Source organism: Boleophthalmus pectinirostris, unplaced genomic scaffold (assembly GCF_026225935.1).
Source record: "Boleophthalmus pectinirostris isolate CB_2022bp ecotype Guang Dong unplaced genomic scaffold, ASM2622593v1 HiC_scaffold_12, whole genome shotgun sequence".
Lineage (NCBI taxonomy): Eukaryota > Metazoa > Chordata > Actinopteri > Gobiiformes > Gobiidae > Boleophthalmus > Boleophthalmus pectinirostris.
The window spans coordinates 26,210,811-26,354,989 of NW_026571018.1; the positions used below are offsets into that span (position 1 = coordinate 26,210,811).

At 38.1% G+C, this 144,179-nt stretch overlaps 5 protein-coding genes across 6 annotated transcripts; 2 read left to right on the forward strand and 3 right to left on the reverse strand.

Annotated features, from left to right (window-relative positions):
* Positions 1-207: 207 nt before the first annotated feature.
* ufm1 (ubiquitin-fold modifier 1) lies at positions 208-10,673 on the reverse strand. Its single transcript, XM_020923011.2, has 6 exons — positions 10,567-10,673; positions 10,409-10,465; positions 8,499-8,556; positions 6,153-6,192; positions 4,878-4,910; positions 208-2,366 (listed from the first exon to the last, which is right to left on the reverse strand). Coding segments are annotated over exons 1-6 (264 nt in total). The 5' UTR covers positions 10,569-10,673; the 3' UTR covers positions 208-2,292.
* A 2,394-nt stretch (positions 10,674-13,067) lies between these two features.
* On the forward strand, positions 13,068-91,392 carry trpc4a (transient receptor potential cation channel, subfamily C, member 4a). Its single transcript, XM_055148252.1, has 15 exons — positions 13,068-13,113; positions 66,467-66,708; positions 67,767-67,985; positions 74,261-74,401; positions 74,909-75,085; positions 75,588-75,788; positions 83,956-84,301; positions 84,895-85,034; positions 85,130-85,330; positions 85,693-85,814; positions 86,496-86,691; positions 86,792-86,986; positions 88,002-88,043; positions 89,085-89,174; positions 90,793-91,392. The coding sequence occupies exons 2-15, from the start codon at positions 66,550-66,552 to the stop codon at positions 91,390-91,392; spliced, it is 2,829 nt and encodes a 942-aa protein (XP_055004227.1). The 5' UTR covers positions 13,068-13,113; positions 66,467-66,549.
* Positions 91,393-95,378: 3,986 nt separating this feature from the next.
* Positions 95,379-117,802, forward strand: postna (periostin, osteoblast specific factor a). The gene is made up of 28 exons (XM_020923159.2): positions 95,379-95,500; positions 96,202-96,300; positions 102,035-102,099; positions 102,527-102,684; positions 102,812-102,976; positions 103,631-103,777; positions 104,297-104,438; positions 105,654-105,866; positions 106,161-106,295; positions 106,997-107,145; positions 107,770-107,906; positions 108,270-108,400; positions 108,481-108,611; positions 109,516-109,618; positions 109,717-109,784; positions 109,864-109,909; positions 109,983-110,018; positions 112,100-112,285; positions 112,365-112,382; positions 112,462-112,485; positions 112,698-112,721; positions 113,178-113,210; positions 113,349-113,450; positions 113,542-113,565; positions 115,567-115,617; positions 116,030-116,116; positions 116,205-116,240; positions 116,702-117,802. Exons 1-28 carry the CDS (start codon positions 95,379-95,381, stop codon positions 116,755-116,757), a joined length of 2,688 nt encoding a protein of 895 aa, XP_020778818.2. The 3' UTR covers positions 116,758-117,802.
* Positions 117,803-126,372: 8,570 nt separating this feature from the next.
* On the reverse strand, positions 126,373-130,680 carry LOC110158398 (UDP-glucuronosyltransferase 1A5-like). Of its 2 annotated transcripts, XM_020922866.2 has the most exons (6): positions 130,587-130,680; positions 130,441-130,496; positions 128,758-128,853; positions 128,169-128,461; positions 127,183-127,896; positions 126,373-127,093 (listed from the first exon to the last, which is right to left on the reverse strand). In XM_020922866.2, exons 4-6 carry the CDS (start codon positions 128,454-128,456, stop codon positions 126,509-126,511), a joined length of 1,587 nt encoding a protein of 528 aa, XP_020778525.2. In that variant the 5' UTR covers positions 128,457-128,461; positions 128,758-128,853; positions 130,441-130,496; positions 130,587-130,680; the 3' UTR covers positions 126,373-126,508. The 2 variants fall into 2 exon arrangements, with proteins under 2 accessions (XP_020778525.2, XP_055004706.1); XM_055148731.1 differs by lacking the exons at positions 128,758-128,853; positions 130,441-130,496; positions 130,587-130,680 and having other exon boundaries at positions 128,169-128,527.
* A 3,446-nt stretch (positions 130,681-134,126) lies between these two features.
* LOC110158418 (UDP-glucuronosyltransferase 1-2-like) lies at positions 134,127-137,670 on the reverse strand. Its single transcript, XM_020922899.2, has 4 exons — positions 137,174-137,670; positions 135,683-135,978; positions 134,909-135,613; positions 134,127-134,836 (listed from the first exon to the last, which is right to left on the reverse strand). Exons 1-4 carry the CDS (start codon positions 137,178-137,180, stop codon positions 134,258-134,260), a joined length of 1,587 nt encoding a protein of 528 aa, XP_020778558.2. The 5' UTR covers positions 137,181-137,670; the 3' UTR covers positions 134,127-134,257.
* Between the last annotated feature and the right edge of the window lie 6,509 nt (positions 137,671-144,179).

The following is a 144,179-nucleotide window of genomic DNA, read 5'->3' on the forward strand; positions in this document are numbered from 1 at the left end:
GAAAATCCATTTGTATCTTTGCCCATCCTCTCCTCCTTCATCGAGATCTACAGCCTTAATGGACTCCACTGTGCTGAAGCCTGCATGCTACATTACTCTCTCCGCTATATGGTTTTAACTACATTCTTTTTACTTTTTACTCTAGAAATAAACAACGATAGTGATCTAGTTTGTCATTAATCATGAAGCAATAAGGCACGCAAGAGATCCCGCAAGTCATGGTTTTAATTAAAAATATGTAACTTCCTAGTATCAGTTTTGACAACAACATATGGCAAAAGGCAACAAGTCATCCAACACTTCCCACTTATATTTCCCACATGATTTTGAGTTTTTTTGACCTTAGCTGCAGTTTTTACATCCTTTAGTTTAATTATGACTATTTTAAGAATCCATACACGTTCGCTTTCACCTGCATCCTTACCCCCAATTAGACTTGTAGCAGGAAGAACATGTGTTTTTAGATAATAAGCATTGAGGTAACCAAGCCTGTTTCAGCAGAGGCCTACAGGGGGCAGTAGAGCTCCATCTTGGTCTGTGAAATTCTTTGCCTCTAACGCTGGCCCACAGAACGTTTGGACAAATAAATGCCGTTACTTTCACAAAATTACATTTGAAAAATATATTTAATTATTGTTTAAATGTAATTTCAGCAAGAGACATTTTGCTTTTGCATGTTACAAAACCTGATGAAATGATTAGAATTGAAATAGGACAATTACGTTATTTAGTACAAAAGATACAACTGTTATAATATATTATTTTACTTGTAGTTTACACTGAATAGGCAGAATATTATAGCTACTAACAGGTGAAATTACCTCTTCATTCTAATGCCAGTCAGTGGACATGATCTTCTGGAAAGACCCTGTTGTCCTCAAAGTTGATATACAAGAAGGTGGATACAATTAAAGTTTCTATAGTACACAAAATTAACTGTTTTGTTGCTTTAAGTCATGTTAGAATGTTGCAACCTCCTCAAAAACAGACCTGGAGTTGTGTTTTGTTTCATTCACACATGATTGAGTACTCCCGCATTACTAATCTGTCTACACCCCCCAAAGATCAAAATGGTTAGCCAGGCTGGCGCCACCTAGTGTCTCCGCTCAATTTAACTTCTCTCCAGAGACTAGGTCAGGAATCGGAATACACTGGACGGTTTGCAAGACCCCTGGAAGTGCGAGTCCAGGCACCAGCCAATCAGCGAAAAGCCATAAATTTTGTGCTGGCAACAATTCAAGAGATCGAGGATTTATAACCAAATAAAGAGAATGTTTGGTGAATTTTATCAAGGGGAAAGATGTTATTGCCCTTCCTCCTACGGGATTTGAGAAAAGCTTAATATACCAGTTAGCCCCGTTAGTGGCATTACAGACATCATTGCCAAATAGCAGCGATTGGTTAAATAAAGTACCCGCCTACCGTCGAGCAAACAAATTCTAATGCTGCGAGGTCAGATAGTTTCCACGAAGTGAACCTGACTGATGAATCGGGCTACAAAATGGTCTCTTCCACCTTGTGATTTCATGAAGTGGTAGTTTTCAGCTACCTTTTACCTTTCTTTAGTAGAGATCAGCAATTCCAGGGCTGATGTTTATGCGTTAAACGTGTGAATGAAACAAAACACAATCCCAGGCATACTTTTGGACAAAACATTATAACATAGATCATAAAATAACATAATATGGGCCCTTTAAAGTGTGAAGAATTAAAGCTACACTATGTAAATTTTTGGGCTCACCAGCTGTGTTTTAAAAGGGATATTTCAACAATAAAAACACCAGTAATGAAATAAATGCAAGACTAATATAATTAATACCATTCTGGGTGGGTAACATTCCAAGCAAAGCAACATCTCCATGGAAACAAGCGGATGGTGAAACAGTAAAATGTAAAAGTTACATAGTGCAGCTTTAAGTATTGACTAGAAAACTGAACCACATCGCAGCTCTTGTGACGTGTTCAAAAACTGCAGTGGTCTCTGTCAGAAATGGTCCATAATACCTATAGGACGAGGTAAATCAATGGGTGTTGGTGAAACGGCATGCGAGACCACAACATCTTACATAACGCCCAGGAACTGACAGGTCATGACAATGCTGTGCCTAATCAGAATATGAGTCCATTTTAGTTGAATGTAGATGCACTAATTACGCAACCAGACTGCATTGGCGTGTGCAGTTTGGATCTCCCTGTCCTCATCACTGTCATTTGGGGTCTAAATAAAATAAATATACATATGCGTTGGTTGGAGGTGTTTCCTGGACTCCGTGGGCTGGGGTCTGCTGTGAGTCAGTCTCCTCGCCCTCCCACTCGGTCTCTGGGAATGAGGCGCAGCTCCGAGCCGTGCTTCAGAAACACGCTGCCTGCAAGCACAGAAGCAACACAGGGAATAATTAAAGGTGAAGCATGAGGAGATGAGGTCAAAATGGGTTTAAATGACACATTGTATATAATAAAAATACATTATCCAGTAAAGGACAGTGCTTGTTAAGTTTGTATTATAAGACATTTTAAAGTTTGAGTTCTGTCAGAAGTTACTACCCATAAAGAATACACTACCTTAATACACCTAACTCATGTGCAATGAAATGACACATAATGATTTGTAACACGACCCATCTAACGCCTAATCCTATATGTTATCACTAGTTATTACTTCACTTATCAGTTCACTTCCTTCACTGTAAAATAGAGTGTAACCTATAATTTAATTGAACAAATCTGAGGTAAGGTGAAGTTTTTTGGTGTATGGGTGATAATTACTCTACCCCATGACAGTGTAACCATTATGACTAGATTATAGTGGCACTTGTTCCATCTTTGACATGCTGCTGTCATTCAATTGTTGGAACAAAATGGAATGAATATATCTCTTGTTCTACAATTATACTGCCATTTTCTCTGACCGTGATTTTAGACATTTTAGACTTTAGACATTTATTTTTTTTCAAAGGACAACACATATTCATAAAAATACATGCAAATATGACAGAATTAGCCAAATGACTACTTCCCAACTGTAGTCCCTGCAGGTCAAGAACCTGTTTACATTTTACAGACTCAAACCCAGTTGAAGTTTTGATTGTCATATACAAAAGCCATCATCACTATATGTTCTCCAGCTCAAATCATTAAAAAAAGTATAGGAGCCTGAGTCACCCCATGCAATCACAGAAAACTGCAGTAGGAGTGTGACATGTCGGGTGGGAAATAGGTGGGGCAATTACTCTTCAGTATGGGTGACAGGAGACCCAAGCACCATAGTGAATGTCCAGACCAATTACACCTCCTCCATTTGGCTCAGAGGGTGCATACTAGTTTTTTCTCCAAATGGTAACTAGATTTGTAATCTCCATTTAGGTAGCCTGTACATTGCAAGTTTTCTTTCTTTAATTTATGGATCATCCATAGGCTTGCCCAGTGCTTCTCCACAGTTGAAGGACGCTGCAGTGAATTAAAGAAGGCGATTTGACAGAGGTGTCTGCGCTGAGGCTATTCTGGGCCCACACAGTGTGAACAGATAAGAGCAGCCGTGAGAGCCCCCTACCAGCTCTGCACTGATGATGGAGGAGGACCTAATCAGAAGCACGCCTTTAGTCAAATCTGGCATTATCATATACACTGCGGCGAAAATCTAACGGAGTGTTGTGCATATTTGTTGAAAGTCATGTCACAAGAAAAGGCAAGTATAAGCAAGAATTCCCAGGCTGTATAATAGCAAACAAATGATAAAAGAGCTGTGAGCGCAAACGTCGGCTCCTGTCTGGGGTCAGTTTTAATTGAATCTTACATTAAAAGCAGATTCTTGGGGCAACACATTTATATTCATGAAATCAGTTATCACCATTTCCATATAAACAGCTCAGAGGCCGACTCAGACACACAGACCTTTAGGTTCAGGGAGATTTATTTTGTTCATGGAAAAACAAGAACACCCCAAAATGTAAAGTTAAAAATGTGTGGGAGTTTAACATCACATCAGTTTTATTCAGCAATGTTCAACTGCACTAATTACCAACAACAATATGACCAGCTACTGAGGAGTCAGCCCAATGTGTGACAAACTGGGATGCACTGTGTATTTAACTTTCTACTTAACAGACCACTGTCACAATGATCCACACATGGTAGAGGGGTTGTCATCTTGCTACAGTATGAATGAGGTGTGGGTGAGTGCGTTTGGGGCTGGCTGGAAGGGTTGAAGGTGCCGACTGGCAGCCATGTCTAGTTTATCATTTAGAACCAAGGCAGCTGTGGCTTCAGTATGAGCATGTGGAGAGTGAATGAATAATTCAATGTAAGATGCTTTGGATACTCTGAAAGGTGTTGTATAAATTCAAGTCTGTAACTTTTACTAAATAGACCAGCCTTGGATGGAAGACTATTGACCATAAGACCCCACATGCAGTGCAGTTTTGCAGAGATTCTATGGCCTTGCTATTTCCCGTATTCAAATAAACTTTGAGGGAGAAATGTTCACTTTCAAGGCAAGACTAAAAATGTTCATGGTCGTAGTCCTAGGGCTGCTCACATTTTTTTAGAGCATTAAAGATGAGCAGGTAGGGCTTTATCATAATTTCCTTTTAGCAAAATGAGGCACAATTATTACTTTTGAAAGCATAAAAGGAACCAGAACAAAACTCATTTATGTGGCCTGCTTTTTGATTCCAGTATTAATGCTTAAGCTATTACTAAGAAACGATGCTCAGATTTGACTAAAAGCACTTACACTAAAGTACTGTGTAGTGAGCTCTTTAGCACATTAAGTACTTTAATACCACTAAACAGAAGGAAAAAATATGATTCTTTTTATTAAGGATTTTGTAAGGAAAAAAGGATCTTTTTATACATTGTCAAAAGACTTTTCAACTCACCTGCCATCTGTGCAGGGTTAATTCCTATTCCATCTGCAAAGAAAGATAAAAAACATAAGATTTTAAAGAGCAAATGGACATACAGTAGTAGCCAGTTCAAATGTATTTATGCTGAGGCTGTGTTTGAAAAATACAGTTCAAAGCAATACCAAAAAAATCCTATGATGTTTTTACTTTGAGAGGACAAAAAGCATATGGCACTGAGATTAATAACGTCACAGAGAGTGAATAACTGATCAGCTCAGGCAGTAAACAATAGTCCTTTTCTGACAATAACACTGTAAACACCAGAGGGATTTGCCAATAAATAAGTGTTAAATTGTTCTTCTAAATGTCTAAGCTGTGTCAGAGCAGAACAGCTATAAACAAAAGTGTTGTTTTGCAGCGCGCCTTAATTGATGGGGAAGAGAAAATAAATTGTCAATTTTCCAACTTCTGATAGTCACAGAAAATTATAGTCATTTCATGCCATGGCTTAGTTAGAAATGTTTACTCTTGAATGTATATTTCCACTTTTGCCAAGGTTTCTGCCCTGCATTTGTGACACAATTTTATACAGCTAGTGAGCATCAGTGACAATGATGTAGTGAGCTTAAAAAAATAGTTTGCATTTAATCTCTAAATGTAGACTTGGCAAGGGACAAATATCTTACTTTCTCAATAAGCAGATTCCCTTGCAAAATGTACTGACATTTCTTTGCTTTAAGTTTTTCTGTGCATGAGCGATGTCAGCATTAGAAAGTAACCTACATGATACATTACTTATTTCATAGGTAATTCAATTAGATAGAAAGCAAAAAAGTCAAGTTGTATGGCTCAGAAAAGTAGACTACACTATTTCATCAAAAACATACCTGGCATTGTGTTTTATTTCAATCACACATTTGAGTAATCCTTTATCATTAGTCTATCTACATCTCCAAAGCTCAAAATGCTCTGTTCCACCTTGTGATGTCATGAAGCAGTAGTTTTCAAGTTAACAGCTACTTTTTACTTTTTGTTTATTACAGATTGGCAATTCCAGGTCTGAAATTATCCAAATGATTCTAGTGAAGGTGTCTAGAGTTTAAAAACACAGTGAAGCTCTTCCTGTATCACATGACATCACAAGGTGGAATGGATTGTTTTCTGTTTGAGAGTGAATGAAACAAAACACAACTCCAGTTATGTGTTTGATGAGGAAACAACATTATAACATAAAACGGGAAATAACGTAATATAGGCCCTTTAAGACATAAAGCGAACAATGTTGCATGTCTTGTGCCCTAAACTTACCATTTGTTATAATCGCACTAGTAGCTGCAGGCACTTTGAACTGTAACAAAGAAAAAACATATTAATTAGTCCCAACCCACAGATAGACTGAACAAATTGGAAAAGCATTTTGAGACATGTTCCTTTCTAATTCCACTTTGCCAGAGGACATTGTGACAGCGAGATTGTAATAGCTTTTGACAATTTTACATTCAAGCTGAGATATCATTGTTTAGCATGAGTAAAAAATAAAACTGCTACTCTGTGTATTTAGGGGGTCTTTGCTGTCCAACTCACACAGCTGCCAGACAAACAGTTGGATGTGAGCCCGAGGGAACAATTGCCACGCTTAAAATCTCTATAGGATAAAATGAGTATACACAGCCACACAACATGTCCTTCTTCAGTGTGGAACAGAGAGGAGACGAGTGGGCAGCCGGATTCACACAGAGCTCAGAGAGAAGGAGCAGTCTGTCTCTGGGAAGATAAGTTAAACCGCTGGTACAGTACAGTGGATGTACAGCAGCACACAAGGACAGTGGCCAATGAAAGTGTACAGAAGACTATTGTGAAAAAAAAAATATTTAAAATATACAATAGTTGATTAATATAAGCATGTTTTTAATTCAAAGGACTGCATTCATGGAAGGAAAATGTATTTTACCAATCATTTTAAAGCTGTGCAAAAAGAGTTTGCTAATCAAGCTCTATGTTCAGAGAAATAAAGCAATGACCAACAATCTTGCTTCATAGTTTATGAAATGATAGTTAAAAGTTAAAAATAAGACACATTTAGCATTTTAAAAGATAAAATATGTAATACATTTTCTAAGAAATAATATAATGCATGGCTCCACGAGAACAAGACAAGAAGATATATAAGCATAAATACTTTTTGTTCATTTCTTCCCCATTGTGCTTTTTCATATCAGAACATATTTCTTCTAAAATATTTTCAGTAAAAGGATTGGTTCCAACATGGCAAAATATATATATATATATATATATATATATATATATATATATAATATATAATATATACAGTCCCTGACAAAAGTCTTGTTGCTTATCCATTTTGTTGAAACAAAAGCTTATAACCTGACTTTAATCGACCCCAGTCTACAATCTACCCCCAGACATGCTCAATGATGTTCATGTCTGGTGACTGGGCTGGCCAGTCCTGGAGCACCTTGATCTTCTTCGCCTTGAGAAACTTTGATGTAGAGATAGAAGTATGCGATGGAGCACCATCCTGCTGCAAAATTTGACCCCTTTTATGGTTGGGAATGTAAGAGGTAGCTAATACTTCTTGATATTTTAGGCTATTGATATTTGCCTTCCACCCTGCAAATGTCTCGCACAGCCCCATACTGGATGGAACCCCAGACCATGATTTTTCCGCCACCAAACTTAACTGTTTTCTCCTGCAATATTTGCGGCGGCTGAGATGTAATTCAACCGAGGATTCATCTGAGAAATCCACCTTCTGCCACTTTTCCAGTGTCCATCCTTTAAGCAGGCTGTGGGCCTTGGCAAATGCCACATGGTTTTTTTAAATGCCTTTTGTTTAGTGCTGGTTTCTGTGCACTGATTCGACCATGGAGGCCATTTCAAGACAGAATTCTACAAACTGTTGTGGTTGACACAGGGACTTGAGGTGACCAGGCCTAGGTGGAGCTCTGCTGCAGTGGAAAAGGGGCTGGCCTTGGATTTTCGAATCAACAAACGGTCCTCCCGAGCAGTTGTCTTGCGGGGTCTGCCGGACCTGGGCTTGTCAAAAACATCTCCAGTCATTTCAGATCTTTTTCTTATTCTTTGTACTTGACGCTGAGACACATTGAAGGTGTCAGCCACCTCAGCAGTGGATCTGGTCTTCAGCCTCTTGATAATTAACGCTTTGGTCTCAGGGTGGATCTTAGGCATGTTGTCAGAGGTCAAGTTGCAGTTGTTGTGAAGGTCTGGTTCTGCTGGGGTTCTTTTTATACACACCCACTAATTGACTGATCAGTAACTGATCACAGGTGAGGCTGTAATCTAGGATTGGGTGCATCATATGACAAGGCAACAAAACTTTTGTCTTGCCAAAATCTGACCTTTCTGTGTTCATTAAATGATCAATCTTTCTTCAGTGAAGCTAATTTATTTTAGTATATTGAGCATAATTTGGGAGGGTTTTAGCTTTCATATGAGACATTTCTAAAACCAATCGATTAATTTAAAGTCAGGTTATAAGCTTTTGTTTCTACAAAATGGATAAGCGACAAGACTTTTGTCAGGGACTGTATATATATATATATATATACACACATGATCCCATCCCTAGAATATAAGCCATTTTTATGAATTCATAAAATGGGGGGCATTTACCTCTTCAGCAGCAAATTTCAACACAGCTGTGAAAGGTGTGCTCTCTGGTACACTTAAACTGTAAAGCAAAACAAAGAGACATTACAAACTGCATTACTATTTGACACATAGCAAGTGAGCAAGTCTGCAGACAGTGTAGTAAGATATATGTCAAAGACCACTGGCTATGCAATTTTCTATTAAACGACATTCCCAAATTACCATGACTCTAGACCAAATTCGATTTAAGTGAACTAAACTGGTTTCAACCTGCTGCCAACCCCGGCCAAATGTGCCTGTGCAGCGATGTGAGTGCAGTTCTGCTGCTGACTATCACCATGAGTGAAAAGAAACAGGGAACAGTTCCTCCCGGGGCTAAATGAGTAGAACATTATTTCTGTCAGAGATGTTTCTATGGGGGGATGTGAGACCATTTAAGGAGCAAATGGTGATACATGCTGCCAGCCGAACGCGTCACTAAAGTATTGAGGCTGTGGTTTGAAGAAGGGAGCAACGCACTCCTCAAAGATGGAACACACAAAACAGCACTGAGCATTCATAACAGAACTGAGCTTAAACAAAATAGAGATGATAACACCAAGTAAGGCAAGCAAAGCAAAATCAGGAAACTAAAATGCAGATTAATATAGCTGGGTTGGAGATCTTAAAAGGTGTGCTTATACCAAGGTTTGTGTTACTCTTAAATGCATTTGGTACACAATTGGCATTACTATCTACTTCCTCAATTTAATTCTGGTACAAGATCAGCGACCTGCTTGTCTCCATGAGGATGTTATTGCTTTGTCTGAAATGTTCCACAGTATGGAAGAGACCCCCACCCAGGAAAGTCTGATAGTGAATCTTTCTTTATCTATACCAATTTTGTTGATGTGTTACAGGTCACTCTTTAGATCAAGGATTTTTAAGGGAGTCTGTGCCTTTGAATTTCTTGATAGATTTTCATTTTACTAAAACTTTTCTTGATTTTATCTAGTTTTGTAGTACTGAAGACTTAAACAATCTGCTTAATTACATTGCCTAAGCTTCAAAAACCCAATGCGGGTGCTTTAAGTGAATGTTAATATTTGAATGCAGCTAGTGATTATGAAAGAGCACGGATGGACTGTATCCTGATTTTCTGCTGCCAGAACCAATGCCATTTCTCATTTACTCATTATCACTTCACAGTTCATGCAGAGAAATTAGCCGCAGCGGGTCCTGACTAAATTAAAGAGATGGCTCCTTCTGAGGTCTTGTGAGGACATAAATGGTTTTATTGCCCACAAGATGATGGCAGTGACTAAAATCACTATCTGTCACTGACACTCTAAAGAGAATCGGAAACAGGCAGTGCATATTATTCTGGGACATTCAGAACTGCACAGATGGCATTTAAATGGTTTATAATGAACAAGAATTTGACTACTAAAAAGAAACATTTTGCTATGCTTAGTAATTAAATGCCTTCTAGCAATGTTTTTCTTATATTGTGCAGCCTTGGTTCAGATCTTTTGAACAGTTACCCAAGATAAACACCAGCATGGGGGTGACGAAATCATGTCTATTTGCAAATGTTATGTTACACCATATGGTGAGTCACTGAGACAAACGGGAGTGGGAGAAGAAAGAATCATTTTGTTAAGTTAATAAACAAATCAATGCCAGCACTATTCATTTATAGGGTTACTTAAAAACAGTAATAACCCAAAGCTCGTCGGTGTAATATAAGAAAAAACATCCATCCTTCTCCTCTTACAGCCCATAAACCGCATTTACATGTTATGCGGTTAGGGGGTGTGTGAAAGCATAGATTTCACAAAATAGTTCTACAATCTATACGTAAAAACGTGTAAAATGAGCGCTATGAATGTGAAGTAGAGACATCAGTGCTTGTGTACAGTCCATGGTGCTGAGCTGTCACTGTTACTCACACTTTGAATGGCAGCCGGGGGTCCGACGTTAACGTGATTTTAAACGTTACTTTGGACCTGATGAAACAAATAAAACAATATAAACACAGACACGCATGTTCGGTTATCAAAATTTAAAAATCTGAGGAAAAATTCGATGAAACAAAGCTTAAACTCACATGTTTTAGACGAGCCGACTCCACAGCCAATGTGTTTATCCAAACCCGGAAATGCGAAGGACCCAACGTACACGTCATCCATCTAGTTCTGATTTAGTTTTCATTTTTGTGAACTTCGGGGTTGGTTTATTGATACTAGATTCACACGTTTTGAATGTTAAAAAATAAAACAACAAAACGTATATATTTATTGTGATTTTCAGTACAAAAATTATGTAATTGCATTCAGGCGTTTTGTCTGTACCGTAAGTATAAATACATGTGCGCAACAAATTTTTTTGGTGCACGTTTTAGGTCTTAAACATAGATCCATTATTTCACAGTAACAGACTTTTTATATACAGTCAATGACATGTTAAATGAGGTAAGCCGACGTGAGTATTTTATTTTATTAAATTTTTTATTTCTTAATTTTTTTCATCAACATGTGTACCAAAAATGAAATCAAAAGACACACAGGCACGCTTGTTCTCCCATGTACTTATAAAAACTTCACTTGGCCTGGCAAGAATTGAATTATTTTACTTTACCAATGCTTTCTATTTAGTTATTTTACGTCACAAAATCACACAGAAGGATTCTTTTGACTGTCCTCTTTGAAAAACAGGGTAAGATTTCAGCCTATTTTTGAAATGATAAGTTATTGTACCTACCTAGATTTAACATTTAGTCTATAATCATAATCAATCTTTGAAATAAATACACTTTAGTGAAATGTTTCAATGGGTATTTGCATTTTAGTAAATCAAATGCCACTTTCCTGAGCTAACATTGTATTAAACCACAAAACATACCTGTAACTCTTGATCCTTTGTTTAAGATTCATGACACGCAGTATTGAGCAGGATGTATGATGAGAGATCTATTTTGAGTACTCATTAACATAGCATAAGCAGATTGCATAAAATGAAATCTGGATTGGCTGCAGATAATCAGAAATCAATGATAACAGCTTATTATGAATGCATGTGCATACTCACTCACTTCAATGGGACCACATCAATAAATTAAAATGTTGTCGAAAAGCCCATATAGTTCAGTAGAAGTGGAAGGCACCTCCAATTGGCACATGGCAAAGTACCCTATGGATATTCATTTTAAAATTATTAACATTATTTGCATAGAGAGAGACTGAATTATGTTTTATATTGTGCTTGAGCTTACATCCATTGTATCCTGCATTCCAAAATGTGGCCGAATCCAAATTTAACCTTTTTGTTGATGAAATATGTATGTAATTTACCAACATTTTGAAGGGGTGAGCTTGAATCATTGATGGGATCTGTCCTGTTTGTTTTAAGGGCTGCAGATGTCATGGCAACCTCAAGACCTCCCCTCCAAGCAAACACACATCTGTTTGATATTCAGTGTACTCAAGTCCACGAAACAATCACCTTGGTTCATACGACATTCTGCTGCTACTCCTACACAACCAGGACTTCATCTTTCCTCAAGGACGGTAAAGTAGAGTGTTTAGAGATTGTTATAATCTGAAACATTTTTCAAAAACATGTAAAGAGAAATTGAGTTTTCTTAAGCATTTTTCTTTTTGCCTGAACTGCATCTAAGGACATTTTAACAACACAATATTAACGGAAGGTCATTATAAACAGCTGAGATCCTTCCTCTGATTGAGCCTGTGTGGAGCTTTTCCATTATTATTGTCTTAATAGGAGCCGTCCCTTCTTCACATGCTGCTACTTCAGAGTCCAGGGTGCTGCTACTTAAGCAGGATTTAATGCCCTGGCTCCCACTTACCTCACACTTAAGAGAGAGCCAGGTCAGACATAGTTACACATGGTTCATGAGGACAGCTCCAAATCTCAGCACTAACACTGCCATAAAGTTGTCAAATTGTCGCCACAGTTTTTACCACTTTTACCGCTAATAGCACTTTGAATGCTAATTACCAGCTAAGCACAAAGCTCTATTGTGTCATCAAGATATGTGACACATCTATAATTATTCTGGTGAAAGTCTACAATATTGGTTGTCTGCTTAAAGATTATGTAACTTTTTTGTTAGCATATCCGCCACCTGCTTGTCTCCATGTTTGTGCTTTGTCTGCACAGTTTCACAGTGTGGCATTATGGAACATTTCAGCCAAAATAAACACATATGAGAGTAGACAAGCATGTGGCAGACCCCTTATTTAATGGTTACACAATCTACCTTTAAATAACAGCAATGAAATTAAAGGGAGCAGCTATGCCTATGGTCTGTTAGTTTTGTCTTGCTGTTAATAATTAATGGTTGTAATAAACAGATCAGCCCTCAATTATGTCACTGTGAGCAATTAACCTGTAAAGGTGATTTGATTCCTGCTGTGATCAAAGATTAAGGTGATCCTGTTAGATGAGATCATATTACCATATAATTTCTACTTTTTCTCTTAGTGTTAAAATGACTCACCTTAACTTGTATTTGATCTTTCCATCACATTTTTAATAAGCAAGTGAGGTCAGGTTTATCAAATATTCTTTCTTGCTCCTGCAGGAAAACCTGTCCAATGGACAATTCTTTTCCAGACCTTCAGCAAAGATTGTGGTGAGCAATAAGCATGTTTTATTTCATTGCAATGTTATTGATAGCTAAACCTTGTGCCAGCTATTGTCCTTTGACAGAACAGAGGTGAAACCTGGATGAATTAGTTGAGTTAAACTGCTGTTTTATTTTGCATGTTTCATAAGATCACATCAGTGCCCCCATAGACTTGGTGGGTGTAACTCAATCGGAAACAAACTCTCAAGTGAGCCCCCGGGGGACCAATCGCAGCGTCACCCTCTCCTCTGTTTACCTCCTTTACATAATCCTCAGAAGCAGCTCGTGGTCGTAATTAAGCACAAGCAGGGAGCAGCATCACTTGTGTTGTGTTGACATTGGGTTGGCTTGATAAACAGGCTTTTCTCACAGAGTATCATCTCTACATATGAAACTGCATAAGTTCAAAAGGTTGTAAGTTATGTTCAGGTGAAGTACAGTATTTATTATGAGAAATACAGTATTTATCACCATTACTAGTTAACATAGCAAGTTATCACTAAGAAGAGTGCATTAGTTTGTGGTATATAGAATCAAAATTAAAACTAGTGTCAAAACCTATATATATATATATATATATATATATTGGTAATGAAAACTTGTGGTTATTAAAATCATTAGTATCAAAGTGTCAAGCCTTGTTGTAACTTGTTACCATGAAAACAAGTGCTTTTGTTTATTGCTAATACTACAAATTTGAATGTCACTTACCTGTACTCAATGCACACTTCAGAGTTACATTTAGTTCATTTCGGTCCATCTAGTAAAATAGAAACTTGTTGGAGTCAAGGTGTGTTTGAGGAGAAAAGAAATCAGTTTGGTATAGCCTAAGCAAATTCTACCTGTCAACATTTATGTGGATTTTAGACTTAGCTAAAGCATTTCTAAACTGTCATTTTGTGATGTTGTGCCACAGCCACAAATCCATCACAAATAATAGCAACAAAAACATATTTATCACAGAAACATATTCAAAGGCACACACTGCAACCAAAACGTAATGAAGCGTTAAAAGATAAATTAATACAATTCACGGTCCACGGGTTCAGGAAATAGGGAAAATAACCTCAAAAATCACTCAACATTATATACTGCCCTGACATTACTCTCTGAAAGATGCCTTATTTATCAGTATGAAGAAGCTTTACGACTTATAATCTAGGGTCATACCATTTGCAATAGACGAGAGGGACATAAGTTAGGTTGAAAGCATTTTTGAAAACTACATATATCTATTACAGTGTTCAGAATAGGTGTGTGAAAGCGGAGACTTGAAATGAGGTCAGGTCGAGCTAATGTGCAGGGATGGGTGAAATTAAAGGTTGTGAACGTGGTAAGATGTGGAGAGAGTGAGTCAGGTACGGGAGGAAATTATAGTGGCACAGAAAAGATGGGCACTTTTATTCTCTTGGTGATCTACAGCCTCCACTCTCCAAAATTACCCTTCTGCAATTTATCAATGACCATGCACCTGTCCGCTTGTTCAACTCCACAAAGATCTGACATTTTTGGGAATTAGATTGTGTTCAAGTCAGATGGTCTTAAAAATGTCTTGAACCTAAATGTCAGACCAAATCATTGTGAATATGGCACTTCAGAATCAATAACAAATGTGAGGTTGTTTTTCTTGGCTCCAACTCATTGTAGAACTGTTACATATTTTACCAAATTAAACCATCTGTCAAGGCTCCTGTTGAACATGTTTGCAAAAGACAGTGACTCACAATGGCTTGAGGTGATCTTTAGTGAAGTAACTACATTTGAGGCACTCAGTCATTGTAACATTATGTATAAAGTGAATGACCACATGTTTCTATTCACATATGGTATTTATTAGAGATAGGCCAATATATTGGTTGACTGATATATCGGGCAGATATTTGCACTTTTTAGCAAATAAGCTATCGGCCTAAAATTTCCCACACAGGCTGACCTGCTGCTTAAAGCTTTATTTAAACACGTCAATGCAAATAGATAACTGCTCAAAATGTGACTATTTAGCACTCTTGAAAGTTTTTGGTTTGTGGTTAGAAATACATAATTTGGTGAAAATAATCAAAATCTCTACACACCGGCCCAAAAATATTGGTAGATATTATTGGCCATTGGTTGTTCTGGATTCTAAAGAATCTGCATCAACCATGAAAAAAACAAAACAAAAAAAACCCCACATATTGGCTGTTTCCTAGTATTTATGCAGGTTACTTCTTTGTTGGTGGGTTCTAATAAAATGAGTGTCTGGAAGCATGCAGTTGTGTTTGCCCACAGAGAGATTGACGAGGCCTCAAGCACCAATTAGTGTGTTGAGAGGAGTCTCCTCTCCTGCAGGGCCCATACATATCCAGCTATATTTACACAGCTACTGTACCATGATCAGCTCGATATGCAACTGGCGCCATAACAAAATGTACTTAAGACTTTTCCAAACTGCACCAAAATATGTTTTATAATTGTCTGTACCTGTCAAGTCCAATAGATACATTTAAAGTGCATTGTCTCTGAAATCAATAGAAACCTCATTACTGGAGCTAATGCTAAGCAAACGCTATACGGTGATTTGTCTTCCACTGTGGCTTGTTGGCTAAAAATAGGTTTACTATAAATGTGATTAAAGCTCTTTACAGTATATTCTTCATTTGGATGTCGAGATGTCCAGATGACAGATGGGCCACGCTTCATTTAAGTGAAGAATCTGAGTGGAGTGCAAACTTTTTGATGTAAAGTAAACTTTGCTCTACTTCTGGCTTTTGCTCTGTGAAAATGAATACTGTTGCAAAACCACTTACATATCATTTAACCACAACATTAAAATTTAAAATTATTATTTTTCCCCTGGGGCCTCATCCCGCTGGAACATGCCTGGAATCCCTCTCCAGGGAGGCCTGAGCAGGCTCCTCTAGATGTGGAGGAGCATCGGCTCTACTCCGAGTTCCTCCATTTACCTCTACTGTCCACCACCCTGCGGAGGAAACTAATTTCCTTTTATCCTTTTGGTGCATTCAATCCCATATTCGTGAACCCTACTAAGATACTTAACCAATTATACCCACCAGTCACATTCATCTTATCTGATGTAAAAAATAGACTTTTTGTAAAAGAATCTGTGTTCCATAGATAACATTATAATTGAGACCTGTGTAGTTTAACACTTTGCATCAATTAAAAAGATATTATTAATCTGAAGTCTTATCGTGGATTGTAAACCACCCGCATTGTCCAACATTGATTCTAAGTCCGACTCTTGGTGATGAATTGGTGAGTGCGTGTTGTTGCATATGTCCCTAATCCATCTGGCAATAAGGTCTGTCAGTGTCTGTGCCATGTAAACAGCAGCCTGTCAATATGGCCGCCTCAGAGCCCATATCTCCTGCACACATACGCATACAGACACCACATTAGCATCATTAGCCTGATGTATGACCCCATGCGTTGTCAGGGGCATATCTAATTTCATGCTTGTCACAATCTCTGAAGGACAATCTCTGTTTAACTGCTGTGGAGACTGTCATAAACATGGTGCCTCCTGCTCGTAAATATTCAATTGTGAATCTGTAATGTAACCAAATTCAGTATGCATTAGTAATGGGCATATTGCTGCTTGCAGGGCTCTTGGAGTTGGGAGAGTGTCAATAATGTCATTTATGATGCCATTTCAACAATGAACAAGGGTCTGATGTTTATGGATGCTAATTTCCCATAGATAAATTCTGTATGGTGAAGTCTTCCACATATTCAGGCTTTTACTGTATTATGTTAGTTATAATTAATTTAGTTTAATTGTGTTTTTCTGTGCCTTCCTTCTTGGGCAACACAAAACTTGCACAACAGGTCAAATTTTCAGTAGTCCTGACCAAGCGTAGCTCATCAACACATTGTCTATTTTAACTACAATTGAGATGAGTTATGAAACATAGATTACTGAAATAAAAAAAGGATACAAATCATAATCTTTTTTTAAATAAAAAATAACATTCTAGTCTTTGTCATGTTTTTTGGAAGTTGGTTAAGAGGTTTCTTTGCTATTTTGACAGATAAAATGAGAACAATGAAAAATCTTTGTCTGTCTGTGATGCTGCTAATGCGGCCGATCACACAGACATGAAAGAGGAGTTCAAGTGTTCTGACACACGTCCAAACTCAGGGTAAACAGCTCAGCTACAGATGACACTACACTCACAACTCATCACCAGAGCCCGGAGAGGGCTGAGTGCAGATTAAAAATCTGATGCCAAAAAATTACACTCAAGATGGAACTGCACACACTCTGTCATGATCACTAATTTTCATTTTGCAATGACCAATCCTTAAGATAACTTCTTTCCACTGATGTAATAAATGGCACCATTATGTAGAGATTATATTGACATAATACCAGGTGATTTAGTTTAATAGGATAGTTTAATGCTAAAAAAGTGATCCTGCTGATTTGTATATACACTTTTGGCAGCAATACACTTCAGTACAATGAAAATGAATGCTTATGTTAAAAAGTGTGTTAGAATCTCTAATGACTCAAATTTTTGACTCTCTACTGCTCATATGTTTGGATACTACAAAAAGCAAGAAGAATTGAAAAAGTTTCCCACTGTTGCATATAAATGTAAATATGGAGCCCCAAATGCCTACAGTAAATAAAGCATAAACTATGAGACTGCTGACCAACTGTTGAAATATATTCCAAATGTTGTCCACAGGCAGGTTTAGACACACGTATGAATGGAAGAAGACAATACTGTGGTGGCACACGTTGCATAAACATGAGTATTTGTGCAGAAAACATGGGCTACCCTTTTCAGATAGTCCTGACAGCCAGTGCTGGCCAGCATTAACGTGTTGGGCTTGTTAGTGTGGACTTACACTGACTTGTTGACAGGAATATACAGTATTGTGAGAGTTAGAGAGACACCATATATAAAAAAAAAAATTAGAACTACATATACTGAACTACAAAACTGCCTGATTTGTACTTCACTGGGATTATATTTCCTTTTTTTTTTTCATTTTTACTCCATAGATGTTGCTAAATTGATTTTCTGTTGAACTTTCTTCACTTTCTGCACCTTGATTCTAGCCTTTAGGCTACCTGTAAGGTTATACCTGTCTTATTGATCATGTAGAGAACTGAAGCAGTCTGCGTGTTGATGAGGAAATCAATGGTGTTTTTCAGCAGTCCATGTCGTGTTCTTAGGTCTCCTTCAGCAATCAACTCAGAAGAGTCGCTCTGGCTGTGAAACCAAACTCATGTCATTGTTGTGATGGACAGAGTAAACCACTAGTTTAGAGCTGAACATGGGCAGTTCTCAACAAAAACAGATTTATCCTCAAACTAAATTAAGAAATCCTAAAATTAAACCAGGTGGTTGCAGTGGGCATATTACGCAGTTATTTTGTTTTGATTGTTTTGATCTTTTATTACATGAAGCTATTACATGCAGCTAGTTTACAGGTTTGTAGTGAGACAGGGTTGTGAATGTTTGACAAATAATCTGAGAAATGTATTTTTTCATTTTTTAAAAATGAAATACACATATTACCATATATATTATATATTTACTTATGTTGTCTTTGAACATGCATTTCAATACAACAGTGCTATATACTGGCATTTCAACTTATTCTATAGGTTGATTCTCATTTTAGACCCTACCTTCAGCCCCTATGGTTCACAGAGCGAGGAGCAACAGCAGTGTGAGTGGATCTGATGGACAAATCAATAGTGTTTTTGTCCAGTCAGACAAAGTGTGAGTGTCCAGGGGGTCTCCTTCACCAATCAGACCATAATGGAGAGTTGGCCTGTGAAACTACAGACATATTGTTTTAGCATCAGAATCCAAACACACTCATGAACTGGTTTACGTCCTCACGCATACATGGGCCACGCGCCTAGATCCTCGTCGGCTCAGAACCACAGGGAAATTGGATCATTCCAAGACAATCAGGCTCCAGTTTGGCCCAACACATGGTGCACGGACGAGTGTAGCGCTGCCAACATGGATCTGTGCCTGAGTTACATGTTTTCAGTGGGAGGGTGTTCATTTGTGCCTGTGACGCCCATGCACTCATTATGGGAGATTAGCAACAACAATATGGACTTGTGTGTGAAAACCGAAATATCAAAGACAGATATTTTTACTCCCATTTTATAAGTAACCTACTTTACCTAGATAGCGCTGTGCACACTAGGGCATCTCACTGGAAAAGAGAAAAATGCTACTTTTACTTTACAATAGCACTACTATTACATATACTAATACAGCATTTGGAATGAGGGATGAAGGCTGAGGAGCAGGTAAACTCTGGAGAAGCGGTGAGGTGACAGGAGTGAAGTTAGGTCTTCACGCTAGCGCCATTTTACTGATTGATGAAATGTTATAGTTGTAGTTTTCTTCCTTTTTTCCTACCCACTTTCTTTACTTTTTTCACAGTTTTGTGCAAAGTGCCAGGGGAAGTTCTCTTAAAGAAGAGGTTCTCAAACTGTGGGTGAGGGTCCAAAAAAGAGGTGCAGTGTGTTTCAATGCAGCACAGTTTACTTGGCATTGTAGTCAGTAGATTATTTAGATTTGGTCATTTTATAAGTAGCTTGTGTGCTGAAAAGGTGTGGGCAAACCTGTTCTAGATATAGTAGTTCGTTGGTCTTTATTATTAAAATTGGATCAGGTGTTTTTCACCCACATAATGGGTGCGATGTTGGTCTTAATTTTCATTTAAATGGTCTTAAAAAGGTCTTTAAAAAGTCTTAAATTTGGGGCAGTCAAACCTGGGGATATCCCGAATTAACAAAAAAGGACAAATTAACACACCCTTATTTTTATTTTTTGTATTAATTTATTTATTTGTAAAGGGACAGCACATATTAATGAACATTTAAAATGTAAATATGTAAAGATTATTGCCAGCGTGGCTAATTTCCATCTTCAGTTCCTCAGCAGGTATTATCATAAGAAGTAGCAGTGTAGTTGTTTCGTTATATTTTTCTCAGAACAACTCCTACCTCCTACTTAAGCTGTATTTTTTGTTGATACTTAAAGGTCCTATATTTTGCAAAATTGACTCTTATGAGCTTTAAACCATGTTATACCGTTGTTACCTCTTCAAAAACATACCATATAGTTGTGTTTTGTTTTTATTCACATGTCTGAGTAATCCTCAAAATGTTCTGTTCCACCTTGTGATGTCAATTAATGGTAATTTTCAATTAACAGCAACATTTTACCTTTTTGTTTAGCAGAGATAGGAAATTCCAGGTCTTAAATCATTTGATTCTAGTGAAGGTGGGACACTTCTTGTATAACCACATGACATCACAAGGTGGATCAGAATGTTTTCTCCTTGAGAGTTTAAGATGTGTGAATGAACCAAAACACAATTCCAGGTGTGTTATAAGGAAACAACATAACATAGATCACAAAATAGCGTAATATGGGCCCTTTAATCTCTGTGTTCTAAAGTTAATTAACTTTATTCAAGTTAGGAATTTACTCATACTTGCAATATATTTTTGGATAGTGCTGAAGTTGGTGGCTATATTTCCCATTGATTCTTAACCCTTCTTCTTCCTGCAGCTACAGTATAAGCAATACCTGTGTTAGCTTTCCTCCATTCATAATAATTGGATTTAAGCTCTTGTATATTGCTTCTGGTGTTGGCGCTCATATACAGTGCAGAGATATCAGATTTCTCTTTTCTGAGGCACACACATGCTGAAGAAAAGACAGTTTACTATTCCAGTCACAATCCACTCCTGCCACTACCCTCTTTTATCTTTTTATCTTGGCGCCAAACAGCACGTCCTGTTCCTGTGTGATTAGTGCGAAATAGTTTTATTTATTTACTGATAACAATCTGCCTGGGCACATGCATGGACAGTTAGCGATGCAATAAATGGAGGGCCTTATGGTGAGATTAGGAGATTGCTTTTGGATTGGTACATAGGAAATTTATATTGCCATCAAGACATCTGTTTGGGTTTCAAATTGTGAGTGCAAACATGAAATAAAAGTGGGAAAACTAGGCAAGTTCGTAATAGGATGGCAAAAGCCACTGAGTCAGAGCAAAAAATATCTCTTTTGGAGCTGCTGTGGTGGTGGTGGTTGTCACTTGTCAGTATTGATCTTACTATAGCTGTGAATACCAAATAGTGAAAGGAAACAAAACACTGTTGCCAATATTTGTTCTCATGGAAACAAATACATGCAGTTATTTTTCATATTAGAAAACAGACAGAATTAAAGCCATTTATTTAAGTTTTTATTGGACACAAAAAAAAACAACTTTAAAACATTTCCTGATTTCAATCTGTATCAAAATATTCTGAGATATTCTGGATTTGTCAGGCAATTTAAAACATGTACCCTTTCTCTGAGGGAGTTTGCCTATAGACCTGACGTAACATTTCTAGTTAACGGTCTGCAACCTGCTTGTACCCATGGAGGTGCTCACAGTTTGTTCTGGGCATTCCAAATAATGTCATCTGATCTATCTCCATGGAACTGCTGCTTTAAAAAGTAGAAAACGTGAATATCCTTCCACCATATTGTTCTCGTGTTTATATTTGTGGTGCTTATTAGTTTGCCTTTATGACAGGTCCTACACATCTTGCACATACACTATCATCAGTGTAACTCAATTGAAACTCCCGCACATGAGGATGTAGCTGGGATCTCTGCATACATTATATTCTATTTCCATAATGTCTTTGAATTAAACCTGTTGACTTTGGTGATTACGGCGTCGTGCATGAGAAACATGAAGGAGACAGCTGCTGCAGAAGAACACATTTTTCAGTCTGTAGTCTTTCCCCTTGGCCATTCTGTTGAGCAGGAGTTTTGTTCTATTTGAGATTAACCTTTGTGATCTAATATGCTTGAGGGCCCTGTCTTTTGTAGACCTTGACTTTCGAGGCATTCTGAGCTTTTTGCCTAACTTGCCTCATTATTATTCTGTTTCATCTGGCAACTGCTTTTTAAGTGCTCAGTTGCGCATATGCATGTCCTTGCCTCCTGCCAACTTCATTACATTAAAACTGATATATTTTAGTCCTTTCCTTATGACATATTTTAGAGGGTTTTATGATTGCTGCTGGCTTAGTAAGGCAATTAAGGCTTTATGTAAGGCTTTATAATACTGAAGTGCTGTACCTGAATTTTACCATCTTACCATATGTTTTCCAAGCATAATTATTCACTGTGCTGAGTTTATAAGCACTTTTCACAACTTTCAGAGGGCAAAGCTGAGTTTTGCCATCACAGTAAAGCTAACAGAGATTAGCATGCTAACGTACACTTCCTGATTATCAGACAGTAAAATGCTTTTAATTAAATGCAGACAGAATATTTTGATTCAAAAAGCTGCTGTGCTTAGACAGTTTGAATTTCCTTCAGGATCAATAAAGTACAGTATCTGTCTATCTGTTTATCTGCTTTAGGGCAAGACACAGTTTGCTTAAACACATGGGAAAAATTGGGTAGGGCCTTTAAAACTTGCAAATATACACATTTTCACAGTAATTTTCTTACTGATATTAAAAGTGCACTGTGCAACTTTTCTGGTGGAGGGTTCGCTACCTACTTGTCTACTTGTCTGGAGATGTAATTGATATGCCTGGAATGTTCCATGGCATGACTTTAAACATGTCCAGCTTGTATTTATTCATTATGAGATTGTTCAAAAATACAATAATAGCTTCTGTGAATGGGGGCAACTCCCCACAGATCTGAATTGTAGCTGAATTGTGCTGTAACCTGCTTGTCTCCCTTGTGATAGACAGGTTTAATCTATACAGTGGAACATTTTTAGACACAGCAATACCATTGCCATGGAGACAAGCCGGTGGCAGACCCTCCAATAGAAAAGTTATGCAGTGCACTTTTAATGTGTACTGGTACCTATGTCCAATTGATTTATTTTATGTGGAGATTAGAACAGTGACTGTGTGCACACACACTTGTACACCAGACACACTGACAAGCCCCATTCACTGTGGAAGTCATTCAGCAGAAGAAATCCATTTATCTTCTGCATCTGACTGGTGCCTTTCTGAACAGCTACGGAACTATGGGGCATGGAAAACGGTTACTACAGAACTAACAGAAACTGTCGACAAAAACACATGCACCACTTTATAACACTTTATAAACCATGCAGCCTCTCTGAAACTTTAACCCACAACCTTAATTTTTCTTATTGTATTGTATTAATTGCAAAACATTCCATAGAGCATGATTCCCTAAACCTATTATCACTGTTATCATATAGCAATAAACAGTTCAAAACCAAATATATGCTTTAAATGTTTAAAAGTTCCCAAAATTGTACCTGTCACAATACATATTTATTAAAGGGCCCATATTACGCCATTTTCTGATCTATGTTATAATGTTTTTTCCTCACTCCAGGTATATTTTGATACCTGGAGTGGATGTTTAACACAGAAATTCTGCATATTTACGGTGAGCTCTTTTCTCAAACAGAAAAAACTCTGTTCCACCTTGTATGTCATGTGGTAATAAGGAAGTGCTCCACTGTGTTTTTAAACTCCATACACTTTAACAAGAATCATTTGGATGATCTCAGCCCTGGAACTGCCAATCTATACTGAACAAAAGGTAAAATGTAGCTGTTAACTAAGAAAAAAATACTACAACTAACGTAACATCAAAAGGTGGAACAGAGCATTTTGAACTTTGGAGATGTAGACAGGCTAATAATAAGGGGTTATTCAGACATGTGTGAATGAAACAAAACACAACTTCGAGTATGTTTTTGATGAGGGAATAACATTACAGCATGACTTAAAGCTCACAGGAGTCCATTTGGTGTCATGTAGGACCTTTAACAAAACATCTGGCACTTCCTTTAGTTTTCTGTTTTCGTAATTCTAATGGTGACTTCATTGCCTTGCATTCAGCCTCATGATTAGCTCTCTGTATAAAGTACTTGTGTATATCAGTGACCTCTTGGGAAGACAATCACTATAGAGACTAGCAGAGCTGTCCACCGTGTGTGTCAGTGCGTACGTATGTATGTGTGTGTGTGTATGTAGGTTAATGGATATTACATTGGATCTCCATAGGCCCAGGAAGGGATGCTCAGGGCCATATAGAGCCTGATGCAATTATTTACCGCTCTTAATCCTTTTTATTGACTAACTCATTTCATAGGACTCCAGCTCCGCAGAGGGGTATTCATGAAGAGGAGGAGATGTGTGTAGTAAGGAAAGGTCAGTGCTTCTTGAATGTAAAAGGTGTAGTTTAACACGCCTTAAAGAACGCATTGCAGGCTTTAGTCCGGAAAATCATTCAGGTCATCAGAAGGCATTTGTGGGCTGCAACTTAACATTTACCCTCAAATTTGTGCTTGCTCTTATATAATACATTACCATGATTATTTCCTGTACTACAGCAGTTCTCAAACTATTCACACCAACGACCACCTAAGAAAACATTTGACCATACCACCAAATCTAAAACCAGGTCTATAATCACTACTATAGGGCTAAAGCTGGTCTAAAACAGGATCATGAGTTGTTTCAAATATAGACTGTACAAAGGAGATCCACAACATGGATTAAAAAAAAACAGATTTGCAGAAGACTCCACTTTGAGCTGAACTGGTGTTGTTAAACTTTCATACATGATACTTTGATACTAAGGAACTGACTCTGTACTCAATACTGATTCCAATATCATGATAATAATAAAAGCAGTTTTATTTTTTAGACAATAGAGTGTAGTTTTCAACATTAAATCATACTTTCTTTTATATTATGTAGCCTTATATCTCTGTAATCCCTCAGTTGTCCAGGTAGGTTCTCTAGTGCTATATCCTAGTCTATGTACGTGGTTTTATATTTGTTCTGATACAGCTCAAGGTCATTCTAAAGTTGTTCAGGAATGGTTCATTTCAGTCCTTTCAATTTAACTTTTTTGGTATCAATACCTGCTAAAATTAGTATCTAGTTGTTTTAGCTTTGATTAGTATCTGATTTTCTATACTTTTGACACCCCTGTTTCTCTTCTTCTCATCGCTTCCTTTGTTAATATACCCAAATGTTTACCTGCTATTTGCCATACTTTTGCAGTATTTTTACTACTACTGCTGCTACATTTTCTGCCAATGCATTTTCACCCAAGAAACCTAATACAGGTTCTAAAATAAAATAAAATAATTACATACTTGATTATATTTTCTGCAATTGTAAACAAAACAAGATGAAAACAAAGCTCGTTCTGGTGGAGCACAAACATTGACTTTTAACATTTTATAAACACATATTTTCTGGTGGACATTCTGTTCAGAGCTGCATACATTGACATTTTAAGGCCTGCTGCAGACTGTAATTTTGTGAGGTAATTGTCTTCAACCATTTTATTCAAAGGGCACTGTGTGTTTATATCAGTCAATAGCAAAGCAGCCGCAACTCGATATTGCTATTATTCAAAGTTATACACCAATTTTGTTGTTTGTCGATCATATTGTTATCATAAAAATTATTCAGAGATGCTTATGTACACCAGCGGGGAGGTGGTAGTCCAAAAGTTGTGACCTTTTTTGGCATTTCTGCTGCAACGTTCCTGTTAGTGAAATAATGATGCGCTCGTGAGCAAACAGAGATGATGGACAGGCCGAGGAACAGGCCCAGCTAATTCAAAGCAGGGGTGGAGGAGAGGAAAATATGCAATAGTTCAGGAGGGTGTCTGCCTGGATCACATCACAATATTGTTGTTTCCAGAAAGAACAGTTGAAATGAGATTGACCTTTGACCTCACTCTGTTTTGGTTTCTGTTTATGGGAAGCCAGATTGGACCAAAACTAACAATATTATAATATTGAAGTAATGGAGGGTGCAAACTACCAATTTAACCATTTCTTCAGGTTGATGGATATAAAAGAGACCCATCATCTCTATGCCTTAGCTTTTTGTTCTTGCTTCATTTGTAGTACGTAAACACAAAAAGATTTTAAGTTTTTTTTACATTTTGTCCCCTTAATAGTACTAAGAACAACCATTACTGTAGACAAAGCGGTCTGTTGTCCCAGGCCTCAGGGTTTTAGGAGCTCAGATTTAGACCCTCTTCCTATTAATTTATATTAGAGGGGGGCCCATATGAGGCTTCTTGCCCCAGACCCCCAAATTTCTGTCGACGGGCCTGAGAACCACGTTCACATTTTTGCAGTTTTGAAGTGGCATAGGAATTATAGGAATTTGGCAGATCAAAATCCGTATCATTACCCACACCCTAAGCAAGACACAAATTCTCATTCAGTAGTACCATTCACAAAAAGCATAAAGAACAAAGTCATTCGTTTTGGCAGGTGCCCTGAAATTGTAATTTGTTTAATGCATGGGTCATTTCACAGTGTACTGCCAAGTTTTTTTTCCCCATCTCTTAGATGAACTGCTGTAAAACCAATTGAAATTCAGATACAGTAAAAGGTGGAGTGTGCAGAGATAGCATTGAGTCTAAGGGTGTAGTTGTGCTTGGCTGAAGATGAATGTTACAGCAGTCTACCCGGAGTCACTATTATTTACCTTTTGTGATCTGTGAGTGTGTGCTGTGGACCGCGGAGAGCTTGTGTTGTACAAAAAAGGAGGAAAAAAAGAAAAATAAGGCTCCTCCTCTGCAGCAAGATGGTCTAACAACACGCACTGACCACCCAAAGGTGCTGAAAGTACCTCAGGGTTTCTTTCCACAAACTTTTTGGGTGAATATTTAAGGCTGCACCATGTATATTTTCTGGTGGTGGGTATGACAACTTCATGTCTCAAATGTCTCAAAATGTTATTGCTTTGCCAAAAATTTTATAGTAGTTTCTTAAACACATTAAAATGTATTTCTAGGCCCAAGTCCAGACCAAACTGTTTAAGTGTGCTTTCTCTGGGTTGCAAACATAATACTAAAATGAGTGTGTAAACACTCTTTAGTAACATTGCAATTCAAACTTTTGCACCCGTTTGTGTTTTTCTATGGAATGAAGCTGTTGGTGCAACCAGGCCAAGGTACAGGTCAAAGGCCTCATTTATAAAGCCTCCGTATACACAAAGCTAGGTCTGAAATGTGCATATGCAGCTCATCATGTCAAAGGTGGTATTTATAAAGAACAACCTAAAGTGAGATATTGTGTATGTGGTATGCACTTGTCAGAGACACGGCTCAGAGGAGAGGAGAGTAGCACAGAGTCAAAAAGGGTTGAGGAAGTCCTCATTTCGTGGTTTGAAACTGCTAATTTTGACGTGATGTGTCCAAAAAGAATTTAATTGAATTGTGAGCAGTCACAAGTTTTTGTAAAGCATGGACAATTTATTTGTGTATTGTAATTTTACAATCATTTTAAAAGGGGAATAAAGACATCCACCAGAGAGCTCTGACACTGATGCTGAAGTTTGACGATCCCATTTTTATGAAATAATCTCTGTATTCACCTCTCCTCTCTCAAACCTGTGGACCTCTACATATTCTGTATCCTCCTCCACACATGTTCTCACGGATAGCGTGCTGACATGTCCACATGCATTAAGAACACTTGCCTGCATGAGGGGGCACAAAGCGCTATGAGAATAAAGCAGGCTTACATTACATTTGTTTCAGCTGTTATTTTTAAACGTTTAGATGACAAGATAAGTCAGTGTTTTGGTAAATCTCATTCATAACTCACTTTGGATTGCACTTTTATGGTGATATAGAGGTGCAGAGGGGGCGTGGCTCCGTGCAATGTGCTCAAGTTTCTGCTGCCATGTTTCATAAATCTCTATTTTTTCGCTCACATGAAACATGGATTTTGTTCGTACTGCAAGAGCTGTTTCAGGTAGATTTTAACACACCCTTCTATACATGAGGTCTGATCTGTGGAGAGGCGAGCCTCAGCCCACTCACTGTATGCATGATTTTCAATGTATTTTTACTATTCAAAATACAAAACATAACTTATTTAACACAAGATAAGTTTAATGCCATTTGGCGGAACATTCTAGGCAAAGCAAGAACACATCCATGGAGACAAGCATCAGAAAATGTGCATACTGCACCTTTAACTGAAGTGTTTCAATATAATTTAAAATCCATTATTATTTTGAGCTACATCATAGATTACTTGGCCTGAATAGCTTTCAACAGCACTTCATATCACCTTTAGCTGAGTAATTTCTGTCCTTGGCTGCATTGTCACATATAAAATGATATCTGGGCACTCAGCAGCTCAGAAATGTCAGTGTGTGAATATTTATAACAAGTGGGGACATTCATAGAATGAAGTGAATTCCCTTTTGGGTGAAACACTGCATGGAGGAGGAACAGTTGGACTTTGGGTTTGCGTAGGTACGTAAAGGTCACTTGAGCAGAACAATAAGTAGGTAAAAAATGGTTTGGTGTGTTGGAGATGTTTTTTGAATGTAAAGTATCAAATATCTTTCAGTTATTGATTGATTCATTGTTCATTTTGCTAAAAAGAGGATTATCTCATTAATATTTCAGTTGTGTGCTGATGAACTGAACTCTTCACCAACTCTTTTCTCTGATGCTTCAGGTATGGCACTGACCCTGTCAGTTGTCAGACTTTTTCCTGCAAAAGAACAAATGTGCAAATATTTTTACCTAGGTTTTTCTAACTATCTGGAATGTAAGACTGATGCAATCCCATGATGCAAGTTTCCTTTTGTAAACATAAGAATGTCAAATGTGTTTACACTTTCTTACAGTAGGCCAGATGTCGTGCTTCAACAACCCTGTCAAATACTCTTTGCTTCTACAGTCTATAGTCAGCACTACGCCCCCATGCTCCTGTGAGCCTGCTCCTGCTCCTTATCACCGGACCTGGCCAAAGCAAAACCAACAGGCCCATGTGTAATAAGGGAGCCGTGCTGTGCTGTTAAAAAGACTAAAAACATAAAGATCCTGGACCTTGGGGGTATTCTGAAGCCCAGAACAGCATTCTTCTGCTTCCAAATTTTTAGCTTCTTTTTCTTCTATGAAGATAGACCTAATTTTTTACTGAGCTGCAGGTGTTTTAACATACAAGCATACATTTCAATAGTAATGACTTTGGCCCAAATTACACTTTACACATAAAATACAGTACACATACAATTACACTAAAAAGAGGACTCTTTCATTATCATTGTGATAATGTTTTAAAATGGTTATTGGGCCTTTATTGTGACTAGGGCTCAGATTGGCTTCGAGCTGATACGATAAGACAGGCTTTGGAGGTGCCGATAGCCAATATAAAAGGCAATATATTTAGTAAGTTTAAAATTCACTGTAAATCTTCATCTAATTATACAGCTTAGGTTTGGCTCTATTATAGTTTAAGTTGGATTTATTTAGGCTACATTTCCTGTTATTTTGCCTCTTTACTGTTATATTTAAAGACAGTAGGTACATGACATTCTTGTCTGTAAACGAAGTAAGTAAACTACCGCTCAGCCTTTCAGGTTAGCCAAAATGCATGCAAGCCACAGTAATTAATCATATAATCATATTTATAAATGACACAGTTCACGCCTCTATTTATAGCTCATTTACATATCAGTTCAGATCCAGTAACATAGTATATACGACCATTATAGTTACTTTACCAAAAAAAGCAAAAGTAGCTTCAACAGCGACACATTTGCAATATTCACTGCTCATACAGGCACCTCTCAGATCACAAGTCTCCACAAATGTTCTTTTAATCCTAACTCAAAACGAGAGTCCATAAAAACAATAAAATCCAGCATGTTAACTGCACTTGTGTGTGTCCTTTGTCTATGGGACAGTCCTCTCTTCTCCACATTCACACTTTGATAAAAACAAGCTGTAGTTTTGTTGCTGGCCTAAACTGCATTAAAGTACACTTTTGTTTATAGTCAGTATCGTGGATCAGACTACAAGAGCATTTAAAGCTGGCACCTCAATGCTGCCTCAGAAAGGATGACGACACCGCACTGCTGTTAACAAGAGCATGTGAGTCACGTGACATGATTCGGGGGCATTACGGCGTCACACAAACACAAATTACTCTGATAAATATTGATGCGATGTCACATATTAGGACATTTATCTGTCTCTAAATAGGAATAAATAGACGTAATATAGAGAGAGTCTAAGCTTTATAACCAGATATAATGTGCCCAAATAGATTATCGGGCCATATTGGCTAGATTTAGACCGATAGCCAATATGTCTTCAAGTGCCCATATCAGTCCTGCCCTAATTGTGACACTACTGTACTGTGACATAAACTTATTCTGAGTTTGTGCAGAAATATTCAACACAACTTTGAAAATATATTCACATCCTCAAAGTTTTGCAGAGATAAACAATTCCACTTTTGTGCTGACTCTTAGCAACCTGTCACACATCTAGAGGCCAGGTACAACACACTTCATTTTATGTAAGTTGTAATTTGATTCAGTTCAACCAAAAAACAAAATCCTGTAGGAAACTCACTCTATTGTGGTTCCTTTTGCCTTTGCAGCAGAGAGCAGGCCAATTAGAGGCAGCAGCTGCACAGACTGTGTTCAAAAGGTGGAGTATTGTATGTTCTGTCAGATCACATCAGCTCAGAGTGTCCCAGAAGGCCCCGCTCTGCTTGGCCTCCTCACAACCATGGGCTTTGGAGCAAGGTTTTTACCAGCGTGAGATTCAGTCGTACTTGGGAGAGAAACGTCATAGCACGTCACATGTGTTTTTCATGTTATAATACACATGTGTTTTTTGACCTAAATGGATAAACAAATGTGGAATATGTAACTTTTCTAGTGCTTGTTGCTGTGGTGATTGATTGTACTCGAGTGTTCCATGTTAGACAAACAGCAAGGAAGAATGCCTATTTATTTAAGTTGTCTTTGTTATAACCCACGTTCATTCCTTTACCTACATACTACATTCCAAATTGTAACAAAAATAAGCAGTAGTAATGTATTGAAAATAAAAATGATATAATTCTTCACCCATTAAGTGTACCAAAATATATCTGAAACTATCTGGAAGTAGCCCAGTACTATTAAGAAATGCAAAGTTGCTTTATTTTGATGTATTATTGAATCACTTATTCAGCTGCCTATGCAATCACACTAACACATCTACATGGACAACGTGATTGAAGTGTTTTGTGCAGTGGTGCAGCAGGTTACGCAGCAGGTTGCACAGCATGTTTGGATTAGATGGGTTAATTGAGTCACTTGTTGTTCCACTGCTAATATCCTCAAGCCATAGTGCAAAGTTAATGTGTTCTTGTCAAAATGAATGGCCAGATTGATTTCCTGTCACTCTGGACAGTAGTATTCACAGCATGGTGTGTTATGGGGTGTAGTGGTCCAGTGTAGAGAATACCTAATTAGATCTGGCCCTCTCCATGTGGACTTCTAACTCTCTGAATGACTGGTCTTGTGTTACACTGTAATCCCATAATATTGTTAGAAGAAAGAAGATAAGAGAGAGAGAGAGTATCCGGAGAGTATCTTATAGACATCTTTATGGGCACGTTTTATCCTCCTATCTCACACCACAGGCTCTCCCCTCTGTGCCTCTCCAGTTGTCACTCAGACACCAGAGGCTGCACAGAGGAGGGGAGACCTTTGCTTTGAATTAAAATGGACCCTCAGTATTTCACAGGAGGGTAGCTCTGTCTCATTCTTGATGTAGCTCTGTCTTTATAGCTTTACAGAACTACAATTTTTAACCCGATGTAGATACAAAGAAAATATTCATCACTCATTTTTTGTTCAGTATCAATTAGTATTCCCAGCTTCTCTTTGAAAACTGTGGTATATGCGCTGTTACTGGGGCTTCTACTTTGATTTGATTTTAGAGTCATTTCTTATCGCTAACTTCAGATCTGATATTGAAGAATCAAACTTGAATCCATGTGTGACAGTTCAAAATCAAACTTTATGATTGGTGCTGGCTTTATTTAATGCTTAAGCCCAGAGATCATGATGGATGAGCTGCCACTGTGGTGGTATTGATAGAAATGTTTCACGGTTAAAAACAGAACATAAATTACAGCCTGTATTTGATGAATGATGCTGCGGTGGATAAAAGAGTGTGTGCATAGGAACTGTTGCATCTGGAGCTCAGAGCAGTAGAAGTCAAAGACACAACTACACATCACTGACATAGGAGGGGAGTTCAAGGTCCACTATTGATTCACTTAAACCGGCTTCATGAGTGCTTATTTTGGAAACACTAAAGGTGCATTATGTAGCTTTTCTAATGCTTGTCTGCATGGAGTTATGGATTTCCTAGGTTTATTCTTTACCTTTTATATTAGTAAAAAGGCATTGAAAAGTGTGCCTTCTTACTATGCCTCACCACAGATCTGTTCAGTACCTTGGCTTACTGTCATCACCCTGTCTCTATCAAGATGGATACCTTTCATACATGGATGGGTATAAAAGTGGACTTAACGAGTGTGACGGTTGGTTCCACTCAAATGAAGCTCGCAATGCTAACGGTTACAGGGGAGAATTTGGAGCCAGACTTTATATTATGAATAGGAGTTATTTGACAGATAAAATAGCGAAAAAGAAAAGAAAACAAAACAAAAACATCTGTTCATGTAGAGTGGGTTAATACAAACATTTTAAGACCAAAATGATGAGGCTCACATCAGCCGATACAGAGAGAGGGGGTGACAATATTCCAATGGACGTCAGTGGAAGCCAGGGTCAGTAGGAGCCGGAAGAGCCCACATGCAAACTCCCTTTCAGGAACGCGGCAGCTAGTGCGTTATCTGTGTCATTTTATATATACAGTCTGTGGTTTCATACCATATAAATTCCAGGTAAAGCAATAAAATCTCCAGGGAAATGAGCACCAGGAAAGATGCAATGTGCAATGCAGTGCTTTTTTCATTTTCTCTTTTAGACAACTCATTTTTTGGTCTTAATTCATATTATGTAGCTTGAGGTCATATTACTAATTGGACTAGTGCATATTCAGTACTGCTAATGTATCTATGCCTGCTGTTAATATTATTATACCACTTTAAGCAGTTAATGGGCTTTCTGGTATCCCACATCCTCTCAGTGTTGAGATCACTTAATTGGTGTTTTAATGCCTATTTCCCAGCAGATCTTCACACAATTTTCCACAGAAAGGCTTTACCCTAGTATTTTTAATGTGTGTACCTTGTGTACCTTATAACTGTCTATGTACTTGCCTACAGTAGATTTTTAGTTTATTAGTAGACTACTAATTTTACTTTTACTGCTGTGAACCTTTTATATCCACAAACTGTATCTCTGTAATTGTTTCTTTATAAACACTATATCACATTGATTCACTCATATAATGCAGCATTTTATGGTACATTATGTTTTACATTTTATGTTCCATTAAACTTAAGCAGGGCTGGGTGATGCAGTGAACAGAGTCTGCATGGTCAGACTAATGCACAGTAGTTCACTCATAATAATGGACTGACATTTGTGGATTCTAGTTTTGTAATAAATTTTCTGAATGCTAAGTCAGTGTGTCTAGAAAACATGATTAATTCTTTAGTAATCATTGGTGTTATTTGTTTCATTCAGTATCTTCTAATGGAACAAAGGGAAATGGAAACGTTTTTTTTTTTTTGTTTTGTTTTGTTTTTTTGTACTGTTATTAACTTTTGAATGATTTTCGTCCTATCCAATTAACAAACTGACAGCAACAATAAAACCTTCCTTGCCTGGTGCGGATAATGAATTGGTCTTTATGTTAATGGGCCTATTTTCAGTGTTGGAGACTGCGCTATGTTTGATAGCACCGCTAGAGCTACACTCACACCTCAGCCACAATTATAACGCCACGGTTACAATCCAGATGGAGCTCCAAAAACACTGAGTACAACACAACTTTGATTTTTTTTTTTTTGTAAAGAAAGCAAAACATATGATTTAATGCATGTTATTTTCATCTCCACATTGTGTAAGTATCACTATAGCTTAGCTTGCCAACATGTTTGTATAACACATTGAATTAAACACAGAACTTGACTTTTTTTTTTTTTAACAGAAGTTAAAAGTTAAAGTGAATACTGTTCTTGTCGACTGTTGATTCCCATACAATGCAAGCTAACCTTTTTATGTTCTTTTGGATTGTTCGGTATGTGGCCTTGGTTAGAAACTAAGGTCATCTTTATGAGTCTCCTTATTTTTTTAGAGACTAAACATGAACTCAAGCTGTAAAGGGGAAGGCCAAAATCAGTGCTGCAATCTTAAACTTGAATCTTGGACACTCAAAGATGCTTTACAGAGCATTATTCATTCACTCCACACTCAGTGGTGGTAAGCTACTATTCTAGCCACAGCTGCCCTGTGGCAGACTGACAATCTGCGCCATCGACCCCGGCCACCACCAACACTCAAGCTCTCACTGCTTTCATACTAGGCAATGTGGATGAAGTTCTTTGCCTAAGGACACAACAACAGTTTTTGCAACTAGTGCTCCACTGTGGCACCTGATTTTCCCAGCAGTGTCCCATCCAAGTACTGACCAGGCCCAGCCCTGCTTATCTTCTGAGATCTGATGAAATCTGATGAGATCAGGCTTTGCAAACCCTTATGGCCAATGGACAAATCAATGTACAAAAGCATATGTCTACTTTAATGATTCAAGAAGGAAATGTTAAACTGACCTCCAACTCAAAATACAGTAAAATACAATAAAAATGAATAGCAAAAGCATATGACTTATGAGTTTTCTAATTATTACTTGATTTGGTGGGAAAATAGCAAGACACTAGGCTTTTTTAAGCTTAAATCCATTTATGATAATTACGTTTTAGGAGGATTTAAATGTGTTATCTAACATGTAATATGCACTTTAATTTCTGGTAATCGCAAACTTAAGAAATAAACATGGCTTCGAGCAAAAAGTGATATGAGACTTATCTTACTACTCATATTTCAAAAAACAAAACAAAACAAAAAAAAAAAACATGAAAATGATAGACAAGCTGATATGCAGTACTTTTCACCTGCTGTCATAGCGGTGATTTTTCCTCACCTCAATCGCATGTGTTTTTCCGGAGTCTCTCACCTCAGTTGGACCTCTCCAGCCTCATCAGTCTGAGTGTAATGACAGTTCAGTGGTGCCCGCTCCACTTTCTGATCAATGACCATTTTACTTTGACACAGAGACCGCCATCATGTCTGCCACCTCATAATCTTTGGGTTTAGGGACATCACAAATCAAAAATGACAAGATAGATCACTTACACACAGACTTTTTTATACCTGATTTTAACAGAACTAGTTCATTTTAAATAGTTTGCAGTGGTCAAAAGTTATTCCTCACTTAAATGATTATATTTCTGAAAATCTTAATTATTCACAGCGGTTAGTGCTCTCTTTTCACCACTTTCAGAGGCCAGAGCAACAATCATGGTACTGCTATCAACAACTAGCATGCTAACCACAGTATTCCTGATTCTCTGACAAGAAGACGCTTAATACTTAGATGCAGACAGTACACAGCAGACTTATTTTGACCTCAAGATTTGCTTATACAGTATATCTGCATCATCCCACTACTGAAAAAGTTTGATAACTAACCAACCAATATAAAACTATATCACTCGATGAGAAATAAATAAATAAATAAATAAAATAAAAAGCACACACAATGATGCCAACAAATCAGGATTTCAAATTATCAAATTTTAACACCGCTTTTAGATTCCAACAAAGCAAAATCAGCCTGTTTCCCCATGTTATTTTTTTGGACCCTCACAAATACATGGTTATAGAGGCTCAAGGACAAACAAATTGCAGAGCTGTTCCTGCACTTATAATCACCGCACAGCGATAATTTGGGTAATCTTCATGGAGCGGTCATTTCCATGGAGATCGGGTCCTGTAAGAGCCTCTGAGGACGCCCTCTCCTCTCACCAAGATGCTACAATTTAGAACAGTTTGTTGTGCAGTAATTACACACTACTCCTCAACCATATGTTTGTGAAAAATGTAAAGTGGAATTCTAAATGTTCTACGGAGTTAGTTCTAATGCTGCTGTAAATATAATTAATTTGACATTTATTGTAAATGTATACAAGTATTGATTTAAAAGTTATATATATATATATATATATATATATATATATATATATATATATATATATATATATATATATATATATATATATATATCATATATATATTCATATATATATTCATACATACATTTCAGAAGCCTTGCCATGTTTAATGAAGAGGATGGGCAGCTGATTAATTAAGACTTTTTTTTGTTTGTTTATTAAATTTATTGCATATATACATAGATACAAATTACACTTAAGACATCTTTTCTACTTCAGTACTACTTGTCTTTAATGTCAAGGAGAAGGACATGTACAATTTTATATTATTCCAGACCAAAATAGTATCTATTATTTAATCATATTTCTATGTTTCATGGTAGTTAATGCTTTTCTCTTGAATGCTGCTGTAGGTACAGTTCAGTCCAACACCTGTGATGCCATGGGGACCAGTGTCTTAATTTCCAGTGTTGGGTCTAACATGTTACAGTAACGCAACTACTTTTTCGGATAAAAATAGTGTAACAGCCTATTACTGAAGATTTGGTAACAAAATGTAGTTCCTTTTTCAATTTGGCGCAATGTTACTCTTCTGTATACGCGGGCCAGTCTCCACCCTGGCAGCGCGACGCAGTTGGGGTGCACTGAAGACAGTCCACCCCGTTCGACAGTTGCACTGGGTGCAGGGGGCTCCGGAGGAGCTGTAAAGCATGCAGCTGGAGTGTCGTGCCAGCCTCACCTCAAGCCTTTCCTGGCCGACCCATGCGCCTCACTGACTCGAAGGAAGTGCGCTTGGCGGGGGCCAGCGACACCCGGGGAGAGGTCCCTTGAGGGGATCCTCTCCAGCTGTTCATTTCGCAGTTAACCAGTGGAGTTGAGTGACTTCTACTCAACAGTGTGGTGTAAGTCACTCACTATTGCAAAGGCTTTTCTTCTGAGCAACAGCTTCAGAGCCTTAGAGAAGACATATTTGAAAGTTCATTACACCTTTGTAATTGGAGAGTGTAAAGGATAATGTCATTGAGAGGCTAACATCCCTCTTAAAGGTCAGAGAGAAGGAGATGCACCAGACGTGGGAGAAAAACAGACAGAGCCTCCTGGAGTCGGGAAATGACTGAAACCAACCTGCAAAAGGAGATTGATAATGCCTCTCAAGAGAGAAAAGTCCATCAGCAGATGAAACAGAAGTGGCAGAAGGAGAGACAGGTCTTTCTGGACAGAAAACTTTTCTAGAAACAAAAGTTTGAAGACCTGCAAATTGAGTTCTATAATGCAGCTTAGGCCAAAGATCAGGCCCATCAGGGAATGCAACAGGAGTGGAAGGGGGAGAGACAGGTCCTCCTGGAGAAAGGACTTTTCTGAAAAGACAGTTGGATAACCAGCAGATGGAGTTCAACAAAACCACTGAAGCCAATGAGAAGATGAAACATGAGTGAAAAGAAGAACGAGCACTATTCCTCAAGAGAGAAAATGTCTTGAAAGTTGAACAACCTGCAAAAGGTGTTTGATGAGGTTGCTCTTGAGTGGCGGGCCAGAGTCGAGATTTTTTTGAAGCTCCTGCAGGAGAAAAGTGAACTGATGGATTCAGAATATCACAGAGACACACAACAGGGGCTCAGGTTGAAGAGGACAAAACTGAAACTGAAACACCACCTGATACAGAGGATTTCCTCACCAACATATTCCCTGCTTTCAGAGAAACTAGCCCAAAATATCACAACTGAGGCTGGAGGTGAGGATTCGGAAATCATTCCAGCAGAGGAGGAGGTAGTCCATGTAGACATTGTGACGGTGGTTTCCAACGCATCAACTCTTACAATCTAAGGACAATACAATAGGAGAGGCTCAGGTTGAAGTGGCCAAAAAGCTGAGGAGCTTCACAGCGACAAGAACCATTCCTCTATCACCAACCTGGCAGAAGGAGTTAGTCACAGTCAATGAAGAGCCGAGTGAAACAACTACACAGGCTGAGGAGGCCAAAAATTATGTAACACTTGATGATACAAAGGTTACTCTGACCAGTGTGGTCATGTCACCCCTGCCAGAAGTGGTTGAAACTAAGGACACAACTGTTCACCAGCAACAAAATGTCAAAAAGAAAAATGGCAAAATGGAAGTTAATCAGCAATGAAAGGAGTCAAAAGAATTTGGCTGCTTTCTGGTCCCAAAATGTAACACCATTCTGAGAGTTCCTCCATCTTGATCCCAACAGAGGGGGGAGAGCATAAATGCAAGCAAAAAAGCCTAGAGACAAATGAAAAATTGTCAAAAGCCAAAAGAAAAGAGCAGAAGCACAAACAATGTGAAAGCAAACTAAAACCTGAGAAGAAAAAAAGAAACGTTCAACAGCTCAAAGTCACTGTCTCCTAAGGATTCAGATGACCACTTGAGACCTGAAGAACCTTCTTAAATGTTATCTTTCATATCTTAATCAAAAGAGGTCTCTGCTATGTCACAGTGAGATATGTGCACTCATTATTCATTTAAAACAAAGCACTGGGTCATTTTCACAAAATGACTTTTGTATTCTAAAAGTTAACCCAAAATCTAATCTGAGAGAAATGTTTTTAACAGTAAAAAGTGAACTGTAGGCAGTAGGGTTGGGCATGATTAGTCGATTAATCGATAATTGATCATTAATAATTTCATCGATTACGTTAATTTTAATTGACAAACGGGAAGTAGGTTGCTCTGCGTAGCGTGACCAAACAGGGGTCCAGACACGTAGCTCTCTGCACTCAGAAGGAGCGAGACACAAACGGTCGGTCAGTCTGCAACGTGCCGAAGCACAAATACGTATTTAACGATGACTTGTACAAGAAATTCCAGCTTTCCGTTGCGTTCGGGACAAGTGGGAGGCCATGTGCACAGTGCACAAAGCAGCACACATGTTTCGGTGTCCAGTGGAAAGAAGCTTTGCCAGGTGAGAGTAGCGCAATATCGATGACGAGACCCCACCTCCCACCTCCCGTACGGCGTCCTGGTTTTGACAAATCTGGTAACACTAACCTGTATTCCACTGAGTCATGTCTTTTAATCTGACAGAAATTGACCGCATCAGCGACACAAGAGCTGTAGTTTTATCTTCGCTTAGTTTATGCAAATTAGCAATGCGGTTTTAAGTTTCGTTTCTGTGAGAGTTGCGCAAAACTGAATTAAACACATTATAATGTCAAACGGATTGATGTGGCTCTAGAGTCGTTACGGTTTATATGTCGTAAAGTTGAATTTATTTATGCAGATTAGTAGTGCAGATAGTAATAATAATAATGATCATTTTAATATAAAAACGTTAATGATTGATCGATAAACGATTGTTAATTCTTCCGATGATCGATTAAGAAAATTTCATCAAATGCCCATCCCTAGTAGGCAAGTACTGTACCACTACTACTACTACTGCTGCATGCTCCCAGGTCTGAGGGCCAGCGCCAGTCCATGGTGTCTAATATGAGACCTGAGGGCACAGGGCCTTCTCTCTGGAACACTGCCTCTGCACGGGAATCTAGTCCATAGTATTTCTACTGAAAAAGAAACATTATTGATCTAAAAGAGCTTACAGGACCCTTGACTTCTTGACTTAGAAGAACCATCTTAATTTACAGTTTTTATTGTTGAAAAAGAGCAATATGACAATTTTGGAACTTTCATGTATGACCTGGAAACTGTTGAATAATTGGGAGTAAATACAGAGACATTTTCACTCAATCCTTAAATGGAGGACAATTCAGAATTACTTTAACATGCAAAGTGTAACCCAGAGTAAGCTAATAATAAAGTTACAACAGTGGAACATGTTAAAATCTTGAAAGTTGATTTCATATATCTCATTTATCTACAGACCCTTTACTGCATGGGTTTTTAGAATGGGTGATTTGTTTTCTTTGTTCTATCTTCAAAAGACATCTGAAGACTTTCTGCAAAGGCAAATCGTTGCACAGTCCGCTTTTATATTATGTAAGTATCAGCATGATTTATGTCGTCTCTGTTCTGTATCTGCTTCCCTTGTTCTGTCACCATCTAATACTCCAAACACGTGCATTTCAAAGCGTCTTTGATTTGCCTATATGCCCCACACCAGTGTCTGAGTTCTGTTTCAGGTTCATTTGAATTCTTGCAGGTCGAGCGTTAGATGTGGGTGGTCAACATACGCTTGTTATCTGTCATATTCAATGCCTCATACAGTATTATTATACAGTGGAGTGAGCACGTGCTTTATTGTGTGCTAATGTACATGACATGTGATTGCACAGATAGTTGCTTCCGAACAATCACGGAAAGGGATGAATCATGGAGTTGTTTGAGCTGTGACAAAGGCCTTGATAAATGAGGACGTTAAATACAGATTGGACGGTTACATATTATGACCGCTGACAAGTGAAGCTAATTAAACAGATTTTCATTCTGGCATATGTCACTGAGTAAAACAAGTTAATGCTATGTTTTACTTGCCTGACTGGCCAGTCCCTTCTACATTCTGTTTGAGGGACTGGAATCAGACCATAACGTGTGAAAATCCTTCGTCCAAACTTGAGACGATCCAACCACAGATACTAATTGTGTCACGTGTCTCTCAAATGAAAAAAAAAGACAAAGACATCGCCTCTTGAAAATTCAGAACAAACTCTCTAACTTTTACATGAGATTAGTAATAGCTTGGTGCTTCAATTGTTAATTCTGATTCTGTTTCTCAGTAGCCTGATTCATCAGACAGTTTCATTTCGTAGAAACCATCTGACCTCCTAGTGTTAGAATTTGTTTGCTCGAGAGTAGGCGGGTACTTTTTTTTTTTCATTTAATCAGCTATTTTTTTGTGGTGTATGTAATGCACCGCGAATGGGGCTGACAGATATATTAAGATTTTCCCAAATCCCCCCCGAAGAAGGGCAATAACTTCTTTCCCCTTGATAAAATTCACCAAAAGTTCTCTTTGTTCCAGCTTTAAATCCTCGATCTCGGGAATCATTGACAACAAAGAATATATGGCTCTTCGCTGATTGGCTGGTGGCCAGACTTGCACTTCCGGGGTTTTTGCAAACTGTGTAGTGTATTCTGATTCCTGACCTAGTCGCTTGAAAGAAATGAAATTGAGCAGAGGCACTAGGTGGCGCCAGCCTGGCTAGTTTCTCAGTCCTTTGTGTCGCTTTTTCTTCTTTTTTATGTATATGGAGCTGTTTGTTTTTGACACAAATGTAGCATCTCTGATTGCTTAATAATCAGCCTCTCAATCATGCACTGTGAACTCTGGGAGACAGGATACGACTCCAGATCCACTCATCTTTGTAAAGTCTTGTCAAAGCGTGTGGTTCTGGCTGGCCAGGTTTTACAGTAGATGGGTTAGACCAGGGGTTAGTGGAGAGTGTGTACCAAGGGAGTTTAGCTGGGGGTTGAGAGATGATAGTATAGATAGATGAAGTAGAAGGACACTGTATTTATATGACTTTAAACTGGAAATAGATGGTGTCCAAATAAGATATTGAAATAAATGTCACTAAGCCAGTGTTTAAATGTTTTGTGGTGGTCCAGAGTTGTTTGGTTCTAAAAGTCTGATAACTCCTGACAACAGAGCCAAAGCAGAACTGCAGCTGGTGTGTTGCTTCCATTTTGCAGTGCTAAGATAACATAATAGTGGTTTGGCCTTTTAAGAGGTCACAATTCTAGGCCATTTCTTTTTCTGTGGTCACACACTGGATCTATTAAACAGCTTTTGATATTTTTTTTTATTTTTTTCATTAACCACCCGCCTCATTTTGGTGTGTGCACAATGTTAAGACATACCCAAATCCAAAAAGTCAATACTCAAAATCATCTGAAATCATAGTATATATGTGTATATATGTTTTCAATCCAGTTCTTTCCTGAATGATATTGGCTTATACATTGGTATTTAAAGGTCCTATATTACACAAAATTGACTCTTGTGAGCTTTAAGTCATGTTATAATGTTGTTACCTCATCAAAAACATACCTGGAGTTGTGTTTTGTTTCATTCATGTATCAGTAATCCTGCTGTCTACATCTCCAAAGTGGTAGTTTTCAAGTTACCGTTTCCCTTTTTTAGAGATTGGTGATTCCACAGCTGAAATTATCAAAATTATTCTAGTGAAGGTGTATGGATCTTAAAAATACATGGAGCACTTCCTGTATTACCATATGACATCACAAAGTGGAACAGAGTGTTTCTGTTTGAAAGAAGAACACAGTATATTTTTGATGAGTAAACAACTTTATTAAAAAGATCAGGAAATATGTGCCCTTTAAAGGCATATTGGTTCTTGTTGCTATCTAAACAAATATAAACTCTAAAGGAACTAATACACTCTTTGCAAACAATGTCAGTATAACAATGTCAGTATTAATACTGACATTGTCAGTTTAGATAGCAACAAGAACCAATATGGCGACAGGTCACACTGGGTGGGTGGTTAAACTGTTATAGCTTCATAGTGCTTGTATTAGGTCTAAATCAAATCCCTCCATTTGCGATAACAATGCAGATGAATCTTCTACTAAGGCAAGACACAGCTACAGACCTGGCTAACCAGGTTTAGCTCACCTCTATTGGCTTTGAGGCCCTTGTGTTTCTTATGAATAGCTCCGTGTGCAGAGGTCGATGGGGGTAATTACCTTGAGCTCGTGGAGGCATTAGAGCAGGCATGACCAGAGTTGGCTCACGGTTAATCAGCCGGTCTGTTAGTGCATGTAGAATAAATATATCTCTGCCTCAAATCAAATTAAGCACAGGGATAAAGGTATGTTGAGGGGTGATGGGACAGATAGTGGTTTTAATTGGTTCCACATCAGGCTGTCAGAATTTTAGATAAGGGTTTTATGAACCTATGACCCTTCATCTTGTTGTATCAGTGTACTGGGCTTAGAGCTGGATTTTTTTTTTTTATATTAACCTGTATTTATGAGGTTGAAGCTTGAAATTGAGTTCTAAAAACAAAGAAATACAAGATGCCTGTTACAGATACATAAGATAAATGAGCGTACGCCACTGTGTCATGGTCATTTAAAGGTATAATATGCAACTTTTCTGGTGGAGGTTACCAATTTCCTTATCTGCACTGAGATGTTATAGTTTTGGAATGTCCCACTGTATGGAATTTAACATATTTATATTGATGTTATTTTTATTTATGCTTTTTAAATATCTTGAAAAACAAATTCTTACTGTGAGTGGGCTCGTCCTTCCACAGTTATGACCTGGCACCACATGAGATGTTAATGTTCTACACTTTGGGCCTGATTACCCCCGATATAGCACTAGTGCTAGTGTTAAAGAGGGGGTCTGTCCAGGTCTGGCTGTACTTGCTGTTGGAGGCTGGATTGGGATGGTACAGGTACATATATGGTGATGATCTCAATCAATCTGTGACCGCTGCTGGTGTGGGTAATGTCTGCAATCGTTGCCTCATTATCAGGCAGCAAAGAGGGGTGTGGAAAAAATTTTATGTGGGTACAATAAAACAGCTCTGGAGCCTGACAATACAAGTACGCACAAGTAAAAGCACTAGGACTATAGAATTTTGGATGTGCATGTGTGCACCTCTCACTCATGCGCACCCCTGTAAGCCCATGCACCCGCACACACATCAGCCTTTTTATTTTTCTCTGTGTTCCTCATTTCGTTTGCCTCCCATTATGCAGCAGACCAGTGTCTATCTCATGCCGCTGCTCTTGACCGCTCACATTCTCGTCTCACGGATGTCCACTGCATTTGGTCCCACACAGGTGGATGTCTCGCCGATTATGGAATATGGTTTATTAATATGGTTTAGTGGAGATTTTTTAAAGTGGGGGGTTATGCTATTTGTAATGTCATCAACATTATTAACATTAATCCCATTCATAATCACCTACAGAACATAAATCATAGGCTACAACACATGCACCCAGGACTGAACCAGGAGTACTAAACCAGGACTAAAACAGGACTAAAACAGGACTAAAACAGGACTAGGACTAATCTAACTGTAATCCAGGACTAATCTTGGACTTGAGATGGAGAACACCGAGCCTGTGGAGCAGGGCGACAGCTGCACTTCTTCCTGTGGGGCGCAGCGCTCTGCACCAGTGTTTACCTGTCCTTTTTCCTGTGGTCACTCGACAGTCTATGCGGGCATACCTCCGGGCCCATCCTGACATTCAGTTTTGGTTCAGTTCTGGTTTGGACCTGGTTTGGACCTGGTTTGGACCTGGTTTTGTCCTGTTTTAGTCCTGGTTCAGTCCTGGTTCAGTCCTGGTCCCCTCATGTCTCAGGTCACTATAGGACAAAACTGGAGATAACATAAGCCTATGATTTTTGACCATTGCCAATAGTTCCGATTTGACACTTAAAGTTGTAGACTATTTTATATTTGTTATTTTTTACATCCCATTTCAGTAGAAGTGGGTGGACATCGTTCCCCCGCGTACCCCCTACGCACTCTCACGTACCACACCCACTACACCCCTGTTTATTGTCATCTAAATGTTTCTGATGTTACTGCTTTGTGCACAAACATGAATTAAACCATTAACACATGGGGAGGGTGAGTGCACGACCTGCATTTGCCCCATACAAGTGACTGATATGCACCATCAGCGCACAGAGCAGGATGTACAGAGCAGTGCTCATGTGCACTATATGTCTCTTGAGCCTCTGTACAAAGCTCAGCTGACTGGTGCTGCCAAGAGAGCAGCACATACCGGACGTGTGTCTGCTTAACTCCACTGTCACAGCCCTGAGCTGTCAATGAATGCGAGCGATGATCCCTGTCAGAGTCTAGTTGCTCCACGGCTTCGTGCAGTTTTCTACGGTCCTGATGGGAGTCTACCTACTGATGACTAACTTTATAAACTAAACAAAAAGGCACAATGGGAATAATTTGGTCTTAAAATTAAATGTAGTTGAGAAAGGGTACGAGGGTGTGAGGAAATCCGACATCTCAGCATTAGGACCGCAGACAGAGTAGGAAAACACACTGTAGGACAGCGCTGTAAACGGCCTCATGTGAATGAGCAGCTTTTGTACAGATCCAGATCAAACCAAATATAGAGCAGTGCTGAACCACTACAGGAAGCGGGCAAGAGGCTGTGCTCTGCTGCGGGAGGGCATTCGGAACATCGTGAACATCACGCTTGCACAAGAACACATTATGAATTTCAAGCATTTATCATCCTGATATATTTCCAAATAAAAGAAGCCTTAAGCATGTTACACTGTGTTTTTCAGTGGACTAGTTTAATATTTATTTTTACAATTCTGGCAATTCACTGAACACTCCACACCACGCCCTCAGTCTGCTCCACTCCACCTGATATTCAGGCACGGCACACCTCCTGTTCAGAGCTCCACACAATACACTTGTGCTAGTGCTAAGATTAGGGGCAAGATTGGGCCCTGTGACTTTAAAGTCATGTCCACTTAATTCCAAAGTCACTGACCACTATATTGATGTGCACAGAAAAGTGCAGAGCAGACTGGTTCATGCTGTCAGAAGTGATTAGAATCCCACTTTGATATTAACCAATGTGGACAGACTTTGCGTGAAGTATGGGGCCTGCTTTCACCTGTACACCACCACCAGTAGTTACTATAACGACTCATTTCACATCAAAATGAAAAGGTCAATGAAAAGTCAACCCACTCACATTTAATAATACACAATTATGTGGTTAAATGGGGAGACCTCATAGTAAAGCCCAAGGACACAAAAGACTATATATATAAAACTAGCAATCGCTTCTCCATCTAAAAGTCTTGAGAAAATCAAACCTTGTTTAAAAATAGAGTCTAAATAAAAGGCTTATTGGAACTGTGGTGGGACTTATTTGCATCCCTTTTTTTAAGATTGCCTGTAACCAGCAGAATCTCTTGCAACATCAATTACTGTGAGAACACTTTGGCATCAAATTTGAATTTTCCCTAAACAATCTGAGTGCACAAAGGCAGAATGTCAGACTAACCCAACTGGAAAGCATGTTCATAATCCCACACATAAATAAGGCCAAGCTTTCACAGGTCTTTGTTGATTTACTGCATGGAAATCTTAAAAGCAAACTGGAGCTGGAATAAATGTTATAATCCAGCTAAACGCTATGGTGTGCAGAAACACCCGAGGCACAGACAGATACCGTTTTACTAAATACATTTTCGGAACCATTAAATTACATTGGGATGCCTGACTATTTTGAAGATTTAGATTTTTTTCATATTTTGTATATTTCTCGTATTTTCCTTTACCTACATAGTCTGTTCAAACAGTAGTCTACAAGAAAAAAAACTATTACTACTACTATTATGTTGACATGTGGTTGGTTAACTGATGATACAGAATTTGTAACACAACTGGTCTCACACAAGTGCTATGCTAACTGACCTTCTTAGTTATAAACATGGTGCCAACCAGGGCATAATGTTTATTGAATCTCCTTGTGAACCTCCATGTGGCAACATAGTCAACTGGAACAGAAAATACTATCATGAATCTCTTGAGGTTGCCTTTCTACAGATGTAACCTGTAACTTGGCCAGTGACTTGCCTCCACTGAGATAGATTTAAGTTTTGTGTCATGCTTTGGAACAGCCCTCAAGCCAAGCAATGGAATCTTCATACTGATACAGATACTGAACCCTTAAAGGTACTATATTAAACACAATGGACTCTTGTGAACTTAAAGCCATGTTAGAATGTTGTTTTCTCATCAAAAACATACCTGCAATTGTGTTTTATTTCATTCATACATATTTGATAAATCCTTTATTATTAGTGTCTCTACATCTCCAAAGCTCAAAATGTTCCACCTTATGATGTTTATGTACTGGTAGTTTTCAAGTTAACCGTTTTCTTCAGTAGAGACTGGCAATTCCAGGTCTGAAATTATCCAAATGATTCTAGTGAAGATGTATGGAGTTTAAAAACACAGTGGAGAACTTCCTGTATTACCAAATTACATCACAAGGTGAAAGAAAATGTTTTATGTTTGAGAGAATAACTTAGCCTAAATATGCAGAGTTTGTGTGTTAAACATGTGTGAATGATACAAAACACAACTCCAGGTATGTTTTGATGAGGAAACAACATTATAACATAGATCAGAAAATAGCATCATATGGGCTAGAAAGGTTTTCCAGTGCTCCTTTAATGTAAGACATTTGTTATGGCATGAACCAAGGAAAAAGACAAAAGCACATCAACAGAAAATTGCATTATACTGTATTCAGTATACTTTATTTCACACAGTAAATAAAATGTGCTCAGGGCAATGTCTGAGATATATTCCAAATGCAGTTTTTAACTTTGTCTTGAACTGAGTAGGAAAGCCCAGAGTTGTGTTTCTTGTTTAAACATAATAGCTCTGCAGTCTGTATTGAGGAAGCTGCAGTAAGAAAGATAAATGGTTCTGGGCACTGTGCAGGAAAAGAAAAAAAATACTTTTTGAGAGCCACTCAAAGAAACCCATCCCTGACAGAAGACATGTTGTTTTTCAAACATGAGATGAACCTGACATCGTGACAAAAATGCTTCTTGTGTTTGTGGATTTAATGAGCACTTTGGTCATAAATAGAGCTTTTTATGGACTCTGGAGAAGACGAGGAGAACCATGGGATAGATACAGAGGAGTCAGAAATACAAAATCCACTTTTAGACATTGTTTACTATGCTAACATTGTGTATGCATACTGTATTTTCAATATTTATACATTCCCCACTGAAGAATGAATGCCAAATATACTGAATAAGCCTGGAGTCACTGGAGTCCTCTGTGACAAATCCATGGTTTACAAAATAAGGTTGCAAGGACAAATTTTACCCAAGTGTGTGGTTCGTGTCACACTTATTTTTCCCTTCCCTAATTACTTATAGTTGTACTTGAAAGAGCATCTGGTATGAATTTGTTTGAATCAATCTTGAAAAACTATCTATTTAACCAAAGATTAAATGCTGTTCACAAAAGGGAGAAATTATTGTGGTGATTTCTTTTACAAAAACTACAAACCTCGCATAGACATTTTTGAGCTTAATCTTTCGTTATAGTGATGAATTATTTTGCCGTATGCGTTTCATGGTAAATCCATCATTCTGAAATCTTTGGATAGGAAAAGCGTGAAGTCAAAAGCCAGGCCACTGCATTAGCGCCTTACACAGACACAAAGACACTTAACAAAAGGCTGACTAGACCCTGTATCTCATATCTGTGGACAGACTGAATTTAAGGTCGGAGGAAGGCAAACACATAAATCAATATAAGAAAAGAAGTGACACTTTCCACTGAAGTTTTAAGGAGAGACGTCCAAAAGTTCCCTAAAAACTTTAACCGTATATTCTTGTACAGTACTGAGCCGCAGTGGTCCGTTTTGGATGTTCAGTGCATTTGTGTTAACACCCACTCAGTCAGCCTGACAGGGAGGTTTGGGCTACAATTCTTTGCACAGTGCTGAGAGGTGCTATGCCTAAAATGGGCTTCTGGGTACTTACACACTTCTGTCAGTTTATGTGGATGTCCATGTTGGGACCAGCTGTCATCCTTGAGTCAATACTCGTTTGTAAAGTAGATTCCTTAGCTTGATACATTTCTGTACTTTACAATCTGTATTATTTTTTAGTCAGTGGTGGAAGAACATAATTTTGTTACTTGACTGAAAGTACAGATACTGGAGCGAAAAAATTCTCAAGTAAAAGTATCACACAAAAATCTACATGAGTACACATATTAAAGTACTTAAAGAGTAAAAAGTAAAAGTATTTTGTGTGCTTATTTTAAATATCTTGAATTTGAAGAAAATGTGAGCTGATTTGTATTTAGCAGAAACAATTTACATCTCAAACTATCATTACAAATACTTTTACTTTTCAGTCCTGTTCACAAATATAGTGGAGAAAGTACATATACTTGCTCTAAAATGCAGTGGAGTATAGATACTTAAATGTATACTTAAGTACAGTACTTTTCTTTTTGTAGTTTGTTATGTTGTACCACTGTTTTTAATGCTAGTATAACACAGTTGTTGTTAAATTAAATATGAGGGACCTATTGTTTTATATAGCCTATACTTAAAATTAGGTCAAACTTATGTTAAGTAATTTTCACTTGTAAGAATGTCTATACATTTAAAAACATTACAATGATTGTTAGAATGACAAGAATCATGCCTTCTACTACCCCTACTACTGTCAGTGCTCGGCTTCCATTGGCCCCATTTAAATCGATTTTAGAGATGACACTACTGAGATGTCTTTCAATACTTTTTCTTCAGAATAAAATTAGAGCTCACTGAGTTGTAATTTGATACAATGCCTATTCTTGTTAACAATTTCCGATACTCTGGATGCGGTTTGAATTCATCCCTTGAATCACTTGGTTTGTTGTTAATAGTATAATAAGTCCAGGGATCTGCTCCAGTCCAGGGATCTGCTCCAGTCCAGGGAGCGAATTTTGGGTCGCTGAGTGATAGAGACAAAGTCAAATGAGGTGAACATTCATTTCAAACAGACATGAAAATGAACAGTGTTGTGACCTACAGAAAGCTCTCAGGGATGTCTTCAGGACACATGAGAAGCCATCTTTCCTCAAACACAGCGTCTCCTATTTTGAGTGTGTTCATAATATCCCAAGTCTGAGACAAAGAGGAGAATCAGCATTAGCGCACAGGACTGTCACAGGATTGGATTTAAAAATTGAACATCTTACCAAATTCAGAAAAGGTCTGGTTTCCTCTTCATCTTTCCCCTCCATCTTAAAGTCCCACATCTGAACATGGCTGGACCTCTTTGCCCGCGCCTGCACTTTGCCCGCGCCTGCACTGCCCTGGTCATGTGGTCAGTAGTGACTGCAGAGGACAGCAGGTAAGAGTGACTTTAGCGTATGCTCCTATTATGACAATGCCACTATGGTCTATAATACTAGAACTAGAACTCCTGTTTGTACTTTGGTGTCCTCTACTTTAGTTGCTACTACTCTTTATAGCCTATTTCATCTTTCCAATAATATAAAGTATTCCCTTGTTTAAACTGTGATTGTGTTGTTCAGTTTTTATAAATGCTCTTCTTTTCAAGGGTCATAGGCTAATACAACTTTGATAAATACGTTGAATTGCAGACGACTGTAACGCACTTATAATCAAAAGAGTTTCGTGTTTGGTCTTTGGGGAAGGTTATAGCCCTTATAACTCATATTCTATCGAACATCTCTCCGACGCTTTCTACATTTTATTCCCAGAGCCACTTGCACAATAGCGGTGAACTACAACCTCTCATCGTAATTACTACAGTGTTCATTTCAGATAGAGGTATAGTTTTATTATATTATATTTTCTCTGCTGATATCTTCAGTTCTTTAGTAGTCTGCATGTGAACCCATTGTTTTATGTAACCTACAGAAAATTAGATAGACAATACACTACCAAATATGGCATTAAACTTATAAATCTCCATAGAGACAAGGAGGCGACACCACCAGGCTAATTTACAGGTGAGATCTGTGAAGAGGCGTCCCCACTCATAGTAAGAATGCATGTTTTTAAGGGTATTTTTGAGAAATAAAAACACCCGTAATTGAATAAATACATCTTATATAAGTTTAATACCATGTTATAGGACATAAAAGGCAAAATAATGGTGGCGGACCAACGGAAAAATATTTAATAGTGTCATTTTTTATCATTTTTATCTTTACTAAATAATACAAAATAATTCCATATATCTTGCTTTAAATATTTGGTATCTTTCATATGTATCTAAAGTGTAGAAAGTAGAAAAAAAATTTAAATGAAGTGTTGTGTCCAAAACTTTTGACTTGTAGAGTATGTTAAGTAATTTTCACATGTATGAATAGGATTAGCAAGAGCAGTGAACTACACTCCCTTATCATAATTACTACAGTATTCATTTCAGATGGAGGTATAGTTTTGTTATATTTCCTCTCTGCTGATATCGCCAGTTCTTCAGTAGCCTGCATGTGGTTTATCTCCATGGAGCAGTACAACTAAAAACCATTGCAGCAGCAGGAGTAGAATAGGCTTACTAAATGAGGTCTAATGGGGTTTGATAGAGAGAAATGGAGAGAGTCTTTGCCATAATGTGTGCTGATAAGCCTGTGCCTGTATAATTCACTCCTATGTAAATGATGGCTGTATTAGATGAAAGATAAAACTACATTAAATCCAGAGCATTTGTAGAGGTCAAATGTACAGCTTAAGGAACAATGTGACCAAAATGCAAGACAGTGATTCTCAAACTGTGGTGCATCTGTTTAAAGCTACAGCCTGGTTCATTCTTGGTCTAGAACTGGTTTTGTTCTGGTTAGTCTTAGTCAAAACTTTACTTATTTATAGAGTTCTGGTAAAATCCTGGCAGTGACCACCGTGTTCAACAAAAGTCCATTGAACTGGAACAAATTCTTCAGTGTGAAATGCTGATACTGTTATACTTAAATCAAAAGTACAACATAAAAGACTCCGGGCCCCAGCAGAGAAGGGCCTTTCTGCGCTATAAATAAGAAGCCAAATCGCTACAAATGTTGGCAACAAACTGCTCCAAAGTGGGTGGATTAGTCATTGTGAGGTTTCTCTGGGGTGTGTAATCCACATTAAGCATTGCATTAAATAATCTGGCATTAAACAAAGCAGGTATACAAAAATAAGATCTTATTTTAGTAACAACATTGTGGCCTTTTATATTGTATAGTGTGTTGTTTAGAAGATAAAACTGTGTTGGCTGGTACCTTGTCCAGGTCTCTCTTGAAAAAGAGATTTTGAATCTCAATGGGACCTCACGGTTAAATAAAGTTAAAATAAATTTAAAAATTAATAAAACAAAAAGTAATTAGGGTTTGAAGAAATTAAACTTTGTCTTGAGAAACAGAAAATGGGAACTATTTACTTTAAGAGTTTTGCTGAAAGTATCTGTACACCTCATTAGTGGGACTTAAACTTCAACAAATGCATAAATGTTTCTTTGTTATATCTGCACTTCTCTGACAAGAACATTGACAGTGTTTTGTCAGGGACTAATTGGTTGATGCTAGAACATATTTTGCCATTAGAAAATGCAAAGTTAAAGTTGTATTCACATAGAATTTTAACTGAGCATCATTTGATTACAAATACTTTAATATTCCATAATATCTGCCTGCCTGTGGATTACAGGTGGAAAATAACACTAGTGCTGCACCTGGTACAATGCATCTCTCCTGCAGGTTAATGTAGAAAATAAATAGTATCATGTGACAATTTTACGAATCTTTTAATCAGACACAAACAACTGCTTTTTTAATAGCTTTTTGGAGGTTGTGAGGCTTGTGTTAAAACAAAGAGAAACCAATTAAAACAGAGCGATTGTTCTGTCTCATTCAAGTGAGATGTAACCAAAAGGTTGCTGAAGATAAAACTTTATATAAAAGCTACATTTGTTGATGCTAATTTATGGACTCATTCACTGCACAGATTTGTCTTTACAAAAGCTAGTGCCTTTCTCCCCACACAGAAATGCTTTTAATGCTTTTAAAGGCAGAGTGGGACGTTCACTTTAGCACAGACACATTCCTCGTAATCAAAGCCTCTACTGATTGTGGAAATTAAAGGGGAGGAATGGCCTTTTATGAATAATGTAGGAGTTTAAGGCAGTGCTGGATCAGCAGATGGTAATGGCAGGATCCACTAAAGCCAAAGCCTTATCACAATTGGACAAAGTTTTACATTTATTCATGCTATTCCCCATCTTGTGTATATATAGGGATGAAAGTGATTAGAACCTAACTCAAGATATGTACACTGGCACTGCAGGCATATGAGCACCACTAACTAGGTGCTTTATTCATCACTGTTGCATTTAGTGTATATAATATAAAAGATAAAAATTAATATGATGATTTCAAAGGCTAATCTACTATTGTAAAAAAAATCACCAAATTTAGCAAACCTAGACAGAAGAGACAGAGCAGCTCCAAGATAACTCTCTTAAATTCAATTACAGAAAATCATGTAGAAATATTATTAATACATATTTTTGCAGTCCAGTTTAAAGATATAGTGGACTGATGCAACAAACTAACAACCATGTTAACAACAAGAAGAAATATATAACATATCTGGCTACAGCTGACCTTTATATTTTAGTCCCAAACAAAAGTCAGGGTGGTCTTTCCAAAAATACACATTAAACCGACAGTGCACCCCTCTGGACACTTTTCACTTTTACTTAACAGAGTTATGTAATGCCCCAGCCCCTGTCCTTGCCACATTTGTGATAAGGTTAGTAACATGGAGCTCAGCAGACCTCCAAAGTGTGCATTTTGCAAAGACATTTTGGGCTGGTATTTGTCACATTGTAGGGAGTGAAATCTGTACAGTATCTGGATATTTTGCTTTGTGAGGATCAAAAACCAGGTCCCCATAAGATAATCATTTAATATTAGATCAGCTGTATGGGTAAAAGTAACTCTTCTTTTGAACAGTCCACCTGCTTTTCTCCGTGGAGATCTTGTTGCTTTGTCTGAAACGGTCCACAGTTTGACATTAAATTCACCAAAAGGACAAATTACAGGTCAGATTTGTGGAGAGGTGACGTAAAATTGCATGTTAAATGTATCTAAGCAATAATAAAACCACCTATAATTGAGTAAATGCGGTTAGAGGGCCCGTATTAAGCTAACTGACTCTTGACTCTTGTGACCTTTAAGCCATGTTAGAATGTTGTAACCTCATCAAAAACAAACCTGGAGTTGTGTTTTGTTTCATTCACACATGTTTGAATTTTCCTGCATTATTAGGTTGTCTATATTTCCAAAGCTCAAAATGCACTGTTCCACCTTGTGATGTCATGAAACGAAGTGTTCAAGCTAACAGTAACCTTTTACCATTTGTTCAGGAGACACAGACAATTCCAGAGAGAGTACAATGAGATTCATTTGGTCTTTTTACAGACCAAGAGTTTGTTTTCATACCTGACAGTTTCGACTGCTCACTAGTGAGCAAAAGAGAGAACCACATTATGGACTGGGATAGAGCAAACATCATTGGGACAGAGGAAAACAAACATTGCCGTTGGATTAAAGAGGCAATCAAATACGGAAACATGCCCACGGGACTATAAACCAGGACGAGGGTTTTTTTTACTCTCACACACCTGGGATACTGTCCTGAGGAAGTCGGGCTGCAGACGGCGCTGTCATCCTGCCTCCACCCATAGGAAGACAGTGCCAAAACCTGTGTAAATCAGCTGACCGACACGTCACAGTAACATCACGTGACCACTCTGAAGAAGAGCACTAGTGAGCAATCGAAACTGTCAGGTATGAAAACAAACTCTTAGTCTGTAAAAAGAACCTAATAATATAACATACAATTCTAGAGCAATTTTTGTATTACCACATGACATCACAAGGTGTAACAGAGTGTTTTGATGATAAAACATAACATACATCAGAAAATAGTATAATATGGGCCTTTTAACAAGTAGTTGGCAGACCCCCACCAGAAAGGTTACTTATGGGTTAATTTAGGTTAAGGTTAGGTGTGTGTGTGCGTGTGCGTGCGTGTGTGTGTGCGCGCGTGTGTGTGTGTGTGTGTGTGTGTGCGCGTATGCGTATGCGTATGCAAACCCTGTTTCTTCTCAGCCAGAGCCAACACTGTTCCAGTCCAAGATCCAGTGCTTGCTTGTCCTTGGCATCACACATAAGATTAAACAAATATTGAGCAGCCCCGTTTAACTGGAGTCACCAAAACAGGATATTTATACTGAGATAAAAATGTCAATCAGCTTTTATGCTTTTAAAAGAACAGCTAGAGACTCAATTGGCAGGACTTAAACTACAGCATTAAAGAGCCCATATGCTATTTTCTGATCTATGTTATAATGCTGTTTCCTCATCACAAACAGACCTGGAGCTGTATTTACGATATACACGAAGTGCTCCAACTCCATACACCTTCACTGGAACCATTTTGGAAGGTGGACTAATAGTGCAGGGTAATTTAAACATGCATGAATGAAACAAAGTACAACTCCAGGAATGTTTTTGATGAGGTAACAACATTATAACATGGCTAAAAGCTCACAAGAGTCAATTTCGTTATAACAGAGGGCTTTTAAAGCATTGAATAAACTGAATAATATGGTGGCAGAGTCATTTGCTTTTTGGCCACACAAGGACAGTGTTGGTTTTGTTAGGTTTTCTACTTCCAAATTGCAAATGAGCAATGTTTATTGAATTCTCGATGAGTGGTGAAGAGGAGATAGATTAGTACCAAGGATTATCTCAAGAAGAATTAAGACAGCGGTGTCAAACTCAAATTCACAGAGGGCCAAAATTAAAAACTGGGACTAAGTCGTGGGCCAAACTAAATATTTATTAAAAAATTTCAGCAATATCTGCATGTTTTCTCTTCTTTCGAGATATGTAATGTTAAACCTTTTCTTATTAAAATAAATGTTTAATAATAGTTTTGCTTAAACATCTAATACAGAACAAGCAGAATAAAATAAAATAGTAACAAAATTTTAAATAAATAATGTCTCTATAGCCTATCTGTAGCCGGTGGGCAGCTCTAATACTTATTTGATATGATCTTGCGGGCCAGATATAATTATATTGTGGGCCAAATTTGGCCCCCGGGCCTGAGTTTGACGTATCTGAATTAAGAAATAGACAGACAAATAAGTAACACCAATGAATGCAAAAACTGTACAAAATAACCATGTAGCTCCACACAATGTTTGTTCAACTGTCTCAAAACCAGCTATCTTGCCTATAAAAGTATAAAAGTTATCATAGCAATATAGTGTATTTTTCTGCCTTCTGTTGGTCTCACTGCTTGTTTATTGTTTTTCTTCAGGTTTAAGGTTATAGAAACTGTGGGCTTGTCCTGGGTGTATAAAGCCACTCTAAACTGCAATATCGGGAAATGCCCTGACTTCTGCGCTCTGCTTTTTGACACAAACAGAGAGTGGTGGACTCTCATGTCTGTCACAATTGTTTTTATTTGATTTATTCTTGAGCCTTGCCCCTAAGCTATAGCCTACACAGTGCACACCCAGAAATCTTTGCTTCTCCAATCCTCCTGCAGAGCTTTGTGAGGATGCTCCTGGGCAGTGGTATTATAAATTATATTTGTAATGACTTTGCTGGTTGCTGAAATGTCAACCTTCTCACTGTAATAGAATCCACTGTGTAATTATTTGGACTCAAAAGAAAGATATAAATAGCAAAATCTTTAGATTTTTTTTTGTTTTGTGTCCCAGTTTATGATACATTTATAATATTATGACTGTTTAAAGGTACTATATTACACAAAATCGACTCTCCTGAGGTTTAAGCCTTGTTAGAATGTTTTAAAAACATGTCTGGAGTTGTGTTTTGTTTCATTCAGCCACAAGTAATGCTTTATTATTAACATGCTTACATCTCCAAAGCTCAAAATGTTCTGTTTCACCTTGTGATATCATGTAGTGGAAGTGACTCTAATGAAGGTGTATGGAGGTGTATTTAAAAACACAGTGGAGCACTTCCTGTATTACCACATGACACCACAAGGTAGAACAAAGTGTTTTCAGACAAACCATGTAGGGTTTGTGTGTTTAAACATATATGAATGAAACAAAACACAACTCCAGGCATGTTTTTGCTGAGAAAACAATATTATAACATAGATCTGAAAATAGCGTCATATTGAGCGATGCAGCCCGTTATCAGTCATATTGTAAGTGATCTGAATAGTGATAGTGATCCACGTAGTAGTCTTGTCTCACTGCAGAGTGCCCCCCGGGAAGGACATAGATGGATCAATTTTAATTACCCCAGTCACCTTTGAGTGAGCACCAGAGTAATGGACATTTAAACGTCTCCTGTGACCACGGTAACCTGAGGCAGACCTGTACACTGCACTGGTAAAAATGCCGCGCGAGAACTCCCACGGCTGGACTCAGGAGAGGAGAGGAGGGTGAAGAATCTGCGCGTTACATAACAAAGCCAAGGACCGGGATGTACCGTCTGAAAAGTGCAAGACAATTTTGGAGCTTTTTATAGAGATAAAAGTAAAGTCTGGGTCAGTATGGTGCAAAAAGGGATTTACCTTCGTGTTTCAGAAAGGGGAGTGTGTAGGGGTGATACAAGGGACATTCAAAACAGAGCTGGCAATCACAGGATCCCTCATGGTTCAATATGATACATGATACATGGCTGACAATCCGATATTATCACAATATGGCGATGGATATACAATTGTTGATATATTGCACATGATATTCTCTGATATATTGCTCTTTTTTAAGAACTAAATACATTTTAGCAACAATATTTCTATGTTAAATCACTATCTGTGCAAGCGTAAAATGAAATACATCAATTTTAATCATCAAAACAGTGAATATGTCAAGTTTCATGCAGTCACTAAATAAAACATACTTATGGTGATATTTTGATACAGTATCCCATGATAACACTACTGTATCACCAAATTTAGTATCACAATATACGTGATACTTACCACACTCCTAATTCACACCACAAAAAGTATTCACAAAACACTAAAGTCAAAAATGTGTGGCCAGCTTGTCAAAGCTAAGAAAGGACGGGCCTAGTCAGTACTTGGGTGGGAGACCACTGTGAAAATCACGTGCCACAGGGGTGCGCCAGTCACAAAAACTATTGTTGTGTCCTTAGGCAAGTCACTTCACCCACATTGCCTAGTATGAAAGTGGAGTGTGCGTGAGTGATGTTGGTGGTCAGAGGGACCAATGGCACCGATTGGCAGCTGCGCTTCAGTCAGTCTGGGCATCTGGCAACTGTGGCTGCAGTAGTAGCTTACCACCACTGGGGATGGAGTGACTGAATAATGCTCTGTAAAGTGTCTTTGTGACAAATGTCTGTGAAAGCGCTATATAAATAAAAATTACTTACTTACTTACTTGCATAATATACAATACAGTATAAGATTATCTATACTTGCATTGTTCCATAATACTCAGAAAATGTCCATGTGAACACTGTAGAAGCTATAATTCTCTTGGACCTCTTGTCTCTGCCCTTGAATGCTTTGTGGAAAATAGGATTTAACTGTGGAGAATGTAACATTGTGGTGGAGATACAGTATGGACAAGATGACATTGACACTGCCAGAGAAGGAGGAACTGTGAAAATATTTATACAAAGTTTGACTATTATATTACCATATAACACATACTACTACTGCTGCTACTAGTATGGCTCTCGCAACAACAATTCTAAATCTTATTCATTTATTTATTTATTTTTTATTTTTTAAGTTGGATAAAAAAGCATCTGAGTTTAAGAATAAAACTATACAACTAAGTGAGACCCATTACTTTAGAGTCTATGTACTATATGAAGATATTGGAAGTTATTGTACTGTAAGAACTAGAAAAATATCTAGTATCATAAAGGTCCTATTTTACACAAAATGTACTCTTCTGAACTTTAAGCCATGTTATAATACCTGTTACCTCCTCAAAAACATACCTAAATTTGTGTTTGGTTTCATTCATGCATGCTTTATTAACCCTTTATTTTTAGTCTGTCTACATCTCCAAAGATCAAAATGCTCTGTCCCACCTTATGATGTCATATTTTCAAGTTAACACCTAGCTTTTGTTCCATAGAGTCAATTTTAGGGCTGAAATTATCCAAATGATTCTAGTGAAAGTGTATGGAGTTTAAAAACACTGTGGAGCACTTTCTGTATCATAGTGTTTTCCGTTTGTGATGAAGAAACAACATTATAACAGCAATCACAAAATTGTGTTATAAGAGAGACCACCACCGCTCACAACTCCACTCGCAGTAAACTTATGCGTGTTTGTGAAAAGGCTGTGGTTGTTGATGCTTTGAAGCAGTAAAAAAAAAAAAAAACATGCAGCCAAAATCCTCCGGAGCTTTCCCGTTCACCTTGATGAGAAAGACACCATCTGTAGATATCATGACACAAGTGAAAAGGAGCCAATGTCTATAGAGTCTAAAATGTGCTGCCAAGGCTGGAAAGTTAGAGAAATAATGTCCCCCAGCTCCAACTCTGCAACATGTCTCAAAAATTACAACAGCTCTGTATGGTGCAAAGGGAGCTGGCTATTAAATAAACATAACGCAGTGATTATCAACGTTTTCATACCACCACAGAAAGAATTCGGTTTGCAATTACTGCCGTCACTGCCGTCGACAAAAAATTAAAAAAAGCATGGGCTAAAAAATAAATTACAAAAACAAGCCAACTTTATTTGAATATGTTTTTCCAAGATGATATTGTAAAAGCAGCAATTTGGACAAAGGCAGATCACTGTATGCATACATATGAGTGGCCGGTTGTCCAAAACTGATCTGCACCTACTTCACTTCCCCATCTAAAAAAGCTGTTCTAAAGCTATGCATGTGGCCCAGAATCCATGCATGTGAATACTAGCTTTAGACAATGCCTTAAAACCTGTAAGCAGAAGAATAAAATATCATTCCCGGAACATACTCTTACCCTTTCAGCTGCATCAAATTTATCATCAGCCAGTACAGTAAAATAATTGACTTAATCCAGTCCAAGTCTGGGGCTGACAAAGCAGATTCACAAACAATGATTATATTTTGTCCCCTGAACCTGTCTGGGCTGCTGTTTGAGGCTATCCCATTTAAAAGGCCTTTTAAGGCAAAGGAATCAGCTGCAAGACTATTTTTAGCATCAATAATATTTTTTGATGTTTGTCCTGTCAGCTATGCAGGCTCTGTTTCTGCGTGGTAATGTTCTCCTAAGATGTTTTATAACTGCAGTAACCAGCATGCAGCTCACAAGGATTAAGTGCCTTTGTCTCATGTTCATGTTGCACTTTTTTGGACAGTCTGATGCTTATGTGTTGAATGAATGTAATTTTGCACTGGCCACTTCAACAGTACTTTGTATAAACCACTGTGTCAGCGTTATATATTAAAGAAAAAGGAGTCGTCTTGTCCTCAGGCGAGTTGCCAAGTTTTATGTCATTGCAATAAATCCTACAAAATACACCACAATGAGTCAAATAACAATATGAAGATCTTCTATTCTTGCAACACCATATGAGTCATAATAACAGCTAGTTCAGATTTCAGAATTCTCAAAAGATTGTGAATAAAATAAATATTTATTTGTGGGCACAGTGGATTATTGTTAGAGAACTATCCTTTGTGTCTCTGATTGGCTGTGAACCAGTACAGTGTTCTAATGATTACAATTCAGCATCTTTCTGCTGGTGCACAGTAGACATCCTTGTTACGCATAAATGAGGCTAGAGTTCTGTCTCCGTCTCTCCTCTGTACTCACACATCAAAGCTGTCTTGGCCTTAAATTAGCTGTGCCTCCAGGGGGGCAGCCAAAAAGTGCAAAAACAAAAAGCAGCTTTCACATTTCCTGTGTAATGAGTTTGTGAGAAGTGCTTAAAATACTGACATGTGTCAGTGATTACATTTATGGGTCAATTTAATATAACAGTGGAAGAGAAACATTTCTTCAGTCATATGCAATTTATTTAAATCGTTTTCACAGTTTACAAGAGATTGGTGGAGTTACCAAACATTGTTAGATGTTTTTTACTTGTTCTGGAGGTATTTCACCTCCAGCACAAACATTTTGAATATTTTGATCAGATTTTAATGCTGATCTTTGCAGAAAAGCAAGTTGGGTTAGGTACATGTCTTGAGAAGTTTTCAGCCTCATAATTGAAGCTTGAATCAACAGAACTCTGCAGGAAATATTTTTAAATTATTGTATCAATTAATGGGTCTAATCCCTCAGTCATCCAGGTAGAATCCATGGCAAAGGAGAATTCAGTTAAATTCAATACACGTTTGTCCAGTTGACAAATTTAATTTCTCCTTTGCTATGTCAATTAATATTATGTTAAATGTGTTTTTTGGGCTGGAGAACAAAGTAACTAATCAGATAAATGTTTCTCACCATATCGACCACAGACATACTCAAGCATTCACAGTAGCTGTCTTGTCCTGAGCAGGGCCAATCAAATACCCTCTCTCTCCTCTCCGAGATGTGTCCCTGGTGCCTCCTCATTGTGACTGAGTCTGCAGTCTCTCTACATAAACCCACACATGCTCACATAGACCTGGAGGATGACTGTGGAGACGCAGACAGGAACCCAGCGCACTGTTACTGTCTGTGCATTGTGCTCCAATGGCTGAGATGGAGAAAACTGCTGAGAAGAGTGTATGCAAAGAAACAGAGCTAATTACACTTAACACTTTTATATGCTGTGCTGAAGAATCCATCACTCCACTTGTCATGTTGATTGCAAGTAAAATGAAAAAAGGTTCCAAGAAAAGAATTCTGTCAGTGACTATAGTGAAGCACAGAGTGAAAAATAAAATCAAAAGAAATTTAGATAAATTTGATGTAATAGTTTATATAGGTCTACAACTAAACTGTTGTTCTAATTGGGAGGTGTCTGAATACATGATATTGCTTGATGTATATGAGGCTGTATTTAGTGATGAATACTTAAGATTAGTCATTAGGTTCGACTTGCACACACACATTCTTTGAGTTGTCCATAAAATTAGCATTCACTGTTATTTTTAGAAGAACTTCCTTTGTGCATTTTAAAGCAATGAAAATAGTCAGGGATTGTGTCTATAATCTCAAGAAAGTGTAGCTTTACAGTTTAGTCCATGGCTATTCTTAGCCTTTTTGAAACATCAATAGCCTACAGCAGGACCAGTGATGGACCTGAATGGGTAAAAGGGATTATGCTGTTATGCAAGTCTGTCTTCAGTTGGAGAGAAATTCAATTGCCGTGCTGTGCGCCTGGTTTGAACACGTATTTAGATGATTTCCCTCTCGCAGTACAATTGTGCTTAATGCGTCTCCAAGTGCGCACGACCAAACTGCAGCAGCGCCCTGCAGACCGCCTGCCGGGCATCTGCAGCTCTGCGATTATTCCTGGAGGCGCTGCTTTTTCGCTCAATCAGCCCCAACAGGTGGATAAGTGGAGCGGCCAAAAGAAGCCAAGCAAAGAGCACATTCTTCACAGTGCGCGAGGACCGGCACGCGCTGCGGACCCAGGTGTAATCCGCCAATCAAACTTCACCGTCGCCAGTTTTTTCGCTTTTCCAGGATTCCTCACACCACGAGCTCTGTTCGTTGCGTCTGTTTTTTCTTCTTCAATATGCAAGCGAATGGGATGAATACGGACCTAAACTGGATGTAGGAAAATTAACAAGTCTGAAAATGGAAGAGGGGAGAGCGCAGTAGACTGTAAACCAAAAAGGAAAAATAGTAACTTTAAAGTGTGAGTAAACTGGGGTATTCCCGCATAACCACGCTGCGCTACTTTTGGGAATGCTCATCTCAAGAAGTTCAGGCGGAGGATGTTTTTACGCATTTGGCACATTATTTTCTATTCGAATGATGTTGGATTATATTCAGAGGAGCCACTCTCGTCTCCATGAGCGAAGTTCCGATGCGTAGCCTGTCAAAGGTTGGTATTTTTTTTCTCAAAGGTAACATGGGCACATCTATAATTTACACAGTTATTTATAGTGTCTTCAAATTAGCAACACAATACAGAGAGCAGGAAAGTCGTTAGGCTTTGGAACATTTCGCTTCTAAACAAAAATATAAATGTCCAAATCTTTATATGAGGAAACCCAGGCGCCTTGCAGTGTCAGAAGCAGCGGGTGCTCGTGCAAACAGACCCGCAGTCATTAAATAGTAAATACAGACAATTTTATGATGCTGCCAATGCAATGTGAGCAAGCTTCTCCGTGCGCACTTCTCTGCTGCGTCTAATCAATACGAGTTTCAAAGTAAAAGACATTTTGCTCAACACATTTTCTTCTAGTTTTTATGGTTTGGGGCTAGATCACTCACATTTTCTCTCTATTGATCGGAGGAAGAGCTCAGTCACAATGCGTAAAGAAGCTTCATTCAGAGCGTTGTTCTAACACAAAGGCACTGCAGGGTTCATGTGTCTCTTTATAATGTGATATTAATGTAGATGTTGCTACAGTGAATGACATGATATTAACCAAACCTACTACTGCGAGACATTTAAGATCATATTCAAGGCTTCAATGTGGAAAAAGGCTTTAAAATATGTGAGCATGTTGATAATTCTGGAAAAAGAAAAGATGAACAACCAAATTTCCAGTGTGCATTGTGTTTTAAAATATCACCAAACATGATTGCTTTTGAGTTTGGTGACATAAATTATTGTTTGAAGTTTGATATGGCGTCTGTAAAGGAGTAATTGTTGGATAATGTGATTGATTAAGAGACTAAGTGGTTATGGGCAAAAAGCAAAACACATCAGGATATTGGGAAATGGGAAAAAGCAACCAAGCAGAGCATTGCCAAAGGAGACGTGCTTCCACATCAATCTAGTTTTACATTTGTAGGTTTGAATATATTTTCTTTAATCTTCATTCAAGTAAAATAATAATTTGAATGGCCTTCTGTATTACAGGAAATCTGGGGAATATGCTTTGGCTACTTTTGTTGAATGCTTAATTTGAATTTAAAGGACCCATATTATGCTATTTTCTCATCTATGTTATGATGTTTTCTCATTCAAAACATATCCAGAGTTGTGTTTTGTTTCATTCACAGATGTTTACCACACATATCTTGCATATTTAGGCTGTGTTCTTCTCTCAAACAGAAAACATTCCGTTCTACCTTGTGATGTCATGTAGGTAACACAGGAAGATTACTGTGTTTTCAACTCCACACACCTTCACTGGGATCATTTGAATTATTTCAGCTCTGGAATTGCAAATCTCTACTGATCTAAAGGTATAAAGTAGCTGTTAACTTGAAAACTGCCTTTTTGTGACATCATAAGGTGGAACTGAGCATTTAGATCTTTGGAGATGTAGACAAACGTACAATAAATGGTTGCTCAAACATGTGTGAATGAAACAAAACACAACTCCAGGTATGTTTTTGGTGAAGTAACAACATTATAACATGGCTTAAAACTCACTAGAGTCAATTTTGTGTAATAAAACCTTTAATATAAGACTGGTTCATATTGTTGGTTGGTCAGGAAAATAGATAAGCCCCTGTCTTTTTATATGACTGCATGATAAAACCCTTACCTCCTCTTTCCTGTAAAATAGAACTTTCTGATCCAAAAAGGCTTTCCGCATACAGCAGCACCACATCTTTATTTATGAACCTGTCTGGTGTTCTGGCCTGTCCAGGTACTGTTCCACGTATTTATAGTTGGACAGTAAATCAATATTTTCTTTCCTGATTACTTTTGGTGGTCTCGGTTATAGGGGGCTGAAGGTCCAAGCAGAGATTCAGCACAAAAATATAGAATCAGATTTCACCAAGAAGAAGCAGAAATGCAATTTTACCATCACAGAACCAATTTACAAATCTTTACTCCCCTATAATCATAACAAAGCACAATATAATAATACACTTTTACAGTACTATAACTTTGTCCGCATCTACTTTAGCTCAGTCTTTTATAGCCCACATAGACATTACCTGTTGTGTGATTGTGCACTGTTGCCATGTGATTTATTCAGTGTTGGTGATGAACATTTTCCCTTTGGGCAGTTCTGTATGTGATTCCAAGGAAATTGTTTCACCAAGAGCCAATCTAAACCAGGAACAGAGGGATAAAAAGCCAGGTGATGTTTGCAGTGTCTAATGGGAATATACTGTAGAGGCTTCATCATAGTTTTACGGCGAGTCTCATTGAAATTAGCCCTTATAATGGCAGTAAAGTGGCAGCTGGAGGGAATAGAATGACCATTTGAATCACAATTTCCTAAAAAGAACAACAACAATGTGATTACTGTGGCATCAAAGTGCACTTGGGACATTGTCTCTCTTGGCTTAAAAGCACATTCTAAATATATTTGAGAAGTAACTATCATTTAAAATCCAGTCAATCTTTTGATATAGGCACTGTGCTATTAATAAGATGTGGAGAATTAATTTTAGGTCTGTATCAAATAGCATTGTTATTTTTAGTTTTTAGGTTAAAGCGGTACAAAAACTTACATTCAGTTAGGGATGTAACAATAACTGAAATATCGAGATATCGTATCATCAAAGTTCTTACAATAATATCATGGACCATCACAATATATCGAATTACAAGTCTCTTTGCTTAAATTAAGAATTATGGTGCAGCAATAGCTAAAAAAAAGACAGACAGACCTTTGCTCCATTTCAGTGTAGACTACATGAATAAATAACAGTACTAAGCACTTTTAAGTCTTAGTTCATTGGATTAAGTCTTGTCAAGGCATTTTAAGAAGAAAAAGTAGCATAATAACAGTTTTGTTGCCTCCAAAAAATATCACAATAAATATCGTACCGTGAGATGTAAATCATGAAAATATCGTACCGAGAGATTTTGATATTGTTACAAATCTAATTGTGAGCCTCCCCACCATATTGTGAGCTTTCCCATAATATTGCAGTAAATATCGTACCGTGAGGTTCATACTGTAACGATATTGTATCGTGAGACTTGGATATCGTTACATGGCCAGGCTGGCGCCACCTAGTGCCTCCACTCAATTTCATTTCTTTCCAGCGACTAGGTTAGGAATTGGAATACATTAGACGGTTTGAATTTGGGCACCAGCCAATCAGCGAAGAGCCATATATTCTGTGTTGTCAATGATTCTCAACATCGAGGATTTAAAGCTGGAACAAAGAGAATGTTTGGTGAATTTTATCTGGGAAAAGCTTAATATACCATGTCATTGCGCATTACATACTTCACTACCAAATAGCAGCGATTGGTTAAATGAAAAAAAGTACCAGGCTATTGTCGAGCGAAGGACTCCTAACACTATGAAGTGAAAAAGGGCAGATGAATCAGGCTAATCATTACACCCCTTCACAGTAAAAAGTAGTGCCTATGACCATTGTGGCCAAATTACCACGAAACCTAAGGGACAAAAAAAAAAAAAAAAATGTTGTGAGTTTGGTCATAGTATGGACACCCCAGGTCTAGATGTTGTCTTTGAGTTACAAACTTCACTCACTTTGCCAACTCCATTCATATGTTACAGAAAGAGCATTCGGTAAAAACGGCCAAAAATCACTATGCAACTTTTTAGGTCTCTCGGTGGCGCTGGTGAAATTGGGAGTGGGCAGTGACAAGTATTAATAGGTTGGTATAAAGGAGAAAGTTAATAGCATGGCTGGCCAAGTTAACTTTTATCTTAGACAACATTCTAACCTCTTTAATCTAACATTAATATTTCAGTTTTTTCAGTCGTTAATTTCATCTAATGGGACTATAAATAACAACAATCACCTTCATTCACCAAAGTTAGATCTCATTCTTCTACTTCAAAAAACCTGTTTGCCTGTAACCCTAACCCTATCCTCTTGTCCCCGTCCCCTGCAGACTGTCCCCACCGGGCTCGGGACCAGCTGTAGCCCTGTTAGCCGTGTTAGCAGGTTAGCACTGCAGAGCTGAAGCCTGGGGAGATGGCACAGCTGTACTACCGACGGACCGGCAACTCGTCATACCGGGACCGCATCCCGCTGAGGATCGTGAGGGCGGAGTCGGAGCTGTCCCCCCTGGAGAAGGCCTACCTCGGGGCTGTGGAGAAAGGGGACTATGCCAGTGTCAAACAAGCCTTAGAGGTGTGTATGTGTGTGTGTTTCAATTAGATTTGGCCACCGCGATGGTTCTATTTAAAGTGTGATGGAAAAATAGATGAATGTTAAAGCTACACGGTAATTGGGCTGAGATGGAGGAGATGAAGGAGCTTTGCCAGGATGATTTGATCTGTTTCAAGAACATCTGGGGCCTGAATGTTTTCCACAAATAAATTAACAAACTCACAGATTATAATCACAATAAACGTCACAGGAATATTTTAATTGTAGTTTATTCAATCTTATAAAATTAAGCAGGAACAGTAACCATCATCACGCTTGTCAAATATGGTTACTGATGTAGATAGGAATAAAGGGATGTCAAAATAAAACGGTTAGGTAATGGTAAGATTTACTTACCCGGGGGGGGGGCCTAGCAAATCGTCTTTTAGTTCTCCTCAGTTGTCCATTTTTTATGTAATATATGAGTCTATTCTGTCTAATACTTTAGTTTTACTTTAGACATTGCAATGGTTAGATGTGCTGTTACTGAGATGGATTGTTCTGTCATTTAGATGAAATAAACTCATCATGCAAACACTAGAATTGAAGAGACATAGACAGATTTCACTGATCCACAAGGGAAATTATTTGGACACAGCAGCTCACTCATCACAATAAATATAATTACAATGAGCAGCTAGTAATACAAAAATATCTGTCTGCTATATACAAGAGGTCGTAAGGAGAAAGATGCAAAGATGAAATTCGTGATTGACTTGACCTAGAGCTATCAATTACATGAATAATTTGAGTTATTGTACTTTTCTTTGGAGTATGCTATAAATGTAGGTGTCTGTGTGCACCAGCAGAAGGACCCCGTGTATCACCACAGTCTGAGAACCATTGTGCTATAGCAACTCTCAATACAATGATCAGACTCTTAACATTTTGTAAGGCCCAAAGAAAACAGGTCCTACTTTTTCTTCTTAAATCAATAGTTACCTCCCTGCTGAGTAATCCATCAACATCTTAAATGCCAAAGCCAGTGAGCTTTTATAGGTGAAATGACTGACTTTTCCGTTACAACCTCACTTTGTCAGGAAGCAGAGATCTACTTCAAGATCAACATCAACTGCATCGACCCGCTTGGCCGCACGGCTCTCCTCATCGCCATCGAAAACGAGAACCTGGAGATCATCGAACTTCTGCTGAGTTTTAACGTGTATGTGGGGGACGCCCTGCTCCACGCCATCCGCAAAGAGGTGGTGGGTGCTGTGGAGCTGCTGCTGAACCATAAGAAACCCAGCGGTGGCATGCAGGTACGGGATCAGGGGAGAGGGGAGGGGAGGGGGGGTTGGTTATTTTGGGATATGTGAGTGCATCAGTGTGGAGATCCAGCTCACTGCCCACACAAGCAGTGAGCCTGACATTAACCTTATGGTGTAGTCATGTAATGTATTGTTCATGCATGATTCATGTCCATGTCTATTACCGTATGTCTATTTTTTTCTATCTCAATTACAGAGACATCTACAATAGTAAGAGGATTAAACTATATTTCTCAGAATGAACTAAAATAAATATTTAGTCCTACTATTTATAAATGTACTCTGACATTTTCCAGTCCCCATCCCAGATAAATGGTGCAGTTATAAGTCTGCAAACTGATGACATGGCAGAACAATAAAGTGGGGAATATTCCATCTGCTTGTCTCCATGGAGATGTCGTTCCATTGCCTGAAATGTTCTGCAGTATGGCTTTAAAAATTAGCTTGCTGGAGAGAATCAGATCAGACCACATCAGATATAATTACAGGTCAAATCTTTGCCTGGTCACAGTATAAATATATCAGCATATTTTGTTTAGCATACACATATACACTTGTAACTAAATAAATACAAGATAAGTGTAGTGTTATACTTTGGAACATTAAAAGAAATAGCAATAACATTACCATGGAGACAAGCAAGGTGACTCCTCATCTGAAAAATCACATAGTGCATCTTTTATGAGACCAGTCAGAGAGCATGCTCATCGTAATACTAATATATCAGTCTGATATAGAGCTTGACTGTTTGCCACTTCTATGGCCACAGCTGCCCTGGGGCTGACTGACAGAAGCTTGACTGCCAGTCTGCACATACACACACTTACAATCACTCACTCACACACCACATTCATATACAAAGGGGAGTGAACTGTCTTATCCAAGCTTGGACCTGGGGTTAAACCACCAGTCTGAAAATGCCCTCTAATCCCTGCCATACATCATTATAATGTATTCCATCATGGAAAATGACTGCCTTGTGTTTGCTGACTAAATGACAAACACCCAAATAGTGTTCCGTGTTGGTCTGTAAATTTGTTGGAGTTATAGAGGATCTTGTAAGCTTCATGTTGCTGCCTACAGCTTGTTGTAGCACCCAAAATAATAGCCCTGTGTTATTGGCTGCAACAGAGGCTGATGCTTCAAAAAGCTGACTGAATTAGCTTTCGTCTGTCTTTTGTAGAAGCATAGATCTCATAAAAAGAACTGCACGAGTGTCTTCAGGATTGGGGTAAAACTTGTGAATTTGGTGATTCCTAAACAAATCCCTCCTTTGTGTTGTTGAGTGCTGCCTATTAAGCCACTTAATTATAGTCATCTAAAATAAATTGTGTAATTAATTTGGGATTGGTGCCCTTTAGCGTTGATAGCTCACTACTCAAGGAGAATTTGTTAAGCACTGATGTGTCTTATTAATCTGCATAACAGGAACAGAATTGGTACACACCATATTATGGAACATAGTTTAAAAAGGCGTAACTTAAAAAGTACACTGTGTTTAGTACAGATGCTCAGATAAACTAAGTCTATTGGCAACAGTAAGATAATACCAATCATAAAAAAAGCAGTACAATGCCAGAACCAAGTGTACTAAGTAGAAAAGTAGTTAAAAAGCAGCAAAGCAGCCTTACACAAGGCTAAAACACATTTTTAGTGAATGATGGCACTAATCACAATGACTCATGATTACTGCTGAAAAAGCAGCTACTTTAAATCAAATGTGCAGTGTGTTAAGCAATAATAGTTTGATAAAGTGGACCATTGATTCAATATATTGAATGTATGTCCCTGGACGTTCCCTGCAAGAGGCCTAGAGGATAAAAGGATATGTTGTAGTAAAAGAAAATCCCATTCAGTGGGTGTTGGAGAAGATGTTTTTGTTAACTGCTTTTTGTTTTGTTTTGTTTTGTTTTGTTCAATTAAAATTGCTTGTCAGAGTTAAGACTACAGAGAGTTAGATGGAGGCAGGTGTAGAAGAACTGAAAGCAGAAGAGAGACTTTTCATCATGACACCTGTTGGTGAGTGGGAGCCGTTTGAAGCAGGAAAAATGAGCAAGCACGAGTGAGTTTGACAAGGTCGTACAGCAGAGTACACCGGTCAGAGATCGACTGTAATCCTGCTGAGTTCTTCTTTGCTTTTTATTTGTTTGTGTCAAAAGAAAACTTTGTGTTTTCTTCTAATAAGACAAACATAACAAGAAAACACAAAGCTTTGTTATAAAAAGAGGACAAAATAAATTTCTAAACATATCTATCAAAAAGTGGAAGAGATGCTTTTGGAAAAATGTTCACTTGTGATTTTTCTGACAGTTAGTGGGATTGTGATTTTTGACTTGAGGTTTCAGCCCACACAGCACATTTTAAACTCATTAGTAGCATTTGAGAAAAAACTGACTTATGAACAACAAATTTACCATTTAGTTAAATTTATTGGTTTATTTTAACCCATGTGCAAACATATTCATTTCATAAAAGAAGAGATGCTTTACACCAGATTTAGCTGAAGAACATGTTTAGGTTTGTACAGAATAAAACCAGCACTAATATTTGAGCACTAATAATGATCATTCAAACTGTAATTAAGATTTTATTCCATTGAGTTAAATCTTGCGTCCCTAAACAGTCGAGCACATTCAAGCCTCTGTCTACTGAAGTGACAACCAGGCTTTATTCACAGAAGGCGTTTTAAAAAAATGTGCCACTTATTACGTAGTTATGAGATGAGCATGGTCCAGGTGTTTGATGGCACAATGGTGGACAGATAAATCTTGTTTATCTGTTCTGGATGTCGAGCTGGCTGGATATTTGTCAATCCGAAACACTTGGCTGTGGAATCCATCAGCCTGCACATTTCCTCTTTACCTAATGCGCTCGTAAGATAAAGCCTCCAGCCATCACATGAATGAAATGATGAAATAGATCACGCCAATGCAACTGAACCTCCAGAAGAAAGTGGCACTGATGTTATTAAATGAGAGGTCAGGAATGCACTTTATATCAGCTCTTGCTTTATGATTATAGAGATTTATTTTATATTGCATAGTCTTGTGCGTTTGCCATTTTGTGGGCTGCCTCTGAGACTTATTTGTTGTATTACTGCAGCTGCTCTGCCCTATTTGTTTCGAGTTTGGGGTTTGCGGAGTATAGATACGAATCTGGTAGACCGCACTGCGCTTCAAAAAATAAGTGCTTTTGGGTTACGCTTCAGCCCACATAGAACGCACATCAAGGCGGTTATGTAAGGGATTCCCTGTTAGATTTATATATAACGCAGACGACCTCATAGACATAATTATGCGCACAGTGGAGACTTGCAAATCAGTGCTTATTTTGCGATGTGTCATTCAAATGCTTGTTACTTTGTTACATTCTCGTATTGTTCAGGAATACCAGGGAGGTCTAGTGGGAACGCACGTAAAAGAGCTTTGTGCAAACAGAATCAAATCTCTCTGTCAACCTGCTATGCTGCCAGATGCTAATACTACATTTTTAATTAATATGCTAATGGTTGTGCTCTATTCAGACACGTGGAACAAATATATATTACATGTGTGAGTGGGCTGTGCACCGTTGAGCCATATCATTAGGACCACTTGCTTTGTGTTTCGCTATCCAAGTGTAATGGCCGCTTCTTTAATTTGAAACTGTAATTTAAAGCATCTACCTTACATGGATGAGTATGCATGCGTTACATTATGACTAATACGGCCTTAAATGATTTTTCTCCCCTCCCTCGTTAGAGCGCTATCATAACACAATCAGCATGCATCCCGCTAATGAAGGTTTGTCAAGGTGTTGTGTACAGTTTTATTGCAGTTCGTGTTTTTTGGGGATACTTCTTCTTTTTGGTTATTGTGTCAGTGGCATAAATTATAAAAAAAAAAAAGTTGTGTACAGTTTTGTAGCACGCTTTATATTTATGGAGATTTGTCATGTGGGAGCATGGGTGGTGTAGGGTTGTGGGCTGAACATTGTACAAAATCTTACAGCTGGAGTTTGAATAGAGGGATTTGAATAGGGCTCATGAGAGATCGCTAAATTACTGAAACATGCATGGATGACAAAAGACCTCAATTTTGCATTATACCCCCTCTTTTAAAAGGTGCTTTGGAGCAACATAATTACTGTTGTCGATAAATATTGGTATTTATTGTCAATCATTTTTTATGTGTGAACTTTTGTATTCCTTTTGCATTGCCTGTCTCTTTGGGGCTATTCCTCTCTTCCATTTAAACCAGCCATTTATAAACTTATACGGTACTCAAGCGTGTTCTTTTTTCTGCAGTGAGTGAACACAAATATTCACTTTGTGGTTTCTCTGCTCCACTGTTATCAAAGAGGAGCACATGAAGCCTGCGGTCCTGTGGAGGCCTGGGCTCTGGCCAAGCTGGTCTGATGTATATTGTGTGATGTCCCTCCCATTTCTCGCCTCTTAGATAATCTCTTTTTAGGCAAAACACGATAAATGGATGAGTGCCACTTTTGGGGGAAGAAGGTAAACCATCGGTGTAATTAGTGTCCCAATGATAAACCGTCTGTGGGTTAAATATTAATGAAGAGATGAAGGAGTGTCATTGCTCACTATAACAAGAATCTAGTTACTCCGAGTGCTATGGTGACATTGTTTCACTGCTGCTATTTCTGTAGCTGCCTTCAATAGACTTAGTCAAAGCTGGGGCATACTCTAATCTGCTGTTTTACTGACTCTGATGTATTGGCAGTATTATTGAGGTGATTGAGTACAAAGAAATAGGGTTGGCTCTACCTCTAGCCCAAGACAAATCTTCTTACTACCTGCCAAATCAAACATTCTACAAAATACAAATACAGGCATAACTCTATATTTGCCAGCCATTTTTTAGGCAGGAACCTTTTTAATATTTCAAAACAGTACAATCCTGTGATGACATTAACAAATCAGGAAGCAATTGGCAACAAAATAAAACAGGAATGTACACAATATGGCAATAAATATCTATCTATTATTCAATTACATTTTTAAAATATGCATTCTTACAGTTAGTAGAATGCATATTTTTCCCATTTTAAACTGTAGTGTGTTGACCTTATGTGCTTCTCTCCATAGAAATATGATTAAAGCAGACATTATGCAAAATTGATTTTTCAGAGCTTTTAACCATGTTACAGTTGTTTCCATTCTCATTTACTAAAAGTTGTATTTTGCTATCTTGATCTGCAGCTATCCTTAAGAGATACTAACAACTTCATGGCTCTTTGTTGTGTTTCTAAAATTAAATTCAGCTGACTTTTTTGGTGCTTATTGAGATTTAAAATGTGAAAATTATGACATAATGATCCCATAAAAATTATAACTACATAGCAGGTACAAGCACAACATGTCTCGTTTAATGCTATTCTGGGCAACATTCAACACATTTATCAATAACATCTACGGAGAGGGCTGGCAGACCCTCCATCAGAGAAGTTACGTGTGCCATTATAGACTTTAAGTTTAGGTCATCACAAAAATACATCCACATGAACCAGTCTAATCCCCTGTCTATCCAAACTCAAAAATCTTTGCTCATTTCTGCCCTCATTCACATTTATCACAAGCCCCAAATCCCTTATCTTAACACCCACCAACATGTCCTGTCCTGTTGCACCAGTCCTCTGTTCTCCCTTGCCCTTTGTCTGCTATTGTTTTAAGTACCTTATTTATGTCGTGTTGTGTTGTGTCCCTGGCCACCTGCCTTATCCATTGCACTGCTCTTGTTTTTCACTCCCTCAGGACCAAATCAGATATTATCCCTTCAATTAAAAGCGACCAATAGCCTGCGTTATTCCTATGGTGCACACTGCTGACTGACAAGGGAACAGCAGAGGAGCTTAAGCTGGAGTGGGTGATAAGACGCTGAGGTAGAATGAGTTTCGTTCCCTGCATGTTGATTCCCAGTGAAATCCTTGACATGTTACATTGTGTGTGGAATAAGGGGTGGTAGGATGCTGCGTATGGAAGTTCAAAAGGTGCTGATTCAATTCACGTTTCAACCCACAGCTGCAAAATGCCATGACAACGACTGATAGATTCATTTCAATGCAAAAGTCTCAGTTGAGGCGAGACTTTGTAACAAAACGAATTACTTCCTCTGATCAGTGTCGCTTAAACCTTGCAGACTAAAAAGACTAAAGTGGAAATATAGAGCGTCTCTCGATTGTGGGAAGAAAAACAAAACATTATTAAAGCAATACCTTTTTTGATTATCTCATGTATTATTATTGAAATTTCATTATTTCTTTTGCAGGTTCCTCCGATCTTATTGGACAAACAGTTCTCCGACTTCACCCCTGACATCACTCCTATCATCCTGGCAGCACACACCAACAACTACGAGATTATTAAGCTGCTGGTGCAGAAAGGTGTGTCCATGCCTCAGCCGCATGAGGTGAGAAACTGCTACTTTACCACTCAAGTACTCTAATAGTAACAGATATCAGCACTCTACCAGTTTAATGCTAAAATTCACTTTGGGATAGTAAATAAACATTGTAATATAAATACTAGGATATATTGTTATTGAATGAGCATTCAAGATTCAATTAAACATTTTTCTTTGAGTAATTTTATAGCAACAGCAATAATCATAACCATCATAACGGAAGAGAGAGCAATTTGGAGCTCACACAAAGTCAATAATGCAGGCTTACTCATCCGTTTGTGATAAAGCAACAGTGATATGAAGATGAGAAAACTGAGCAGTGCTGTGGCATAATGCAGCTCTTTAAAATTACACCCAAATCCATTGTTGCATCAGTTAGGAGCATATGCTATTTTAACCATAAAAACACACAAACATAAAATAAAGACACATAATTGGATTGGTGTGTAGCTGAGCGGAGCTGTGGTGAATGTTGTGTGCTCATTAAACCTGTGCTGCTGTTTGATGTTGCAGGTGCGCTGTAACTGTGTGGAGTGTGTCTCCAGTTCAGATGTGGACAGCCTGAGGCACTCGCGCTCTCGCCTCAACATCTACAAAGCCCTGTCCAGCCCCTCACTAATCGCCCTCTCCAGTGAGGACCCCTTCCTCACAGCCTTCAGACTGAGCTGGGAGCTACAGGAGCTCAGCAAGGTGAGAGTTCCACCGCGTCAGTGCTGACAAAGACATGACCTTTGATAAGTGCTTTATATGGTGAACTAAGGGTTTACCATATTACCAACATAAAAGAATATGTAAAATGATTCAAATCAGACCTCTAATGGTAATAGGTAACTGCCTCATTGAGCCTAAAACTATGCACCCAGGATTTATTAGCATAATATTTTCTACCCTGTATTGCCTGTAATTGTAGTTTAGAAAGTAGCTTCTGATTGCCATATATGGTTAGAGGGCAAACAGAATTGATGACACACAGTATTTGTGGTATGGTAGTGGACTGGCCCTGATTTGATATCTGGACTGGGTGAAGTCATTCTGTGTGGAATTTACAAGTTCTCCACCCACCAGTGCTGTAATGTCCCCAGATACACTCTGACCAAAACCTAGATCATCATATGGAAAATTTTCCCTATAGGCAGAATTGTCACTTAATTGTTCGTGAAAATAATAATGCTCACCTCACGTGTTGTTTTAGGTGGAGAATGAGTTCAAGTCGGAGTATGAGGAGCTGTCCCATCAGTGTAAACAATTTGCCAAAGACCTGCTGGACCAGACACGCAGCTCCAGAGAACTGGAGATGATCCTGAACTACAAAGACGATAACAACCTTCTGGAAGAAGAAGGCACCAATGACCTTGCACGGCTCAAACTGGCCATCAAGTACCACCAGAAAGAGGTAAGCACGCATCTGATGCTGTACTATCACAGGTCAAAGGATTATATTTACTTTATGTTATCATCAATAGCCATAGAGCCTAGAGTTCACTTGTTTTGTTACTCACTATTACCACGATGCATTAGTCTTATACGCATTTTGGAAACTTTTACAATGCAGTATTCACAAGTTCCCAGATCACACAAAATTGACTCTTGTGAATTAACTCTTTAAATCACCAAATACATGCCTGAAATTGTGTTTTGTTTCATTCGCATGTTTTTGAGTAACCCTTTATTATCAATCTTTATACATCTCGAAAGCTCAAAATTCTCAGTTCCACCTTAAAATGTGATGTTGTGGTAGTTTTCAAGTTAACAGCACCTTTTACCTTTTGTTCTGTGGAGACTGGAAATTCCAGGACTGAAATCATCCAAATGAAGGTGAAATGAAGGTGTGTGGAGGGCTTGTGTGTTCTGCATGTGATGAGGAAACAATATTATAACATACCTGTAGATAAGAAAATAGAGTAATATGGACCCTTTAATTACTGCACACGGTGGTAAACCTTCTAATAGTAAATGCTACAAGTTGAGTTAAGTGTTTTGTGTCTAATTGTTAGTTAGTGACATATTGTTGTAGACTGTTTTTCCTAAGGTGATATGCTGAACTATGTATCACCTTCAGATACTCTTTTGTTATTATTTTGACAAATAGGGCTCACAAAGTTTTGACAACACATAGTTAATCATGCTGGCTAATCAACAGCTAATTACAAACTCCCAATTAGATTTTTCAGTAGTGTTTGTGTTGCACCTGCTGCATATAGACTACACTCACTCCACATCAATATTTGTTTCAAGCATTTTCATAGGTGCCCATGACTGCTTCAGTACTCATGGTCAGGAATAACACAATGATTGCATACACATTGCATGCAGATTTTCTGATCTGTGTTATAATGTTGTTTCCTCATCACAAACACACCTGGAGTTGTGTTTTTTTCATTCACACATTTAACACAAACCCCTGCATATTTAGGCTGAGTTCTTCTCTCAAATAGAAAACTCTCTGTTCTAACTTGCGTTTTTAAACTCTGTACACCTTCACTAGAATCATTTGGATGATTTTAGCCCTGAAATTGCCGATCTTTACTGAATAAAAGTAAAAGATATTTTGAAAACTATCGCTTCATGATATCACAAGGGCTAACAGAGCATTTTGAGCTTTGGAGATGTAGACAGACTAACAATAAAGGGTTCCTGAAACATGAATGAAACAAAACACAACTCTGGGTATGTTTTCGATGAGATAACAACATTCTAACATTGCTTAAACCTCACAGGAGTCAATAATATAGGACCTTTAAGAGAAGTGTTCCCTGTTATCAGTGGTGTGTTTGTATCTTGGCTCATCTCCATAGGAACAGCCGTGATAACATTATACATGATGCATGAGTTGCTCTTGTCGCGTGTTCCCTGGTCTTCTCTGTTATAGCTGAAGGCACCTAGAGCTAGTAGCAGGGGGTTAAAGACATATTACACTGCACAATTGTTCCTCTGAATATAAAGGTGAGGAAGTGTGTGCATTACTCTCCAGAGGGACATATAATTCATCCTTCTCCTTTTGCTTGTAGCACTTTGTCTGAGCACATGCACTCCAGCACCACAGCCCTTTATTCTTCTATCTCCTGTGTTATAGCGTTGTGTGTGGTACAGGCTTGTTCAGTATGACACAATGGGGGCACAGTGCTTAAAAGTGTTGAGTAGATCTGGACATCATAAAAAATGTCTTTTTACAATACGAGTTGTACATATCCTTTTTCCCAAATTTGATCCTCTTCCCATTTTTAGATTTTATGTGAATGTCTCTCTCCTCATCAAACGTGTATCAGTCATACTTTTTATCTAGTCTTTGCTTTGTTCCTGTCCAGATTTAGTCTTTGTTAAGCTTTGATTCTGTAGTCCCTTTGTAGTTATTAAATCGACAGCACAATATCACACTTGCAATCTTATAATTGTCATCCACATGGTTCTACATATTGCTTGAATTTTCATGCTATCCCCACACTCATTGACAGACAGCCCTGTTTAACCAGATCTGTTTGTGATTAGCTGCACTTAATCCTTGAGTTTGTGTGTAGATTTGAACACACAGGCCTCAGGCTGGAGCAGCTCCTCAGGCCAGGCCTGCGGCTGTCTTCATTATCCACTCTGCTCATTCATTACACACCAGCCTTCGATCACACACAGACAAAGATGGAGGACTGTGTCTCTGATAGCTAAAAACCCCTCCAGCTGCCCTTTTCAAAGACAAATGACCCCAGCACACAGACTTGGGGGCAGTCCAGAATAAGCTCTCGACCTGCTCCTCCTGTAGTGGAGTTAAGTGCAACATAAGTCCACATTATCTGTCTGTGTCAAACTGTAGACTGACTGCATAATATTAGGGAAATATATGAATATTGTGGTATAAACAGTTAAATGTTAACCCACCAACCCAAAAGTCAACAGTCTGGTCCAAGCTCTGACCAGTGTGGTGTGTATTTATGGCAATGGTGCAGATTGCAGTCTTGCTGCTGTCAGCTGTCCCAGGACAGCTGTGGCTATAGAAGTACCTTACTATTACTATATATTAAATGAATACCACAATGTCAGGTTGTTTGAGTGTTCAAAAAGAACAATATAACTCAGACATTGTTATAGCAGTGTATTTGAAATTTGAATGACATTTGTGGCTATTTTTTAAACAACAATGATGAATAAAAAGACAATTTTCAACAAACGTATTGGCATTTAGCACTTATGCATACAACCTCTATAACCTTGCCAAGAATCAAAGCAAAACATCACTCATTTTAATTACTTTACAGAACAAAGACTAAACCACAATTAAAACTAATTGTGGACTACATTTATATTACAGTTCATTCAATTCAATTTTACAGTGTATTTTTAATCATCTTTCAATCTTTCATACAGTGGAAGTTAACTTTAATTAACTTTTATCTCACAAATGCTATTTTCTGGATTGCATTTCATGTCTCCAGAATTGCATTACACTCTGCTCCAATAGTGAAGACTTGAATTATCTGAGAGCTGAAAGTCCCAACAGCAGATGACGATAATGATTCTAGTTGTTTCTTATAGGCCCTGTGTGACATGTGAGCAGTCTAATTACAGAGATGTACAATGCCATTCACTGTGATTGCTTTGTGCATGTGACAGACAGCCTTTGGTTCAGACATGGTCCATCTCCTGTGATGCGTTCAGGGTTAAGTGGACATTTAGGTGCTGGCAAAAGCCTGTTGTCAGTTTTCGCACAGAGCTATTATTGCTGGGTGTTTTCCTGAGAGGCGAGGGTCGACCCATTGTCAGACACTGGAGAGCAGGTAATTATTGTGACTCCACATGCATTCAGCCACTGGTGATGAAGCTGTATGTTTTTAACCTTGCCTTGTTTTGTGCAGCTCTGCTCTTGATCACTGGCCCTATGAAAGAACACAAATCTATTTAGCTTTTACACAAACCCACTTGTGATAGTAACGGCAAACCACTGCAGTAAAAATACACAGATTTGAGATTTAAATATCTGACCTCAGGAGTTGCAACTGTATTGTAACATTGTATTCACTTTCAAATTGTTATTGTTTGTTTGTTTATGCAAATCATAAAATCAAGGTTCAAGGTTCTTTATTTGTCATTCAAGCATCCGAGAGAAACACAAGACAGAGCTAAATTTGTTCCTTTAGGCCCTGTGGTTTAAGTGATAAGAACAATACAAATAAATAAGCAATATTTAAAAAGAGCTTTTAACACTTCCAATAAACAAGTACAAGATAGTGGCAAGATAGAGTGGCAGCCTAAGCAGGAAGTCAGTGTTCACTGTTCATATCATCACCATAACTACAGTTTAGAAGAAACATTTGATGTCTGTCGCTCTGGCGTGCATGGGCATCCTCTGAAAAAAAAAATTAAATTCAGGCTTTTTTAATGCAAAAACAAACAAACAAAAAAACAAAACAAATGCATTCTTGCTGTGAGCCGGCTCTCCTCTCCAAAGATGTGACATGTAACTTGGCCAGGTGGCAGGTGGAGGCCCATCATCCAAATAGTTACACAGTGCACTTTTTAAACTGAATGGGTCAAAGTAAACTAAAATAATGTTTGATGAGTGAAAAGATTATTATAATTAGCAGATTAGCAGTTTTCTGTGTGTTTTGCAGCTTGTTTTGCAATCTATGTGTGCATAAACAATATGGACAGTCTAAATGGAAATCTCCACAGGCATTTTATCTGAAGAGCTGCACTGCTCACGGAGAGATGGGCTCTGATGCAGCGTGAAACCAAATCAGATAAAGCTGATCAGTAACTCACACAATCGGCCATTATCCTCCCAAAGGATTTACACATGAAGAATGGGCCTCGGTGAACTGGGTGTAAATCCTTATTCCTGAGGGGTGCTGGGGTGATGTGTGATAGAATAGTTTGACATTGCCCCCTTGTGATCCTCATCAAAACTGCATCTGGGTTGAAAGTTTTATGTTGTCTTTATGAGCTCTGAAATGGATACATATTTGTGTAATGTGCAATAACATTTTGCTCACAGTTGGGTGTGAGAAAAACAGTCATTGCTTATTTGAAGTGTTAAAAACCCAATCAAGTCAAGCATACTGCATAATCTTGCCGTTAGCTGTATAAATCAGTATTTTAATTATTCATGATTCTCCTTTGAACACACAGCTTTGTAGGTTCAGTGAAGAAATTCAAACGAAATCACATTGTTAAAAATGACCATATCTTTACAACATATGTATTTAATGTTGCAACTGCAGTGTAATTGCAGGTTTAATGGAAAAGTAATTATGCTTTTAGTTAAAAACAATGTAAAATTAAATATAATAAAATATGCAAATTTTAGGTATTAAATAATCTGAGAGAAGCATAACTCATTTGAAGAGAAATTAGTTGACTTCTCCTTGGATTCAATCTGCAATTTCCTCTCTCAATTTGTAACTGGATGTTTTGGAATATAGTTTACAAAATGCAACCTCTATATATTAAAATAAGTTATGTTATCTCCGGTTTGGAGCAGAGCTACACCAAACTCACAGCTCCTCCTATCTCCCACCCTGTTCATAGCTCCCGCTCCCTTCCTCTCCATCATCTCATTTAGTGCCCCAAACCAGTCCTCGATATCACTTTGTCAAATATGGGTTGTCTACTATGATGTCTTTGTGTATAATAAAGTCATATTTACTCTGTATTCTGACATTGTGGTCCTGCGCTGTTTTAGTGGACTCACCGGTGTCACCTGTAGTATTCTGTGTGTACATTTTTGGAGTTGTGAGTTCTATAGTGAGTTGTCAGTTCTATAGCAGACTTGGAGCAGGTCTTTTGTGTGTTTAAAACTGCTGGGAAGACTTGGATCCACAGACAGGAGAGGGACTGCCCCAGGCCCTTCACCCAGAGATCGCCTCCTCTCTCTCCGTTTTTTAGGACAGTTTTAACTTGACATTGGCAACATTGTACACACACTACAAACTAGACCAGAAAGAGACTGAGAGCTTATGTAAACAACACCTCAGGCTGCTCTGGTCTGTCACTGCTGCAGCCATTTGTAAAAAACAATGTGGCAGAAGAGAAGTGTTTTCTCTCCTTCACTGTAATATGAACTGACTACTTGCTGAAAGACACTCAAGCAGTTTACATCCAAGTGGCTAAAACTAAAAGTATATCAAGCACAATTTGTCTGTCAGATATATGTAAATAATGTTGATCGCGCTTGCCACATGGATGGCTATTACAGAGACAATAAAAACAGTTTTATAGGTGTATGTGGGTAATGGTGGCAACAAGTTATTATAGCACTGCTTTTAGGAACTACTTCTCAAGAGGTTTGTGCAACCAAATGTAAACAAATCTTATGAGATCAGTTTCTACTTGTGTGCCCAATCTTGTGGCAATCGTATTTCCTCATCCCTATAATTTAAGTATCTATATGCTTTCATTTAATCTTTAAAGTATGTAATATTAGCACAAACATATTTTGTAACTGTGAGGAATTATCTTTTATGTCTTATAATTATATCTTATTAGCCCAGTGTTTTATGCTGATTAAAAGATCTAGAAGCTTAAGTGGCTCTTACTGAGTGTTTGCTTTTGAAATCACAGTCATCTCCTCATTCAATATCTGCAGCTGTAATGTGCCAGTGGATTTTTCCATTTCAGAAGTTTTATGTTTATCAAAGCTTGGGTACTCAACATCTTCTTCTAAACAAGTGCATTTGGTTTTGTTTCCACCATAATCTGGAATACTGCTTTCTGAAAATCAAAATCAAAATTCAAAAATCAATCAGTAACTTTTGTATCATCCACTCTGGAGAAAAACATAGAAATCTTCCCTATCGCTTACCTTCTGCGTGTTTTTCACAAACAAAAATACTCTCCATTTTCAATAAAACAGGCTGAAGTATGCCTGTGGGCGTCACCATGTTTGATTTGGTTTGCTTGGACACTTTGTCTTCCACATAGTCCTTAATGCCGCACTGTCACTGGTCCGCCCACTGCTGGGCAAATTTGGATCTTATAGCGGGAGTAACTCAAGATGGATTCTCTTGAGTTCAAGAATCCATCTTGTTTGTGAGGGATTTATATACCCACTTCCTCCTTTCACATTTTGAAAGGGTGAATTTATGTTTTGATGAAAGTATTGAGTATTGAATTTTCTTTTGCTTATGAACCTACCTGGATGACTGAGGGATTATATAAAGAAAAGTACTGAAGATTAAAGTGAAATTAGTGTGATGGGTAAGAAATAGCAAAAGAAGAGTTTGAATGAGTTTAGGGAAGTTTTTCACCAGGAATAAGTAAGTAAAATAAAGCAATTTTGAGTTTAGGCAGAATATGATTAGTAGATGATAAAACTGCAGCTCCTGTGTTCCTATTTGTAGTGGAGGTGAATAGGGTTGAACTGGCAACAGATGATGCCACTACTTCAGCCAAAACTGTTGAGAATGATAAAGATGGTCCATTTAGAGGTTAGGGACTTAATTATTAGACAACATCTGGATATATTTATTTATTACCTGTTGAAGCATCTATGTGAATTGTGGATAGAGGATGTATTTTCTCTTTTGCTATTTTTATCCTTCAGTAAAGTTATTTGAGTCAATCCAAAACTTTGGTGAAGACCACTGCTGTTATGATATTGGGTTATACAAAAATACAATACATTGAATTTAAATGTACTCCAACCTTAAAACCAAATTGAACAAACCGTAGTCATGGCAAATATTTATTTATTTATATTATAGTTTTTACCAGTAAATATGTTTTCCCTTCACTTCTAAAATCCTTTCTAAGTTTTGAGGGGATATTGTTATTAAGTGTATGTAAATTTGAGCTGTCGACTCCAGACTGACGCAGACTAGGATCTGGGGTTTCCATGGTGACGGGCAGCAGAGTTGGTGAATTGGCAGCGGCTGTTACCGGTCAACACCGCGCCTTTAATGAGTTCTCACCGTGAGATTTCACACGATTTTTGGGATGCACTCAGGTGTTACTGCAAAGGAATGACATCTTACTGAACCCATCTTGATCATAATCTTCATATATTCATAGAGCAGATTATAATACAGCCTGGGTTCATTTAGGATTATTAAATAAGATTTAAATTTTAGGGAAAGACCCATTCACCCATGTGTATGTGACTGAGTGAGTTTACAGTATACAGTGGTCAGAGAGGCCGATGTTTCCAATAGAAGTAGACTGGTAGGCTGATAGTTTCGCCTTTTAGTATATGTAGATATTGGTCTTCAGGATCCAACATTGGACAATATTTGGTTCTGGTGCTAAATGCCTGACTGGAGATGAGCTTTGTGTGAACACTGCTCTCTTTTAAGTGTGTTGCATAACAGGGTTGTGGATGTCTAAACATCACTGCTGATATTATTTAATTTAATTATAGTTTTATTATGTGTAAAGCCATACAATGTAAAGACACTGACTGAGCTTATAGTTCCATATCCTACAATTTGGGGAAAAATATTCAAATTGGCACAAAATACTGGCCTCACAATACATAATATTTACTTCACAGATCAACCTCTAGATGCATCATCATTACTGCTTATGAGAGACTAATCACCCTTCTCTCTCTCCACCCCCTCCTGCTGTTCATGCTGTAGTTTGTGGCCCAACCCAACTGTCAGCAGCTCCTAGCCTCTAGATGGTACGATGAGTTTCCAGGCTGGAGGAGGCGCCACTGGGCGGGGAAGCTCATCACGTGTGTCTTCATCGGTCTGCTCTTCCCGCTGTTCGCCCTGTGCTACCTCATCGCTCCCAAGAGCCGCTACGGACTCTTCATCCGGAAACCCTTCATAAAGTTCATCTGCCACACCTCATCCTACCTGACCTTCCTGTTCCTGCTGCTGCTGGCCTCTCAGCACATCGTCACCACCGAGCAGGACCGCCAGGACCGGCAGGGGCCCCCGCCCACTACTGTGGAGTGGATGATCCTGCCCTGGGTCCTGGGTCAGTATTTAGGGTAAAAGGGGCTACATGGCATGATTGATGCCATATCATAAAACATATAGAGAGAAAGTATAGAGAAAGAAAGTTTATATCCAACACACAGCAAAATACAGTAAATGAGGAAGATGATAATAAAAAAGCAACTTCAGTTATTCAATTTTATTAATAATAATGTTATTTCTGCATCCAATTTTAAATTAAATCATGAAGTAGCAGTAATTTTGTACTATAGCCTCAGTGTTGTGAGAAAGGTTTTCCAGTAATGTTTCAATTGAATATTAATTATTCAGACAGATTTTTTTTATTTTTAAAATTTTAAAATAAAAATAAAAAATTTAAATAATTGATTAAAGTTAGAGACGCCTCTGCCTGAATCTCCCAAGTTGACATTTTACAAAAGAAAACGCTCCACTTCTCCTAAAGTGTTTTAACTGACATTTACAACTGATTACTCTAAAATGATGACTGCCAAGCTCAACTGCTCTGCACCTTTTATATCTCATAGTTTCTTTTCTTTTACTCAATTATCTCTCTCTCTCTTTTTGTACGCCAAAATGCACCTACATTTACACTTATAATAATGTGTATTTCAGGGTTTATCTGGGCTGAGATCAAGCAGATGTGGGATGGAGGATTTCAGGACTACATCCATGACTGGTGGAACCTCATGGACTTTGTCATGAACTCTTTGTATTTAGCCACAATATCCCTCAAGATCGTAGCCTACACCAAAGTAAGACACCAGCACTACTGGCACTTACACACAAACGTTTTTCATGTGGAAAAGGAGAATGATTGTATATATTTGTCACATATTTTCTCATTCAGTACAGTGGCAGCAAACCTAGAAACCAGTGGGAGATGTGGCACCCGACTTTGGTGGCGGAGGCAGTGTTTGCGATCGCTAACATTTTCAGCTCTCTGCGCCTCATCTCACTGTTCACAGCCAACTCACACCTGGGGCCTCTGCAGATCTCACTGGGCAGAATGCTGCTGGATATCCTCAAGTTCCTCTTCATCTACTGTCTGGTAAACAGCAAAGAGAAACTTGACTGACAGATCTCAAAATACCATATTAACCTGTTTTCTCTCTATAACACAGACTTAAATTTAAATATTTATTCTGCCAGGAGCAAACATTTGCATATTTCATGAAGTGGGCCTGTTTTTAATCCACTTTTAACTTGAATGCTTGGGGATATTGTGCAGTAATTAGCAGCATATCTCACTGGCATAGTCCTCCTATATTGCTTTCAACAAGGCTATAGAATATTTTATTGACCAATTACACACTAAGCACAACAAAGTTAGGTCCAGTATTTTCATAAACTTACTGTACCATTAAAATATTGATACAACTATATACACACTGAATAAGCTCTTCTTTGCAGGTATTACTGGCCTTTGCCAATGGGCTGAATCAGCTGTACTTTTACTATGAGACCAGAGCTGAAGACGAGAAGGGGAAGTGTAAAGGGATCCGCTGTGTGCAGCAGAACAACGCCTTCTCCACGTCAGTTCACTTTCCATTTAGCATGAATTACTTTTATCTTTTAAATTACATTCATAATAAAGTCACCAGTTATCTATGCTATTAATGCTTTGAATTAAACCTATTTTTTTCATCAGAATATATCATATCTGTAACTAATTCATTCCTCTGGAATTAGTTACAGATTAGTTACAGATATGCAATTTCCCCACTGACAAGAAAGATCACTAGAATAGAGCAAAAATAGAATAGAAATATGCAGTATGTTTTACATACAAAATTACCAAGATGTCCACAGAAAAATAAAATACACATGCAAGTTAGCATTTTAGAAAATACTTTTAGTAAGTTAAACAAATGAAAATGCTAAATTAAAAATATAGTATGGTTAAAGGTCAGAGAATATAGTCAGTCAGTAAGTTAGCTGATAGCATTCCTAACCCATGTAATGCAGGGACCACAGTTTACCTGGTGTTATTATAATATATATTATATAACTCTATATAAACAGAGTTAGGGATGAACGCATCAGTGAGACAAAAAGTCAAACATACATTCCTCATTTTTCATTCTAACAGCAATATAATCACCAGATGTAATGAGTTTTTCAGACAATATTCATGAGCCAGTTGTTCTACTTTTAACAGCGACATGGTGCTAACACCTCATCTAAATCATCTGTTTTTTGTTTCATTTTTACAGTTTATTTGAGACTCTGCAATCCCTTTTCTGGTCTATTTTTGGTCTCATAAACCTCTATGTGACAAATGTGAAACCGGACCACCAGTTCACAGAATTTGTTGGTGCCACAATGTTCGGTACTTACAACGTCATCTCTTTGGTGGTGCTTCTGAATATGCTGATCGCCATGATGAACAACTCATACCAGCACATCGCAGTAAGCCCACATCAAAGACCATTCGATGAATAGATAAAGCCTTTATGCTATTCTGTGTTGTTGGCAGCCCTGTTTTTGAACCTTCTCTTTTATATTTCAGGATCACGCGGATATCGAGTGGAAGTTTGCCAGGACAAAACTGTGGATGAGTTACTTTGAAGAAGGAGCCACTCTGCCTGCACCTTTCAACATTATTCCCAGCCCCAAGTCCTTCTGGTATCTCATGTGCTGGACCAAGAGGCAGATTTGCAAGAGGACCAGATCCAGGAGGCCGGAGACCCTGGGGACACTGGGGGTAGGTGCCTCACAGTCTAGTTTGTTTTGATTTGTAATAGTAATATTATGAAGTTTCAACAAGAAAAATGGACAAAACAAGTGAGATGGAGCAGTGGTTATGAAACTCAGGGACTTCAGGAACTTAATAGCAAGTTGGTCTCTTGCTATTTGTGTTGTCTTGATATATTGCTTGTTGAGCAGTCTGTTGGTTTGTTTGTTTGCTTGTTTTTAGTCCTGTTTTTGTTTTTTAGTCCTAGGTAGTTAAGGTTTAGTGTTTTGATCTTATTATTTATTATATATTATGTCCTCAATTAATTGTATTTGATCTACAGTATCTATGAATACTTGCATTTGTGCCACCAAATATAAACTTCTTCAAGATTTTTCGGAAAACAATGCTCCTATACAATATATGGCAGCAGATATGTTTAGATCAGTGCCAATGATTTTTCAAGTGACCTGATCCCTTGAATAAAGGTAGAGAAGGTAGAGAAGACAAATTACTGTTTTTTTTAGTTTAGTTTAGTTTTTATTTTTTAGTTTAGTTTAGTTAGTTTATCATCTGCAGTCCCTGGGCAAGTTAACAAACAAATAAAATACATCCAAATATCCATCCATTTATAGTCAAACCACATTTTATTTCAAAACATCACCATCCACATTTCCATATTCAACATTTAAAATTGCGCATGTAATGATTATTTACCATGTGCAAATATAAGAGGAGATTTTTAATGTGGCTCACACTAGATTGATAAGTGTTGCGCTCTGAACTGACTTCTGCACATCAATCTAGGACGACTCTCGCCTGTCAGATAAACCTTACAACAAGAGTCTCTGAAGATTCATTCTCATGAGTTTGTGAACTCACAAATATCACGAGAATCCATCTGTCTGTGCAAGGTTAGGATTTTTAGCCTGTTTGGAGCTTGTATGAGAATGCTGTTAGTGCAAACCTGAGTTCAGGGAGTCTGCGGTCTTGAGTAGTATGGACCTGGCTGGATTGTCTTGTATATTTACTGTTGTTTTTGCAGAGACGTGCAGCGGATAATGTACGAATAAACCATCAGTATCAGGTAAGTCTTGCATAGCGGCACATTGATCCATCCACAGTTGGTTTCACTGTATCTCTTTGTTTGTGCTAAAGAAAGTTACAGATCAAAATACTCCTGTCTTTTGGTTGTCACTCTGCATTTGAATTCCCTGACAGTCGATACAAAGCATTAGTGCTGCACCATACAATAGGCCTAAAATTACACTCAGTGGGGTATTTTTGCATGTTCTTTCTGCAAAGAAATCTATTTGTCCCAACCAGTGGGGGGTTGTCAAAGTGGCTTTAGAAGAAATGTAGACTTGAGATGTTTTTTCTCCTGAAAGTGGATTTCTGTTCTGGCTCACTGACTTAGGCTTTAGTGGAGCACTTTGTCACTATTAAGAGATACTTACTCGGGTCAGTCTCACTGGGTACACTGATATGGTTAGAATAAAATCTTCAATCCCATGATATGTAAAATGGACTCTTGTGAGCTTTAAGCCATGTTATAATACTGTCTCCTCAAAACCAACCGGAGTTGTATTTTTGAGTGTAGTCAGTCTACATCTCCAATGCTCAAAATGCTCTTTTCCAATTTGTGATGTCATGTAGTGGTAGTAGTAACAGCTACCTTTTACCTGTAGTTCAGTAGAGATTGGCAATTCCAGAGCAAAAATGATGGCGTTTAAAAACACAGTGTATATCCTGTTATATATCCTATTACCAACTGAAATCACACAGTGGAACAGTGTTTTCTGTTTGAGAGAAGAACTCAGCCTAAATATGCAGGGTTTGTGTGTTAAACATGTGTGAATGAAACGGCGCACAGCTCCAGTTATGTTTTTGATGATGAAACAGAAAATAGTAAAATATGGGACCTTAAAAATTCTTTTTGTCTTTGCGGCATTAGTATGCCATTTATCATAATTTTCTTGTCAGAACCGGCACAGGGGTGAACAACCAGACAGAAATCAGATTGCTCACATAAAACAGTTTACATGACAACACCAGAAATCCTTAAGTGATCAGATTTTAGGAGTATGTGTGTGAACATAGTCACTGTTTCTGTCTTTTGCTGGTGTAGGAGGTACTGAGGAATCTGGTGAAGCGATATGTGGCCGCGATGATCAGAGACGCCAAGACAGAAGAGGGCCTGACAGAGGAGAACTTCAAGGTACATGCTCAGTTTTTGCAGAACAAAGTGGAATTATGTAAGCAGACCCTGGCACTGAGCTTACAGATAAAAATATACAACACTGCTGCAATCTGAATGCTCTCAAGTTTTGAACGAAACCCATACAAGCATGAAGTGATTTTGCGTTTATATTGTGCATTGTGACTATAGGCCAAAGGAATGTTAACTTGAATTATTAATGCTTATTATTCTGTTTATGTATCTACCCATAGTGTTCCCTGTTGGACCTCCTTAAATTATGATGAGCCCTTTCCCCAAGACGACTATATGGGATATTTCAAGATACAGCAGTAAAATTTTGGCTGATCACACATCTAGTCTATGCATAGTTCCCCTAACCTTGATTGAGTCCTGGTTTTATCTAGTGTTAGTTCTGGCTTAGTTTAAATTTGGTTTAGTGTGGGCTGTTCTCTTAGTTTGTGGCCACTGTTCTGGAAAAAACATTTTATTTTTAATGATAATGATGGCCAATTACTACTGCCAGTTACAAGGTAGTTAAAACCCCAACAACCTAGCAATATCTTAGAAAGCTAAGAGGCCAGTGAATAAAAAGGTAAACAGAGAAAAGGATTAATGAACAGAGAAAAAGATTAATCAACAGATTCCTACATCAGTGCTTAATACATCAAGTTGTTTTCCATATATTATTTTACACTATTAAAAACATAATGATGCGATACATTTGCTCCTCAGACACAGTCCTTTATCACAAAAGTTATAAGTATCACAATCATAAAAAAAAAAAAAAACTCTTCACAACTCATTAAAACTAATGAATCTTTCTTTCTCTTTGTGGCCCTTCTGTGTGAAGTGAAGTGAAGCATTTTAGGCCTACTTTATATTCACTATTTTAGAATCCTTGATCAAGATGGTGTCCCCTGATTCCCCAAAATGGAATAATTTATTGGACATTTAAGGGGTTGCTCACAAATGTCCTGGTCTGGTCCTGGTTTGATCCGGGTTAAAGGTTGTATATAACTTAAAATTGACTTTAAGCTATGTTATAATTTTGTTACCTCATCATACTTGGAGTTGTGTTTTGTTTCATTCACACATGTTTGAGTAATCCTTTATTATTCATCTGTCTGCATCTCCAAAGCTCAGAATGCTCTGTTCCACCTTGTGATGTCATGAAGTGATAATTTTCAAAGCCTGAAATTACCAAAATGATTCTAGTGAAGATGTATGGAGTTTTAAAACACAGTGGAGCACTTCCTGTATTACCACATCACAGGGTGGAACTGAGTGTTTTCTGTTTGAGAGAAGAACTCTGCCTAATTATGCAGGGTTTGTGTGAATGAAACAAAACACAACTCCAGTATGTTTTGATGAGGAAACAACATTATAACATAGATCAGAAAACAGTGTAATATGTGCTCTTTCAGTCCTGACTGGTCCAGTTTTAGTTTTGGTTTAGTCCTAGTGTAGTCCAGATTTTATTTTAGGGTTAATTCCTATTTTGATATGAGTGCAAACTTGTGAATGTGTGAGCTCATCCTTAAAAAAAAAGTCTACAATTGAATTAAGGAGGTAACAAAAAAGCCCCCAAAAAAAAGTCACCATAAAATTTGACATGTGTGATTTCTTATGACTCCAGGAGCTGAAACAGGACATCTCCAGTTTCCGTTATGAGGTAATGGGGATGATGAAGACTGGTATACCCGCTCTGCCTGTTGCTAAAGCCGGCTGCAGCTCCATGGACTCCAGCCTGGCATATCCCAACGCATCTCTCAAAGTCTCCTCCCAGACCAAACCCAAAATAAACCGCTTCAAAATGGCTGCTTCTATCCTTAAGCAGTGCTGCGCCTCTTCGCCAAGACCACCAGAAGCCTCCAACGGTCTCCCCAATGGATTGTTACCACTCGGTGCTACTGAAGACACAGGAGAGAGGAAAACTGACTTTAGCTTGTTCCAAAAGAGACACAGGGGCAGCGGTTTGGACGATACAGCCAGTTCTGGTGGGGAAACGTCCAGGAAAATGTACTCTTTATCAGAGGAGGATGGGGAATCTGGGAGCTCGGATGTAGAAGAGACTAATTCAAAGTTATCAGCGGACAGTAGTGTGAGCAGACCTCTCTTGGAGCACTGTAAGGAGGAGGAGTCATGTATGAGTGAGCATATAACTGAGAGCACAGAAGAGGAGGATTGTGGGAAAAGTGAGGAGACAGAGGACACCATGGAAACGACTATAATGTAATGAAGCATGTTCTGGGACAGTCTAAGCAGATTTGTTTAAGCTTTTCTTTTTCAATACTGCGTTTACATGTAGCACCAATAATGCTTTGGTTTACCGGAAGAAACTTTTGGAATGAATGAAAAGTCACCTTCAATTGAAAAGGTTGGGGCATACAAGGAAATGGAAACTGTTTGTACATCACATAAAACTACATTTTATTCACATTAGCATCAGCGATTCATCATTTCTAGATTTAGCTATTAGCGTGAGACATGAATTTGATGTGAGATTAAAATGTGGTTTTATGATATTTGGAAACTGCATTCTGTCTTATACTGTATTCTACACATTGTACAAACTCAAAATTATTAGCTGTAATTTTGCAGTACTGGGAAGCTTTCTTGAAGGATGTAACTTTTAATTTATTGCCACTCTATTTAACTCATATAACTTATTTATAACTTTTCATCTGTGAACAGAGGTTGACTGGACCTCAGATTTTTAAATTCAAAACAACAGTGTGGAGAGAGAGGCTGACAATCACATGGTTCAGGAAGGATTATTCATTTCTGTGGCATTATTGTTGAAAGAGTCTTATACTTTTAAACTATGGGTCAGCTTTGATCTTCAGAGACTCAGGGAGGCAGTGGGTTTGTCAGACTTACTGTACGAGTGCTTCAGTGGAGTTATTGCAGTGACAAATGAAGCTGTGTATGTGGCAAATATATAATACAGATTCATTTCACACAAAAAAATCAAATATACCTGAAATGTCTATTAATCTTTCTGATATACTCCAGTAACATTATGACCATTGAAAGTGAATGACACACAAGTATTTATACATGACCCCGGTTTGTGTTTGGGGTAAACTGTAATGGGGAGACTTTGCTGAAGTGTTGATACAAAGTGAAATAAAGAAGATTTGAATGTGTGGACAACTAGGTCAGAATATTTAGCAGCAGCTTTTGTGAAGTGCTATTGTGTTGATGCACAACATGAAAATATACAAGAAAGTAGTGCTGTCACAAAAATTTCACTACTAAGGAAAATAGTAATTAAAAAAAAAAAGAAAACGACAAAAGAATGTAGTTGTCATCACATAATTTATTTGATATTACCATGTAGTTTAATACTAATTCTAAACAGATCCATCAGGCCTATGTTATATTATAATTATATAACTAAATTTTCGTATTTTCAGTATCAGCACGTCAAATGAGTATGATACTAGTTTTAGTACTGATCTCCCTTACCCAACAAGGAAGGACCTGTCCATTCGCTCACAGATGGTTATAATGTTACACCTGATTGTTATATGTCCTCTCTTCTGCATTGGCCTTTCTACCTCCCGAAATGTCCAGTTTTTATCCCTGTTTCTTTCTCCTGAGCAATATGTATTGTTTTGGTCGACTCTCTGCCTTACTCTGTCTGTCTCAGCACTTTAAACTTTACGCCGGCATGCAGTCCTCAAAGACTCAACCCTTCACTGTTTTTCTATGCAAAAACCTAGGATTGTGATTGCTACTGTTAGGTCAACTATTTAAGATTTCAACTTAAGGCATTATATTTAAAGGTAGAGTGGCCTGCCTAGAACATATTATTCGTGGTTTATCTACTGCTCAGCTCAACAATAAAATGTTATTTTCATCAGAACTGCATTTATTGTTTAATTGAATCTTTCTACTGATAAAGTATAAGCCATGGTTTAGTTTATATAATCATTCATATTCCTATGTGGGATAGTCTAGTCACGGTATTTAAAATGCGCCATGTATCTTTTCTGGGGTCTATTTTCCTATGAGACCTGCAATATTAAATTTGAATATCTGAAGTGAGCAGAGAAAAAAAAAACACAAATTCTTCAGTCATGTTTTGTCTGAGCTCTTCAAGATGAAACCTTTATTTTCTTTGAAGTTTTCTGCGTCTTTCTCTTTGTCATTTGCCTCTGCAGCACTCAACTCAGCAGTTTTATATACGCACTGAATAAGTGACCAGGCATCTGAAAGCAGATGAAATATTCAGCACATGATGAAACTGTGTGTGTGATCAAAAGACTCAGAGCGCAGTGCTCATAGGGTGAGCATGGAGCTTTTAACTAGGCCGCTGCAGGGTGTCACAGGGAAAATACAACATCAGGTTTGAAAGTGTTAAACATGAGACATGGGACTTCAGTTTGTATTTTATTTATCTGATTTATCTGATTTTGAGATGTGGCTTTTATATATATATATAAAAAAGGAAGCAGATCTCATTATTGACATTATCACATACTGTATCTCCATCAATCTCAGATCTACATCAAACTTGGCAATGGCATTTTGATTCCACTAGGGGGAGGTGCTGTTACAGAGAGCATGCATATGTGCGCTCCAAGCTCCTGTTTTGTGCTCTGTCAAGGGTTTTGACGCTCAATTCTGCAAAAAAGGTAAAAAAAAAAAAAAAAAAAAAGTTGTTTATTTCTTTATTTATTAAAAGATGGTGACATGGTATAACATAATATAACATTTAGAAAATAAAAACAGACTGCATTACAATGACATGTATCTATCTGCCATCGTTCCCTCAAGTTTTCAGTGGCAGCATACTGTATTTTGCAAAAGTAACAGTTGTCAGTTTAGGTAGGCTATAGATAATAAACTATGTTGTTCATGCTTTTATTTATATTGTAGCCTGTAGTTTTGAGGTAACTAAGAAAATGTATTCGTATTTTCTAACTTTGTTTCGCACCAAGCTATAAATACTGCATAGTTTCCAAACATTGCACATGTCTTTTCAATGAGACCTGTATTCAATTTCTGACGGGATTTGTTTCTTTTAAGCGCAATCAGATCTGGCCAAAGTCGAGAGAGAATACAGGAGTTGATGAACGATGAACATGACAGCGAGGAAGAGACCCAAGAGGATCCGAGCCCAAACAGGTTACAAGGGGAGGACAGGGGAATTAATCTGATTTGTGTAAAGAGCAGAAGAGAAGGGATAAAAATAGTCATGTTTAACTCCAGCTTCAAAGTTATAGGCTTTACTATGTACAGTTTGACTTTTGACTTTTGGCATTTGATAATTACAGTATAAGTATGTGTAGTGAGTAATATATGTGTATTTTCTGGCCTGTAGCCAAGTCAGTGGAACAGAGTGGAGGTAAGGTCATTTTTGTATTGTGCTGACCAAAAGCTCCACACTGCCCCTACTGGTAGAAAGTAAAATAGCAAGCCACTGCTGACTGGTCTTTCTATTTTCTACTTCACCAGAAAATCATCTCCCTCCCAGTGTGTGGTATATTCACTTAACTTTGAATATTTGTTTATGTATTATAAAACACACTGTTGCTTAGACAAAACTCTCATATATATCCAAGCTCAGGCCTCAAAGCAAACAAAGAGCATGTTTATTACTGTATTATCATCATTATTAATATTTGTTCTAAACACTATTCAAGCAAAGAGTGTCTACAGTAGGGGGCTTTTGTAAGATACTGCTAAAAATGTGTGGCTGCTTATGTAAAAGACCGTTATACATTGACCTTTACAAATGTTTCAAATCTAAAAATGTAACATAAAATAGCCGACATCTCAATTTTATCCAGTCTACTATTTGGTTCACTTATATGCCCTTTTATAGTCTGCAGAGTATACTTTATAGTCTGTATAATGTAGTGCAGTGTGTAGCTCCTGGGACACATTTCAAAGCATTTTAGTAGTCCAGTGTAGTAGTGGCAGACATCCCGTATTTGAGAATTACTATGATGTAAACCATAACATAAGGGAGTGTTGGGTGTGCTGGGACGAGACGGTGCAAAGCAAATTCACGATGGAGGCACGTGTGTAGGAGGAGAGGGGTGTGATGCTGCCGGGACATATAGAGGAGACAGTGGGTGGGTGCAAGGACCTGTTGGTATAAAGCCTCCCTCTCCCTCCTCTGCTATTGTGAATGTGTGTGTGATTGAGTAGAGGGCAGAGAACTTTCTACTAGCCTTTTCTGGACTGTGTATCTCTGGACGGGGCAGGATGCAGCTGCTGCTTGGGGCCTCGGTGCTGGTGCTGGGGGCGCTCTGCTTTTTGGAAACGGCGGACTCTTCGGCCTATGACAAGATAGTGTCACACAGCCGCATCCGGGCCAGGAGTCAGGGGTAAGACAAGGATCTGATCATGGAAAAGATGTACAACCTAACTAGAATAGCTGAATGAAAAATAATGTTAAAAGTTGTTTAGAATTGAACAATTTTTATGTTACATGATAATTAGGATTTTGAGAAGAACTGAACATCAGGCTAGAGCGCTTTATGAATCAGTCCCAAATCTGAGAAAATGGGATAGAGAGATTGCCTAAGAAAATATTAGGAAGACAAATAGAGGGAAATTATATATTATATTATAATGAAACATTCACATATATATTGAACATTTATATAGCTTTATGTAGATAGATGTCTATGTAATCCCTCTGTCATCCAGGTATGATTCAGAGCAAACAAAAATGCAGTTCTGTCAACTGGATAAAAGTTCAGAATTTAAATTTTCATTTGGAGTTTATATAGGTAGAAACACCTGATTCTTTAGACTATTTCAACTATATTAGATTTTTTTTTTCTAGCGTTTTCTTCATCCAGGCTTCCCCCTCTTTTAGTACATTTTAACTTTGCTGTCTTCTAAGTGTTCTAGTCCTAATTATTCTTTAAAAATGAAACAACGTTTGGCAATATTGAAGATATGAGTCATTTTCTTACCCAGCTTTTCCTAGTTTGAACAAGCATCCACTTTGTTCTTGGCATTGCTCTTTGACCTCTCCCTACTGTTGAAAGAGCTCATCTCACTGCCCTCTGTGTTTCAGGCCCAATATGTGTGCCCTGCAGCAGGTCCTGGGGACAAAGAAGAAGTACTTCAGCACATGTCGAAACTGGTACAAAGGCTCAATCTGTGGCAAGAAGGCGTAAGTCCTGACAAATCCCATGAATCTTCATCATTGGTTCCTCTCAGTTGAAATGCTCTATTCTCTTACAACATTTGACACTTTACACAGTTCACACAGGTTTTTCTTGACATTTAAAGAAGCCCCTTTACCTTTAAACAGGTTGAGACAAGAGGCTACTGCTTCTGAGCTGTTGTGTTTTAAGGTAATTATGATGGATGGACAGGTTTCCCCCCTATAGTCGGAAGAATGTTTTGTCCTCCAGGTACTTGTGTACTTGGCTGCTAAGTTGAACATTATAGCTTCTTTATGTCCTGCTTGACACCAATAGAAAACAAATGACTTTTGTGTATTGACTCTGAGATAGTTTTGAGTACATTGTAATAATATACGTTTAATTTCAGATTTATTGTGGGAAAATATAGTTTTCCCACAACAGTGGGTGTGTGCAGAGTCTTTGATGGCAAAGTGTATCAAAGTGAATTAGATGTTCCCTTTACATTGCTGAAGCCACACTTCAGGTTGTGATAGTTAGTTGTAGTAGTAGTTAGATTTACAGTTTGTGATTGTTGATCTGATGGTTTTACTGTACAATTTGTTCCATAAAAACAACATTAGACTATTGTTGGATGATGGTTACTGATTACTTCCACGTGTACCTTTATGTACTTCTGTTCTGTAAAATCTAATAGAAGTGCTTTTTTTTCAGAAAAAGCTGAAGTAGGATATGATTGTGTGATCCATCTCATTATCTTCTGTGTTTTTGCTACAGCTGATCGAAAAGGTTGGTGGTTGGTTGTCACTCTAAGTACACTTTTTATAATGTGGTACTTCTACTTTTACTCCTACAAAAGAAATATTTTTTGCAATGTACTGGAGTTACAGTTTTGGTTTCTCTTCCCATTGTGGACACAATTTCAAATATTAACTTGTGTATAATTTTTGGCGACTCTGCCCACCTCTGTGTTGGTGATAGTAGGTCAAAATTCATGCTTATTTTGCAGAGGTATTTTGTGTAGTAGTTTTATTTAGTAAATGGTTTAGGTACTTGCTTGGTGACAGAGCGATGACAGGTAATTGCTGCTGTTATGTGGATGGAGTGTAGGGCTCACATGGAGCACTGTACACTCATAAGATTCACTCACATCCCTCACTGTTGTATCAGATACACCTGCCTTGGCTGTTTAATCCTACTGTTAAATGCTGAGTGAGAAAAACAGGTGTTTGAAAGATGGATTGTATTTAATGTAGAAAAACCAGGTAGTTGATAAGACTATTTTGAATTCCTTTCGTCGCACTTGCTAGTGAGGGGCAATAAAACCCAATGTGCTCATAAAACTTTATATGAGTACCAGCTGACAATATATAGCAGTACTGTGGCATCTTATCGGGGTTATCAAAAGAAATTGCCTGTTAAATTAAAGTTCTCATTAGAAATTGAAGTTGACTTTTAAACTGCCTTGAGGTTTATACAGTAAGTAGCAGTAATAGCAGTAATAATAGCAGTAATAGTAGGTTCCGATATATCTCTGAATTCGTTGCTTGGATTGGTTTCGTCCTTAGAGGGTGCCTGGGCTGGCACTCCCGCTTGCATTTGCCCAAGATGCCATTTTTCTGTGATTGATTGATCTGCTCTTGGTTATGGTTTATTTTAGACTTGTTACATTGACTATTGTAGCTACTACACAGGAAAATATATAGACAGCAAGTTTATATAAATAGTCCAAAATATGCATGGACCAAATAACGGTCTAAATGATGCTTATTCGTAACAGAATAATGGAGAGAAAGAGAAAGTTTTTCTCCTCAGATGACATCTGCTGTAGAGATTGCTGAGGGTCAGTGGAGCAGAGCCAGAGTCCAGCTGTAGTCTGAGCCGACGTGCTGTCTATCAGGGTCCTCTGGGTCTTCAGGGTCTGGGTCTGTGAGACCAGTTGGAGCCAGGTCTCACTCAAGTCTTGATAATTAGTCAGACTTCATACTGTTGTCATTCTTGTTTTACTCTAGCTCAATATGGAGCAGGGATTATCAGTAACACTAGCCAACTAGCAATACACTGGCAGATTGTAATTTTAGATACAATTGCATCCAGTCCCACTAGTAGCCACTGTACTTTTATATGTAAAGACTTTTCTGTCTAGGCTATTGTATATATTTGATATCGTATACTATTATCAAGTTCAACATAACTTACTTAGTAACTGTGACCACAGTGGCCAGTAATAAGAAGGCTGAAGTTCTGATATGGTAGAACTGAATGTTCATAAATGTTGAATGTACATAACTGTTTAAACATTTTTTTTTTTCAAGTACTGATCAAAAAAGAGTATGTAAATGGAATTTTAAACAAAATGGAAGTGATTTTGGAAATTATTTGTAGCTGTGATTGTTCTTCTGTCAAACCTTTTGTATGTGCGGCAAAGTAGATGTATTGCCAAAGCTATAAGGATGCTGTTTGCTGGAACTACTGGACTAATAAAAGTTTTACTAATAGCCAATAACCATTTCCACAGCTGCACTGCACATCTGCTTTAAGTCATTTCTTGACTTAGAGCAGTTCACCACATCAGTTCACCTGCCGTCATCTGCTCATGATTTGCATCATTTCTTTAAATGATTTATTTATATTTGGGAATAACAAAATAAAATACAGGATTGTGATTTGTGTTATAGGTGCAGTAGTGTTACCATGTATATCATAATACATTATAAAAAGATATATATGTTTTTTTTTTTTACCTGAACCACTTAACTTGAGAGACTTTGTTGCTGCCCTAAACGCCAACGGCAGTAAGTGAACCTTAAATTAAAGGCACACATTTTCATACTTTACAGACAGACTGCAAATATATTATCTAATTATCAACATCGTAACAATACTCAAAAAGCCTGTATTTATTTATGTTTGTATTGAAATGTGCCTGCTGGGTGCTATGCTAGCTGCTTATTATTGAGATAATTAATGTCAAGAGTTTTTCTTCTGTTTGAATTTGCTTCCAGTGAGTGAAAATCAGCTGGAAACAATTACACTGATGGCTGGAGATGACAGACTGAGAGCAGGTGGTGATGCTAGAAACACACTGACTTAATGCTTATTGTAAAGGAAAAATAAATAACTACTAAATAATTACAGTCAGTTTGTGTAAATGGTAGACCCATTATATACATTGCATAATAACAGGAAAATGTGATGTTTTCTCGTCCCCCTGTCATTACTGTTCGTATAGGTCACATGTGTCTGGCTCTGGTTTTGGGGTTTCTCCAGTGGGACGGAGCTGAGGCCTGGCAGCGGGGAGCATCTGTCAGAGTGACCTCATAGACACTGACAGCCAGCTGCTTAAGCACATTCATCCTCTGCATGTCCAATACCTCTATGTGGGAAACTATTGTTCTATGGGCCAGCGATGGAACTAAATAATACAGGCTTTTTCCACTATACAAGTCTAAATCTGCTATTACTTAAATGTATGTAATGCTAACACTATGACAATATATTACACTTTCAACCTGAAATGAAAAAACTGTATTTATTGAAAACATTTCATTTATATGGTTACAATTTTTAATTTTGTACAAAGTAGAGAGTGACAGACATAGAGAGACACAGAGAGAAAGACAGAGACAGAGAGAGAATCAGAGACAAAGAGAAAGAGAGATTTTATTGATCTCCGAGGGAAATTAAAATTTTGTTGCAGCAACATTTACACTGCGCTTCTCAGTTGCCTTTGTGTCTCAGTCGAAGGTCTCAGAGCAGCGTAACAGGAGGACTGGTCAGTAAATAAGAAAGTATTCTGAACATTTTTGTAAAAATCTAAATAAAATAAAAAAAACAACAGAAACTACAACAAAATCCCCAAAATAAAAACTACAACAACAAATAATGTACAAGAATTACAGACTAAACATGTGATTCATATTTGGGAGTAAACTGATAGTGACTGTACAACCAGAGGGAGTGATCCATCATATACTATTACTGTGCAGACAAATGTTATTTACTTTGGCAGTAACTGGTCTAAATAGCACAGAGTTCATGTATAAATACTTTTTCCATGAGCGAACAGAAAGCCTAAAGACTCACTGAAAGTCTAATGAGGAATAAGCAAAACCTCAGTACTGAAACCTGCCAAGTCATTTTTGTAAAACCCCAATTAAACTAAGTCCAGATCCCCGTCCCACTGTTGGATTATTTGGATCCTGGAATATGTGTGCTCATTTTGGGAGAGATCCTAAAAGCTGACTTTGATCACTGTCTGTGCCTCTGAATGTGAGGATGGAGTAGAACGAATAATTTATTGCTTTATTAGGCGCTGGTTTGTATGAAGTTCTGTCTTGTGTCTGCAGGCACTTCATTCTGTGTATGGCTATAAAGGGATGGCTGATTTCTCATAGGCTTACAGCAGTCCTCATATGAACTTCCTATGAGTATTGGATTGATGTAACTACTGTTTTCTCAGTTTCTACTTTTTTTTTATTGGAAACCCTCCCACTAAGTTACACAGTTGACTCAAACTTGTGATTTTAAACGTAGATTTAAAGGCCCTATATTACATAAAATGGATTCTTTAAGATATGTTAGAATGATGCTACCTCATCAAAAATATACCCATCCTTAGTCTGTCTATGTCTCCAAAGCTCAAAATGCTCTGTTCCACCTTGTGATGTCATGTAATGTTTGTTTTCAAGTTAACAGCTACCTTTTTATCTTTTGTTCAGTTAAGATTGGCAATACCAGGGTTGAAATCATCCAAATAATTGTATTGAAGATGTGTGGAGTTTAAAAACACAGTGAAGCACTTCCTGTATTACCACATGACATCACAAGGTGGAACAGAGTGTTTTCAGTTTGAGAGAAGAACACATCTCCAGGTATGTTTGTGATGTGGAAACAACATTATAACTTGGATCAGAAAACAGCGTAATATGGGCCCTTTAGGTATAAGGAGGAATAGAGCGTTTTGTTTCCATGAGATTTTTGAGATTAAGTTTGTAGTTGTTCATTGTTATTGTCATGACCCCACAAGAAGGGATATGATGCTAGATCTTAGTCATCCATTGCTTAAAGGAATTAGCCTTCTTGCAACTGCTATAAACACAGTCAGCTTCAGAAAAAAAAAACATACTCACAACCTGTTTTAGTGAAATAAAAGGGGGGGAAACGGTTGCAAGTATACATCAACACAAGGTCTGTGCCAGTCAACTTGTCCAAACATTGAATGGTTCTTAAAAATAATTTGTATGTTGGAAGTCTAAACAGGTCATTGTGTTGAGCAGATCAAGGAGAAGCAGCATTTTGGGTTAAGCTGAATAGTGACAGATCGCTTCAGAAAATAAAGTTATTAAGTAATTTTACATCATTTGTATTATTGTGTGTATCGTGAATCATTCTCTCTCCATTTTAACAAAAACTCAGCTGCCTGTTAAAAGTAAAACATTTTTGGCCTTGTCCTCATGTACACCACGCCCCAGATTTGAGCCATTTGGGAACTGTGTCCATTTTTCTGGAAGTGTCAGTGAACTTTCATGCTGTTTCCTTGTTTTTATCACATTTCATCTGAGACCCTTGGTTTGTTTTTTTCTTAACTTGATTTGCCCAATTATGGTTCGTTATGCATAAGGCAATATCTCATTCACTTGTTTGACTATTCCAATCACTAAATATTGAACCATTATTCACAATTAGCTACTTTATTTTTCTAACCTGAACTCTATTTACAGTGTACATGAGAGTAATTGGTGTGTTATTTCTCCACAGGACGGTTGTGTACGAATGCTGTCCTGGATACATGGAGCTGGAGGGCATGAAGGGCTGTCCTGCAGGTGGGATGTGCACACAGTACAACCTCATTCAATGCAATAGGTCAGAGTGCTTCTCAAAATGTGGTACAGGGACAAGTTTTAGGCCACATTTAATACGTTTAGTCCTGGTTTAGACCTGATGTAATCCTGGTTCACTCATGAATTTGTTGGTTTTAGCTGGTATTGCCATGTTTACTCATGGTTAAGACATTGTTTATACCTGTTTTACATAGCTGTTCTGGAAAAGGGTTTTTTCACCTGGATGTTACCACGGAGGTATAATGCACAGACTTATCTCCATGGAAACAAGCTGATGGCAAACCCTCTATCTGATGTTACATGTTACATAATGCACCTTAAATATACTACTCTGAATGATTAATATTTTGGATAACAGAATGAGAGATAATTCATTCATACACTTTCTAACCTTTTATTTCCCATATAGTGGCTCCAATAGAACATGTCTACGGCACACTTGGTCTTGTGAAGGCAACGACAACCCAAAGGTATGCAGATATGTCCAAAGTGCGGGAGGAGCTCGAAGGAAAGGGCTCCTATACTTTATTCGCACCAAGCAACGACGCCTGGGACGACTTAGACAGAGTGAGTAGACTTCATGCACATTATCTATATACCCAGTCTTCATTATTATACAAGTATTTCTTAACTTGATCTCTGTAAAATGGTCCAATAGAATAGTTTTGAGTTTTGCACTTTGAATTTTCTCCAGAATCTAAGATCTGCTTTGGAGGGTAACGTGAACATTGAGTTATTCAATGCTCTCCATTACCACATGGTGAACCGCCGCCTTCTGACCAAAGACCTGAGGGACGGGATCACAGTCAAATCTATGTACAATGACCTGGGGCTCCACATCAACCACTATCCAAACGGGGTGAGTAAATCAACTTAAGATAGCCTTATTATGGAAAATGTTGTTTGTTATTGTGTTATGTATGTTACTGTTAAAATTGTTAATTAATCTGGTAAAAGCAAAAGCATTATTTTATTCATATACACCCACTCTTCTTAATAATCAGTTTCTGCAATGTAGTGCGTGACAAGTGGAATTAACCAATTGCAATGAAGTGTGAACTTTTAAAAGAAAAAACAACCAAAAAGAACCAAGGCCATAAGTTTACTATATTGAATTACTTTTCAATACATGAAAGCTGAAACAATATATTTTGGGGCTCAATATTTATTGTGTATACAGTTTCTTTACAACAATGGAGAGATTTTTGCCATTTTTATGTAATAACCTAAGATTAGAGCTATAGTGAATAGAATAAACAACTTCTGTGGCTAATTATTAGTTAATTCTGCCATGCATTGTTTTGAGCTCTGGGCTTTTACTGATATGGACAATGATAATGGGGTTATCTTGCTTTAGGTCAGTGGCATAAAGGAGTTACAGTATACAGTATTATCATTTTATCTCTGTAGCAATATATTGTGCTTTGTTACTGTGTCAGTCCTAATGAGCTGGCTCCTAGGAAACTGCCATACCTTTCAACCGTACTTATTAACTTACTGATTGTGTATTTAGGTTGTGACAGTGAACTGTGCCAGGATCATCCATGGAAACCAGGTGTCCACAAACGGAGTGGTCCATGTGATCGATCGTGTCATCAGCACCGTCAGCAACAACATCAAAGACTTCCTGGAAGTGACAGACGAGCTCTCCTCCTTCAACGTATGTCACGCTTACCTTCAAACTTCACATAGAAGCAATTAAAATTATTTACAAATGTTAAATATTATAGGCGCTTTAAAGGTGCACTGTATAACTTTTCTAGTGGAGCGTATGCTTGTCTACACAGAGATGGGATTGGTTTGCCTGCAATGTTCCACAGTAAGGCATGAGACTTGGCACACTCAACCACAATAAGAATTATTTGAATTTTGGGGGCAATAACAGCACCTGAATATGGAGTGTTTCATAGAGCATCTTTAATTACTACAGATTTATACAGATTTATACAGATGTTTTGACAAGGCTTTTTATTTTTCCATTGTGACCTAACCTCTGTAGTGTTTCTAATGCATGTAAAGACCTGTGCCTGGGCATAGCTTTCATTTGGTGCAATTGTCTCCATTAATACTCAATTTTAATTCCTGTCATTGCACTATATTTATGGATACATTAAATTCTTAGATGAGTCAATAATTGAATTTCCTCTAAAATAACGTTTTGTTTTTTTTTCCTTTTAAGACTGTAGCTGTGGCCTCTGGTGTAATTGACAAACTGGACCAACCTGGACATTTCACATTGTTTGCTCCCACTAATGATGCCTTTGCTAAACTGCCCTCGGGATACATTGACCGCATCATGGATAATAATGACGTTCTTCAAGGTAAAAAAAATAAATAAAAAATTCCTTTACAGACTCTCAGGGTCACCAAACACTAAGAAGACAGACACGGTCAAATTAAATATCCAAATGTATTAGTCATATCATCAGCCAAAGTTAATCAAATTGACAGAATAGAAAACAGTAATATTCAGTAAGTCAGATGGTGAGGAGCAATTCTATCCCATAGCTGTGCCAGTAGCCTAAATATTTTCTGTAAGTGAATTTTTTTTAAATCACAAAAATACACCTCTTTTTCCTTTGTTATCTACACTGACACAATGGTTTGACTACATCTTTAAACACATATGCACTGTCCACATAGATAACAACAACTTATGATATTCTTGTTGATTCAGCCCTTGGTCAGCGACAAAAGTTTGCTACCCTAAAGTTTTCTTTGCCCATTGTGCGTGGCTTCCTTGGGAAAACACTAAAAAAAAACAAAAAAACGTAGATTCTGTAAATTCTCAGACACTGGCGCCTGAGTACAGTGTGTTAGAACATCATCCAAAATAAAGATGGCTGCTCTGTTTGTCCAAGAGCATGTTTGCCTGGGCCTGCTGTGACACTGATTACATTTAAAATTCGAATGTGCGTTTTATGAAATTATAACTGTAAGGCAAAGGCTAGCTAGAGCATGCCAGATTTTCTTTTTGTTTAACAGTTGGATCTCGTCACAGTCATAATGCCATTTCTAAACACTGACATAAGTGAATAAAAGGTTTTCAAAAGACTTCAACCAATCCCACATGATGTTAGAGGGGCTATTTGATCATTATGAAAATATCCTTAAGCATTACTATGTGGTATTTGGATAAAGACTATTAATCCAGTCCAGGCTAAAATAATTTGTTAGTTTAAACTACAAGTCACGACATATAATCCCTCCTTATCCTTTTGTAATAACAAGGCTTTCAAAGTTTTATCAGCCTTACCAAAGGGGTGAAATGCTTATTTGAGGTGAATGATATATTGTCTATAAGTTAATATCAAAATAGTTGCAATTTATTTGTGAAATATGCAAAATTTGAATATATTGTAAAATAATCTAATGTATAAAAGTGTCAAAATATAAGTGGACATAAAATATATAAAACATCATTATTTAGCACATTTCTAATAGATTGCATGGATATGATTTGATGATAGTTATGGGGAGAGAATACAAATATCATTATCACCCACCGATATCATAACTGTTCTTCCATTCTCTAGCCCTTGTGAACTACCACCTCCTGACCAGCGCGCAGTGCTCTGAGGCGATCATGGCAGGAACACTGTATGAGACTGCAGAGGGGACAACCATCGAGATCGGCTGTGACGGAGACAGTCTCACCGTCAACGGCATCAAGATGGTCCTGAAGAAAGACATCGTCACAACCAATGGAGTCATCCACCTCATAGACCAGGTGCTCATTCCAAACTCAGGTAAATACTATACAGCTGATGTACTTGGATTGAATAAAATGCAATATTTGTTGAACACATTTAACATTGAGCAAAGAATATATAGTTTTTTGTCATATTGATATTTGATAAGCTAATATTTCCATAATAATAATTACTTACTTCTTTTGCAGCCCTAGTTTGCCTGCAGAAACATTTATTTATGAATCATGATGAACTAATGCATTAGCTCATGTACCATTATTGTAAAGTGTTACAGTTTTTTTATATATATATTTGAAGAAATTACATTTGCATATATTGTATAATCTACAGCTAAAGAGGTGATGGAGCTGACAGGGGAGACACAGAGCACATTCACAGACATGGTTTCTGAACTGGGCCTTGCTGCAGCTCTGGGGCCAAAAGCAGAATACACCCTGCTCGCCCCACTGAACTCTGCCTTTACAAGTAAGTCTTTTCACTTTGTTTATGCAACTTTTTCAACTTTTGTTAAAGTTAAATCAGTACTTAAAAGTCTTTTAAAATTCCAAGGGAGCTCATGAGGGCCCTTCTACTTTTTAATCATTAATTTCTGTTCATCCAGCTTCTAATTAAAGGGGACGATCATTCTCATAGACATGTAAAACATTAATAGAAATCTGTAACCCACTTATTTTCCATCAGTTCTGAGAAAAATCTGGACTGGTTTTACCCAAATCCACAAATAAAAATATAACCAAAAAACATTTTTATAGGACTTTTATATGAATTGCGTCTGGACCTTTTTGCCTAATTACAAGTCCTTAAATAAAACATTTTGTGAGATATGTTTCAGCTTTGACCCAACAAATGCTCAATCTACTGTCTACAAATAGATCCTCCCCTGGGACATGAGCTATGCCCATTGTTATATTTACCCCCAATAATTCAGGCGCAATTTGAAATCTGACTTTCCTCTGTGCAGAGCTTGTTCCTACTTAACATTATAGTACCTCAGACAGCAGAGGCCAAAACTACACAAAGCGTCCAGCCATTTGTCTGTGCTCCAAAGGGTTCAGAAATAGACTCAGTTTGAATTGAGAGTAATTTTAATTAGACATTTTAGGAAAACTAGACTGCAAAAGCCATTTCGTACTGCACTAAATATGTGTAAATACCTTGTTTATCAGATGAGGTGATGAGCACAGACCAAAATGAGCTGAGACAAATTTTGGAGAACCACATCCTGAAGCTGAAGGTGACTCTGGGTGAGCTTTATAATGGACAGACTCTGGAGACACTGGCTGGAAAACTCCTCCGAGTATTCATCTACCGCACAGTGAGTTTGATATATGCAGTTTTAACAGTTACAATAAGAAGATCAGTGCACGTGTATTTTATAAATCTACATCTATTGAACAAGTAGAGAGTAGCAGTTTGAGAAATGGACAAAAGGTTGATGAAGAAAAGCTGAAGAATATAATGTCAGACTGAGCTTTTCATCATTTGAATATTGTTGTACAAACATACATTTAAATAAATCTAAATATTTAAATAAAAATATAATTGATTACTAGTAATGTGTCAATAAAACAATATAATAGTGCTGTGAGTTTTTGTAAAATGAAAAAACAAAAAATAAATGAAGGATTTAGTGATGGAAAAATGTAAAGATATGGATTCAAAAACAATTAAAGCCATCTCTCTGTCCCTTCCCAACTGTTAAGGTAGTTTAGATGCCTTTAACAGTCAACGAATGAAGTCAACTAAAATAATTAGAACAGTACAGGGTGGATAATCTCTTTGTAGATGAGAACCAGCCGTCTCATGTTTCCCTTAGCAACCCAGAGTGTTTATCTCTATTGATTGCAATTGGAAAAGACAGGCTAAATGACATTGTTCACGATAAATGGTTACCAGACATGTGTTAGTACATAATAACAATCTTTGTATCTGTTTTCAGGCTGTGTGCTTGGAAAATGCCTGTATGATACGTGGCAGTAAGGAGGGAAGCAATGGAGCCCTGCATCTTCTGAGAACCATCATAAATGTGCCAGAGAAATCTCTATATGAGATTTTGGTCACTGATGGACGGTTCAGGTAAATCCCATGTTCAATACCGGAAAAGAAACAGAACCTGACGGTTTTCTCTAAACAGTTTAATATGTTTTAATGCATAGCTGTATAGCTGGAAAACTTTTTAATATATACACTACTGAGTGCCACTTGAAAAGATCATCCCATAGCAGAGTACAACCATTCATGCTTACTGATTTTTTATATATTAGAAATATTAAATTCATTTTTAAATACATTTTTATTGCAGACAGAAATTTTTTGGGTGAAGTAATTATTATTTATGCTTTTTCTAGTAATTTCACTTTCTCACATTTTTTGATGACGTGATGATGTAGTGTAAAAATATAAACCCAACTAAACCACATATTTTGCTAAATTTCTTAGGATCTTTTTGAACCTGATGGAGACAGCAGGACTGACTGACCTACTGCGACAGGAGGGCTCCTACACCATCTTTGCCCCGACAGACGAGGCATTCAGTGAACTTTCCCAAGACGACATTGCCCTGCTGAAAAGTGGGTTATCTCAATGCATCCAAATCCATGAAAAATGTAACAGTGTATATGTATCTTATTTTGCATTTTGTCACTGACAGGTGATGTGAATGTGCTGAGGACCATTTTGTTGTACCACTTCAGCAACGGTGTCTTCATCAATGGAGGGCTTGAAGGAGGAGTCACCAATCTGCTCAAGAGTATGCAAGGAAACAACCTCCAAGTCATGTCTGTACGTACAAATACACATCATGATACAATGTTGGTTGTAAAATAGCTATAGAAATGTGTAATGAACATAATTTACTCTGAAAAGACTGGGAGGAAAAATATTGATCTTTTGCACTGACATTAAACTGGAAGTGGGGGTTACCCAGTGTCACAGCAGGTACAATAGTGACACCATCCACACATTAGCAAACCTAGCCTGAACTAAAAAAATTAATAAATAAAAAACTAAATGGATTTAAACAACACATTTCCTGTGATCAATATGAGCGAGCATGAAAACAGTTGCCTAATACAATCTAGCTTGTAACTTTAATGTTATTTCAGTAGGACAAAGCACAAATATATTCACCTGTTCTAGTTCCAACAAAGTCAGTTCGTCATGGTCAGATTGTGTTAAAACAAAGCTCAGATTAAAAATTATTAAGCAAAATGTAAAAAGCAAAAAATGATATAGCATTGTCTGTAGCACATTTGGAGTTTGTGTTATATTAAAGGTCCACTACGTAGCTTTTCGCTTGGGGGTTTGTCACCTGTTTGTTTCTATGAATATGTTATTGCTTTGCTTGGAACGTTACACAGTATGACATTAAACAGCTCCATCTCACATTTATTAAATCAAAAAATTAAAGGTGGTGTTATAGCTCAAAAACCTAGAAAAACGGGCATTCTGACTTTGAGCGGGGTTGCCTCTCCACAGATCTGACTTGTAGCTTGGCCTAGTTTGGTCTCCATGAAGATTCAGTACTATACTATGAAATTCTAAGCAATAACATCTTAATAGAGAAAAGCATTTGACAGACCCTTAACCAGAAAAGTTACATAATACACCTTTAACTATAGACTGTGGTTGTATTTTTTATGCTTGGCTTTGCGTCTAATCCACGGTCTTCTGTTTTAAATTTTAGGCGAATAACACCATTCATGTCAACTCCATAAATGTCCCTGACAGTGATCTGATGGCCACAAATGGCGTTGTGCATGTGGTGAAAAATGTCCTGTATCCCGGGGGTAAGTACAGGCTTAGACTTCATGTTAGGTTTCTCATATGGAAATCCTTATGTTTTGTCTTCGCTATAACTCTATGTAATAAAGCATATTATTCGCAGACCTCCCTGTGGGCCGTCAGGACATCCTGGTTCTGCTGAAGAAGCTTATCAAGTACATCACACTTAAGGTACAGCAAATACATGTATAGAAAATGAGGAAAAATGTTTTATATCGGTGCCCATTTTTAATTCCCTTTTTCCTTCCAGTTTCAAGCTGGATTTTCATACTCAGAAATTCCATTAACTTTCATCAGTAAGTTATTTGCATTCTACAATAATGTTTTTTTAAGAAATACGTAATTGATATTTTCCATTTTGCCTTACAGAGAGGACGATCACAACCACACACTATATTGAAACAGGTAGACCTTTTTTTGCATTGCATGCTCACAAACCTTTAGCTATATCCCAGTTACAGGGCTTTTTTATCTTTCCATTTCTCCTCGTAAGACAGTATTATACACTGTGTTCATCTGATTGTAACTCTGCTTCTTGGTGATTACACATTCATTCTGATCCAAGGTCCCACTGTAGACTGAGTACAGTACTGGAATTTTTAATTTTGGGATCAGTCCAGTGGATTTGTACATACACCTTTTTGTATCAAGTGACATAGGAAAGACATAGTTCACTTACTCAAAACTGATTTCTCTGTTACGCTGATTACACAGTTGAAATGAGAACATCCAAGATTTAATTTGGTTCAATTATCTCGTTCTCCGTGACTTGGCCAAAAAGTGACACTGCCTCTTAACTTACCTTCCAGAGTCTAAAACAGACAATTCACAGTCTTTTCCTATAATTAAACAGTATATCAAAGCAGAGTATAGGGGGTACAGTGAATTTATTCATACTGAAAAGGTTTGAAACCCCCAGAGGATCTGATCTGGCTCTCATTACTGGAGAAGGCCAAGTTTCAGAGAATCTCAAGCCAGAGATTAAAAAGAGTCTGATGCAAGCACCCACATATGCAAGTCTTTAGCCATCATATTTCAACAGATGAGAAATATATGATTTTTGCCAGGTGTTTTCATCAAAATGCACTTTTTGAAATTTGCAACACGACTGTCCAAAGTTGTAGATCATCTAGCGTACCCTTCCCAGTGTTTGTCCCAGAGAGGTAATGTAAGGCATATTGATCTACAGAGCGTAAGAAAAAGATGACCTGATACAAAGTTGAATATACCATTATTGATTCTTTAAATAAACATCAGGAATGGAGTCTGTATCATCTAAGACAATCTTTCCCAACCAAGGGTACGAGTAGTGGGAGTATGGAAGCACTTACTAAGGGTATTTAGAATGATTTCATATTTAGGAAAACAAAACTGTGTACATTTGAGTGTATTTTACAACCTTAAGAATGTTTTTGTAGGATGATTTTAGACATAAAACAATCCAACAATAAATTATAAGAGTAAGTTGGAAACATTTATTTGTCTACTTTAGAAAAGTACGCAATTTAGGGGTTACTTGAAGGGGGAAACAAAGCTTAGGCGGTAAAAAAAATAAAAAGTTTGGAACCACTGGTTTGGTTAATATGTTTTCTACATTTTAGTTATGTCACTAGTGGGTTACTACAGTACATCGTCTGAAAGAGCATCCAGAAGAAATGTCAAAATAGTGTCATAAACACTGCACCGCGGGAGCCTGGTGATTCATTGTGGTGGTCCCTAAAAGCTAAGAAAAGTACTTCAAGTTTTAGTCATCATCACTACTATAATCCAAAGGGTGTAACCACAATGAGGTCACTTACTTGTTCAACTTGGAGTTCGAGTTCAGCTTTGAATTGCTGTCGCGAACCTATGTGTAAGCTGAGTCTTTACATGCTGCTGTACAATTAACATGGACAGTGTCTGACAACCATGAAGCAAAACAAAAACGATTCAAACTTGTTTTTTTTTTTTTTTTCTGTAACCCAATATCCATTGTATATCACTTTAGATTTGCTTCAGAGTCTAAAAGTTCACACAACTTTGCCATATATTCAGAGCACATTATGGTAACTTTTGCTGATAACTCTACATGTATTTTATCTTCTTTCTTGCATGCCTTTTCGCCCCCCTTTCTGTCTATCTCTCTCCACTCTTTCTATAACTCATCTATCTGGCTCTCTCTCTTTTCTCCCAATCGTCTTTTTTATTCTCTCTTTGTTTTTCTCTCTCTCTTAATCCCTCTCACCCTGCTTCACTCTTCGTTCTCTCTCACTTTCTCTCACTCTCACCTCATTCTCTCTCACCTCTCTCGTGTTTTCCTCTTTTATCCTTTATCTCTATTTGTCTTTCGCACTCTCTCTTAACCCCCTGTAACTCTCTTCTCTCTTGCTCCCTGTTTCATCTATCTGCCTCTCTCTCATATCCATCTGTTCCCCTCCCTCTTTTTCTCTCAATCTCCCACCTCTCCCACCTCTCCCACCTCTCTCTCTCTCCCTCTCTCCCCCTAGTGCCCGAAACAACCAAGGTGATTAGAGTAATTGAAGAACCATCCCAGAAAACGTTCACGCAGGTCATCGAGGGTGAACCAAAATTCACCAAGGTAACACGGGTGATTGAGACGGAGCCGGTGGTCACGGAGATCCGGGTCGAGACGGACATCACGGACCCAAGTACACTTACCAGGGTTATTGGGGGTATGTCTGTTTACTTTAAAATCATAAAATGTATTGTTTTTCATCACAAATTACAAGCAATTTCTTTCACCTGATATAGGGGATGTGAAGATTCCAGGTGAGTATTCCATTAAGTTTATAGTGCACATTATTCTGCTTTACCAGATGAGATGTAATAAGATTTTGTTTTTTTTTAGAGAATATAAAGAAAACTATTAAAGGTAAGTTGGAGATGAAAAGTAATTAATCTTCCCATTTTTTTATCCTTCGATGATTCACAGGGTTTCTTGAGTCTATAAACAAAAGAATTACAAAGTTGGCAAAAACTATAATCTGACCTTTATTCATTATTGGAATTGGTTTAGATTCTTTATGTCTCTGAATAATGGGATGGGATTATGAGTTTTAATATTGTACTTTTTGATGTATGTAGAGGAGATCGAGAAGACTATCTCAGGTGAGTTGGAACTAACTACTGATTTATGTCTGACTACTACTATTTATGATATATATGAGCCTGTATCAGCAACTGTCAGATAAACTCACCATGGATGATTGAAAATACAATACATGCATGACTGTGGACAGAAGATGAAAACATTGTAAGATTAACAATGTGTGGACTTTTTAAATATATGCTGTAACAAAATTGGGCCAATACTGGGACTCAGCCTAGACCTGGACTCCACCAGGACAGCAATAAGACAGAAGTCTAGTAAATCAGGAGTAAACGGGACTCAAACCAGGACTGTATGAACTATTACAATTTAATGTTACAACAGCCAATAATGTAATCATTCTGGCGTACTGTAAATGTAATAAGCCAGTGCATGCCGGACAATTGTGCATGCACCTTGTTAAATGTTTAAATGCCTTATAAGTTTATTGACATCATACTTTTTGCTTTACATAGAAGAGTTTGAAAAGATTGAAAAGACTCTTTCAGGTCAGTGTGAACCTTATTATATTTTCTTCGTCCTTTTGGTCTCAAAGTGCATGTAGACATCATCCAATGGTCTCAGGACTAATGTTTTGATAGACAGCCTTTCACTTCTTAATGGCCATTTCTCATCTATATTCACAGAGCCCAGTACCAGCATGGTGGTGGCGGAGGGCGAGTCAGGAATCACCAAAGTCACCAGAGTTGTTAAGCCCACTTTTACCAAAGTTACAAGAGTGATTCAGGGTACATCAGTTGTTGAACAACAACATTTTTTTTAATAATTGTATGTATGTTTATTCATGTTGGCTTGTTGTCCTTTTTGTGTCATGTACAGGAGCTGATGCACAGAAAAATGCAGGTCAGTCTGGTATAGTATTGTAAATGTAGCTCACTTGACACATGGTCTGGTCAATCTAACTCATTGCCTCATGGTCAACTTTCCCTTGGGTTTTCATTCAATACTTTCAGACATATGGCTTTCTTTGGTGCATCCTGCCAGTCGTTACTAGTTCTAAAACTGTGAAAGTACTCAAGGCTTATAAAATAAATTAAATAATGGATGAGAGAGAATCTTAAAGGTGCACTGTATAACTTCTTTTGTAGAGGGTCCGCCACTTGTTATATTATTGATTTGACTGTAATGTTCTGCAGTATGACATTAAATGTAGAGCATATATCTTGCATTTATTTGATTATAGGTGTTTAGTTTGTTTGCTTAAAACAGGCATCCTTACAGTGAAAGGCGTCCGCTCTCCACAGATCTGACCCATGGAGAGGCCCCAGGAGTTACTTGCCTGTCTGGAGAAATTTAATACCATACAAGGAAAGGCAATAATCTGGGCTTTCAGTGGCAATACCCTCCACCAGGAAAGTTACATAGTGAGTGCATCTTACTGTGCTGGTAGCATTAGGGAGATATGATAACAGAAACTGTGAATAACATGTCGTCATTCATTTTGTTGTTGGTTTGTGGATTCACTGTAACCCACCCGTTGGTTATTGACTTAAACAAAGCCGGGTGCGTGTGTGTGTAATAGCAGGGCCCATTGTGCTGGTCTCCCTCTGGAGCTGTGTGGGGGAGAAGCACAAATCTTCCCTGAGCTCTGAACCTCATGCAGGACTGGAAGTGTTTTACAGAGAGGACATGCTCTGCTACGCTCTCTGAACACTACCATACTTTTAGACCTGTGTTTGGCCTCACGCCACTAGAAATATACGAAGCTTGTGGGAGTTTATTGTGTTTGTACAAACAGAGCTAAATGTTCTATAAGTTATTGTACTGGCAATGGAGCATCAAGATCTGTATGTCGGTTCATATCATAACACATTCATGATCTAATGCATTATATGTTGTGGTCATCTTTAATGACCTTTAAAACTCTCTCTGTTGCTTGTGGTTAAGGAGCAAGTGGACTGTAACCAAACTGTCTTCACTTGGGGGCATGTGGTCTAACATAAACAACAGGTTGCGTTCACATGACATCATAACATCCTAACGAGTCCTGAATGCATTACTGTGAAGACCAGGTCAGAAGTCTATGGTAGAATTTACTTTTAAACTGTCAAAATGCATATGTTTTATCTTGATTTATGGTTAATAACTCCAAAATTAAATGAGTAGTACTTTATTACGTCACATTAAGACAGAAACTGGTTCACCCAAAGGACAAAATCCCCAAACTACAAACAAAGCAATGTGGTCTACTACATTCAGTGAACATTAAATTGGAGAAACAAAACAGCCTCTACATAAGAGAATTTGCCAACACCGGCGTGAGAGCAGCACGGGATCCCAGTCTGTCGAACATTTCCATCTCAAAGCCACTACTTACTCCTTTGAGGATAGTGAGGTACAGATCACACTTAGTGCAGTTCAGTAGACTAGCTAACGAACAGAAATTGTAGACAAATAAATGTTAGTTTCAGTGTAATTAGCTCCTCCCTTCAGACAGATATAAGGCAGTGTCCACCAGCATTCTGATCAGAACTGAAGAAGCAGCTTGGACGAGCAGCAAAAGGTCTTCACTAGAAAACTTTTGACTAGTTGACAGAATAGATTTTTTCTTTTGGTATAGATCCTACCTGGATGACTGAAGGATTACACCGGCAGTACTTTGTTACATTTACTCAAGTACATAACTTGAGTAACTTTTTAAATAAAGGCTGATAACCATCTAAAATTATGAGCACGATATTGTGAACGCAGCCTGTCCATCCAATCACATTCACTCTGCATCTGTGTACATAAGTGTTGTGTGACGTTGCTTGGCGGTGGCGGAGGAGGAGTGTGTACTGTCAGTCTGTCTCTGCACAGTTTAACTTTAGCCGAGTTTGAACACCCTTCTCCGCTGCCCGCCAGTGCCCCCTGGAGAAGGACCCGGCCTTGTCATCGAGCCCTTTATCATTGAGGGTATGGTTTTCTATATTAACATTTTTTCCAGGTTTTAACAAGATGGTTTTGTTTCACAGATTATTTGCTTGGTGTGATTGGTTTTATAGCGGAGGATTAGCTCTGGTCCACTGTTGCTCCCATAGACTTGACTGTTTGAAGTAACCTGTTCACTGATAACAGTCACAGTGGGTAGAAAGCTACTCTTTTGATTGGTACAAATCTCTGGGTAACTAAATTGCAGAATGATGATTGTTTTCAGAAAGAAAACATGACACTACTACTCTGGGAGGCAACACATGTTTGTTTTTGTTTATGTATTTCTTTGTTTTTACTTTCAATATCTAATGAGATGAAGGTTACTGAATGTGTTTTTTCATTGTAAAGCGAAGGGCAATGCTGCCTATATCTAACAGTAACATTTCATTTGTAGGACCAGACTTTTCTAAAATTACCACAATACATGGCAACCCAGATTTGATCGAGGAGGAGTCAGAAAGAATTACCAAAATAATTAAAGGTTAGTAAATAAACTATAATAGATGACTGATGATCAGATGTGTCAAATGTGTAAACGTGTTCATGGCTTTATTGTGGTTTATTTACAGAAGGAGGGAAGTATGCTTCTGCCAGGAAAGCCCAAGGTAAGTGGGAGGCATCCATAAACACCATTTAATGACAACTGTGATAAAAAAAAAAGAAAAACATTGTCAGCTACTGACTTTTATTGCATTGGTTTTGGCACTGTGTTTGCCAGATTTTTCAGACTGTTGTACAGGTACATGCAGGTTTCTTGTCATTATTGCTTTTTTCATTCAATACCATATTTTTGTTACCATATATTATTTGTGGTTTAGAAGTATTTTAGTCATAGTTAGCCCAGGTTTAGCCCTTGTTTCAGTGTGGTTATATAACCTCCTTACTGACCTTGTTTAGATCTGGTGGTGCTAGGATAACCAAAAAATTTCAGTGTGAAAAGTTTTAAAAGAATTGTTGCCATTTTATTCTGGATAATTTACGTGACAGGCATTGGGATGTTTTATATGTACTATCTGAACACAGATAGTACTGCTTGTGCTTATCTTTTTGTTGACTGTTTTCACAGCCATAGCACGGAGGAGAGCAAGGCTGGCCAGGCGTCACCACAAACCGAGGGAGTGAATCGGACTGAGACCAAACAGAGACTGATCTCATCGGCAGTGCTCCTGGCTGAGCACTTCGACATTAAAGTTTATTCAGCTTAATGCCTTCTCAAAGCAGGACCGTTCACTACTCCACCAGCTTACTGAATGGGATGTAGAGTGCTGTGCAGAGGATTATGAATAGTTAAAACTGCTTAAAGGGGCATCATGAAACTTTTGGATGGAGGGAGGGTCCGTTACCTGCTTGTCTCCATGGTTATTGTTTGCCTCTGTTAAACAGATCTATCTCAGACCAAGTTACAGTTCCGATCTGTGATCCAAGTGCATGTTTTTCTAAGGTGTTTTCAAGCTATATAGACAACTGTAACTGAATATATGCATATATCGATCAATTTGTGTAATATCTGAGACAAAGCAATAAAAACCCCATGGAGACAAACAGGTGTTGGATCCCCCCACTGAAAGGTTACATAGTGCGCCTTTAACAAATCCAATCCTTAACAAATACCATCCTTACTTTTTTTAGGGATTCTGCACCAAAGACATAAACCAGAAGATTTCACTGAATGATGAGCATTAAGTTACAATATCATTTATAACTGATAAATATTATATTGACTTGTGGTGACTCAACGGAACCAACTAGGAGATTATTTTAAGTTTCTCTTCAAATATACATTGAAATAACAACTTTGCACAGTACTGTATAATACCAATGCAATACGTTATGTTCATGACTGCAAGCATGCATAAAGTGGCGGGGTAAAAGGTCATATGAGGTATTGCTTGACCACTAAGATGTTTTGTTATTTTATTATTATGACATTTTGTAAACTTTATTTGTGTATGCTTTTTCTGGTGCTTGCAATCTGCACAACAGTTGCATTTTGAAACAGGGTTGTCCAGTGAATGTTTTTGCAACTCAAGTGTGTTAACAAATGTTTTGAATGTTAGCTTGAATCATGTATGAGGTTGTACAGCCAAATGCAAGCTTTAAAGTTGTATGTTGTTTGTTTGTTTTTTTTACCTCAGAAGTGGGAAATAAAAATGTATGAGTTAATGTGCACCTGTGTATTTGACATTTGCTGATTTTTTTTAGAGCACGAAACACACACGAGACACACCGCCCCAGTATGTGTAACTAATTATGTAAGGGAGAGACCAGTTGTATAGTCGTAGTCTGTTATAAAATATATAATTCAGGTTATTGGGCAATAATTATATTAATTATATTCTACTACATTATATTTATGATCCAGTCAAGTTATTAATTACTACTATGAGTGGGAGATGATGAAACCGTGTCTCGTGTTTGCCTCTGTTGGCTGTTACAGCACCTTTATGCTGTTGTTGGCAGAAGCAGAATCTTTGGGGAGTTGAGTTTGTCCAGAGTTCGTTGGCCTCACTGCGAGCACAGATAACAAAAAGGTGAAAGGAGTTGGTGGTTCAAGTTTGTTTACAGGGTGACACTGAATAAACTACTGAGAGGTAAGAGCATTTGGCATGAATAAAATCGCACCACTGTAAATTTGAGTATTATAGCATTTAGCCTTTCATAAGTTAAAAATAGGCTTTTGTGATTACTACTTTTCAAATGTGATATATACCGCTCTTTAGTAGAAAAGGATCCAATCTTTTATTTACTTTGGAAATTTGCAACCTGAAAATGTTATTACTTACTGTATCTTGATTCTATTTTTTAATTATTGCAAATATATATATTTTTTTACAATTTTTTATGAAGAACTAAATGCAACAGGAAGTAAACAATCTGGCACAGTGCTACTACCTTGGCCAAAAGAGTTAAGGTCATGGGTGAAGATATGAAAATGTATGGATCAATATAGTAAAGTGCCCTGCATGTTTGATTTACCTAAGAGGGTTTTAGTTTAAAGTGTTTCTTGCAATGTGGCCATCTGATGGCTTAATTAGCAAACATGAACAACAGCACAGCCTTTTTTCTAGTATTTTTGAACTCTGGGAAAGGTAGTTTTGTGATAGATGTAATTTGAGAGATTACAAGAGTTTAAAGCAAGATAATACAGGCAAAGCTTTTTCATTTTTGCCAGTTTAATGTATTGATAATATACATTTTAACTCCAAAAGATGAAATGATAGAGAGAGACAGACTTTAATGATTTGGAGGGAAATTGAAGTTTTCTTGCTGCAAACATTTACACTGCACGTCTCAGTGGCCTTTGTGTCTCAGTCAAAAGTCTCAATGCAGCATAAGAGGTCATGAGATGCATTTTTTAAATCTAATATGTCAACAAAATGTAGCAAAACTTAACAAGAAAATGCAGCAAGAAATTTTAATCTGGCTCATTCCATTTTTCAAATTTGTATTTCCCAAGTTTGGGCTATTTACATATTTAATGCCTTGTTTTATATAATAATAATTTTGTAAGAAAATTACATAACAAGTTTCAAATTGATATATATCAATTTTATTTATTTTTTTTACAATTTACCTGTAATGTTTCACTTTAGCTCGTAAAGTCTGCAGCTTCTACGATCTAGGTGAAAGAGATGAGTTTTATAAGAACTCCAAAAACAGAAAAATGATTTACTATTTTAGCATAACACGTGTCATGTCTGCCTTCCCTTAATGTGTGGTCATAATAGCACAGAAGAGTACATGGCATCATTGTTTCCAGTCGTGAACCTATGATTTGTATAGTGTTATGTAACAAGTAAATACACGTGCCTTCAATGCTAATACAAATCACTATAATAAACTTGAAGTGTGTGTGTTTGAGGGTAAAAGTGCACCAGAAGAGGTATCCCATAAATGTTTATCTCTGTTTGCTTCCTAAAAGGCTAACTAGAGCCTTGCATACACAGACAGTATCTAGGCTGATGTTTTCTTTTGGCAGGAGATCACATAGGACACACCACCTCAAGCTGTTCACCTTTAGCACAGGCCCTGGCAGTGCAGATGTGGAGTGTGGCGGCAGACGGTGGACAGCTTTGGCTCTGGTTCTCCACAGCCTTCAGGTAGACAATTGCGGTAGTGTTGAGATTCTCAGAGGTGATGCGATGAATGATGGTTATTGGACAGAGATGCAGGATAAAGCTGAATAGGTGGGTTAAAAGAGGACACATGAAATTTGAGCAACAGAGTGTTTGTGGTACGCAGTAGATAAGGGGTGAGATGCTAAGGAATCAAGATATATTTATTGATTTGTCTTGGTGGGTTTTGTGTAACACATTTAGTTACATAAGATTACTATGAATGCATTTTCCAGACAATTGGTGAAAATAAGTCGAGTCATTTTGTTGAGAAATCTGGAGCCTTTTCAGCAATGACAAATGTTAGACCGTGTCGCCAAAATGAAACGGTCCTTAATTCTCACTTTTTCACACAGTCTCTTAGAGCCAAGAGCCAGGCACTTTTGTTGTGCTTCCTCAAAAAGTAAATGCAAACCAGCTGAGTGAAGAAATTGTGAATTTATGATGTAATTCCATGAAACATGCATGGAACACACCACATGATTCCATGGTAATACCGTGGAAAATTACAGCCAAAGGAACCACAGTAACAACAAAGTAACAAGACCCTCCTCCTGGAGAAATAGGAGTCAGTCAGATCTGTGGAGATTCAAGCCAGCTCAGAATAAGGACACGTGTTTTTCCTGTTTTTTGTTTTAAATCTTTTCTTATGTTTTTCAATTAAAATATGACAAACAAACATTTACCCCTAGAGATATCAGCACAAAAAAATTATAACATAAGCAACAACAATAACACAAATATAGATTATAATAAAGATTGTTCAATGAAGGTATATTCAATTGTAAAAATAAAAATACACTGTAGGAAATAGAGAAGTAACAATATCAAAATCTTTGTACAATATTTTCACAGTATGCATCTCACGACATAATTTTAACTGCAATATTTTGTGAAGGCTGACAAAATCATGAATACACATTTTTATTTATTTATTTTTCTGTCAATCAAAATATTTAAAAGTTATAGGCTAAAAAGTTACAAACTGAGGATTTATAGTCATGAATCAGTTGCAGCTAATGTACATCGTGGAAAGTTCTAACCTGTATTTCTTTAAATGAGCAACCAACTATGTTTTCATTGGTATTAAGTGTATTGGAAAGGTGATGTGCTAAGCTTGGCAGAAACAAACATTACTCAAATATGGTTAGGATTTCCATATTTCCACGGGGCAACCAAAAAGAAACATGTAAACGCCCAACAAAAACACACATTACTGTAGACAACACTGCTGCAGGCCAGAAGTCATCTGCAGAGAAAGGGTGAATTTAGGGCTGTGCTTTGATCAAATGTATAACCATGATTTCAGTTATACTCTATTCATTTCTTGTAATTAAAATCTGTGGTTGAAAGAGAACTTAACATTTCAAATAGAAGTACAGTCACATGGCTAATAATGTGATCAATTTGAAGTACAAGTACTGCTGTCAAAATTATACTTAAGTGAAAGTAAAAAGTAGGCTACACATATATTCTCAGAGTACAAGTTACTTACTTTTTAACACCACTATGGTAGCATTTTAGCTCATGATTTTAGATAAAACTTGCTCAGTTACAAAGAACTGAATTTGTTTATTCGCTGAGCTCTGGCCAGTTCGAGCAGCAGCAGTGCTCTTATGTAACTTTGAGTTGGTCAGGGTGGAAAGGAGCAGACAGCCATGGATTTGGACAGTTGGGACGTGTAGTGTACTCACGTAACTTGATTATTTAAAATGTAACTATACAATAACAAGGCTAGAATTATACTCAGTGTATGGTAACAAGTACAGGTGCAAAAATCTGCTCAAAAAACCCTTACCTCAGGTCCAAACATTCGTAAGTCTGGTCACCGCTGAATCGCTCCATTAGCCAAGTAGGGACACTAACTTAAGGACAATCAAAGATGTAAGGACCAGACTGTATAAAATCTGTATAAAAAATACAGAGAAATTCCATTCTGGAATTGCCGGGCAAAAAAGACCTAAAAAATCTACTCAATTACAATAATGTGAGCATTTGTGATTAGTTAGCGGCTGGTCCATAATGGGTGATGGGTCACCGCTCTCCCTTTCAATCATGCAAATTTGTAAAACAATTGAACATTCCAATTTTAGATAGTTAGGCAATATTAGTCTTTAAATATTACATAAATGTTGACTATAAATAACATAAATCACAAGAAAATATAGCTAATAAAATAGGAATGTAATGGGCGTGGTACGCAGCGGTACGGTCCACCCACTTCTCCCGACATGAGATATATATATAAAAAAACTATAGCTACTACTTAAATGTCAAACCAAAGCTATTGGCAAAGGTGAAAACAACCTGCATAGGCTCATGATATCTGCAGTACTGTCCTAGTGACCTGAACCAGGACTAAACAAGACTAAACCAGAGCAGAGCACCACGCCCCACAAGACTCAGCGCAGCCGTCGCCCGATCGTGCTTCGCAGACACCCTGCTCCTTGGGTTCTCTCTTGCTCTCAAGTCCAGCATATTGCTCAGATAGATCCGGAGGCTCCATCCTCCATGTGGTAGTTCCAGACGGGGACGAGCGCGCAGTGCACTGGGCCCAAACGGTTCCGTGTTGTCCTCTTTGCTCTGCTACAGTCAGACTACAAACCAGACTTCAGACGCAGCGGGAGCAGCTCCGGTTCAGGCTGGGCTCAGATGAGCTGGAGTGGGAGTTATATCTCGGCCTGGGAAGCACTTTCTCCGAGAAGAACCAAGTGTGTGGAGGACGGACCGCTCGGAACAACCAAACCAACCAAATCGGATTCGCACTTCTGTTTGGATACTTTGCACCATTTTGGAACCAACCGCAGTCCTTGAGCACGGACCGGAGCCACCTGCTCCGACCTGTAGTCGACTACACATTTTCGCTTTCCCCTCATGACTGTAGCATATCTCACACTAGGCTAAAAGCAGGGCATTTTTAAGTTGAATCAGTTGAATAGGCTATTTCCTATTGTCATAAAAGTACTATTTGGTTAACAAATAGCCTAAAAATAATGCTGGTTGCTACGTGAACATGGGGAACACCGGGACCTCTCTGTGCGTACAGGTCCCAGTGTTCGAACATATGTACGCACCTCCAATTTTGACTCACTGTGGAGCAACACAGTTCGCACATTTTTACTTGCTCTGATCTTTGTGTATTACATTCTCTATAGTGGCCGTTGTTGGCAAAATATCCAATTCGGAAATGAGTGGGGATGTCATCGATGACGTCACGAATCACGTACCCCCACTTAAAAAATCCCCACCACACCACTGACTTAATTGGTTTCTCTTTTCTGCGCTTCAGCGCCACTGAGCTGCTTCTGGCGATCTGGAAATAACCTATCGGCTCCATTCAGTCTATGTGAGAAATCTGACCAATCAGATTCGCGCATTTGTGCGTCCAATGCATTTGAGCAGCGCGCGTGCGGGCAATCGCCTCTAGATCCATTATAGATCCATGTGCCCATAGCACGAACCCCATAGTGATGGTGTTATTGCGGCGCAGTGCAGCAGCAGCTCAGCAGCAGCAGCAGCTCAGCCACCGGCGGAGCGTCCCCCAAACCCCACGGTCACAGCACAAAGGCATCGTGGCATTGTGGCATAGTTTACAAGCAGATCTGATTCCTGCTTATTAAACATAGTCTGTGCTGGCTTTAAAATAAACTGGGACATACATTTATGAGGAAGTAGGGATTACACGCACATGGATGAGTTTAGATAACAGCAAGCTAATGCTGCATAGACTCCCATTCATTTAATACACACCCCCAAAATTCCAGACGAACAACCCAGGGAATAAATCAGCAAATATGTAAGTTACAAAGGTAAATACAGCTGTGCTTTACATTGCTGGAAACTTAAAGTGTGATTTTCTACAAAACAAACGCTGAGTTCATAGTATGTTCAAGTGTGATGCTCCATTTAACTAGCCTGATTCATCAGCCGGTTTCACTTCAAACCATCTAACCTCGCAGCATTAGAATTCGTTCGACAGAAGGCGGTACTTTTTATCATTTAACCAGTTGCTGCTGTTTGGTAGTCACATATATAATGCGCCGCTAACGGGGCTAACTGGTATATTAAGCTTTTCCCAAATCCCGTAGGAAGAAGGGCAATAACGTCTTTCCCCTTGATGAAATTCACCAAACATTCTCTTTATTCCGGCTTTAAATCATCAATCTTGGGAATTGTTGACAACACAGAATATATGGCTCTTCACTGATTGGCCCAGTGCCTGAACATGCAATTCCGGGCCCTTTGCGAACCGTCTAGTGCAGGGATGCTCACACTTTTTCATCATGCGAGCTACTTACAAAATGACCAAGTCATAAAGATCTACCTAATACAAAGCCAAGCAAACTGCACTGAAACACTCTGTGCCCCTTTTTTGGACCCTCACCCACAGTTTGAGAACCCCTTCTTTAAGAGAACTTCCTCTGGCACTTTACACAAAAACTGTGAAAAAAGTGAAGGAAGATTTTTAAAACCTGTTTTTTAAAGTTCCAAACTGGAGCTGCATTCTTTTCTGGTTTTGCAGTGATATTTACCAGCCTCTGCACGTTTACCAAACCAAACGCACATCGTGACAAACACAGATGCATTTGTACACTTTTGTGAGACAAACTTAAGCCAAATGTGGCAGTAGGTCTGTTCTGTAGATCTGCTCTATGCTGTAGACCTGCTTTGTGCCAACACTGGAACACAAATTTAGACTCGTTTTTGCTTCACGTTTGGTATTGCTCTTCTAATCTGCCGCACTGTGGGAGGGGCTTGTGTTCGCTGTACGCAGGAAGGAGCGAGAGCGTGAAAAGGCGAGGGGCGGCGTGCTGACGTGGGCAGATGGACAGGTAGGATGTTTAGGAAGTTTAATCTGCCCTGTGATGCTCGCTGGTACACGAGGGCACACGCTGTTGCAGACGAGCCGTGCGTAGGGAGCGTGTGTGTTTGTGATGTGCCGTAGAGTCTCCGCGGGCTGCACTGAGTGCACAGTCTGCACTGAGACGCCCCACACGCTCTTGCACCCCGCTACAAGTTTATTACCAACAGCAGCAGCCGTAATGAAATATGATCGCACTTGTTGAGTGTCAGACCTTGAGTGAGAGACAAGACCGAGTCCAAACGCGAGCCCGAGACGAGACACGGCGATCTACCCACACGACCTTGGCGATCGACTGGTAGATCGCGATCGACGTATTGAGCACCCCTGGTCTAGTGTATTTTGATTCCTTACCTATTTGCTGGAGAGAAATGAAATTGGGCGGAGGCACTAGGTGGCGCCAGCCTGGCCACCATTTAACTGTCAATTTAAGTGTCAGTCCCAAAGTAGACAAACTGAAAAGTCTTACCTCTGCTCCTGTTCTGTTGGTCCAAAATGGACTCATTCAAGTTTTTATGAGTCAACACAATAGTATATTCAAAAGTATCACGATATAGGCTACTGAAGGATTTTGACAAACACTGCGGGCCTTCACAGATTCCTCTTGCCTCAGTGGGCGTTTCTTGTTTCAATATCTTACTAATATTTGTAGTTGCCTGCAAAATGTCTTTTTTGTGATTATTATATTTATTTGCATGCAGTTTTTTAGCCCCCTCTATTGTTTGTCAATAATATTGTCAGTTAATGAACTTCTGTTCAGAATTTCTGATGTGCTTTCACTGCCCCTTAATCATTTAATCTACAATGTCACATAATAATAATAATAGTTTGAATGAATTGTGATAAATCATAAGACACATAATCATAATTATGATTTTTTACCAGGATTAAAAAAAGTTTCTATCAGTGTATCTCATGGAGTAACCCTCTGAAGTTATGCTTTAGTGTGGACATTTCTCTTGGGACTTGTCAGGAACAGGAACTGTTATTTGCTTAAGGGAGTTTTATTATAATTCACTGGACTGGATTGGACTAAGAACTGACACACTACAAACAACCATGCTGTCTTACATTATTTCACTATTCATGAGTTTCTGATTTCTGTTTAAAAGCACAATTTTATTGTAAGTATTTTTCACCTTTCAAAAGATGCGTTTGGAATAGTTAATTGCTTTGACAATTGCGCCTATTTTTCATAACTCTGAAACCTTTGGATATTCAAAGATTTGTAAAAATCTATTATGAATCAATCACTGGTGTGCTCATATTGCATTGAAAATATTTAAGATAGAGATATAAGATATAAGATAGCTAAATCTATAAATGGCTTCCATTATCAGTTGAGTTTTCAGTGGTCATGTAAATGGCTTTGTACATGTATTTAACAGGTCAGTCTCACTTATCTTATAACTCAAACCGTATGATCTTGGGATTTTCTGGGATTACGCTCTTCCAGATGTTAATTGTTTCAGGAAAAAAATTTAAGTAAAATCACAACCAGAGTATAAATTATATAGTCAAGAAAGGGTAAAATGTTTGCCCTTGAACCAGGAGCATACACTAATGCATACTGTCGCTATGCCCAAGAACAAACTATTTGTCTATCTCAGTTATAAGAAATACAGCAGATTAAAGTTGGAGGGGAAATAAAAAATAAAACAATAATGAAAAATAATAATAATAATAATAATAATAATTGCCTTGTTGTGGAAAATTGAGCTAAAGAATAAAATACAAGAAAATACAAATACAACATTTTATATTGAAAATAGATCTCTGATAGAACATTTATTTCTTGCATAAACATACATTTGGTTTTACCTATTAAATTTGCTTCAAAAAAGAAGCCAGAAATGCAATTGCTTTGAATGGCTCAAGTGAAAAATGTGAACTCTGATCAATGCATCTTGTCTTTGATCTTAGTTCTGTTCCTACAGCACAGGAGTCTGAACAGAGCCACCACACACAGCACTGTCCCAGTGACAGCAGACAGTAGCAGCAGCAGCACGTCCACACTGTAGAAGGAGTACCAGGGCATCTGATAGGCCTGTGTACGCAGGTGAGGAGCCCCTTTATGGCGAATCACGTACTCCACCCAAAACACAGCCTGGTCCATGGAGGACAGGGGCTGGTCCCTGTGCAGACGGGACAGTCTCTGCATGTTGTCCCTGTAGTGCTCTTGGTGGAGCAGCTCCTTCAGGCCCTTCTCAAAAGTGTCTCCATTCAGCTCACTGAGTCTTATGATTGTTCCTGCGCCCCTGTCCTGCAGACGAAGCAGGTTATCAAACTGGTCAAAGAACAGTGGGATACCCAGCACCGGGACACCGTGGTAGATGGCCTCCTGGACGCCGTTGGTCCCACCATGGGCCACGAAGACTTTGGTCTGAGGGTGTCCCAGCAGGTCCTTCTGAGGCATCCAGTCCACTAACAGAGTGTTGTTGCCCAGTGTAGAGGGTCGTGCACCCAAGTGCCTCCAGATCACCTGTAAAAGATTCAACACTTTAGATACACTTTTTTTTTTTTTTTTTTTTTTTTTTTTTTTTTTACAATTCTGAGCCAATGAGTACTTACCTTTTGAGGCAGTTTAGCAAAAACACTGGCTATTTCATCAGCCAAATCAGTGGGAAAAGCATGAACTAAAGTGCCCAGAGTCATAACAATAACTCCATGTTCTCCAGCGCTCTGCATAAAGTCCTCCAGCTCTGCAGACAGAGGCTGGCTCTGTTTGCACTGAAACCCTCCCATGTAGATGACATTAGGCATTGTTGGTCGAGGAAAGTCAAACACAAAATCTGATCTGAAGAGCCAAATATCTGCATCCTGCAGAAGTGAGATGATATCACATCCACCCTCAATATGCTTCTTGCAGAGGGCATCATAGCTTGGCCCAACTAAAACATACTGTTGAACGAGTACAATACTGTAATAAAGTACATTTTGAACTCTTTGTAAGAAGCTCATTTTGTCTGTGAATCCTGATCCCGGCACTGGGATATAAGACAGAGGGGAAGGAGCTAGCAGAAACTGTCCATCACCACTTGTTACCCAGCGAACATTTAAAACTATGGGCAGTTTTAAATACTTTGCCAGTACCACTCCTGGTGCTACAGCAGGATCCGTGAGCATCAAGTCATATTTTGCGTCCAATAAACTCTTGACCATTTTATCATCTTCCAGTATACTTTCCACGGCTTTACACCAGATGGCATGAGCCTGGCTGATCATGTGCAGAAAATCTTTGGTGAGTTTGAGAAACGTGAGGGCTGAGGCCCCCTCTCTCTGCGCCTGGAAGGAGCACAGGAATGAACTTTAGAGACCTTCTACAAGATTATACAAACAGGACACACGGAGTTTTAGTGCTAAAGGGTTGTGCCACAATGATCTACGAGCTGTTTATAACCTCTTTTATGTAAGGCAACTTTGCACACTATTAATTATTAATTATATCAGAGAATTCATGAAAATTCTGCATGGACTTTTCATATTTTTCATGTAATTGTCATGTAATGTCACACATGAAATAAGTAGAAATTCCAGTAATCAAATGATTTTTGTACCTTAATTTGCTCCTTAAGAAAGATGTCAAAAAAGTCCTCGAAGGAATTCTCCATCTCGAGGTTGATAGTGGTGTAGAGAGGGGACTGCTCGGCGATGTACCAGCTGTTGGAGGCTCGTATCACAGTCATCTTGTGTCCGCGAGAGTGAAGCTCCTCCATCAGCACCTTCATGTTGATCCAGTGACTGCCATCCACCGGAAATATCAGGATGTTCCCTCCATCACAAGGTGATACCAAAGACATCATATATAGAGACAAGAGGCAGGCTATCCCATAATGTTTGTACATTTTGTCTAAAAGAACAGAAAACAACTGCATTTTCATTTGCATCACAAACTGCTTTATAAAGTCAGCCCCTCCAAATTTCTTTTTGAAAGCTGGAAGGTCAGAACAAATCAAACAACAATTAGCCGCCTTCTCAATTGTCTGCCCAAGAAAAAAGGGGACAAGACGATTCATGCTAATTTTGTTTGTCATTGGCTGGTCAGAGCAAGTAGTTTTACCAAGACAAAGTTTAATATAAAAACATTATAAATGGCATGGCACATATCATTTTATCAATTTTAGAACCACACAAGGTGTTACATACCTGTGGTCTCTGCCTGTCCTCTCTCTTCTCACTCATGGAGGTTCAACCTGATTCTTCTTTGCGTTTGAACTCAAACTCCAGGTCAAAGTCCCTGCACTGCAAAGATTAGTGAGTTATATGTGGCACGTGTCAAAAGATATAATGCATGTAAAATAAATAACAATATTTTGGCTAACTTTGGCTATATTGCACCAAATAGCATTATATATATATATATATATATATATATATATATATATATATATATATATATATATATATATATGATGTAGTGAAGTTTTTTTTTAATATCACATTAATTGAATCAATATACTCTGTAATCACTATAATCAAAATAGATACATAAATACATTTATGTCCCACTGACTTCCATTCAAAACAGATTTTTTTACTTTGCAGGTATATTTTTACTTTTTATTTATTTTTCATTCTTTGATGTTGAAAACCTTTCAAAAATGTTTCGTTTTAGTGTCTTTTTGAATTTTTTGATATTTTTCTTTTTACTGTGTACCTTCCAAAGTTACATCAACACAAAGACATTTGTTCATATTAGTCCAGAATGAAGGCCAAAGACATAGATATTTGAGGTTAAAATGATATGAGTGTGTTCTAGAGGAGTCCTACAGTGCACTGAATGTGTTTGGGAGTTTGTGTGAGTTTGTGTGTGCCTCTGTGTGTGTACATTTTCAGGTGTATATATCTTTTATTTTTTATGCCTCTATTGATAAACATATTTAAACATAAAGGTAAAACATATATAAATGTATTTTTCAATGTTTTCCGTCAGAACCCCCAGAACCCTACTAAATACACATAGGGACAATCACTGTAAATCCCATAAACGCCATAGAAAAGCATAGGAAACCTGCATAGAGGTCTGCAGAAGATGTAATGGGGTGAGTTGGGTTTGAATTGTAAAAATCACTAATTTTACCTTTTCTTAACAGGAGAAACTTGTAAAAATCCACAATTTATGATACTTGTTATGTCAGTGCAACAAAAAATGTGCATTTATAATGGAAGTCAATGGGGCTTTCAGGGGGAATGTCATTTTGTGCCAAAAAAAAATACAAAATTAAAAATCAGTGTAAGCACTATTTTATGGCATCCCCAGCCTGTGATAACCCCAACACAAACAAATTAAAATTAGTTGAAAATGTGTTCAAAGATATAGAAAAAAAATCTTTTTTTTTTTTTTTTTTTTCCATGAATGTAATTTGACACTTTTGCTGTAAAAATTTGCATTTTTGGTATGCATGATTTGGGCAGAAGTAAATGAAGAAAGAAAAAAGACAAATCTGTATTGCATAAAAATAATATCGTTTTCTTTTCAAATGTACATTTTTGTGGCAAAGTACCACAGGTGTGATTACTTTAAAGTGGTGCACAAGGGTTAAACTTATGTTAAAGAATATCCTTCTCTTGTCTAATTGTGTGTACAGCTGAACTAAAATGACCCTGGAATAGAAGTTAGGGCATCTAAGGATCATAGACAAGCCTTATTTAATAACTCAAATCACAAGGATGGCTTATTTTTTTACCTTAGTATGCCTGGTGACACATTAATGTATACCAAACATTTGAAAAGTTATAAATGGTCCAGAGTAGCATAGATCATATACTGTCTTTTAAGTCTGTATTCTAGGCATTGAGCGTGAACAGATATCTTTAACATGTACTCACAATGAAGTGCGCCAACAGTGTGAATGATAGCTCCTGATAGCTCCTGTTGTTAGTTCCTGTTCAGCAAAGCATATAACATGAATAACAATTTAGAATTACAGTTTGTGTAGACTTAAAATAAGGTATTTAACACCAAGGAGAAAAACCTTTTTATGTCTTCAGTGTATTTCCTGTGCCTCTGTCAAACCAACCCCAAAATCTCTCACGGTTTCCCTGAACTGACTAGTTTATCAAGAGAACAGTGTTACAACACCACACATCTGCTGGGTCCTACTGCCAGCTAGATAGTAGGTTGCCAAAATGTCATACTAGGACTTGTATCTGTACTCAAATGTCTTACAGTAACATACAGTACAATACAGTAAAACAGAGGGAACTACAAGAACGTGATTCTTCCTTTTCAGTGCAGACTACTTGACAAAATAAGTGAAGTTATTAAGCACTCTTAAATTGTAATTCTTCTATTCTGACCATAATGATTTGCCCTAAGATCTTGTCAAGACATTTAAAAAGGAAAAATTAACATTTCTACAATTCTTATAAAAAACTCATAAATATACCATGACTTTTAAGAACAATTTAACTTAAAAGTAATATAAATTGGTACTTAGGTTTAAAGACTTGAAATGACTTGAAGCCCAATGCAGATGACTTGGACCTGACTTGGACTTATGGGCCGGTGGCTTAAGACTAGGCTTGGACTTGCCTGTATTTGACTCAGGACTTGATTCAGACTTTAGGTCAAAGAGTTGAGACTTGAGATTTGCAAAACAATGACTTGGTCCCAACTCTGGTATTTAATATAAGTAGATACCTTTTTTGCTCAACTACAGTTTATAGTGGATATTTTTACTTTTACTATATTTCAGACCAAGTTTTTGCACTTTCTACTCCATTACATTTTTGAATATATTTTTACTTTCAGTTTTTATTATTGTGTGAGACCTGCTGAAAACCCTGCAAGGACTTTTTTTTTTTAAAGCAAGGTCAAAATTTGAGCCAACAAAAATATACGAATAAAAACAGCTTGGAAAAGAATAATCATTCAGTTGTTTCTGTTGAACAATATTTAGTACAAATCAATATCAAAATCATGACATTTGAAGCTTTGTTTGGGTCACAGACTACACTTTTTACTCTAAAGGTAGTTAATCAGTGCCTCTGCAGCTCATGAGTATACTTGTACTTAGGTCTTTTACGTCTTTTTACTTTTACTTGAGTATTTGAGTATTTGCTTTGCTGTCTGTACTTCTACTTACAAAATTTAGTACATCTTCCACCACTACATTTTCCTGAGAACTATGTGTGAATGGGGCTAGCTTGGGCCTGACATGACTCTGCAGCAACATGTTGAGCGTATGGCAGCTCCTTTCACTTTGCTATGATGTGCCACTGCTTAACAAAAAGAGTGTTAACCATATTTCCAACTTGTCACAAAGTAACACAGAGAATATTCATGTCTGAGGCTTGTCTGGTGCTTATTATTTATAAAATTCTTAGTATAAATAATAGACCAGATGAGTTGAAATGTACAAACAATCAGATCCCAGAAAAAAGACACGTCCAAGTTAAATTTGACACTTTTAAATGTCACTGTGAATGATATTTAAATGAAATGGCTTTTTATTCATTTCTTCTGATAACATCTGTTGTGACAGAGCAGAGAACCATCATTGCAGAGGCTTACTGTCAAATGGAGATGTTGAAGAAAGAGACAGGAGCTGAAGGATAACGTGTTCTCTAGACCTGCCTTGAGGAGTCGAGAACCACCAGAGAGGCTGAGGTCAAAGTGGAGGAGCAGAAGATAGAGAGACAGGAGCTGAAGAACACAAGTCTACTCTCACATCTGTCCCGACAGAGCAGAGGAGCACCACCAGAGAAGGTGAGGAGAAACCTCAGACCCTGCAGGACGTGGGTGGAGTCTGTAGTGAAAGAACTCAGCTCAACCCTCAGTGAAGAGAAATGGGTCCTCCTCTCCAGAACTGCTTTTGTCTCTGCTCTGGTTCAAACCAAGAACAGCTTGAGCCATTATTTACAGCACTATTGATAAACACTGAAAATGTATTTTTTTAAAACAGGAGATGGAGAACCTCAAGGACATCCATGCAGAACAGCTAAGGACTGTACAGAGAGCTGAGGAGCAGAAGGCTTTGGTCCTGGAGCAGAAGATACAGACAGGAGCTACCTGAGGCTCTGACCTCCACGGAGAACACCAACTCTATTTTGAAGCAAGAGAACATTATACAGAAGACCACCAACAAGAAAAAAAAGTGTGTGTGTGTGTGTGTGTATGTATATATATATATATATATGTATATAATATATATATATATAATATATATATATATATATATAGAGAGAGAGAGAGAGAGAATTGCATCATATATAATTGCATCATGAGTATGGTGACTATTGGGAGAAATATATTGGGATATATATAATGGGAAAAAGTGGGAGTGGATGACACTGTACTCTACTTGCTCCACAGGTGCCTCTCTCATCTTGTGCTGTGAAGATGGCATTTTTTGACTTCTCCAGCACATTTAACACCATCCAACCTCTGCTGCTCAAAAACAAACTGATCAAGATGGAAGTGGATTCTTCTTTCATTAGTTGGATTACAGGTGACCTCACTGGGAGACATCAGTATACCCGACTGGGGGACAGCACCTCTGTTGTCTGCAACACTGGAGCTCCACAGGGGACTGTACTGTCACCAGTTCTGTTTACCCTGTACATGTCAGAGTTTAGATACAACTCAGAGTTGTGTCACATGCAGAAGTACTCTGATGATGACACAACCATTGTAGGGTGTGTCAGGAACAGTGACAAAGAGGACTACAGGTAGCACATTGAGGAGTTTGTGGTGTGGCACTCATGAAGAAGGATGGCGTGCAGGTGGATAAGCTTGTGAGGAAGGCAGGATCTGTGGTGGGTGCAGAGTTTAACTCAGTCACATCTGTGGCTGAGAAGAGGGCCCCCAGCACAGTACCATCACTGGATGAGAGCAGCTTTGGGGACAGGCCATTGTCCCTGCCTTGCTCCACAGACTCTGAAAGTCATTTGTTCCACATATGTCTGTACAACGCATTGGTATAAATGATGAATTACTGCTCAGCAACTGAAATCGATTAGATAATAAACATATTAAGCCCTTAGGCCAGGTGAATGTCATGTGTTTGCTGCAAACACAATCTCACAGCAGAATGACTGATGTCCATAGATGGCTCATGGACTAAAAACTGTGCATTTTTACCTGTGATGCAACAATTTTAGCAAACGCAAACAGAGCATTTTTGACTGCAGAGAAGACAACTTTGGATTAATGGGACATGTGGGAAAGTAGCAAAAAAAGTAATTATAGGCAAAGTTTCTATTGCAATTTCAGCCAAGATGTCATAGATAAATATAAAGATAAATACTGCAGTAATAACTCATAATAATACACCCTAACTAATATATTGCTTTTATGGACACTCAAAGGCACTTTACAAACAAGAATATATCAAAATATTGATCATAAATCTCATCTGTAACTCAATGTTACATTATTATTACACCAAATTTGGACACTGAAATATACACATCTCATATCAATTTAAATCCATATTTAACTTATAGTTTGGTTTGTAATAGGATTGTTGTAGTAACCACAATTAACAACCAAGTAATTTGTGTTACATAATTTTGCATTTTGCTTTATCGATAAAGTTTGATTGAAATGGAAAATCACTGTTTCCTTTGGGACTCACAAAGATAGTGGTATTATATACATAAAAAATGTATATTAAAATTATACATTTATGATTTGACCCGGTCATTGTTGTTTGATCTTAGTTCTGTTCCTACAGCACAGGAGTCTGAACAGAGCCACCACACAGAGCACTGTCCCAGTGACAGCAGACAGTAGCAGCAGCAGCACGTCCACACTGTAGAAGGAGTACCAGGGCATCTGATAGGCCTGTGTACGCAGGTGAGGAGCCCCTTTATGGCGAATCACGTACTCCACCCAAAACACAGCCTGGTCCATGGAGGACAGGGGCTGGTCCCTGTGCAGACGGGACAGTCTCTGCATGTTGTCCCTGTAGTGCTCCTGGTGGAGCAGCTCCTTCAGGCCCTTCTCAAAAGTGTCTCCATTCAGCTCACTGAGTCTTATGATTGTTCCTGCGCCCCTGTCCTGCAGACGAAGCAGGTTATCAAACTGGTCAAAGAACAGTGGGATACCCAGCACCGGGACACCGTGGTAGATGGCCTCCTGGACGCCGTTGGTCCCACCATGGGCCACGAAGACTTTGGTCTGAGGGTGTCCCAGCAGGTCCTTCTGAGGCATCCAGTCCACTAACAGAGTGTTGTTGCCCAGTGTAGAGGGTCGTGCACCCAAGTGCCTCCAGATCACCTGTAAAAGATTCAACACTGGAGATACACTTTTTTTTTTTTTTTTAACAATTCTGAGCCGACGAGTACTTACCTTTTGAGGCAGTTTAGAGAAAACACTGGCTATTTCTTCAGCCTTCTTAATTGGCAATGCATTGACAAAACATCCCATAGTCATAACAATGACTCCATGTTCTCCGGCACTCTGCATAAAGTCCTCCAGCTCTGCAGACAGAGCCCTCAGTGGTTTGCATGAATACCCCGCGATGTAAATGACATTAGGCATTGTGGGTCGAGGAAAGTCAAACACAAAATCTGACCTAAAGAGCCAAATATCTGCATCCTGCATAAGCTTGACAATATTACACCCCTCCTCAACATACTTTTCACAGATAGCATTGTAACTTGGAGTGACTAAGTACTCATGAGCCAGTGCCACACTGTAGTAAAGCACATTTTGAACTCTCTGAAAAAAGCTCATTTTGTCTGTCAATCCTGAGCCCGTCACTGGGATATAAGATAGAGGAGATGGAGCAAATAAAAAGTGGACATCCAGAGCATGGAACCAGCGAGTATTGAGCACCAATGGCAGCTTTAAGTATCTGGCCAGGATCACCCCTGTTCCCACTCCAGGATCTGTGAGCATCAGATCGTATTTGGTATCTTTTAATTCTTTGAGAAGTGTTTTATTATTAAATATATAAATCAAATCCCCACGCCACATTTCATGGAGCTTCATAATAATGGAAAGAAATTCAGGAGCCAGGGAGATTAGAGCACTAATTCCCTCCACTTGCGCCTGGAAACAATACATATAACAGTATAAGAAATAGGTCTTTCAGTATCAGATATTATAAGAGATACATACCTGAAATTGCCTTTCTAAAAATACACCAAAATCTTTTAAGTCCATCTTTGAGGGAAGGTTGATTGTAGAGTACACATCAGACTGTTCTTTGATGTACCAGCTGCCGCTGGAGCGTAAGATGGTGATGCTGTGTCCACGAGCATGTAGCTCCTCCAACAACACCTGCATGTTGACCCAGTGACTGCCATCTAAAGAAAGCACCAAGATGTTTCCTCCATCACAGGATGGAGCAAAGCCCATCAGACAGAGAATGAAGAGCAAACCCATGCCCTTCATATGAAGACAAGTTGTCATTCCTGAAATACAGCAAAACATCAACATCACTTTTAGGTTATTACGATTTTAAATGTACACATTGTCACTGTATCATGCAGCACTCCACTGTTCTGCATACCGATGCTGACAACTGACATAAAAAACATGATCAATGAAGTTCAGTGTTGCTCCAAGGCTGCCTTTATTGGTAAATAAGTTACAGACATCATTATGTAAGATGTTAATCTCTATGGAATGCCTCTTTATACAGTTCACATCATGATTTTTGGGGTGTTCATACGCAAACATGTCTGGAAGTTATGTAAGGCTGACTAACAACAAAGACAAGATTTTTTCAGCAGTTAATGAATTAAGTAGCTGAGTTCATCAGTTATGGGTCTTTCACCAGAGTACTCTCTGGACCCTGTATTTACTCTTTCACAAGCCGTTTTTTTCTTTAACAACCTCAGTCTGAAAAAACACATGTTGTAGTTATTTGAGTTAAAGTGTGCCCAAGTCATTCTCTACACAATATAATGCCTTCAGAAAGACTGGTGATGCAACAGCTGTGAGGGTCTAGTAACATTTTAAAATGTTGTGATTTACATGCACCCAGAGCAAACCTACGCAGGCATGGGGAGAACTTGAAAATTCCACACAGAAACGTCCCACTCCAGAATCAAATCCAGGACCTTCTTCAGATATCATCATCTGTACTAAATCTGTTCTACCCACATCAGACAGTAAAGCACAAAGGCATTTATAGAGGCTGACAACACCAATAGCCACAACAAATAAACAAGAATGCTTTATCATCATCAGAGGGGCTCGGGAGAAGAACTTCCAGAACACTGTTACCTGTTTTATAGTGCATTTGATTGTATGTATTTGAATGCACTTCTCATTAACATGCATGACAGTATACGCATTTGCGAGAGTAAGTGTAGTGAATGTGCACCTGTCCTGTCCTCATGCTGTCGCTGAGAGGTGTTCAGGAGGGAGGAGGGACGGATCGAGGCACGGCAGTGTGCCATATTGTGCAAACATATTTAACTAATCAGAACGTGATATTTACGCTAAGGAGTAAATGCGCTGTATGCGCACTACGCAAGTTGCGTAGAGTCCAGCGGGTGCGAAAGACTCCGCCTACTGAGTCCCAGCTTTCTCATTTTTGTCTTCCGTTCAATCAACATATGTACATATATAATAGTTACAACAAACGGAGTCCTGACTTACTGCTCATTCCAATCGTTTCTCCTGATGCCTTGTAACCAAAGATGTCTCCTGTTTGCCTTGAAACGGGTGGAATTCTGTAAAACTTGCGCGTTGTGTTGTTTTTATTAAAGCACAACAGTAGGGGTGTTTAAGATGCCGAAATTCTCGCCTGGATCGGCTGCAGCCGAGGGGAGGAGGAAAAGGCTGAAATCAGCTTGGACCCTCCATGAGAACACCGGGGCGGCCTCAGATCACCCGCTGACACGACTTCATTTAAAGTGTCGCACTGAATAAAATGTAGGCGTTTCCTCGTACTTGTGCAGACTTGTAGACTTGAAATGTGAAACGTTACGCTCCAATTCAAAGTTCGCTGGAAATCTCGGATGCACTGAAGGAAACCATGGTCCGTACTCGGTCCCAGTGTATTTCCCACAACACACTTCACATACTGCGGCCGATCATCGCGACCTTTCACCCGCTAGCGTCTCCTCCACTCTAGGGACTGCGTGTACGCCAAAGAACTGTAAGATCGTGCACACCGAGGAGCAGAGCGCGCGCTAAAACCAGATCCATGGGTCATCCCAATAAATTCACCTCGCGGGGAAATCAGTGCACTTAATTATCTAACTTAATTATCTAACTTCCTCAGGCACAGTTTTTTCATATAGCCAGTTAAACCTACATAAACTTTGTTTTTAGCAGATGTATTGAATAAAAGTTTTAATTAATTAGTTTACTCTAATTCTATGAAATATGAGGAGATTTTTACTAGAACAGAACCATTGAAACAAACTGAATACTGTCTCAAACTGAATAGTGAAGCAGCCTAAATTAAATGACCTAAACCTGAGTATTTTCATTATTGTTCTACATTCTTCATTCATTATTTATTTCTTTATTTTAATTTTTAGGAAATTACTTAGCCTATTAGTTATTATTTATAAAATATTATTTTTATCTTAAGAATAATAGGCCTAAATGTGCCACTCAGTGAAGCTTATTGGCTTGTGTAGTCTGCTACCATTTTTAAGTAATTTGATTTTTTACTAGTAGACGACAGGTGTAGAAGACAGAAAAATGTTGTCCCTCCCCTCACCTGCCCTGTGCTCTCTGGTCTTCTTTTGTAAAGTAGATAGCATCTAGTGGTGTTATGTTAGAATATAGAAGTGCTTACATCAAGGAAAGTAGGGACCACGAAAGCTAAACATTTTATCCTGTAAATCCTACATCCTATATGCTAATATTTAGTTTGATGTTTTTGCTAAATGATTTGCAAATAATTTAACAACAACCCCTAAACCTGCAACCTGTCATCATCGCTAATATAATTTAAAACTATTGTCTTTTTCACACAGACTTCAAATTGAGAATATAGTCAATTTTACAGGTATCTAGAATGTATGTGTGGATGTGAAGAAACGCTCAATCCCTTTGCTAAATGGAGTGTCTTTCTATGACACTACTGGAAGACGCACATGCTCACCTGAACTTACAAATCAGAACTGTGCATATCCCTCTAAAAATACACTGCTGTGGTTTTGTACTGTACTTCCACTGCGGTGGCATGTTCAAGTGTCTGGTCAAAATCAAAATGACTTCAAGGTTCTCATTACGTCATTGCATTTAACTGTGTGTATCATTAGACGGGTCTTTAGAGTGACCGTTAATGACCCTTACACGTGTTGGTCGCACACACGTGGAGCTGACTTTTCCATCTTTAATCATCCAACTATTTAGCACTGTGAACATGGAGAACATCACTGAGCCCTGTGACAGCTGCGAGGCCATTCGTTCAGGCTTGTATCACGCGCTATTTGACTGCACACTGAATGTAACATGTTGGGATGGTGATGGATTGAAGTTTTTGTGTGTGTCTGTGTGTGTGAGACGTATTTTCTTCTTCATCCATGTCATGAGTTCCTTATATTTGGGATGGCCAGTAGGACGTGAGTCATACGTGCCTCGGTTCATTAACTATGGAAATATTTAGCCTTTAGTAAGTGTTTGTATTAACAGATTAATGGTAGCAGTTGGTATGGTTTCAGCTGGGATGCAGTCATATTTTAAATCTGCCCTGTTGGTTATTTTTGGTTGGTTTGTGTTTTTGGAAATTCATTACACACATGCCTTGGTGGGGGTCTTTTTTGCCAGTGCTCTCCTTTTAATTTGTCATTTATTTTGCACTACTTTTTGTGTTGGATGGTTCAGTCACTTGTCTAGATGGAGATGACACTGATTTATTGTAAAGTTTAATCTCATATTGTGGAATAACTATCTCCATGAAGACAAGATGATGCCACCAGGTTAATTTAAACACCTGTAATTGAAAACATGTAGAATAGAATAGCTAGAATGTACTAATCTTATGAAGACACTCTGAACCAGTGCACCTTTCATTCAGTCTTAGTGACATCATTTGAAGGTGCGTATGTTCTCAGATCCACAACTTTTGTTTTTTGTTGTGCATATACACAAATGTGCTCCCTGCTTTCAACAATATAGCATAGCATAGATGGCTTTTATCAACCAAACATAAACTTATTATGACACTATAAATGCAGGGGCTACTTATGTGTATCTGTTATGTATCATGCTTTCAGTTCCATTACATTTATTTCCCAAATATAGTCATTCCTCTCTGGATTAACACTTTTCCATGGAAGTCTCAGCTTTCTCCCACTATGTCTATGTTGTTTATCATCTTGTCACATATTTGTTTTTGTTCGTTGCCTTTAGTCACACAGTAAACTGAATCCTGGGTCACTTTCAGACCCCATAATGTTCTCTGATAATACTTAAAGCTGGAGCCAGAATTAACACAGGACGCTGACAGGAAGTTGAGAGGGCGTATGTTTGGTGTGTCATCTCTCATGGGAGTCACTCTCACTGTTTTTGCTTCACTTCTTTTGTTGGACCACTTTAATCACTTTGGGACATTTGAAACTGCACAGTTGTCCTGCTGTCATAAGCTATACAAGTGGTATTATACAATGCATTCATTATATAAGCCAGTTATGTCTGTCTATTGATCCTGAAGTGACCAAAGGTTATTCATGTAAGAGTACTGCAACAATAAAATATTACTCAAGCAGAAGTTAAAAAGTAATCACCAAAATATGATTACTTAATGAAAATGTAGTGAAGTGCAAGAAACTGAAACACTGTGAAACAGGGTTTGTTCACAGTTGGTTGATGACCTGTTTAGTCTTGCTTTGGACTTGAACTACTGGATTAGTCATGTTTTTGTTCAGGCTTATTTCCTGGTTGAGTACCAGTTTAGATGCTGTGGGAGTATTGGGCAAATAGTCAATAGTTGGTGCCAAAAAGAAATTACTCAGGTAGAACTAAAAGTATGATGCCTGTAAACTGCTCAATTTCAAAAGTGAATAGCTGTAACAGATTACCAGTCATGTCCAGAAGTGTGTGTGAGGCCATGCACTTTAGCAGACCGGGACACCTGATAGCTATTTCCTGTGACCTAAGGCCCATAGAGCGACACACTGTTTTATTTACTGTACAAAGCCCAAACATGCGCCCGCACTGATTTATAGGGCCATAAACCGTCAGAGGGTACACTCAACGTGGCAGCATGACTTTTGTATGAGCTTTAATGAAACCCAGAATGAAATCACATGTTTAAAGTACCCCTGGTTTATGTACAGTATAACCCTGGTATAGTATTTACAATGAGTGAAGTAAGAGCTTGCATAATTGAAATTTCCTCTGCTGATAATGTTTAACTACTGTAATAGATGAAAAGTAGATAAAAAGATAGATAAACCCTGAAATAGTGGTTATGATTTGCAGCCCTCTTGCTCCTCACAGGAAGAAGGTCCCCCTGGGTTTTGGACACTTTGACTCAAACTCTTAACAAATATGCACTTCTACTTTTCTAGTGGTGATAAACACAAAGGTTAAAGGTCATATATTATGTGAAATTGACTCTTGTGAGCTTTAAGCCCTGTTGGAATGTTGTTACCTCCTCACAAACATACCTGGATTTGTGTTTTGTTATTTATTAGTCTGTATACATCTCCAGAGCTTGAAATGCTCTGTTCCACCTTGCGATGTCATGAAGCAATTTTCATTTAGTTCAGTAGAAATTGGCAATTCCAGGCCTGAAGTTACCCAAAAGATTAGTGAAGGTGAAGCCTAAATATGCAGTGTTTGTGTGCATATGTGAATGAAACAAAACACAACTCCAGGTATGTTTTTGAAGAGGAAATAACCTTATTACATAGATCAGCACCTGGAGATTGATCTTGAGCTTGGCTTGGTCAGGACTCCTCAGCTGGAGAATTGTGACTCTTGGCTTGATCAGTGATTTGAGTTGATGAGGGAAACCGGTGTGCCTGGAAGAAACTCACCCGGGGAGTCGAATTTGGAAATGTATCATCTAGATAGTCTCCGTTAAAGAGGATTGAAGAGGATCTACTCTAAAGTCAGGCACAGACCACTTCTTCTTTAACATTTAGCATTCGATATTCCTGTTACTTAATGCCATCTTGACTTTATGAACCCTTTAAATTCTAATGTAACTGTCTGTTGAAGAAATCATACAACAGAGGAGCAGTATGCTGGGGTGCACAAAGAGCCAATTAGAGACATAGTATGTGTTGTACCTGTCTGCGCCCACTGCTCAGTCTCTCTCTCTCTGTCTGACTCATAACGACATCCCCAGACCCCAGACCCTCCACCTCCTCATATTCGTCTTTTCAACAGCACTCAGAAGCAGCCAAATACTTTCTTTAGATCTAAAAAAGTATCTGATTCTTCCTCAAAGTATTCTAGCTGCCCCTTGTAATTTCACACCTCATACGTCACCATAAAATTTAAACAAAAAGGTGGTGTATATTCATTTTCACAGGTTATATATATTCAGCATCTTTAAAGACCTACTGTGTAGAGCACAGGCTGGTTTCTCTATTAAAGAAATCCAGTTGGTTTTTGGTTTCACTTGATATTTAACTAATACTAATAATGTATTTTAAGTTAATGGATTTGTAAAGTCATTACTTACAGTATAACTTATTAACAGTATTGCATTTGTCTTAGCTTTTCCAGACACTCAATTTAACTTTACAGCTGTGTGGAGTATTAATTTAGCCTGATTTATCAGCCAGTTTCACTTCATGGAAACTGTCTGACCTTGCAGCATTATGATTTGTTTGCTCAACGGAAGGCGGGTACTTTTTAATTTAACCAATCTTTGCTATTTGGTCGTGACGTATGCAATACGCCACTAACGGGGCTAACTGATATATTAAGCCTTTCCCAAATCCCGTAGGAAGAAGGGCAATAATGTCTTTCCCCTTGATCAAATTCACCAAACTCGGGAATCACTGCCAACACAGAATGTATGGCTTCGTCTACATCCATTTCGACTGCTTTGTTTACTCTTATGCTGTACCACACAGCTCTTCGCTGATTGGCTGGTGCACGGTCTACAACTTCCGGGGTTCTTGCCATCTAGTGTATTTCGATTCCTGATCTAGTTGCTGGTGAGAAATAAAATTGAAACTGGCACTAGGTGGTGCCAGCCTGGCTAGTATTCATTCAATTCATTCATTCTGTGGTGATAACACTACACATACACGGACAAGGTGGGGGAGTTGTTCTGCCCAAAGGCACAACAGCAGTTTGTTTTGTACTGAGCAGATTTTGTTCTGATCATGATTACTCACTAACTCATTACATCTTACATAAAATCATATTGTATCTTAAATTGGTGAACATCTGCATGACAGACATAAAACACATACTCTGTTGATGACATGATTATTTTTCTCCATTTTAATGTCTGGTCTAACTACACATGTAAAATGTTACATTAAGATTGTCACATTAATTTTGACCTTACGAAGTCTTTTAAAACTCTCATGTAAAACCATCATTTTGAACAGATCAAGGAGTTTGGAAGGATGCCGCCCCTGTAGGCTGTCAGACCTTGCTCAGAACTTTGTAAATTTTCATTGATCAAAGTCAAGTCAAAAAGTTAAGACTTGACTTCTAAGAAAATCTTTACAAGGACTGGTGATAGTTTTTTTCTCTAAGTTAGTGACTGACCCAACTTAGGACTGCCATGTGCCTATAAAGAGAAACCAGATATAGTCTAGTGCCATGTTTAATCAAATCATGTTCCATACAGGATCTCACTGCACAGTTTCATTCTGTCTTTCTTTTTATCTCCTTTGAGGACACATGGTTTGCATAGAATACAAACCACACAAAATGTCCGACTGACATCACAGGCTAACAGTCGCAGGGACCTCTGCGCCATTTTGAGTTTAAAAAAAAAAAGAACAAAGATTTGGCATGATGAGTGGTACAGACAGCAGCTGGGGCGGATGGTGCGCTGAGATCATGGATTCAAATGAGAAGTCCCTATGCAGAGGAGGTGATGGACATATTGGACTTTCCTCAACACTGAGCAGACATAGGAAGTGAGGTCTTATCTAATCCCCAAAGAGCTGATTCACTGAGTCACGGTGAAACAAGCACAAGCTCTGTTAATAAGGCAGACAGGACCTATGTGATGGGAAAAAATATATCTATATCATAATTAGTTAGAAATATTACATCGCTGACGCAGACTCTCAACACACTTACATTATCTTTGAGGTTTTCTTAAGTATTTAGATTAGTTGTGTTTCCCAGAACAAATATATTACAGTTGACTTAGCATTCTGCATTAAAATGTATTTTATAATGTATTTGCCAAACATGGGCCAATCAAAGTACTGTATTCTGAGTTGCATTATATTATAGTGTAAAAACAATGACATGTAATAATTACAAACAACTTGACTTTTGTTGCTCTGTTTGATATGCATTAATGTAACTCTAATTAGAGGCAGGGGCCGATGGATAAATGTCAAATTTGATTTTAGACTGTATTCTGAATACCACCAGATGAAAGAGTAACTGTACCACAGGTATTCAAAATTAGTATTTAGAATCCGTATATGCGGTATATGTATTCAGTTTCTCCCCAACACAGATTATAATGATGAAGAAAAACAGATGC

Bases quoted from the DNA above. Each gene is read 5' to 3' on its own strand.
- LOC110158398 (XM_055148731.1), bottom strand. From the start codon at position 128,498: ATGCAAATGAAAATGCAGTTGTTTTCTGTTCTTTTAGACAAAATGTAC. The intron at 127,897-128,168 runs GTACAAAAATCA...TGCTCCTTCCAG, and splicing joins TTCTTAAGGAGCAAATTAAG to GCGCAGAGAGAGGGGGCCTC. The intron at 127,094-127,182 runs GTAAGTACTCAT...AATCTTTTACAG, and splicing joins TTGCTAAACTGCCTCAAAAG to GTGATCTGGAGGCACTTGGG.
- trpc4a (XM_055148252.1), top strand. From the start codon at position 66,550: ATGGCACAGCTGTACTACCGACGGACCGGCAACTCGTCATACCGGGAC. The intron at 86,692-86,791 runs GTAAGCCCACAT...TTTATATTTCAG, and splicing joins ACTCATACCAGCACATCGCA to GATCACGCGGATATCGAGTG. The intron at 89,175-90,792 runs GTACATGCTCAG...TTATGACTCCAG, and splicing joins TGACAGAGGAGAACTTCAAG to GAGCTGAAACAGGACATCTC.
- ufm1 (XM_020923011.2), bottom strand. The intron at 4,911-6,152 runs GTAAGTTTAGGG...CTTTCTTTGCAG, and splicing joins TAGTGCGATTATAACAAATG to ATGGAATAGGAATTAACCCT. The intron at 2,367-4,877 runs GTGAGTTGAAAA...CTGTGCTTGCAG, and splicing joins TAACCCTGCACAGATGGCAG to GCAGCGTGTTTCTGAAGCAC.
- LOC110158418 (XM_020922899.2), bottom strand. The intron at 135,614-135,682 runs GTATGTATCTCT...TATTGTTTCCAG, and splicing joins TTTTAGAAAGGCAATTTCAG to GCGCAAGTGGAGGGAATTAG. The intron at 134,837-134,908 runs GTAAGTACTCGT...AATCTTTTACAG, and splicing joins TCTCTAAACTGCCTCAAAAG to GTGATCTGGAGGCACTTGGG.
- postna (XM_020923159.2), top strand. From the start codon at position 95,379: ATGCAGCTGCTGCTTGGGGCCTCGGTGCTGGTGCTGGGGGCGCTCTGC. The intron at 104,439-105,653 runs GTAAAAAAAATA...TCCATTCTCTAG, and splicing joins TAATAATGACGTTCTTCAAG to CCCTTGTGAACTACCACCTC. The intron at 109,910-109,982 runs GTAAGTTATTTG...TTTGCCTTACAG, and splicing joins AATTCCATTAACTTTCATCA to AGAGGACGATCACAACCACA.